Genomic DNA, 144,179 nt, shown 5'->3' with positions numbered 1-144,179 from the left:
ACATGGATAAAGAACATGAGGGGGTGTGTGGGGGTGTGTGTGTGTAATAAATGTTTGGTTTGTTTGTTTGCTATGGAATACCATTCAGCCATTAAAAAGCAGGAAATCTTGCCATTTATGAGAACATGAATAAATCTGAAGGACATTATGCTAAGTGAAATAAGCCAGACATAGAAAGACAAACACTGCATGATCTCATTTGTATGTGAAATTTTTGTAAGTTGCACTGATAAAAGCAGAGTAAAATGGTGGTTGCCAGGATCTGGGAGATGGGGGTGATGGCCGAGATGTTAGTCAAAGGGTACAAAGCTCAGTTGTGCAAGATGAATAAGTTCTGGAGATGTAATATACAGCATGGTGATTATAGTTAAGAGTACTGTATTGCATACTTAAACTTTGCTCAGAGAGTAGATCTTGTGTTCTCACCTGTGTTAGGTGATGGATATGTTAATTAGCTTGATTGTGGTAATCATTTCACTATGTATATGTATATGAAAGCATCACATTTTATACCTTAAATATACACGATTTTTATTTGTCAATTATACTACAATAAAGCTAAGGGGGAAACCCCCCACAGCTAACCTCATACTTAGCAGTGAAGGCGCTTTCCCCCTATAATTAGGAACAAGAGAAGGATGTCCAATCTCACTACTGCTATTCACAAGCAATCAAAGAAAAAAAATACATAGGACTCCATCAAAATTGAAAACTTCTAAAAGGACACTATCAAGAAATTGCAAAGATAACTCACAAGATGGGACAGAATACTGGCAAACTGTGTGTCTGATCAGAGCCTAATGTCCAGAATATAGAAAGAACCATTGTGAGTCAACAATAAAAAGACAACCCAATTTAAAATAGGAAAGCATCTGAATAGACATTTCTCCAAAGAAGATGTACAAGTGGCCAATAAGCACATGAAAAGATTTTCAGTATCATTAATCATTAGGCAACAGCAATCAAGTCGGAGTGAGATACTACATACCCATTAAATGGCTATAATTTTTTAAATGGACAATGATAAGTCAGTTTGTGGAGAAGTTCGAGCCATCATCATTGCTAGTAAGAATGTAAAACAGTGCAGCTTCTTTGGAAAACAGTGTAGCAATTCCTTAAAACATTAAACAGAATTGCCATATGACCCAGCATTTCCATTCCTAAGCATATACCCAAAAGAACTGAAAACATGTATAATAAAAAAATTGTGGGTCAATGTTCACTGAAGCATTATTTCCAATAGCCAAAAGGTGAGCACAATCTAAATGTACATCAACTAATGAATGGATAAGCAAATGTATATCCATATAATGGAATATTATTCAGCCATAAAAAGCAGTGAATATTGGTAAATCCTACACTGTGGATGAATTTTGAAAAAATTTTACTAAGTGATAGAAGCTAGACACATCATACAACAAATTATATTACTCCACTTATATAAAATGTGCAAAATAGTCAAATACACAGAAGCGTAGATTAGTGATTGCTAGTGACGATGGCGGGGAGGAAATAGGGAGTGACTGCTAATGGATATGGAGTTTTCTTTTGGGGTGATGCAAATATTCTGAAATTAGATAGTAGTGATATTTTCAAAATATTATAAATATACTAAAAAATCACTAAATTATACAATTTTAAAAAGTGAGTTTTATGATACATAAATTATATCTCAAAAATGTATATTTTTTAGATGGTTATCAAGGTCTCTGTAAGTTTTCTCCAGAGTAAACATGTCCAGTCCTGTCAATCATTCCTCATACCATTAATTCAAACTTCTACATAATGGTTACTGTTTTTCTTTGGGGATACTCCTAAAATTTAATCTGAGGCAACTAAAGAGTGTAGTATTGATCTGATCAGTATAAAATAGAATGGGACTTATATCTACAGTTTCAGACTCTGTATTCCTTTTAAGATAGCTGAAGATTATGTTGTATACTTTTATCATGTTAACTCATATTGACCTTACTGTCATGTTAAAACTTGAAGTTATTTTTTAGATGTCATCCATTCTATACTTGTAAGATTGACTTTTTGGATATAAGTGTAGGAGTTTCCATTTGGCCGTATAAAACTTTATCTTTATTTTGGCCCATTATTCTACATTTTTTAGTTATTTTTTAGATTCCTATGTTACCATCAGGTACACAAGGTATCCCTTCCTGTTGCCTATCAGTTTCTAATTTCGTCAACATACTACCAGTGTCCTCATCCAGATCTTCTTTTTTTTTTTTTTTAAGGTAGGCTCCATGCCCAGTGTGGGACTCAAACTCATGACCCCGAGATCAAGAGCCGCATGTTCTACTGCCTGAGCCAGCCAGGCGCCACCTCATCCAGATCATTAACGGGTAGAGAGCAAAGCCCGAGCCATGTCATATACCACCGTACCCCTTTCTCCAGATAATAGGCAACAGTTCATTGACTAGTGCTCTTTCAACATTTTTGTACATAAACTAGGATATGCTGTTGTAACAAATAAACCCTCAAATATCAGTGACTTAGCAGAAATGTAATTCTTATTCATGTCTCGGTCCAGCGTAGGTTGAACAACTCTCCTAGGCAGTTTGCCTCTATGCACTACCCAGGGAACTGGGCTGGTTTCCATCTCTAAACCATGCATGTGGTGGATAGGGCACAGAGAAAGTGAGCCAAGATTCTCACAGGAGATTTTACGAGCCAGGTTTGAAAGTGGCCTATATTACTTCTGCCCACATCCTATGGGCTGTATCAGTTACATGGCCTCCAACTAACTGCTGGGAAACATAGTCTTTCCATGTGCCCAGGAAGAGGAAATAGTACTGATGAGCATCTAGCCATAATTTCCTTAATATAATAAAACCTCCCTCTTTCAAAGATGGCAATAACAAGGCACTTCCTGAGTGGGAAAGGGTGAATGACCCTTTCAGCCTTACTCTTCTCTCCTTAGGTTCTCCCTTCCTTTGGAGCTCTTTCATTTGCATTACTGCCATCACCAACAAGATGTCAGGGGCTGCTGAAACCCCTAAAATATGTCCACCGAAGAGAGACTCACTTTCCACCAACCCTAACAACGTGGAAGAGATGCTTTCATCAGTTGAGTTAGATGCAATAGGCCAGCTTGTTCTTTCCACGGTCCAAAGGAATTTGGTGATGACTCCACCAATTCACAAGTTCTCTCTGCTGTGGATTCTTGGCCCCTCCAGGCAACAAAACAATATGATCCCACATTGACTCTTTCTTGCAGGTGGTCCCACATCTGTTCTAAACAGAAACACTCCTGGATGTCTTGCCCTGAAGAACTATGAGAATATTTCCTGATAAATCACCTCATCTCCAAAAAATTGATATCTGGGAGGCCCTTCTCTTTTAGGGGGACATCCCAATCCCAGCTTCACAAGGAATGTAGTCTCACCTGTATGGTCTTAACAGGACAATCATAAGATGACCACATGTTCCACTTAGGGGCAGGTGGGATGATTCTAGGACAATTCTTTGTTGTGTGGAACTGTCCTAACAACCAACATGACATGCACCCCAAACAACTCCAGCCACTGAGTCTAACAAAAATGATTCCACGATTGTTGTATGTGTCCGAGGATCCACAACTGAGAATCACTGGGATTTATATGTAAATTTACCCAAATCCAACCCTTCAAAGAAGTGGATACATTTTCCCCCAGTGTTTTTGAGAAATAATTGACATACATCACTATATACACTTCAGGTATACAGCATGATGGTTGGATTTACGTATCTTGTGAAATGATTACCACAGGAAGGTTTGTTAACATCCAGCATCTCATATAGATCCCATAAAAAGAAAAGAAAACAAAAATATCCTTGTGACGAGAATGCTTAGGATCTGCTCTCTTAGCAGCTTCTCTATATATCATACAGCAGTGTCAGCTACAGTTGTCATGGTGTACATCACATCCCTAGTACTTATTTACCGAACAACTGGAAGTTTGTACCTTTCAACCACCTTCCTTCGATTCCCCCTCCCCAGCCTCCTGATTCTGGTAAACACAGATCTGATCTCTTTTTCTATGAGTTTGCTGGGATTTGTTTTTAGAGTCCACATATAAGTGAGATCACACAGTATTTGAAAGACACGGATACTTTAGCCTTCAATACCATGCATTTGAAAAAGGAAAAGAGGCTATTTATTTTGTTTCATGTGCAAAGAAGGAAACAGCACCATCAAATGCCTTTCTCCTACTCCTCCCCCTCTGTCTTCAAGACAAAATAGATTTGCCGGCTGATGGATGTGGTGTAAGTGACCATTCTTGAACTGTGATATGATGCTTCTGGATTCCTATTTTCAGTTGCTTATTCTATAGGAGAAATAAAAGGAGTCGAGTCATGGCATCACCTGAACAAACAGCCCCCACCCCAAAAGAGACTTCTGAATCAGCAGCACCCCCAAACTGAGTCTTCTTACAGAGCCCCCCTTCCTGTCCATCTCTCTAGGGCCAGCTCGCCACTGGCCCATTTCCCTTAAGGCCCGTACTGCAGATTGGGCCCTTCCTCATAGGCCTTTTCAGAGAACAGGGCTTCATTATTATTAAATCAATTGATTAAGTGATTGTAACATTTAGTAATTAATTTTTAAAAGATTTTTTAATTTATTTATTTGAGAGAGAGAGCAGAGCAGATGAGAACATGAGTAAGAGGAGAGGGACAAAGAGAGAAGGAGAAACAGGCTCTCTGCTGAGCAAGGAGCTCAACGAGGGGCTTGATCCCAGGACCCTGGGATCATGACCTGAGCCCAAGGCAGATGCTTAACCAACTGAGCCACCCAGGTGCTCCACATTTAGTCATTAATTTAGTGACAATGAGAATTAAAACATTCTTATAGCCAGGGTATAGTAACATGTCTGATTCATATGTGTATAAAAGCTTTTCTAAAGCCAGAGCATTTTCAATATGACTTTTACTTTTTTTCTTCTTTTGAGGTGAGATAATCATGATAATCATAACAGTATTATATTATAGCATAAAGTCCTCTGAGGACTGGTTTTTATCTTGCGTCATTTTACTAATCCATGTGACTGTACCAACATGCGTTATTCCACCAGGCTATCATGAACAACTTTGTCAAATGTCAGGCTAATGTCCATGAGCACTTGTGTGGCATTCCCCTAATCTGGCCAGTATGTTAACTTTTTCAAGAACAAATGAAAACAAAGGCCATATCATACAAGCTTAAAGCTCTTCCAAATTTAAAAGCACACAGTAAAAACCAATCAGATATGGCTTTCATATGACCTTGGAAAACTCTTTATATAACCTTTTCTTTGCTATTATCTCTATGGGAGGCAGCACAGGCAGTGGATTTAGAGTCAGGAGACAGGCCTGGGCTTTGCCTCGTGTACCTAGTTGACCTTGGGAAAGTCATCTAATTCTTCTCTCCTTATCTCTAAAGATTAAAAAATAATGTTTTCCTTCTAATTAGAATCTAATTAGGAAAACACAATCCCCCTCAAATATTTACAACCAAGGGATTTTAATGTGAAGAATTGCTTACTTAGGTGCTAGAGGCTCTGAGACCCAAGTGATGTTACCATGTAAGGTAAACCACAGATTTGCAACAGAAGGAAGAGAAAAGGGCAAGGACACAGAATTCTCAAGTCCAGACACAGAAGGCATGTGTGGTGGGAGGTGGAGCCCCAGAGTAGGAACAGCCACTCACTGCTTAAATGGAGAAGCCCCCACCTCCCACCAGGGCTTCCCATTAGCCAACCCCCCATTGGAACCTGCTAACAAGGGAGAGGACATGGCCTGTAGGGTCAGGGCCCTGGCAGTACAGAGCAGAGCAGAGAACCAATGAGGAATAAGTCTGAGGGCAAACTAAGTACCTTTATAGGGTTATTGTGAGGATTAATAAAACCAGAAAATATATAGGAGTGACCTTTGTAACCGTAAAGCTTTATACAACACGACCAGATCTTGATTTATAAGATGCATTTCATTGAAAACATCAGGCACACCTCTTCCAATGTCCTATAACAGTTTCCCTTTACTTGCTTTCCAGTTATGGTTTTCTGCCTAGTTCTCTTGTTTTTTCGAGCACATGTCATGTCTTCCCTTGCATGACTGAGCTCCCTGAGGCCAAGTCCATGGATGATTCATCCTCATAATGCTCACCATACATTTCCTGTAGTAGATGTTCAGTAAGTATTGGAAAGAGGAAGGGAAGATAGGAGGGAAGGAAGGAAAGGGTAGAGGAAGGAAAGAAACATCATATCCAGGGGCGCCTGGGTGGCTCAGTCGTTAAGCATCTGCCTTCGGCTCAGGTCATGATCCCAGGGTCCTGGGATCGGGCCCCGCGTTGGGCTCTCTGCTCAGCGGGAAGCCTGCTTCTCCCTCTCCCACTCCCCCTGCTTGTGTTCCCTCTCTCGCTGTGTCTCTCTCTGTCAAATAAATAAAATCTTTAAAAAAAAAAAAAGAAACATCATATCCAGAAATTTAATTAACTTACAATATAAAAGATGACTCCCATCTTGGGCATTAATAGCATTTGAGCAGAATATTATTCATCAGAGGGATTGACCCAAGTGTTAGAGGATATTCAGCACCCTTGACCCCACCCATTAAGGGCCACTAACTCTGAGACCCACCCTCAGCTAAAGATGCTTAGACATCTCCATCAAACATGTCCTCAGGACAAGCTTAGGCATCCCTTCTCCCACGCTCCCAACCCACCATACCTCTCTTTGACCTTTTATTTGATTTTATGGTAGGATTATTCATCGTCTCCCGGTTGCGGGAGAGAGTAAATCAAGTATAAATGTTCTCAATACTCATTACCTACATGCAACACAAGAGCCATGAAGTGACTCAAAGGAAATTGGGGGAGTTGAGTGTTGTCATAAGAGAATTGTTAGTTCAGACGAAAAGTACTTCCTTTGTCCTGTTGGCACAGGGCCATTCATCTATTCAATCAAGAAACCTATTAGTTAATTACTACATACCAGGCATTGTGTTAGATGCTGGATATATGGAGATAAATAGGGCAGTCTCTGCTTGGAGTTTTTGATCTAATGATGGAGACTGAGAGGCGATCAGCAATTACAATATTTAAAAGCTTTGATGGTGGCAAAGACCTTAGGGACACAACTGACAAAACATTGTGCTCCATTTCCATTCAGGGACACTTTGAAAAGTCCTGGGCAATGACTTTGCAGACTTCCAGCAACTTCCCACCGTAGCCATGGCAGGGGCCCTTGAGGGCAGAAGGAAGCTGGTAAGCTGCCTGAGGTCACGGTGATACCTTGTGTTACAGCCAGGTTAAATTCAAGTCCTTGAACTGTGGAACAGAGGAACAGCAGATAGCCTGTGCCAAAGCACAGTCCATTTTACGACTTGACAAGATGATCCTTGTTTGTCTTTCCCACTAGGCCAGCTGAAACATTAGCCTCTCTGTTGCTTAATGATGCAGTTGTTATTGTTGTTTTCCAGAATGAAGTATCACGCAGATACAGACACGTGCGGAAAATATTTATGGCCTCTCCCAATGAAATACACATCCAGGCCAGCTCTTCCACTGAACGCATTCACTTATAAGTGTCACTCCATCCCCTATTTGCTAAGAAATAAGGGTCCAGGAATGGCAACATAACCCTATAAAGATGTGTAAAATGCACACTGTGAATTAGTCCTTAAAGATGAAAGGCTGTGTACTTGGAAGTACTTAAATCTTTGTTCAAACTTCAGATTTCTCCTGCTTGAGCTGTAGATGCTGAGTGTGATTCATCAGAGCCTCACTCTTGTTCAGGCTGCAGACATGCTGAGAAATGACCCAATAATCTCAGAGGAAGATGAGCCTATCCGTTCTCTGAATTTTCAGAAACTCAATACGTGTATCCACTAATAGAGCAGAGTTGTAATAGCTCTTGTGGTGGCCCACGGTGTCAGGGGGTTCCAGCCTCGGACTTGGGATCAATAGACACTGTACCAGTGACTTTGTCTATCTATTGATCGGGGCCTTGTCCCTCATGGGGCTTTATGTGAGCATCACAGAGTCCACATGTGTATGGATGCATGTGTTTATGGGTACTTGTGTGTGTTCCTCCTCTGGTATGAAGCCCTTATTCACGTAAACCTTCCAGGCATAAACAGAATAGGAAATTTATGCAAATGAGACAATAAAGAATTCGAAAGTGCTTTGTAAACGGTAAAACACATGCTAATGATAGTTGTTAGTTGCCATTTTGTTATTAGTGCCCATTTAAATCTTTACTTGTCACAACTAGTTATCATCATCAACATATAAAGAGGGGAATTTTTGATATTTTAAAAAGCTACAACTTGAGTTCCCCTTAGGACAACAGAACTATCTTTGTTCAAGAAAATACTGGGAATTTTGGGTGCAGAAGGTAAGACGCAAGGACTTTGCCCTAGGCACACAGAGAAACAAAGTGAAGAAAAGAGGCACTCAGTAAAGAGATGGGGAGAGGGCTGGAGGCTGGGGACTGTGGAGTTGAAAGAACTTTTCAGAACTGGCTGTCTGATATTTACATGTAGGTTGTGTAGCACTGCATTATAAATCCCCCTCTCTGCCCTAAGACTTCAGGAAGTCCTCTGCATACACAGCCTTATAGATCAGAGGTTATTGGGCACAAAAGAAATCCGGGTGGCATGGAGCATAGGCGTGGCAGTGTAGAAGAAAACCAGAGAGCATGAGATGACCAGACAGTCCCTGGAAGTGGCCTCTTGTAGCTACAGCAGAAATCTGGAGCCATAGTTACTAGAAGAAATGTAACCTCACCCACAAGGTCTTTCCTTCTCATGAGGCAGAGCTAACAGTAACACTGTGTGCCTGGCTCTCTCCTTAACGATTTACTTGCAATAGTTATCGATTGTCACCCCACATTTATAAAGGTATTATTATGCCTATTTTACAGACAAAAAAGATAGAGAGGTTACGTCCTCTGCACAAGATCACACGGTAAGTAAAAAGAGTACCCAGTTGTAGGATCTGGGCAGATGGGTTTTAGGGCCCATATTTTTTTCACTGTGCTTTAAAGCCAGTGTTATTTGAATCTCAAAGGCACAAGGATCCTAGTTGACATCTGGGCTGCAAATTCCTTGTATTTCACCTTTCAAACTAATGGATTCAGGGCTGTGCCATTTTGATGGTATTGTGAGTCTATTGGCTCTCTTGGAAACCAGTTATCAAATCAGGGCTCACAAGCAAGCCTTGGCAGCCCATGGAGGTAAGAGCCCATTGGGATGGCCTTGGCATGAAGGGCATGTGGCATTTCTATTTCTGGGACCCAGAATAGCACCGGCTAGGGTATGAGTGGGGAGCAGAGGAACTGACCATGGTTCAGGAAAGATGTAGACCAATCCAATAAACTCCTGAGGAAGCCAGTTCAAGTTCCAAGATCCAGGAAGTGTTCACAACTAGGCTCCGTTTTTTTGGGTTGGAGTGATGGACTTGGGGAAGCTGATAGGCCAACGAGAGCAGTATGGGTCCCTAGGAGCCTAGAGTGGTCACTTGGTGGGGGACCCTGTGTGTGCCCACCCCCCACCCCCCAAGCACCAGGGAGCAAGAAATACATTGTGTCAGAGAGATATAGTTGAGCTAGGTCAACAAAGCCATGACGACCTGAGAAGGAAAGGGGAAAACAAGAGTGGTAGGTGGGCCACGAGAGAGAAGTACAGGGGTGCAGAAGTACAAGCTCTTGTCTGCATGGTCCCAACCCTTTGGCATAGGAAATCTGGGCAAACTGCAAGGACTCAAGTCAGAAGTGACAGTAATGATTACATGACTACATTTGATTCTTCAGGGTGCCTCTGAAGGCCTCTTGCATGTTCAAGCTTTCTAGTTTAGCCTTGTGGGTCCATAATCAGCCATCAGCCAGGCCTACTGCCAAAGGAAGTGTCTTCTGAAAAAGAAAGGATTTTTTTTTTTTTTGGAAGGATTTACCTTTATTTTTTCTTAACTGAGTTGAGAACAGGAAGGAAGTGGAGGGGCATCTGGCTTTGGGCCCTCCACTGCTCTCCTGAAATAAAAAAGATTTGGATTGGCCCGGGAAGAGCCATCGTGATGGCTAGAGACTGTGCCCCAGATAAGAAGAGCCAGTTCTCTAAGTAAAAGATTACAAGGCAAGACAAAACAAACCACAAATTAAATACGTAACACTGAAATCACTTTGATAAGAAAACAACACAAAGATATTTTAAACTATAAATAAATACATTTAGCTATTTTCATTCAAGAAAGCCAGAGAACTGCTTTCAAACCCTTTAAGAATCCTGAGATTAAAAAAAAAACAAAAACAAAGATTAAGAAAATTGGGAAGATGAAATTTGAGTGAGCTGAGACTAGTGTTGTGGGGCAGGAAGGAGGATGGGCAGCTTTACAAAGGTGTCATTTCTGGGATATGTAATGGCACAGTGCTCCCTAATAACCCACCTGCATCACTGGTGGCTAAATTCACTCCATCGATAAGGTAGCCCTCTCCAATGGCCTTCTCAGGACTCTAGCACAGAGATTTCTGGAACATGTCAATCCCCTGCCCTGAATTTGTAGCCTTAGCTTGCTGGTTGCACAGAAACAATGGCAGCATGTGGGGGTCCCATGACTATTCTGCATTGGGGAGAGGTGCAGAGGTGGTAGAGTAGATTTGAGGTAATTTTCTCCTTTCTCCTATATTGCCAATACTTCTTATCCTAGGGAACAATCAGATGCCATCAAATGAGCAATAGCAACTAATATGGGTTTAATGAAATGAGGGCCTTAGATTGACAGTACTTTGTTTTAAGGACTCTCTGGGGCTCTGGCCGCATAATTTATTCATAACTTGCTACTCCCCAGGAAGGGAAAACAGATGGTTCATCTCTATTTTCAAACTGGAGGTTGAAGGACTAAGATCAATAGGCATGATCCCATGGCAAACACTGCTGTTTGGCTATCCTCCAAATCCACCTTCCCTTTTGCCCTTCTCCCACTCTAAAGAGTGAAAATGCCAGAGACTCATGTTCTAAACCTCCTTTGCCACTGAAGTAGTGCTAACAGAATTACGCTGGGAGGACTCTGGAAGGAATTTTCCTCCCTGACAGAAGGTGGGAGGCACACAAGGAGAACACTTTTATGTGACCCTCCTTTCTGCCTTTCGGACATGGTTAGGTGAAGATATAGTGCCTGGAGCTGTGGCAACCATCTTGTGAGCATGAGGAGGGGGCCAAAAACTGAATGAGATGACAATCTGGTGTCTTGATGTCATAGAAATGCTAAACTTACCCAGCAACCACCTACCTCCAGACTTCTCGTTAAGCAAAAAAAAGCATATTTATTGTTTAAGGCCCCGCATTTCAGGTTTTTCTGTTACTTGTAGCCAAACACATTCTTTTTAAATTTAGTTGAAATAAACAGAGCAGCACAAATAATATATCTGAAAATACAGAATGATGGAGTCAAGGGGGCGGTGGGGCCTTCCATTAGAGGCTGGGATTTGGGTAACACGTATTAGGTGGTGACAAGACATTTATTTCAGGCTCTTGATTTTCACGCCTTGAGATTCAAACTGCAACAGGGAAACTAAAGGGACCCCTATTCCCTCCTTTTTCTGATTCCATTCTTGCTTAGGACCTACACCCCACCTTACACATGCCTTATAAAACAGATAAAGTAGGTCCTCCTTGTAAAGGTCAAGGAATTAACGATTTATTTGGAGTCTTCCGTCACAGTAGATAACACCTAAGGAGTGACCGGGCAGGGTCACCATGAACATTTTTCAAGACAACTGACTCATCAAGACCCCTGGCTCCAGGGCATAAGTGACTTATGGAAAACACCGAAACACTTGACTTTGTTCCTGAATGCCTGAGAGGACATGTATACCAGACCACCATCCTCAATAAAAACCCCAGCCTCTGAGCAAAGATGAGAGTCACTTTCCTTTCCAAGTCTCTCAGATGCTCTGTCCGTATCTGTACTCTCTTTCCATGTGCTCAATAAACTCTGCTCTCACTTTCTCTCTGCTCATGTTTGATTTCCATCCTGCATGAAGCCAAGGATCCTCTTGGCTGGTCCCGCAGGACCGCCTCTGGGTCCTCGGACCCAGCCAGCCTGCAACATAAGCACATGCCTAGTGAGGCTACAGTGTGAAGGGAAATGGTGAGAAACACTGAATATATTGGGTTATGTTGGCTACTTCTTGCAGCTTTTGGCAAGGTCCTACAAGAAGATAAACATAGGTTAGAGAAGATCTGTCATTAGCGAGGGAAGAAAAAGATCTCTTCTGGAATGCTCTCTGCTGGTAACCAGTAATCTAAATTGACTGAGAATTCCACAATTCAGAGACTTGCTAGCTCGAGTCAGAAGCAGGGAAGTGTAGACAGCAAGAGATGAGACGGGCAAAATTAGAGCCCAACCTTTCAAACTCCTCCCATTCCGTTTTCTTTCTCAGGCAAAGAGGACACCCCTGCCAGCAAAGGTCTGATAAAAACGAAGCCACCCCAACCAACCCTCTTGTTTTGAACTACTTCACAGCAGCCACCATTAAACTAATAAAGAGAGGGCACAGAGCCGGTCAGCCATATCCTTGGCTGGGCCTGCTGCCGAGGTGCCCCACTTGGGCCTCCCTTCACTTTCTTGAACTTAGCTTCAAACTTCAAGTTAGTTAGCTGATAGCCTCCAGCTGTTAGCCCCCTTGGGCTCCTGCTCAGCTTTACATTGGAAGCCGCGCTCTGAGAAGCCTCTAGTCAACGACTAAGTATAGGAGGAGTAAACAAGGCTGGCTATTTCTTTGCTCTGAAGCTCTCTGTTGAGTTAGCAAAGGCTTTCTCAGATCTGTAGCAAAGTCGGAGGCTTTTCCTGCCCAATCCTACTTCACCACTTTCTCTCACAGGTGTTAGATCTACAACATAGGCCTCCCTTGCCTTGCATCTTATTTTCCTCGCCTCATGTCGTATCTCCCTGCTCTGTATCATAGGCTGCCAGATAGGCTAACGGGAAACTGAATCCTCTCTCATTCTTAACCATTAAAGATCAACAAGACTGGGTATGTGCTAAAAACCAGGGGCTACTGTATGTTTCCCATTACGCCCTTTTCCAAATTCAAGATTTTACTGAAGGCATCTTCTTCCTTCTACGTCATTGTGTTTGAAGTGGCTACATTGTCTTTTAGTTATAGGCTGTTGCACTTTAAGAATCTACATTGAGACATGATGGAAAAGATTACCAACCACCCCAAGATTCGAGATTTGGTGCTAGCTAAAATAACTGGGTGATTCAGCACATTTGTTCTCCCACCGAAAATGGGTAACAGCATTCCACCCACAGTGGCTACTGGGGAGGAATGATGTCTAGAGATGGTGAGTGGCCAAGGAGATGGATTCTGGTAAACACTCTGGCAGGCCATCCACCAACATGCCCAATCTTCCTTTCCCTTGTATACCTTCCAAAGTAGAAGCTGAAAACAACAATGGATATTTTCTTTGTCAGCTTCCTTTGCTGCTGAAATAAAAGGGAAGTCTGCAGGGAAGGCTTCTGGGAAGGTGATTTTCTTTCTAATAAATGGAGAGAGGTACACAGGGCATGGTCTATTCTGCTTCCCTGCTTCCTTCTTGTGGTTACAGTCATGGGGGGAGTTGATATCTGGAGCTATGGTGGCCATTTTACAACCGAGAAAGCAAGAAAATGGCACAGATAGAAATCCAGGCCCTGACACCTGGAATCACCCACCTCCAGACGTCTTGTTGGGTAAACAACAAATGTTCTCATGATTTCAGTCATTGGGTTTTCAGTTACCTGGAACTGTGTGTAACTGATCTACTCTCAGAATTCTTTGAAAGAAGCATCTCCAGTGTCTCTAGTGGTTTGGTATCTATGTTCATCCCTCTAAAATTAAAAAAAAAAAAAAATTAAATCTATACCTTCATATAGATTATATAAAATATTAGAAAGTAAATAAAATTTATAAGATTGTGAGCTTTATTTCCTTAAAGCTTCATAATTACTAGTTAAGAAATATATCATCACTCTCACCCAATTCCAAATCCCTGGTTCAGTTGAAAATGCCAAGAAAATAAATTTCCAGTCTTATGCATTAGATTTAAGATAGTATGCCAAGCCTTGAGATGTTTTCCCAGTTCCCTTTGCTTCTTAGTGACAGCACAGGGGTTGGAATTAACCCCAGGTCTCTTGCTCTCTCTCAGGTGCCTTATCTACTGAACTTTTCTTTCTAAATGGGCAAGGACAAGCATGATCTCTTCTTTTGTCTCATTCCTTCTGAAATATCTAATCCAGAGCTGTTATGACCTTATCTAATAGATGTTCAAGAAAAGTCTTATGGAAGGAAGGAAGGAGGGGAGGGAGGGAGAAGGGCTACAATGTAAACATGGGAGAATTGCTTCATGCGTGACTGCTCAAGTCAGACTTGGGAGCCCAAAATTGTTCTGAGATACTTTTTTTTATCCCAAATAATCCTGCTGAAATGAAACATTGTACTCCCACACCATGAGCCTTGGACATCATAGGCACTTAATTAACACTTAACTCAATTGAACAGAAGGAATGGAATCGATTCTTTATGAGGTCAAAAGTAGCACAGACATACATATTTAGATAAATTTCTTTGCTTTTGAATTACATTATTAACACAGACATTGGAAATTAAGTTTACTAAAAATATTGTTGATGGGAGAAGATGAAGAGTCTTACATTTCTCAGAAATACGGGAGAAAAGAAAATGCTTTCAAAAATCGTTTGAATATGACTTAATTCAATAAACTTAATAGAGCACCTACTGGGGTGCCTGGGTGGCTCAGTTGGTTAAGCGACTGCCTTCGGCTCAGGTCATGATCCCGGAGTCCCGGGATCGAGTCCCACGTCGGGCTCCCTGCTCAGCAGGGGGTCTGCTTCTCCCTCTGACCCTACCCCCTCTTGGGCTCTCTCTCTCACTCTCTCTCTCTCAAATAAATAAATAAAATCTTAAAAAAAAAAAAAAATAGAGCACCTACTATCTGTAAGTGCATGTTTGGGCATTGTGGGGTACTCAAGGGTGAAAAGGATACAATGTCTTCCTAATCTCAAAGAGTTTTTAATCTAGAAATATGGATAAGACGTTGATGTCTATACCTAACAAACCCTTGTGTTACAAGAGCTGTATAGAACCATAGAAGATAATATGTGTATTTATGAGTTCCCAAGAGAAGGCAGGGTCCTCGCAAGCCATGTTAATGATTGATCTTCATCAGAAGAGAAGCAGAAAGCCATTGAAGAATTTTAATTAAGTGGTGTTTTGATGTGTATTTTAAAATGCATATTGGTGAGTTAAGGCTGAGATTATTTCACTACCTTGGCAAGCTAGCAATAGCACTGGGATACTGGTGATAGACTTTGCAAACTGTTCTCAGACGAGATTCCTTCTCCAGATTTGATGGTTGTGAAAAACCTCAGGTTCCCTTTGCTGTTCATCATCAGCAAACACTTGAGGAGCACTGACAGTGATCTGGTTGCTGATCTGGGCTGGAGGAAAGTCTAGTGCTGTGTTTGTATAATGATAGATTTAATATATGCTGGCTCACGGCATCAACGCTTTATCAGAGGAATAAATGGAAAGTTATTCTGGGCTGAGAGGGTAAAGAGATCAGTTTATGGAAAAGAGAGCCTCCTTATGCACATATTCTGTAAACTACAGATCAAAAGCCAGAAGAGGAGAGCTAGCCATGAATAATGAAATCATATATCCAAAGGTCTGGATGGAGTCAGACATCCTGATGATTTCTTTTTAGGGAAAAAATCAGGATTTTTGCCTAGTGTTGAATGCTTTGAAGATAAATGCTCTGAAGGCAGAGCAAGATAGCTATCATATTCAGCAGAGATGGGCGAACTTTCAAAATGGGGTTCATTTAAATAGCATGCCCTGGAGGATCCTGCCAGACAAGAAAGGTCAGAGTAGCTTTCACTGCTTTGGAGGGGCATTCTGATCTCCAGTAATTTGGTCGTTCCATGATGTCAGGTGGTTAGAGACTGAGCTGAACTTACCCGAAGACTTCACTTTGGACTAAAAACCTAAGCCCACATCCTAACCAATGAAATTCCCAAAGTAGTGAAATTGTCAGAAAAACACAACACAACCATGAGAGCCACAATCATACCCCTGGCAAATACATTTCTTAACTCCCACTCACTCCCCAACCTGTTAAACTTCATCCCTGTCTTCTCTCCACCCTCAGTGCCAAGTACCCACTTATGCTGAGGGAGGGAGACCGACCATCAGGGCCTGGTACTGTACTGAATGCCCTGCATCTAAGGCAGCCCCCAGCCCCCGCAGCCATGGGCAACCGGGGGTGATGGGTCACCCTACTGAGGTTCCCAGTACTCTGCAATGGACACATGAAGTGACCTGTTTGCACCCCTCACACTTGACCTCTCAACAGCTGTGGATGTGGGTTCATCCTTGTGCTTTGAGAAGACTATTCCCCTGGCTTCCTTGCCTCCTCCCTCTCTCACTTTTACTTCCTCTATCTCTCCTCCCATTTCTCTGCTGACACTTCCCTTCTAACCTCCAGAATGCTAGTGCCTCTCAAGATTCTGCCCTTAGATTTCTTTCCTTTTTTCTTCACCTTTGTACTGCATTGAATAGTGACCCCCTCAAATTCACGTTCACTCAGAACTTCAGAATGTGAGCTTATTTGGAACTAGGGTCTTGGCAGATGCAGTTAGCTAAGTTGAGGTCATACCGGATTAGGCTGTGTCCTAAATCCAGCATGACTGATGTCCTTATAAGAAAAGCACAGAACCCACAAAGAGAGACAGATGCAGAGGAAGGCCACGTGACAACAGAGGCAGAGATTGGATTGATGCAGTTGGAAGCCAAGGAACACCAACAATTGCCAGGTGCTCTCAGAAGGTAGGAAGAGGCAAGGAAGGATTCTTCTCTCGAGCCTTCAGGGAAGGCGTGGCCCTGGTGACCACCTGATTGCAGGCATCTAGCTTCCTGAACTGTAAGAAGAGAACACGTTTCTGCTGCTTTATGCCTGCTTGTGATAATTTGTTCCAGCAGCCCTAGGAAACTGATACTTAAATATTTTATTCAGTCTTCATGGTCTCAGTTCCATCTACATGCCTGTGACCTCTAGCTCTTTCCGAAGTTCTAGATCTGTGTTCTAAGATCTGCAGCAACAGCAGGAACAGTGGACCCCGTGCCTTTCATGTACTGTCTATGCAGTAAGTCCAACTCTGAATGTATCTTTTACACGCCTGCTCTCCCTTCAATAATTTTTCATCTAGGCTAGTGGCATCACCAAACACCTGCCTCCTCAACCTTAAATCTTGATGTTACCCTTGATTATTTTCCCTCCTTCTCCTCTTCCTCCTCCTTCTACATTTATCTGACCATTGAAACCTCACAATTCTCCCTTAGAAACTTCTCTCTATGAAATATAGATGGTGTGTCCAGCCAGAGTCCAAGTGATCTCCAGGGCTAGGTTTTAGACATGGGTCTGAGCTTTTCTGATGCATTTGGGCATTGCATTGGGCATTCAGTTGGCATTTGGGCACCGGGCAGGCAGGGGAGATCCAGCCAGGAGTCAGTTTGGGTAAGAGATTTGCATGAATTTATGAGAGTATAACCTACATATTTCCTGGCTTCGCCGGCCTATGATTACAAAACAAGGTCATACTTCCGTTTTATAATCCAAATTATTATGGCAGGAGACCTCATCCTGCTTGCCTGCAGGAAACAAGTCTTCCTCAAAGTGTCTTCATGTTATTTCCAGAAGTCCCTAGAGGGATGTCTCATCTGTATTCACAAATCAAACTGGCACCTGCTGGCATCAGAAAGTGCATTGGTCAGGGCCATTTTGCCATGTGTGTCCGAGGCCATCACAAACTAGCTTATGCAAGACGAGAGGATAATTGGCTCCCATTGTTAAGAAAAAGGCTGAAGATTTTCATGTAATTGAAGTAGCAATGGAGGGGACCAGGGCCCTGGGACCAGAACCAGTGCTCGGTGGCTCCACAATACTTCTCTTTCCTCCTGTTTCTCATTTCTGCTGTCTTTGCTCTTCTTTATGTATTGGCTTCATTTTCTGTCCTTACCCACATGGCATAGACCATGATATTGAAGTGAATCAATCCCAGGGACAGACTCTGATGAACTCTGTATGCCTCTCATGCCCTTGCCTGGACTCATCACTGTGTCCAGGAAAATGGAGGCAATGATTAGTGAGGCCCAGGTCACTTGCCCATTTCTGCAGCTAGGGGACAAAGTCTGTTACTAGGAGAAAGAGAGTGTCAGACAAAATCAAAGCCTACCCCAGGCCACTAGATATGTATCTTCCTTTGTCATCCATTCCTGCATGTCTGTGTCTACTGCTTCTGAAGCCTCATGGTAAGACCTCATCACTGCCAATGCCATCATGAGACCCAGAACACAAGCAACCCTATTTAAGGCCCAAATAACAAGCTGCGTCAGCAAGAAGAGAAGAAGGGCATTCTTTCATGTGAAAACTCATAGTCTGATACCCAAGATCCCCCAGTAAAATCAGCAATTATATCTAGCATAGGAGGAGGGAGGAAGTAAGATGAAGTAAGATGGTGACAATATCCAGGGTGTGAATCTACAAGAAGAGGAGGTGAAAGTTTTAGAATCAAGATCAGTGTCCCAGGGCTGGCTGTCTGGACATCTGTTCAGTGAGCACCAAATGAGATAGAGATTTGAGAACTCAGAGATCAAACCAGCAGGTGGAGACTTACTGGCTCGGGGGTTTCTTTGAACGGTGTGTGTGTGCATGTGAGTGTGTGTGTGCATGTGTTTATGTATCCATCCTTACAGGGCCAAATAACCCAAGTGAAAAAACAGTTGTCCTAGACAGATCCAAGATTCAGTAACATTAGCACCCCTGCCTATGTCTTTCTCCAAACATCAGGTCGTGGAGGCTCTCCTGGATTCCCATTGCAAGGGTTCGCCTTCTGCTTTCAGGGCCCATTGCCTCCTCTCCTTAGTAACCACAGTGCAGCGCAATGCCCCATTTGGATTAGGGACAGCAGAGAGCCAGATGGGGTGGAAGTAGAGATTTGTGAGCAGCACCGCCTGCTCCTGGAGTGGGAGCCCTGACACGACCTGGGCCCTGGGTCGGTGGCCACAGGATGTGAGGCTGGTAGTTCTGCTGCAGCGCATTGTGGTCCAATACAGGCCGAGACTGCCTGAGACTTGACGGTAGACAAGTCAATGGAGTCACGCTTAGCAGCCAAGGCTGATTTAAAGGTACCATTTAGACTGATTCTCACTTGCGGCGTGAAACACAAATGATTGTGCTTACAGAGCGAGGCTTGGGGAATAGAAGTTTGTGGCTTGACAGAATATAATTAACACATCATCTACACAAAGCCCAAAGATGGACTCCATAGCACCACCGTGATTACTCCCAGGAAACACACTGTAATTGTATCATCCCTTCCAAATACACTGGGACAAGCATTTTGTGTCTGGATGAAAGTCAAGGCAGATTAAGAAGCGCGTATGCCAGAAGCAGCTTCCCTGACCAGCAGGAAGAGGCAAGAGGTGAAAGGAGCTAGGGCTGGTTAAGTCAATAATTCCACTGCCATACAATAGAATATGCTGCATAATTAGGAATTACATTGCAGAAGAACATAGAACAACATGGGAAATTCCACAATATAATATGAAAAGAGAAGAATATGTAACTGGAAGAAACCATAGAATCGTAAGATCCTCAAATGTTTATTATTTTTGTGTGCTTTTTATGTATCTCTAAAATTTTTCTTTGGATGGTTATTTGTATAAGGAGAAAATCCCAATTGGCATTATTTGAAACAACAACAATGGCAGTGAAGGTCAGAAAAACCTTTCTCAAACTAGGGAATTTTTTATTATTATTATCCCTGACCTTCTCTTCTTATTCCCTGGCTTGAATCCTACCCAGGAGTCTTGCCTGACACGTTGAGACCTCCTGTCCCCTTTACTACACCTACTAATAGTTGGAGCCACCAGGGAGCAGAAAGTCCCAGAGTCTAATCTGATTTGGGACACACACACACACACACACACAGTAAATAGACAGCCATTCCAATGGAAACTTGAAAATAAACTCTTTAAGTTAACGATGTTCTATAAAACCAATTACTAAAGAAAATTATAACAAAAGCAACACCACAAAGGATGGCCATCTGCTGAAAATGTCATAAAGAAGATTTCTGCATGGGGAAGGAGGTTGAATCAAATTATCTCTTAAGACTCCTCTGAATCTCAAAGTCTATAAAACAAACAGTGAGCCCATCATAAAAGGAAGTACAGAGGGAAAAAAAGAGAAAACACCCCACTCTGCTTTGACATATCTTCTGTGATTTCTGCTCAGCCTGAGATTGGTAACCTGGCCCTTGTTTCATGTTCCCAAAAAACTCACCCCATAGGGGTCTGTTTCCCCTTGAAGGAAGCCTAGGGATCACCATGCTTTAGTCCGCTTCTCTCTTTCCCTCAGATAGTTCTGATGACAACCCTTCTTTCCCTCCACCAGCCAGCACGGCCTGGACCGTGATGGGAAGCTTCTGTTAACCACCAGGTGCCCACAGGAGGGCATCCTCTCTGCAAAGGGCTCAACTTCAGTCCTTCCCATGCCTCGTTCCTCATCCCTCTGGCTGAGGCATCAATCCGCATGCAGCTGGGGCGGTTTCTCACTGCGCTGAGCAACAGGAAAGAAACAAGCAGCGCTCCCACCAGAAGGGCTAGTGCTTGGTGCCACAGATTTTATGCCAGTGTGTTTATGTATAGTATGTGTGGGTTTGTGGAGTTAACAGATCTAAAACGGATTCTTCCCCCCCACCCCCACTGGCTTGTTTGTGAGAAAAGAAGGATGAAGGGGGGAGCGAATATGGGCTGACCTCCGAGAGGCACACGTTAGGTGCTTATCTGAACTCATCTTGCTCCTCTCGAGAAGTCCATTTTATGGAGTGGGGTTGCTGTGAGTCCTAGAGTACTCAAATATCCTGCCCGGGGCGACACAGCCAATAAGTGGCAAAGCAAGTGTTAGAATTGGGTTTGTCCATTTCTTACAGCTTATTTAGCTGGTTGAAAACATCAGATTTTGTTAACTTTTTCTGAGTGTCATGTCATTTGAAAAAAAAAATAATGAGTGGATGTAAAAGGTCATGCTTGTACCTCAACAATACTTCAGTTTAAATTTCAAGTTACATGTAATTAAATTGTATAATTTAGAATATAATGATGCCACTGTATTAGCAAGATAGATACACTTAGTGATGCTTACTACTGAACACAAAAGAGCCATTTAATTTAAACAAGATAATTCAAACATTTGTTTTGCCTAAAGCTCATAAAATGCCATTTCATTAAATCATGTTTTCATTTATGTAAGATGACTGTCATATCAAAGCTATTTTATTGTTATAGAAGTTAGAACAGTATGGAGCATTGTTATTAAATTATGAACATGTAATGAAAAATACTTTCTAGAATAAAATACACTTGGCTATATTAATTTATGTAGTCACCTGGTAAATAGCAGTTGAGCATCTGCTCTGTTGTGGGCACAGTTCTAGGTGCCTGGGGTGTGGCAGGTTTCCTCCACTGAGCAATCGAGGGAGATAGACATTGTGGGAGACAGGATAATGGCCCCCCAAAGACATCAGGCCCTAATCCTGAAACCTGTCAATGCCGCCTTGCATGGAAATGCCACCTTGCATGGAAAGAGGTGCTTTGTAGATATGACTAAGGGAAGGGTCTTGGTATGGGAGATGATCCTTGATGATCAGAGCGGGCCTCCAGGGCAATGACATGTATTCTTCTAAGAGGGAAGCAGAGGGAGGTGTTGACACAGACGTCCAGAGAAGGTGACGTGAACACGGAGCTGAGAGAAGATGCCAGCCTTGGAGGCTGGAGTATCGCAGCCACAAGCCAAGGAATGCTGCTGGAAGAGGCAAGAACGGATTCTCCTCTAGAGCCTCCGGAGGGAGAGTGGCCCTGCTGACCGACACCTTGATTTTGGCCCCGGGATGCTGATTTCAGACTTCCGGCCTGCGTAACTGTGGGAGGATACACTTCTGTAGTTTTGAGCCAGCAGCTGTGTGGTGATCGGTTTCCGCAGCCACAGGGAACTGCTACACACATGCACAGGTTAACACGAGGACACTGCTGGGGATTGGTAAGCCTGGGGATGCGACAGATGGTGACTAGAGGCGCCACCTCGGGTGACACGGCCCAGGCGGGCCTCTCAGCCCGCGAGCACGTCTGCGGGAGCCGGGGGCCTGGAGCCAGGCAGGGCCAGAAGAGCCGGCGCTGGGCGGCGGGCAGGCGGGGCAGGAGGGCTCCGTGTGTGGGGGGGGCCGGCTGCGAGACGGTGTCAGACAGACCAGCTGGAGCCACGACGGGGAGGGCTTGTCGGCCAGAGTCAGGAACCTGGACTTTCTATTTGTGAGCCGGGAAGCCACTGCAGGGTTTCACCAGGGCATAATGCGATCCGCTTTACATTAGGTAGAGCTCACCGTGTGAAGAGGGGTTGTAGGACAGGAGAAAGGAGGGAAGTATTCAAAAGGCTACTGCAGGGTTGCGGCAGCTCAGAACAGACATGCTGGTGCCTGGCACCATTGCTCCGTCTTGCTCTGCAAACCAGCTTCTCCTCGGGGCGCCCCATTCCCATGACGGTACCGCTATTTCCTGGAGACCTATGGCAAGAAGTTGGGCGATCCTTTTCACTTTTTCTTCTCCCAAGCCCACACCCCACCCCCTCCTGCCATCACACATGACCAGGTGGCCTCTGATTCCATGATAATCACAGCCTGCCTCCACCGCCCCCCACTTTTGCTCAGGCCCTCATTGTGTTTTGCCTGAATAAACAGATTAGTGCACCTGGCTGTACCCTGGGTCTTTCACCTTTGAGCTGGGTGATCCTGGACAAGTGACTTAACCTCCCTGTCCCTTCGTTTGGTTATCTGTGAAATGGTGAAGACAGTAGCCTCCCTCATAGTGGTGTTGTGGGGATGGCGTGAGAGATGAAAAGTGCTTAAAGCAGTGAATGCCATTATAAGGCTTACCTGCCATCATCATCTTCCTCCTCCTCATCACCATCCTCATTCTCATCCTGACCATCCTAGCTGCTCCCCCTTCTTCTTGGCCCTCTCTCTCCCCCGGCCCCGACGACACCACCAGGGGATTCACTTCCTGAAGCCTGCTCTGATCCGATCACTCTCTTCAGATGCCTTCAATAGCTGCAGAAGCCTCTAGTATGAAGTCTGAACTCCACAGCCTGGCTTTCAGCCCCACTGCACCTGCCCATCTTCCCACCTCCCTACTTAACTTCCCCCACCACAGCGGTAAGCCTCATTTTTCCTGAACACACGGTGGACCTGTTTCCTCCCCTCCAGGCCTCTGCTCTCACAGTTTCCTCTGCTTGCACTTCCCTCCCCGAGTGGCCTCCAGGGTGCATCCTCTGCTGCCTGCCTGCATTTAAGCTTTTTAATCTTTGAAACCTTAAGAAGTTTCTCAGCATTTCCCATGGAGTCCTTGCCCTCTCTTCCCTGAGTAAGCTCATTTATCTACATGTCTGTTTGGGGGTGAACTAGAGACCCTGCTTCCAGCCTGCCTTTATCAGAAGAAGACCTGAATCAAGACAATTTCATCCGAGGCAGTGCACACAGCCTGGTGTCCCGGGTCCCTCTGCACCAATGAGCCCCTCCTGATGGCCTCAGGAAGGCCCAGGGCCCGGAGGGGGGGGGCAGGGAGGCACCCACTGTTCCTAAGAGACAAGACCAAAAGCTAGCAAATTGGAAACATGCCCCTTTCTCCGTGTAGATTCTGGGATTAGGCTGTGTGGTCTCTAAGGAAAATCCGTGCTAGTCTTGCGAGGTGCAATGTCACGGATGACCCAGTAAGGCAGTCAGCCCACCCACAGTTTCCCCTGGGCCAGTCAGCAGTCCTCAGCCCACCCTGTCTGGCAGCTGTGATGACCGAGCGGGAAACATCATGGCACATGGAGGCAAAGCTCTAGGTTAGAAGATTCTTGAAGGAACCCTTTAGAAAGGCATAGCATTTTCCCAGTGCAGGTGGGGGGTCCCTGCACTGAGATCTGGGGAGGTAACTATAGGGTAGATGACCAGAGGGAAGAAATCTAAGACCAATTTCAATTCTAATTCTCCCTACTTATTTGCAAGTACTCTTCAGAGATTTTGCCTGGCAGTTTTTCATCTTGTCTCATTGCTGGGAACATTCCACCTCTTCCACCCAATGCACATACACATTTTCATGGAGGAAATGGATTTCTACCCCAAGATCAGAAAGAAGTATTGGAATGCATATTTTGGTCCTCTTTCTCACCCTCTCTTCACTCTTCCCAAAGGAGGAGGAATTGGTCTGATTGACGAGTTGACAGAGGAACAAAGTCCTGGGATCACATCCCCTATACCAGTGGGTAGGGGTACTTAACCTTAAAGGTGGGGAACAGGCTTGGCCCTGCTCTTGCTCTCCTGGCCCATCTGTGCTCAGGCTGAGGGGTCCCTTGTATTCCCAGGCTGCATGGGGAGGAGGTCACAAACCAGACGGGCCTGCTGTTGGGAGGCCGGCCAGGTGTGTGCCCCTTAGTTCCTTTTCCTTCACCTGTGACTCAATGGGGAAGTCAGCTGGCCTTCACTGAAGGCCTTATAATTCAACTGGGGAAGGGAGTAAGAAAGTACAATTTGACCCTTCGTGCCCCACAATGCTATAGTTCCAGATTTGCCCAGAAGACCTATATTCTCAAGGTCAGTTAGCACTTGCTGGGCCCACAGTAAAGTGGATCCAACCTTTTAATTCCCAAGGTGGCAACTTGTACTATTTCTGGATTAGGTAGAACCTCCAAACCAATAAGCATTCAGTAAAGGATTTCACGTACCTACATTATAGTCTGAAGTATTAGACCTGGTAGAGGCTGAAGCATAGGGTAGCCCAGGGAGAGATAGACCCAGTCCATCCCTCTGGGTGTGTTCCTTCTGGGATAAACTAGAAATCCAGCTGTGGAGGAGAGACTTATGACCCAGGAGATGCTAGATAAGACTCCAGATTTGGGAGGCAATATGACTAACCTCTTGATGGTCCTCCAAGGATTGGTAAAAATCAGCTTTATGAACAGAAAATGAAGGGACCCTACAATACCCATGCAATGCATCTAATCCCCCCTCCAAATTATAACCCCCTCATAATCTACAGCTATGTGTTACTTATCTTTGTAGTCAACGTCAAGCCTTGAATGTGGCATAAGGTCGGCAATCACCCATACTTATTGGACTGAATTAAAGCCAGATTGAAGAAAATGTGCCTCTGGGTGATAAGTTTAAGGATGAGGTTGGAGGGCATGGGCTCTGTCAGGATCAAAACAGGAAGTCCCCCAAACCATCACTGCTCATCTCATTTCAACAAGAAGTAAATGATACCACCAAATGGAAGTAGAATCTTTAAATACAAAGAACAAGCAGTTGTGAAAAGAGAAACAAAATCATTAAAGGAATTGAGAACCTCTCTGATTAGTTCAATTTTTCTTTCCCTTGCCTTCTGTATATTTTCTTCCACATTCTCTGTAAGATTGCAGTGTGGGTCCTCCCCGGTCCTTTACCTCTGCTGGCTCTGGTTCATGCATGAACACACACACACACACACACACACACACACGTGTGCCACTGTCCCGGTCAACTGAGTATCTCCTAAGTTACTATTCAGAAAAGGAATCCATGAAGAAATAAAGACCCAATGAGACAAACCTCACAAATCTCCTCCAAGGCATGGGTCCCTCCTATCATGGCCTCCTAGGTACACAGCAATCATCCAGACACCAGCTATTTCCTAGCGATTAAGAACAAGGTAAGTTAAATTGATGATCTGAGATTCTGCCTTGCGGCATTAACTTCAGTCAATTACTGAAGTTACTGCTAGTTCTGAAATAGCATTTGCTTTAAATCTCCAATAATGTAAATCTCATAGGCAGGAAGAGTCCCCCAGCAGCCATTCTAGCTCCAGTGAGAAACCGAAAAAGATGCTGAGAAGTTAAGAGGGGTAAAGACCAGGGTCTGTCATTTGACTAACACAACAGTCATCTTTAACACCCAGAAGGGAGATGAAGACTTCTGTTTTGTTTCATTCACGTGGCAGGGAGAAGCCACTGATGGGGGTTTCAAATTTCAGCAAAATAATTCACTTGTGCAAATCGTAAGTGAGATTATGTAATGCTGTTATGAATAAAATATACACACCAATCCAATGGAGGCAGGCATCTCTCCCTTATTAATTCTTATATTTTAGTTGTATTAAGTATACCATTAAGATCTAAACTCCTAATATGTGTTCATTCAGCCAATATTTACTAGCAGGCACTGTGATCTATGTTAGGAAGTGGGCGGGAGGGACCCTTAGGAGCTTCTAGTCTGCTCAGTGAGGTCACAAGTCAATGGAATTACCGTCCCGCTCTAAGGACAGTAGGAGATCGTACTGGTTTGCTAGGGCTGCAACAACAAACTACCACAAACTGGCTTACAGCAACAGAAATTTTTTTCTCTTACACTTCCAGAGGCTAGAAGTCTGAAATCAAGGTGTCGGTAGGGACCCAGCTTTCTCTGAAGACTCCAGGGGAGAATCCTTCTTTTTCTCTTCCTAGCTTCTCTTTGTTGTCGGCAAGCTTTGGGACTCCTCGTTTGTAAGGTGCATCAGTCCCACGTCTACCTTTGTGGACATAGGGTGTTCTCCCTGAGTGTTTTTGTGTATACATAGCCTTCTTCTTATAAGGACCCCAATCATATCGGGTTAGGGGCCCACCCTATTCCAGTATGACCTCAGCTGAACTGATTATATTTGTAATGACCCTATTTCCTCATAGGCCCCCTCTTCTCCCTCTTCCCTTTTTCTCTTCCCATGGCATCTTATTCTGAATCCTAGAATATACTTTTTAGACATTATCCAACCAATTCTTACCGGGGGACTTGAAACTTTTCAATTCCAATCACTGCCAATTGTCTATGTATTTTGAGGAAAAGTGTGTGGAGAAGCCTGTTCTGAGCAGACTTCTTGGTTAGGTGACTGCCAAGACAAAGAACTTTCTTGTGAATTGAAGGGCCATCTGGACATGGTCACCCAGGGAAATGCCTCAGCCCTGCCTACAAGTCTCCTAAGTGAGGCCCACTTTTAGACTTGGAACTAGAGCTTTCCTTGAGGGAGAACAGCTTATGAGATCAAGGAGAAAAGCACTTTGCAAACTCTGAACAACAACAGTGGGTTATTTCGATGATTTTCATTTCCCACAGCATCAGAAACAGTGCCGTCATTATTTCTGAGTAAGTGCTCCTGTTGAAATTACTGTCAGGGAACAGCTCAGTTAGGCCCAGGCCACGCAGAGGGTCCTAAAGGCAGATTCCAAGGGCTCAGGTGGAAAAGATCTTTACCTCCCTTTGCCGCTCCTCTCCCCAACCCCAGTCCTGCTGGAACCCAAAGCAACAGAGCAGGAGGGAAGGGAGGAAATTGTTTACATTGTCCTTCCCTGCAGGTTTCTGAATCTGGCTTGAGCTAGAGGGAGGAGAGCAGCTTAAGTAAGATGAGAGATAACAGTTTTGATATCAGATTGTGTTGGAGTTTTTAATGTCTGCTAATAAGAATGAACATTAACACCTGGAAATAACCAGAAGAGCTATGTACTCTGCCCTAGGTATTGTCCAAGGGCAGGGAAGAGAGGGATTGAAACAGAATGGTAAGAAAAAATTAAGAGGTACCCCACTGTGTGCAGCTGAAACATGTATGGTAGTAAGAGGATTATGATGGAACTAGTAAAAAGGTCTTTTTTTTTTTTTAAGTAGACTCCATGCCCAGTGTGGAGCCTAATGGGGGGCTTGAACTCATGACCCTGAGATCAAGGCTTGAGCTGAGATCAAGAGTCGGACGTGTAACCAACTGAGCCACCCACGTGCCCTGAACTAGTAAAAAGGTCTTTATTGAAGGGTCAGATATAGTTCACAGAATTACCATGAAGGAGAAACAGAAGTTCTTCGTGGATTTCACTTGAGCACTGACTTATCATGGAAGGAATGACTAGACTTGAGCCTGTCAAAGGTGCTGGTGGTAGGGGCACTTCCCATGGATGCCCTCCACCTGGCCTTCCTTCCTCTCTCCTGCTCCTCACTCTCCCTGTTGTCCCTACACAGCTCCCTCTTTCTAGCTCCCCAGTGTCCACGCCTCCCCCATTCTACCTCAGAAAACCCTATTCCTCTCCAAACCAGTTTCAACTCCTTGGTTTCTTCCCTTGTGTTGCAAACTTGAGTAGCCAAGGTTCAGCCAGACCCTAAAGGAGATGCCCATCTCAGTCCTGTTGACACCAGAAAGAAACGTTGTGTTTTTCTTTCTAAGCGTGAGGGAGAAGGTGGATCATTGATGTGCAGCTTGAGTACCACCTGGGAGCTTGCTGGGAAGGAAGAATCTTGGGTCTCACCTAAACCTACTGAACCAAAATCTGCATTTTAATAACCTCCTGTGGGATTCATATGCAAATCAGCATTTGAGAAGCAAAAATCAAAAATGCGCTGAAATCTGGTTTTAACACATACCCCGGATGATGTCCATGACATTAGGAGAGGAGCCCTAGGCCAGACACCACTTCCTACATCCTATATGCTGAGTGTGAGCCTGTGCATTCAAAAGAGTCTTGCCCCTCTGGGTCATTCTCTGAAGAGCAGCTTCTCAAAATCCATGTGATAATGATGAGGCTGCCGCTGCTGTGTGTGTGTGTGTGTGTGTGTGTGTATACATATATACATATATATATATATGTATATATAAATATATATATATATATCTTTTTTTTTTTTTTTTTTTTTGGTGCAAAAAGGTGATTTTATTAAAGCACGGGGACAGGACCCCTGGGCAGAAAGGACTGCCTATATATATATTTTTTTTTAATTGAAATATCTAAGGTTTCTGCAGTCATAAGCCCTCATCCATCTTCGGCAAAGTCCATGGCTGCAACAGATGTGTAACCAAGTCCCTCGCAGGGCCCACAGCCCGTATTACCTCACAACAGGCTATTGAAATCCATTCTCTAGTAAAGTATTCAAATACCACTCAGTCAGCTGCCTTCCAAGCTCAGTAATTTGGAAGTGGCAGGTTGTAAGGAAGAAAGTTCTGGGCACGGTTGATGCCCCCAAAGCAGTAGAAACTGAACATATTGATTGGACGTTTCTTCCACATTCATCAGAGAATGCATTTCACAGAGTGACTCGTTTAAAAAACAAAACAGAACCTCTGGAGGGAAATGTAACATTCTCCCAAATTCAAAATGTGTACAAAATATAAATCTGACTAATTTTTGGAGGTTTTTTTTTTCTCAGTAAATATCCATAAAGCCCTCAAGATTGGAATTGAGAAATGTTCTCCATTTCCTCCCAGCATATTTTAGCACTTTATTTTAAAATCCTGAACTTTGTTGGGGCCTCCTCCCTAGCAACAAACAGCATTAAATCAACAGTATCAGACAGTATCAGAAGTCCCAGCCTCGAACCCCTCACACAGGATGGGGAGCAAAATATATCCAAAATCTACTCTAAGATAGATGATACACAAACACCCCTTGAATAATCTATGTTCTCGCTCTCAAAATGGCCTCTGACAAAATGTATGCCCAGACATAACGAGCTCATTTTTTCTTATCCAAATTGCAATTCAGGTCTAAGAAGTGTATTCGTTTTGCATGAAATATTCTTTCCAAGAAGTTCCTCCCAGGTGAGGAATTTTAAATGTGCTTGCCTTGACAGGGAAGGCAGACAAATGGCTTTGGCTGGTCAAGGGTATATTTCTCACAGCCAGGGTATTCCAAATGGTTTCTTACTCCATGGGATCAATAAATAGCCAGGCTCATATGCATAAAACTGTCTTAGCCTCACCAATGTTAACACGGACCATTTCTTGAGCTTCTCCCAACGTGGAGCCTTAAAAAAATCCTAACATCACTGAAATATGTACAGTAATGAAAACAATAAAAGGTTGAAGATGAGCGAGACAAACTCAGCTCTGGACATGCCCTCAAGACAGTTGTTCAGTGCAAGTCAGGTTTTCTTCTTGTGCAGAAGAAACACAGACCAAATTTAACTCTGTCAGCAAGAACAAGTCCAGATTTCTGTCACAGTTATCTTCGCCCCAGATAGGATCTATAAAAAACCAGCTGATGTGAAATGAATTAATGTGACAGGGTAATCACTGTGAGTTATAAAACCCCTTGAAGGACCTCAGACCTGCAGAAGATCACAAAGATGGAAAATGTTTAAATGCCACGATCTCCATTTATAGACCTCCTTAGTGCTTGATCGTCCGGTGGCTAGGCTCGAGATCTATGCCACCCCCTCAGCCACAGCCTGTCCATGAAAATCAACTACCAGCCCCGCAGCCTGTTCATCCCTGAAGGGCCATCCTACACATGGGATCACGTTCTTCCTTTTATACCCATATTTCCTTCTGGAAGCAGAACCATGAGAAAATTTGTCCATCTACTTCCTGGAAGGTTTTGTGGGAACATGTCCTCTTTTCAAAACGAGGGTGACTTTTCCTATGGAGCTTTTGGGAGGAGGAAGGATCAGAACTAATCTGTCACCCTCTTTCCTTGGTGTCTTCTATCCCCTTCTCTTGATACTCCATTCTTTTATCACTGTGACTGAATGTACATTGGCCTTAAGATCCTAAGTCCAGGAAGTTAGGTTTCCCGTCGGGTTTGCTTCTTTCCAAATCCCCCAACCAAATGGCAGAGAAGAACAACCGAGAAGACTAGTTTGGGCTTCTGCAAATATAGCCATTTGGCAACCATGTTTGTCCAATCAGTCAGCCACGGATGAACCTTCTATCAGTATTGGTACTGACCAGTCAGTTGAGTCCTCAGTGAGGACAGGCAAATATAAAACTCACTGTAAGAAAAAAAAATAGATAAGAATGCAGAAGACCAGCAGTCACAAATGAAACACATCAACACAAGAGCATCCTTGGAGATCCCTACACACATGGGCAAAGAGAATTAGAAATAATAGTATCCAATAGCAGATATTTATTGAGAGTCTACTGTGTGCCAAGCAAGATTCTAGGCCCTGCAGGTACAAAGGGACACACTTGATAGAAAAAGACTGAGGGTGACCTTGAGGACCTCAGGGATAAATGGGGACGCAGAAAGGTGAATGTCTTCGTAGCACAATGGGGCGGGGAGGGGTGGTTTAACGACACAGGTAGGAAGGAAATCACCTAAGAGCAGAGAGGTACCTGACCTTTTTAAAAGCAACCAGGAATAGTTTCTCAGAGGAATTTTTTTTTGATCATGGAGGAATAGTCAAGGACAAACTAGCCTAACAAACCAGGGGTGTATGCACCATAGCTGGGTCTGTGAGCAGGCAGTAGGGGTAAGTCAAACTGACCCGAGTTTGAACCCAGGCTCTGACCTACTAGCAGGATGCCCTGAGCAGATCACATAGCCTTGCTGAATCTTTATTTCTGAATCTGTGAAATGGGGAGAGTAATTACTATCTATCTCCTAGATTTCCTATGGGGATAAAACACCATAATACATACAAAGTGCTCACGACAGCGCTTAGCACATTCTAGCCTTTCAAAGCAAACTCTATTCGTTTTTCTATTTTTTGCTCTGGTGCACTGATTGAGGGACCACATTTAAGAGACAGAGTCCTAAAGGAGAGAAGACCGTTATGGGTTTTTTCCCCTCAACTTTGTACTTAAAAAAGAAGCGGGGGGGGGGGGGGAAGAGAATATAATGCAGCTCCCCCAGGCATTGCATTAGAGACTAGAAAGAAGTTGCTGGTTCTCCCTTCCAGCCTATCAGACTTTGAGGGATATCTGAAGAGTCATACCCATGAAAGTCAAGGCTGCTGACACCAGCCCATTTCAGCGCGCCCGCTTGGTTTATAGACAGCCTGCCTGCACAATCAATACCAGCTCAGGGTAGCAGGTTGTATTCCAGCTCACTCCACATGTCAGGGTGCCTATTGATTCTCTGTGCTCTTACTGCTCTGTGGGCAGAAGTCAGGATTGCTACGCGGAACTCCAGAGAGGTAGATTTGGGGAGCTGCAGCTGACCCTTGGGGAGACAGCTGGGTGTCCAGCAGTTCTCATGGTAATTCACAGACCGGAGTCATCAGAGAGCTGGGCCAGCATCCAGGGTGGCTGAGAAATGAGCTCCCTGGGGGCAGAGATCTCCAGGCCAGTTAGAGTAACAGAAGGGGATTCTGCCCTGGAGTCCACAGTGTCAAAAAGCAGCACTTCTCAGCACCACATACTTGCCAAACTTAGCACATAAAAATACCCAATGTCCAGCTAAATTTGAACTTCTTATAAACCCTGGATATTTTCTCAGTATAAGTAGGTCCCAGGTACCTACTTATAGTAAAAAAAAAAAAAAAAAATTGGCCATTGTTTATCTGAAATACAAGTTTACCTGGGTGTCCTGTATTTATGTCCCAAATATTTTATGGGACATACTTATGCTGAAAAATGATCTGTTGTTTATCTGAACTCCAAACTTCACTGGGTCTCCTGTATTTTATATCTGGCATGGCTACAATGTACATATATACATGCATAAAGGAAACAGACATGGTTCTATCTGCTATAACCCTGCCATCCAAAGCAGAGAATCGCCCTTAGGACAAGTCCAAACTTCTTGCGAGGATTTCCACTATCTGCCCAACTCTTTGTCAGCTGTTTTCTTTTCTTTCCCAGTACAGCCATTCCGTTCTAGCCTGGGCAGTCTTCCTCAGCCCTGAACATGTTCCAAATAGCCTTCTGTCCATCACACAGGGACATACATTTGTAGTGTTCTCACTCCTGTTCATGGATCCACATCTCAGCCATGCTTCATGACCTACTCAAATCTGCCCCTCCTCTATGTGTACCACAATAACCCCTTATCAATACCCCACCAGGCACCCTGAGGTCACCCTCTCTTGCTGGGAACTTGGGGAGTGTCTGCTCCTCGGTTGACCTTGAGTTGCCTTGTGAGGTAGTTTTCATGTTTCTTGGTCAGGTATGAAATGATGACTCTAAATCTACAGGGCAAGAAATGACTCATCCCTTTATTCTTCTACATCTGTTCTGAGCCCCCACTTGCCCAGCTGGTGGGAAAAGTCATCCCAGTGACTGTGTAGGTTCCCGCCATAGGACCACACGTGATGCCCAGGCTTGTAGCATGTATGTGTTTAGGGACAGGGTGGGTGAGGATTAGGGCAGGGAGTAGACGTTAACTCCAGTCAGTCTTCAAGTCTGAAAACTCACCCTGGTACACACAAATGTAACCTCCCCAATTACATGGTAGATCTGGCAACACCTCTTTCCATGGGAGAATGTGTTAACATGACTCAGCCTTTAAGATCCAAAGTAACATCTCTGATGAAGCATTTTCTGATTTCTTCAGAAAGAAGCCAACACCCTTACAAGTGCCTGTAGACCCTCTCTGATACTTCGTCCTCCCTTCCTTCTTGCTGCATCTCCCATTGCTTCCCCTTTGCTCACTCTGCTCCAGCCACACTGGCCTCTTTGCTCTTCTTCAAACATGCTGTGCATGCTCCCGCCTCATGGTCTCTACCTTTGCTGTTCCCTTTGACTGGAATGTTCTCCCGTCTCTTATTCACACAGCTCTCTCTCCCTTGTCAGGTCCTTGCTGTAATGTCACTCCTCAGCGAGGTCGGTGCTGACCGCCATCTTTATAATTGCCTAATCCTTCCCAGCAACCTCCATTCCTGTTCCTGCTATAATTTTCTCCTTAGCACTTATCATCAGGTAACACACAGATTTTTTACTAGCTTTTCCTATTTATTATCAACCCCCACACTGTAACTGCTGTAGCTCTAGTCCCAAAACCCGTTACAAATTCTGTAACTCCATCTAGTTTATTTTCTGATGTCCAGAGATTGTACTCCCGGCCTCCCCCACCAGAGCCCTTAGTATACTCTAGTAAGTGAACAACAAACGTGCCAGGGAATTGAGGCAAAAGAGGTGCGTAACAGTCCTTAATGTGTGGCAAGTAATTGGCAAATACTTGCTGATTAAATGAAAATTGAACACTCCAAAAACACATGCACAATCACCGTCGAAAGGGTGTCACCTACCAAATGTCACCTCCCAGGATCTAATAGGTAATCCTAGAGAAAAACCAGTGTTGACCTTTGTCCACCACACAGGGACATACATTTGTAGTGTATGTACAAAGTGTAGCTGCAAACACTACATCAAAACTGCCCAGCAAGACTGCCCAGGCTAGAATGGAATGGCTGTACTGGGAAAGAAAAGAAAACAGCTGACAAAGAGTTGGGCAGATAGTGGAAATCCTCGCAAGAAGTTTGGACTTGTCCTAAGGGCGATTCTCTGCTTTGGATGGCAGGGTTAGAGCAGATAGCACCATGTCTGTTTCCCTTATGCATGTATATATGTACGTTGTAGCCATGCCAGATATAAAATACAGGAGACCCAGTGAAGTTTGGAGTTCAGATAAACAACAGATCATTTTTCAGCATAAGAGAGTAAAGGCACTATGGGGCATCGCCATTTCTCCAGGAGAGGTGGAGACGGCGTGTGGAACCATCTATCTCCTGCCACCCCCTCCTTTCTGTCGGCGTGCCCTTCGCCCAGCGTCACACGCACAGGCTCCAGCCAGAGGGGCTGGGCGCAGCCTCTGGCAGCAGAGCAGAGTGAAGTTAACTGGCCCCCGTGGGGACTGAACCCAGACTTTGGCCTCATTAGCACCAGCTGCCACCCACCAGTCACACACAGACTCGGCAAAACAGAGAGATCACAGGATGGCTGGGGCAGGCACATGAATAAACCAACACACCCGTAAATAATGAAATATTCGCATGAGCCACAGGGTTTAGCAAGACTTCGTGAGGAGAGCATTGAGTGGGAAAGCAGGAGCATCGGTGTTCCTTCCTCTCAGCCAGGAAAGACAGTGCCACCTCTGTGCATTTTTAAAGTAGGCCTAAGTCTCCTCAGTTTGCTTACACCAGCAGTTTGTGATGGGGTTTTGCTGATGTTGCTGTCGCTCTTTGGATTATTAAAATAAATTTCTTTTCTGTTTTAAAAGAAACTAATTGCAAACACCTTGGACATAAAGAGGCTTAATTTTCTCCCAGTTCAATACATTTGTTGATGAATAAGAAAGGCCCATTATGCTAATTCTTTTTTTATTATTATGTTATGTTAGTCACCATTCATTACATCATTAGTTTTTGATGTAGTGTTCTATGATTCACTGCTTGCGTATAACACCCAGTGCTCCATGTGGAAAGAGCAGAGATGCCCTTCAGCAAACAAATGGATAAAGATGTGGTCCATATATACAATGGAATATTACTCAGCCATCAGAAAGGATGAATACACTATTTCTTAAAAGCAAATAACCAATTCTTTCTAACGCCTCAGTCTTTAGGAAACTTGCAGCTTCCAGAGGTGGCTGTGAGTCATGAATCATTTAACAAATGAAAGGGACGGTCTTTGGACTCACTCAGAGAGAAGGGCTATGCTTTTCACTGCCCATTTATTTGCATGAAAGCTGTTTAGAGAACATTGCCACAGGCTTGAGTAGGACTCTTAGAGGTGATTTTCTCAGCCACATCCTGCTTGCAGAGCCTGAGGCAAGGATATAGTACAGCTACTTTACTTGGGAGTAAAACCCTAGAGCAGGGAAGGTGAGAAGAACAGGGGAAGAACGGCAGGAAGACAAGAAGCTATGTGATGTGATGGTGCTGCCCCAGGCACTGCTTCTTGCTGGGTGGCCAAAGACACGGGCTGCTCTGCGGTGGGTCCCTCAGCTCAAGGAACCATTGTAGGTTTGCCAGCAAAAGCCATACCCCAGGGTAGAGACAGAATAGGCTCTCCACCTCCAGTTACCTGAGCCCAGGTTCACTGCCAGGGAGGCAACATTCTGCTCTTCTGGGTGTCATCTGGTCCCTCAGCAGCCACTCAGGAAACCAGGTCCCATGTCCGTGGCTGTGACATTCCATCTAACTCCTGGGGTGGAGAGCAACTTGGAATGAATGTGCTCAGCAGTGAGGCTGTGAGGCTTAGGGCCTCTGTTTGGCATTCGGGTAACTCCAGAGACTGGCAAAGGCAACAACACTGTTGGTGGGGATGTGGGGATGGGCAGCATCTTCGGAAGTAAGGTGGTCATGAAGGGAATCTGAGGAGATTCCAATACAATGAGGATCTCAAAAAGTTCTTCCTACTTCCAAACTTAGTACAAAGTTGCTTCACAGAACATTTTTTGAAATCCATTGTCATTCCTTTTGGCTCATTGGTTTGCTTAAATCCAAATCAGGTCAGAACTTTGCCTGGAAGGACTCTGCTACCTTCCCCCTCTTAGGCCCACGTTGTTCTGCTCTTTTTCAATACCATATTCCCAGATTCCTCTTGCGTTAGCCCAGGTGATGCCTTTTTTCTTTCCCATGTAGACCCCTTCCTCAGCAGAGGACTGCATTCTCCGACATTACCACTGGGGACTTAGGCTGCAAGATGGTGACTTTGAATGATACACAAGCCTCAAGAAAGATTGCTCAACCTGTCAAGGTAGCAGATGCAATTAAGTTGACTCCCATGGGAAATGATTCTGAGCTGGGATATGAGATGGGGAGAACGAGACTCAGAGGCAGCCCATCCAGGTTTATGGTCTGTCTCTCCTCATCACTGTCCAAGTGTTCCTTGAGGCTTGAGTGCCTCGCTTTTCACTTGCAGAGACTGGTGTTAGAAGTAAGGCCCCGAGCAGCGGCACAGCATCTACGCGAGGTGCTGTTGAGATGCTGCAGTGACATTTTAATACACTGACGTCTAAGCCTTCCACAGAACTCAAGATGTAAGACAAGAAGTGGTTTGGATCCATTTAGCAATTTCTTCCAAAAAGGTGATAGAAAATGCATATTTTCCCAGATAGAATATGCATTTTCCGCCATTTTCCACAGACCATTTACTATTTTGTACTTGAACACAGCTAAGGTAGGGGCGTGTGTGTGTGTGCATGTACACATGTATTAGGGGTCATGAGGCCAAAGAATGAGGCAGGAATAAAATCTGAAAAAAGTCTCCAGCCTAGCCCCATGACAGCACAAATCAAATTAATGCAATGCAGTAGGCTATTTTAGAGGCAGTAGATGAATAGAAATCTCTCTGCCATCGTCCTGTGCTCAGAAGAGACAGGGGCCCTTCCTGCCCTTTAACCGTTCTGTCCACAAAACCTGTTGTCATGCTTTTTCCAGGAGAAATTTGAATTTGGTTTCCCTGCATCTTGTCCTATTTTTATCTAAGTGCTAACTGTTCACTCAAAAATAAAAATAAAGGATCATGCAAGATGCATGCAACTGCCTTTTATACTTAAGGATGAAAAACTGGTTATGAAGGAGGTTAATGTTGTTATTCCAGAGAGATAACCCCGGTTGCTATGGCGAGGAATCTTCTGTCAATCACCCCGATGAAGTTGGCTCCTCTTGCGAGAACAGCTTCTATTAGAGCTGCAGTTTGAATATATTTGCCACTGAGCTTTGACTCAAATGTGTAACTTAGTGGACAGGTCTGTGTTTTATCAATTGGAATATTGTAGACTTTACACGTGGTGCCTATAGAATGTGGCTGCGTGAAACTGCATGCTCTCAGAGTGGGCCAATTTAACCACCAGGCTAGATATTCTTCCATCTCTGACAGAGTGTGTAAGGATTTGGGCAAGAATAGAGCTAACCGTGACCAACAAAGGAAAAGATCCAAAGAATATGTTACAATACGTGGTGTGATTTGGTTTGTAAAATGGGAGTTCTTCTTCATGGATTGGTTGATTGATTTTTTTTTTTAATTTCAATGGTTTTGATCTGTGGTGTTCACAGCTTAATGATCTGCTGTTCCTGCTGAAATTTATTCAGGCAATAATCCACAAGAAATTGGTTGTTTTCAGCAGTTTATGACTTGTTATTTAACATTTAACAGAATGGCTATTTATTGTGGAAACAACCAATTGTGAGAGGTTTATTGCTATTGTAAACCATAATCAACTGCTTGTATCATTACTAGTTTTGCAAGAGATAAAATGGGCAGCTGCAAGGGGAAAATTGTGGAGTAGCTTTAAACATTTGCATTTGCCATCGTACAGGGGAGCTACTTCACCTTGAAGTTTGCTTTGCATTTACGGCGACTGTGCACTTGCCTTCAGTATGAAATATTTGGTGTTCTGGTTAAAATCGGATCCAAATAAGATAATGCTCCAGAAGGTCTCTGCAATTTTTTTTTTTCCAATTACTTACATGGAAAAAGAAGATACGATTTGGATGAGCTAGGACAATGCTGTAGATTACATTTTGTTTATCCCAATATCATACCAGAAATTAAGTTTCATCACTTTTAGAGAAACCCAAGTGTTGGAGTAATTTATTCCACCAAACCCTCTGAGAGCTCCTTCTGTCACCAGGGTTTCTGCTTTGGCTCTCGCAGCTCCGCTGTAAGATTCACTGTGGTGACTAAAACCGAGAACGTGATTAGATCTCTGAGCAGCACTCAGCCTGGAGCCCCAACCAGCTCCTGCGGCCCTAGACCAGGATTTATAGAGGACACCATGAGCATCGAAGCCACACAGACTCTTTGGGGCAAGTTTGGTCTGAGTTGCTTGGAATGTCTGGTGGGAACCATAGAGTCCGCGAGCTGGGGGCATGGAGGGGAGTGAGGGCCTCAAGGTCCTCAGCGGACGAGGACCCTGGGACAATGAAACTTTGTGACAATGGGCAAATCATTATGTCTCTCTGAACCTCAGTTCCCACTCTTAAAAATGGAGACAATAATAATAATACCACCTCAGGGCGCCTGGGTGGCTTAGTTGGTTAAGCAACTGACTCTTGGTTTCAGCTCAGGTCATGATCTCAGGGTCGTGAGATTGAGCCCCGTGTTGGGCAAAATCTCTCTCTCCCTCTCCCTCTGCCCCTCCCTACACTCTCTCTCTCTCAAAAATATGTAAATAAATCTTAAAAAAAAAATACCACCTCCCCTACTATAAAAAAGCTATCCTGAGAAACAAAGAGTGAGATAATATATCAAAAGATAGATTATGAAAGGGCTAAGATACATCACAATGCTATAATTATAAACATTTTATTTTTTGGTATTCTGCATGCCTACAAGTAGACTAAACCAGTTAAACAGCCACAAAAATTTTGTTTCAATACATTTGATATTTAAAAGTTTGTTTTTCGACAGGACTTCCTCAACCAGAAGTTTTTCCAGGCAGGAACCCGTGTACAGTAATTTCTCTTTCGGAGAGAGGGCTGTAAGGTGGGGGGCGGGGGGGTGGGGGGGTGCATTTTGATCTCCTGCCTAGGAAAGAGGAAGCCATTTTCTGATGGGCAGCCCCCTTCCTGCTCCTCCCAACAGATGTCTACTGAGGGTGTGGTGGAGCTTGAGGGGGGCACAGTTTTTATTAGTAGTACCTGCATTCCAAACCACAGCCCCCAGAGGGGCTTTGAAGATTCGAGGGACACAAAGAGCAGAAGAGTGACAGGCAAGGGAGGAGGGACAGAAGCAGATGCACAGAAAAAGGCACAAATACGCACAGAGACAGAAAGAGGGAGGGAGGGAGGAGGCGCCTCTTTGGGTCCTCCCAGGTTGCTGACTGAACCCTCATTAATAGCCCCAGGATGTGAACAGAAGGGAGGAGACAGGGCAACGGAAAGAAAACTGGAGAGTGTGTTTGTTTGGGGTGGAACTGCTGTAAAGGGCAAAATCATTTGCAAAAATGACAGACTTGTAATTAAAAAAAAAAAAATCCCTCCAAACCTCCATGGCTTAAACCAAGAAGTGTAAAACGGTGTGAGAAGGTTGGCAGCATTCTCATGGGGGAAGTGGGCAATGGAGACTTAGCAGAGCTGCTCTGTGGGCAGAGGGCTGGGGCTCACGGGATCCAGAAGCCAACTCCAGGCTCAGCCCCTTCCCAGCCCTGTCCCACCGGAAAGGGGACCAAAGCCATAACATGATAGGGATGCCAAACATCCTTGATCTTTTATTATCCTGCAGATTTCTAGAGCAAAATAACAGTAATTGCCATCTTGTACTTAGCATTTATCCTGTGCCAAGGACTGTCCTAAATGTTTTTCATGCATTATCTCATTTATTCCTCATACAACCCAATGAGTATTCACTATTACTGCTCTCGTTTCACAGAAGGGATCACATCTGTCTGAACATATTCTTAACCATTCTGATATATATCATATCTAAGGAATTTTAAAAGAAAAACAAATCCCATAACTCCAAACATCTTCACACATGCAAACTATTTTTTCCATAATTCCAATTATAATAAACTTACACCCTAAACTCCCATTTTTTTCATACACCATCATGTCATCATTATTATACTGTCTCCCTCATCCCCTGAATGAAAGAATGTGGCATGAAAATTATCTGACTGTCCTACATCAGGTCCCTGGGGGTCTGCATTTGATATTTGTCAACCCAATGAATGCTTGCTGGGTACTGCCAATATGCCAAGCACTGGGCCAGGTCCTGGGTAAACACCAAGCCCCCACCGCCAACACATGTCTCTGCATGAGGCAGCCTCTGTCCCTGCCTGGGTTGCAGAGCACGGTCCAGGTCCTAGAACCAGGAGAATGATGGGGAGACAAGATTCAAAGTTGCCTTTGCTTTTGTTTCCCTCTGAGGCGGCCAACAACAAGCAGTATACGGGACATAAACAAGACAGAGATGCAGGAGGGTAATCGGGGTTCCCCACATCTCCGCCACTTCTCACAGAGCACACCCAGTGTTTCCTGGTCCTGCCAGCTGGTATGGATTTGAGGTCCCCTGGGATTGAAGCACAGAACTGTTGGCCAACTGCCTTTGTACTCCTAGCCTCATCAACCACCAGAAGATGGAGTGACCAAACAAGGCAGTAATCCTGCCACTCAACCTGGAATCTAGGTCCTAGGCCAGCAAGGTCCAATGGAACTTTCTGCAATGATGAAACTATCCCGTATCTTTGCTGTGCAAAATGGTAGCTACTAGGTGCAGGTGGCTGTTGAATACTTGATATGTGGCTAGTGCACCTGAGAAAATAAATTTCTAACTGTATTTAATTTTAATTAAGTTCATATTTTAACAGCGACATGTGGCCACTGGCTACCATATTGGACATCACAATTCTAGGCTTTGAGATTCCAGGTGGGTCAGCGCTGGAATAGCCTCCCCTCATCTGTTCAATTCTTCTATCCATGCTTCTAGGGACTTACTGTGGGCAGACCTGGGTTGTGTCCTTATGTTCTTACACAGCCCTGATTTTTATAGTCGTTTGACTTTCCCTTGCTCTGTGTGCAAGTAGCAGGAGGCAGAGTAGAAGAGCTGCATGAATCAGACAGGCTCTTTCTTGCAAGCGACTGGAACTAACTCAGGCTGATTTTAGCAGAAAATAAACTCATTACAAGGATACTGAGAGGTGCACAGAGTCACCAGGAGGGCAGGGGAACCAGGTTCAGGGTCCTGCGGATAGGACAGTGGCTTGGGTCAAATGGGGAGGTCACAGTCTCCACTAACATCAGTCACTGAGTGCCACCAGTCAAGGTGGGTGCCAGTGCTATCCTCAAAAGGTCATCCTTCTGCAGCTCCTGCCAGCACCTATGTTGTCGTCATAACTCTGGGGCAAGTTGGTGGTGCTCGGGCCACCTGCCCATCTCCCAGTTGCAAAGGACGCTTGCGGAGCAAGTAGCTACCACTTTCAGCTTCTACAATGGTAGGGAGGATCTATGTTAGCTCGGGGAATTCCACAAGGCTAGGAAGGGGCTCCGATGCTCAGTAATGAAGAGAGTGAATATCCTTCATGACCACTGCATAACCCTTCTCCAAATCTCCACTGAGGCCAGCAAGACCTGCAGTTCCTCTGATTCAGTAAAGCCTGTGAATCTAGCCAGGCCAACCGAAGACTGTGTAGCCAGATCTCCTTGAATGGGCCACTGAGCAGAATGGCTTACCCTGGAGGGCACTTAGATGTGATGCCATAGGTGGACAGTAAAGTATGTTTCCTAACACAGCCCCATGAAATGTATTATGTCCATTCTGAGGATGCTGCCTAGGACATTGTTCACGACCCCTCAAAGGGTTGGGTTGGCCGCTGTAAAGCTTAGGGCTGAAGCTGTGGCCCACCTGAAGCCTGAGTAGAAGACCCCAAAATGTGGATTCTACGCATAAACCTCATTCTCTGCTATTTCTTACGTTTTTAACCTTTATTTCCCTGTGCCCCGATTTTGTCACCTACTTTAAAGTATGTGGCTTATTTAACATTTTAATTGTATATTTGCAATCCACCTTACCTCCCTCTTGGAGCATGTCAAAATTAAAAATATATAATAATATGAACCCCCAACTATGCCAAGAGGTCATTTCAATATGCTAAGGCTGCACAAAGAAGCACCAGCTGGCTCTGCCTGGGGAGGTGGGGAGAGGAGGCAGTGCCGGGGAAAGCTCCCGAGGTGGGGTGACCTTTGAAGGATGGAGAGGTAGACATTTATTCACAGAGCGGACAAGACAAGGGAGAGCCTTCCAGGCAGCATGAGCAAAACCAATATTTAATTTTGATTTGCAGCTTTTTTCCCCCCCTAAAGAATTACTGTTGCAGTTTGGAGGTGAGTTTTTAATGCACAGGCTCCTGGATGGTTTTCTCTGACTCATGTTCTTGCCTTCCACAGATTTCCTATTTCCGGGGGCACGCAGAAGAGAGTGGGAAAGGACTCTGAGGCTAAATTAAGAGGCTATCTGTTGGCCTTGCTCTGATCCCACCTGCCCCATTTGACTGCCATCCTTTTGACAGGTGGGCCTGGCACGGCCAGCTCAGGCCTTTTGGCTAATTGTGGGCAGCTCTGAAAAGACCTGTTCACTCACTTCGGAAAGGAACACCCAAATAAATCCACCCTTTTTAGTAGATTTAGCAGCCAAAGTAGCTTTCTGGAGAGCAAATGGTGCCAGACCTATTTAATTTCCTTGTCTGATTGAATGAAAGAACATACAGATAAGGAAGCAGAAATAGATGCAATCTCCTAGGGCGGCAAGAGAGCTTTCAGCTCTGCCCCGTGTACCCTTCTCATCAGCAGAGCGAAATGGCAGAGACACAGTAGAGCAAAATACGGAGCAGGGTCAAGTGGAGCTTGATGACCAACATACCTGAGGCCCCGAGATCTAGGGTGAGCCCAAGCTCTGCACCAACATCAAAGTGGGATGTTTCAAAGACTCTGCCGAGACTCGAGGGCTCTCTTCTTGGTGGGCTTCAAGCAGAGTACAGAGTAATCGCTCACACGAGGGGTTGGTGTGGCTGCAGGGGCCCATTGGTGGGAGGAAGCGCCTTCTGTGGGAAGCAACACCTGTGTTTTAAAGAGCCTGGCCTTGATTGTCTCGGGTGTCAGGCAGACACACTAAATTTGGATGCCAACTCTGATCCTTCCTGCTAGCTGGGTGATGCAGGAAAGTCATTTACCCTCTCTAGACTTTAGTTTGCTTGTCTGTGAAATGGGCAGAATTCTTTTTGGTAATTACCTTTTTGTGCTCTAATAATTAGAGATTAAAATGAATGTAAAATGCACAGTGCCAAGCACTCAATAAATGTTATTTCTTTTCCCTCCTAACCCCAGGCTTCTTACTGCTCCCTAAATGGTCTGTGTCCAGTAAAACAGCCCAGTTTACATGAGCCTAGATATACCATTGTTGCAAAAGGGTCTGTAATGAAATAAAAATCTCTCAGGGGCCCAGAACCCCAGAACCCCAGGCCAGGAGCCCTGTAATGAAACATAACCAAGCAAAAAGTAAAGCACATGGGTACATAATCACAAATGGATAGAACCAATTGGACTTAATGGGGTTTTTTTGTTGTTGTTATTTCTTTAAATTTTATTTTTGTTCCAGCTTTATTGAAATATAATTGACATACAATGTATACATTTAAGATATCCAAGCTGATAATTTGGTCTCTTATATATAACCATTGCAAAATAATTGCAGTAGGCTTAGTTAACACTTCTATTACCTCATATAATTACCATTTTCTTTTTTTGTGGTAAGAACATTTAAGATCTACTCTCTCAGCAACTTTCATGTGTATAATATGGTATTGTTAACTATGATCACCGCAGCGCATTGGATCCCCAGAACTTATGCATCTTATAACTGAAAGTTTATGCACTTTGACCAACATCTCCCCATTTATCCCATGCCCCAGCCCATGGCATCCATTCTACTCTCTATTTCTATGAGTTTGGCTTTTTCAGATTCCACGTATAAGTAAGATCATACAGTATTTGTTTTCTCTGCCTTAGTTCACTTAGCATAATGACTCAAGGTCCATCTGTGCTGTTGCAAATGGCAGGATTTCCTTCTTCCTCGTAGTTGAATTATATTCTATTTTATATATATATCACATTATATATATATATATATATCACATCTTCTTAATCATTCATCTGTTGTAGACACTAAGGTTGTTTCTATATCTTGGTTATTGTGAATAATGCTGCCCCGAACACAGGAGTGCAGATATTTCTTCAGTATCCTGATTTAATTTCCTTTGGATACATATCCAGAAATGGGATTGCTGGATTATATGGTAGTTCTGTTTTCAATCTTTTGAGGAGCCTCCACATTGTATCCTTCATTGCTATATTTACACTCCCACCAACAGTGCACAAGGATTTCCTTTTTTTCCACATCCTCATCAATACTTGCTATCTCTTATCTTTTGAGGATAGCCTTTCTTTTTTTTTTTAATAAAGATTTTATTTATTTATTTGACAGAGAGAGACACAGCGAGAGAGGGAACACAAGCAGGGGGAGTGGGAGAGGGAGAAGCAGGCTTCCCGCCGAGCAGGGAGCCTGATGCAGGGCTCGATCCCAGGACCCTGGGATCATGACCTGAGCTGAAGGCAGATGCTTAACGACTGAGCCACCCAGGCGCCGCTTGAGGATAGCCTTTCTATAACAGGTGTGAGGTGATATCTTGTGGTCTTTATGGGTTTGATGTGATGTGATTTGCATTTCCTTGATGAACCTCTTGGCCATCTGTATGTCTTTTTTGGAAGAATCTCTATTCAGATCCTCTGCCCATTTTTTAATCAAATTGTTTGGTTTTTGCTATTGAGTTATACGAGTTCTTTATATATTTGGGACATTAACCTCTTATCAGATATACGCTTTGCAAAGATTTTCTCGTTTGGTAGGTTGCCTTTTCATTTTGTTAATGGTTTCCTTTGTTGTGCAAAAGCTCTTTAGTTTATGTAGTCCCACTTGTTTATTTTTGCTTTTGTTGCCTTTGCTTTTGGTATCAAATCCAAAAAGTCATCGCCAAGACCAATGTCAAGGAACTCTCTCCATGTGCGTTCTTCTATAAATGTTTGCTGCAGAACTAAGAGATTGTAGGTGTTCAGTGAGCCAGCTGATATCACCTCTGTTGCCTTCTTGAACCAGGAGGATGCAGGAGCCCTTAATCTATCCCCCTACATCTAGATGTAGGAGTATACATGGCAATGTGAAGGTTGAATGCCTTCTTTCCCATCACTAGCTAGTGTGATTCTAGACAGCTTACTTCACCTGCACAGAGCAGACACTCAATAAGAAATAACTTTCATTCCATAAAACCAGAATTAATCAGAAAGATGCCTACAGAGAATGTTGACTAGACACAGTGCATGTGGAAAAGACTGGAGGATCCTATGATCGGCTGTAGGACAAAGCATGATGATGTTGAGGATAGAAGTCAGGGTGCTGTTATTTGCATCTCTGCTAAGTGTTAGACACATTGGATTCCCTTGTTTAATCATCACAACTTGCAAGCAGGAGAAGGGTTTCTTAAACTTTTTTGTGCCCTGAGCCACTGAACCCCTTTTCAGAATAAAGTTTTCAAATGCGTACATTAAAAGATAAATAAAATTACAAAGAAAACCAATTAGTTTAAAACACAATTTTCATAAACATTAAAGTATTTATGATGGAGTAATGTAAGTGCCACATTATTAATACATTAAATATCACAATCTAGTAGCAAGTCTAAAACTGTAATTTTGAAGTAGATGAATACAAATGTATGTAGAGATCTGCAACAACTGTAACATGATATGCAAACTTCCGTAACTTCTACTACTGACAAAGTAGGTTGCTCAAACTACCGTGATTTGTTGCTGACATTCATAATTAAACAGCATGCTAAGTTTCAGTTACAGATTAGTGAGAATGAAAATGCTTTCGTTCCCATCCAAGTCTGTAGACCCTCCCCCTCCTTGATTCCATCCACAATTCCCTTGGCAGTCTGTTATTAAGGTAAATGTTTTTATCCCCAATTTTCAGAAGAGGGAACCAGAGTTCGGAGAAGTTAACTTTTCCAAGATCACACAGTAAGTGAAAGAGCCAGGGTTCAAACTCAGAAGCACTGCTCACCTCTAAAACTTGTTTTATTTTCACTATAGTAGTGCCTCTCAATCTTTAATGAGCATCAGACTCACTTGGGAACCTTGTTACTTGCATAGTCCTAGGCCCCATCCCTAGGGATTCTGCTTCAGGAGGTTTGCAGAGGGGTGGGGTCTGAGATTCTGCATTTCTCATTGGCTCCTCAGTGATACTGTTGGTCCTGGAACCGACCATGCTGCACTTCCCGATATGATTTGGGGAGACCTCATTCAAAGTAATAAGTCCATCGGTCCTTGACGCCGGAGGGAGAAAGAGAGGGTAACTCTGGGCACCTTGCACTGAAAGTCAGAGTGCCTTCGTGGTCAGGACCTGCAGGTGCAGGCTCGCTCTCACCATCTCCTTCTGCTGCCTCTTCTCCCACTTTGCATGCCATTTCCCCTTAAGCAGTCTGTTTTGGCCATGGTTCTTTCCCCAAGATGCCCTCAAATTCCATTTTAAGCTGGTTTCACTTGGATAACAATGCTACAGGGGAAGGAGCGGCCCCCGGGTGATTAACCTCGGCCAGGCCCTGGGAACAGCTCTGCCCACAGCTCCCAGGGAGAGCTGAGAGTCCCTCCCACACGGCCCTGTGGCCCTCAGTCCCCAGTGCCTGGTCCAGCTGTGCTCCTGCAGAGCCCATGCAGACAGGCTCAGCCCTGTGCACCTGCTGGGTTACTCACACTGTATCCAGTCCCGGGATATCCAACCTTGACTAGACATGGATATACCAGAGGGATTTTGAGAAAAACCTGCCTGGCTCCCACCTCAGAAGCTGATGGTCTGGGACGCTGCCTGGACATTAAGAGTTGTAAAAGCTACACAGGTGATTCCAAGAAATAACCAAAGTAGAGAAGCTGTGGCTTCGTGAAAGGAAATCAATCACATATATAGTTAGGGAATGTTGGCTACGCGCCAGGCACTATGTCCGATATTTGACTCATATCATTTTTTTCATCAGCAATTCTGTGAAGTGGTGATACAATCCCCATTTTACAGATAAGGAAACTGAGGGCTCATAGAAATTAAGTAACTTCTTATCACGATGAGCACTGAGTAATGTATAGAATTGTTGAATCACTATATATTGTACACCTGAAACTAATATAACACTGTATGTTAATTATACTGGAATTAAAATTTTTTAAATAAGTAAATAAGAACCAGTCAATAAACAAGAGTGATATAATGGTAACTATATCTAGCAAAGCAGTAATTTGTTACCCATTTTTACTTTACAAAGAAATAATTCCTTAAAAATAATATAGACCCACATCTTAAAAAAAAAAAAAAAAAAAAGTAGTTAAGTAACTTGTCTAAAGCCACACAGCAAGCAAGTGTATGAGCCAGAATTTAAACCCACATTAGTCTGTCTCCAAAGCCTGAGTTCTTGGAAGCCTGACGTTTCCCAATGGAGGGGACATAAAAGAGTAACATTCTCTTTTGCCCCCAGGCCTGATGCTATCCCTTTTAACGCGAAGTGTTTATCCTCTTTGCTGTGATCAAATACTTAGAAAATGCCATGGATCTGGAAATCCATCAAAGAGTGCCTGAAGGAGGCCTGCAGATCTGCAAGGTCTTTTCCAGCTCCAACTCGAGCTTCATAAGTCTATTTGTCACAAAAGGGCCTCTGTTCATTCGCTGGATGCCTCCTCTGGCACCCTGAATGCAACATGGCAAGTGACAAATGTCTTCAGAGGTAGGGAGGTCCTTGGACTGTGATCATGCTGGAATGAATGGCCACCCTGAGGAGACTTAATAAAATCCCCAGCATCCACTCTAAGCCAGGAGTGAAGTTTTCAGGTACTTGGCTGAGAACACTCCCTGGGAGGCAGCCGGATAAGGGAAAGAGGGCGGACATTGGGGTTAGTGGACCTGGGAGCAGATCCAACTCCACTCTTTCCTAATTGGGATTCTGAGCAAGGTGTTTAAGCTCTTGAACCCCCCTCTTTGTGGATGAAATGGGCATAAAAATACCTAGCTAACTGGGTTGTTTTGAGGAGTAAAGACATCATGTATATGAAGAATGTCTGGCACAAATATCAGGCACTTGATAATTGACAGTTGTCATACCTTGCTTTGCCGTATAGCTGGCCAAAGGACTGTTCTTTCTCTAAATTCTCTTTGATCGATTTTTCAGCTGTTAAATGAATAAGAACAAATATTTTTATTTAGTCACTAATATTGATAATCAGTTTTTCATTTTAGTAAAAACATTCTAATTTTATTACAATGTCATTGTAAAATATTATAGTTTGATTTCCAATCTAGACATCTGTGTATTTGTCCACAGGCATTTTCTGTAAGATAAATTCCCAAGATCTCTATTAAGATGCACAGGAAGGGGCCCCAGAAAAAAGAAAATGGTTGATGTTAGGATGTTGGAATTACTGGTAATTTGTTATTCATTCTTTTAAAAATTGTTTAATTGTTGGTATATTTGTGCAGTACTTGAAAAAAAAAAAACCCAGTAAAGCCAAAGAGACAAGCAGTAAAAACAAACATTTGTGGAGAAGCTACCACGCACAGGCACTGTTTTAAACACCTGAAATAAGCCTCTGAGGTACATATTATTATACCCATTTTATGGGTCAGGAAACCCAAAGAGGATACAAACCTTCCACAAGGTCACTCTGCTAATCAAAGGCAGATCAGACATTTAAACTTAGGTCTGTGTGACTTGGGAACAGGTGCTTCAACAGATTGCTTGCCTCTTAGAAAGCAGCTAGTTCAAGTGGCTCAGAAAAGGCTGTGTCCTGCCCAGAGTCACACAGCTTACTAGCTGCACAGCCAGGGGATTTAAACCCAAGTGTTCAGTCCCCACAGGAACTCGGGTGTGTTCTTCCTTTGAGGAAAAGTGTCATCTTTAAACATATTGTTAAAAAAGAAAACACAAGATCCTCAAATAAATCCTTATTGGATAATTTAGATTAGACATGCAGGATTATCAGGAAATGCCTTGATAATAACATAAAGATTTGTTGTCCCCTCCCCTGTGAAAGCACTTTGGATGGGTAGTTTTCCAAGAGGCGTCTGCATAAATATTAGCATCAGGAAGAGAAACTCTAGGCACCATCCTCCTCTGAAAGCAAATCAAATCGGTAACATGTGTAGGTGTGTCTGCTTAATGGAGTGGGTGGAGAACAAGACCAAAGATGACTCTGTGTCGAGTGAAAAACATCTTCATATAGGGCTAAACATATGCAGATCCCATTAGAGTAATGCAAGCCACTTACAGATGTTACCTGGCAGCTTTGCACCTGGCTCTGTGAAAAATACTAATTGGCTCCAAGGTATAGTCGGACACCTGATTGGCTGGGTTGCAAAGGAAAATTTGAAATCCATCAATGTGCTAAGTCTGCACAAAGAGCCTATACAGAGCATCCTCTGCACGATGGAGTATGTGCTCAACACTGGCTAACTCATACACCGAGCTCCAGGTAGAAAACTTAAAATAATGCAGTATTATCTCCCAGCCACCTATAAAGTGGAGCAGAGATTCATGCGTGGAGGTGGAAATAAGAGATACCAACTTCAAAGTCTGTGCTATTAGGCTGTGGGTGAGGCATTTCGCCCATTTACAAGAGGAAGGTTCAACATTCCAACTCTGTACACATGAAGAATGGTTCTCAGATGAAAAAAATCGAAGTTGCCATTCCTTGCAAAAATATTAATAATGCCTTGAACAAACACCTCTTCAAGGTGTCCAGAACCCTTGGTGTGGTTCTCATTATTTCCCACTCCTTTCTCATTAGTCTCACCGTCTCACTCTGTGGGCAGGTAGGTGGATGGTATTCCCAGGAGCAAACACGGTGAGGTGGGTTGGGGTGCTGGGCTATGGACCCAGAGCTCACCGATGGCCCAGCAGAAATCACGCGCGCCCCAGTGCCCTGAGGCTGTGGAGTCTCCCAGCCTGATGCAGGTGTGGCCAAGAGTAGGCGAGGACAAAGGCAGATGTGCCTTCTAGGAAAAAGAAAAACTCCAGCTGCCACATCATGGACTTCTAACTCCCAGAGAGCGAAACACCAAAAGCTCGGCCTCAGGCTAGGCCACTGAACAAACAAGAAATTCTTGCCGTTGGGGTTTGGAAGGGGGACACAAAACCTAAAGTTAAGTAGTCAACTGCTATGCATTTCCTCATTGGATCCAGAAAGTCGGAACCCTTGCTGTAACCCCAACACTAAAAATCTTTAAACCTCTTTTGGTTGATCAAATTGTCCCCTGAAGTCACATTATACCATGGTAATTCCACCACCAGCCATGAAGGAGGCTCTGAACAATGCCTAACCTCCTGCTGATCTCCACTAAGTACGCATGGGTGGCTCCTACATAGTTCTTTCAGACTGATGACAGATCGGTCAGCCAAGTTCTTCTTCTGTCCCCAGGAGTAACTTTCAGCCCAGCTTTGGGGGAAAAGCGCACAATTTCCTTGTTATCAAGGACAAGAGGCCCTCAGACCTCCTGACACCAGACACTCTACTCGGAGCCCTGAGGGCAGAAGCTGTTGACCATCGGCATCACTGAGCCATCCACCAGACCCGAGGAACTGCCCGTTAGGCATTCTTGCTCTGTTAAAAAACTTGAGTCCAAAAAGGAAGATGGTAACACATTAAACTAATTTATTTGTCTTTGTATTTCTACATGGAATATATGTACTTCACATATATCTTGAGCAAAAACTTCAAGTTAATAATTTCATCAGTTGCGTTGTTTTCAGGTTTGTCTGATTTACCTCTTCGTTACATTTCTTAAAATTTAACATCCTACACAACTGTATGTATTCTTGCAGTTTTCATATCATGGTAATATGTACTCAATTATGTCTGTACAGAAAATTGATGTTCCATACATAAATCCTATCAACAGAGTCAAATATAACACGTTCACCGTAGGACTCTGCATATTTTCTTAATTCACCAGACTGCTATGGAAAACATTCCTCCCCTGACAAGACAAAACTAAGCTTGTATTTTATGACAGACACACACTTTATGTTATGTTAGGCCAATGCTATCAGTCCTCCTTCCGCTAGCGGTCTGCAAACAGATCACAGGATGGTGTCTCATGACATGAGACCTTCCCAGGCCAGGTAAGTGACTGCGGTGTGCGCTGTCCCCACTGTCCAACTGGCCTTGGGAGATAATTACCACATGACCACTTTAGGGGGCATGGTGTCTGTGTGGGGCCGGCCAGATGATGAAGGGTGAGAGAGGAGAAACAGGACACGCCTATCTGTACTCCCCTCCTGCTAGAAGTTGGACACCGAATAGTAGCCTATCCTTCACTTACACTAAGCATGGGATCCAGGCATTTGTGCAGACATGTCCAGGAATACATTCCAGGGGTAAGTTTGGTTGTGTCAGCATTCCGATTACCAATGCCTATGTTTAGAGTTCTTTATGCAGTCAAAAGTGCTTCAGGCCAAAAGCTGCTATGGATACACCTGAGGCAAGAAAGAAGTAAACCAAGGAAATAGGCACTTTCTTTGGTATTTCCATTACAAGATAAATACAAAAATCAATTTTAAAATATGATTGGGCTGATTTCTATTTTTTCCCCTTGCTTATTTTGGTATGAAGAGTAAAAATCCAAGTTTGACCAATGGCTTCTAAGAAAATCCACGTGTCTACAATTTTGGTTTCTGATAGCTGCCCTTAGAAGTGAACCAATCAATACTGTGTCCTGAGGGGCAACTGGGCCAAGCATCTCCTGAAATAGAGGTACAAAAGAAATAAAAGCGGTGCCTGCATGAGAGCTCACGGTGAAAATGAAGTTACATAAGACATAAGATTAGTGTCTTCGAGTTGTATGACAGAAAAAATTTAGTGTAAATTCAATTTTAGCAATTCAGATTTAATTTTAACTGTGTTGGGAAAACGAGACAGACAAAAGTACCTTACAGTTTATCTTTCACAATTTTAAAGCAAAACAAACACAATAGTATATATGTATCTATGTGTGTATGTATATAATTTTTACATATTGGTTTAAAAAAAACCTGTTTGCAAGGGGGAAAAAATGCCCAAACAAGTATATAGTATCTGAGTGTAAAATAGAGTAGAATAAAATGCAGATTGAATACTTAAGTACCAAGAAGCTGAGGAACAAACATACAATCAGATCTGAGTGGGGCTAATTAGGGAGGGCCGCACTTCCTTGTGCAGGCTGCTCTCCCCCCGCACTGCGCTCTACAACGTTCCAGGACAGCCTGACAGATGCTGACAATGCAGGTGTCTGACGTCTCACCACCACAGGACAAACATTATTAGATAATTTCATCCCACTCCAGAGGCATAGAAGCCAAGATGTAAACACTTCTAAAGTCAACTCTTGATTATCCACATTTACAGAAGGAAAGAGCAAAGGCCCTGGTAATCTAAGAGTAGACAGATGGAAAGATCATGGAGCTGGCTTTGGAATGCACTTATTTGTGAATATAGGTGTATCTAACATTCAAGAAACTCACAAATCAGCTATGAATATTATAGTTATGCAGAGTTATAAATCTCTGGCAGTTAGAAACCTTTTCACCGTTTGATTAGAGCAGCTGAGAGCATAGAAAATTAAGTGATAATCTTTTTTTTTGGTAAAACATATCATTTTTTAAAATTCTTTTTTTTTTTAAGATTTATTTATTTATTTATTTATTTGCTAGAGAGAGAGAGAGCATAGGTGAGAAAGAGTGAGCGAGAGTACAAGCAGGGAGAGCTGCAGGCAGAGGGAGAAGCAGGCTCCCTGCTGACCAAGGAGCCCGATGAGGGACTCGATCCCAGGACCCTGGGATCATGACCTGAGCTGAAGGCAGTTGCTTAACCGACTGAGCCACCCAGGCGTCCCTAAAATTTTTTTTTACTGTTATGTTAATCACCATACATTACATCATTAGTTTTTGATATAGTGTTCCATGATTGATTGTGCATAACACCCAGTGCTCCATGCAGAACGTGCCCTCTTTAATACCCACCACCAGGCTAACCCATCCTCCCACCCCCCTCCCCTCTAGAACCCTCAGTTTGTTTTTCAGAGTCCATCGTCTCTCATGGCTCGTCTCCCCCTCCGATTTACGCCCCCTTCATTCTTCCCCTCCTGCTATCTTCTTCTTCTTTTTTTTTAACATAAATTGTATTATTTGTTTCAGAGGTACAGATCTGTGATTCAACAGTCTTGTACAATTCACAGCGCTCACCATAGCACATACCCTCCCTAGTGTCTGTCACCCAGCCACCCCATCCCTCCCACCCCACCCCCCACTCCAGCAACCCTCAGTTTGTGTCCTGAGATGAAGAATTCCTCATATCAGTGAGGTCATATGATACATGTCTTTCTCTGATTGACTTATTTCGCTCAGCATAACACCCTCCAGTTCCATCCACGTCATTGCAAATGGCAAGATCTCATTCCTTTTGATGGCTGCATAATATTCCATTGTATATATATACCACTTCTTCTTTATCCATTCATTTGTCGATGGACATCTTGGCTCTTTCCACAGTTTGGCGATTGTGGACATTGCTGCTATAAACATCAGGGTGCACATACCCCTTCGGATCCCTACATTTGTATCTTTGGGGTAAATACCCAGTAGTGCAATTGCTGGATCGTATGGTAGCTCTATTTTCAACTTTTTGAGGAACCTCCATACTGTTTTCCAGAGTGGCTGCACCAGCTTGCATTCCCACCAACAGTGTAGGAGGGTTCCCCTTTCTCCGCATCCCCGCCATCATCTGTCGTTTCCTGACTTGTTAATTTTAGCCATTCTGACTGGTGTGAGGTCATCTCATTGAGGTTTTGATTTGGATTTCCCTGATGCCGAGCGATGTTGAGCACTTTTTCATGTGTCTCTTGGCCGTTTGGATGTCTTCTTTGGAAAAATGTCTGTTCATGTCTTCTGCCCATTTCTTGATTGGATTCTTTGTTCTTTGGGTGTTGAGTTTGATAAGTTCTTTATACATTTTGGATACTAGCCCTTTATCTGATACGTCATTTGCAAATATCTTCTCCCATTCTGTCGTTTGTCTTTTGGTTTTGTTGACTGTTTCTCTTGCTGTGCAAAAGCTTTTTATCTTGATGAAGTCCCAATAGTTCATTTCTGCCCTTGCTTCCCTTGCCTTTGGCGATGTTTCTAGGAAGAAGTTGCTGCGGCTGAGGTCGAAGAGGTTGCTGCCGGTGTTCTCCTTTAGGATTTTGGTGGACTCCAGAAAATTAAGTGATAATCTTAAGACACATTCTTAGATGGGCGACTAAAGATCTATGGGTTCTACTAGACAAGCTTTAACTGTGCAAAATGTAATTCTGGAATTTGGCATAAAAGCATGGCATGAACAAATAACCCAGTCCACAGTTGGGAATATTGGAAAGTGATTTTGAAAAATTCTACTGAGCACTGGCAATTCTCTTTCAAATGCTGTAAGTGATCTCTTCTTGGTTCAGCTGTCTCTCTTGTTACCCTTAATTTTTTCACTACCTCTCTGTTCCTTTCAATAAATTCAGCCTTCTTATTCTCATCTTTATTATACTGAGCAATTTCTTCATCTCTCCCAAGGTCTGCTGCTTCAGTTTCACGAGCCGTCTTCTGAACTTTGCTTTAGATCTTTTCCTAGGAAGTTTTTGCCCATGAAAGTTTCAAATAAAATCTCTTCCAAGTTTTATCAATCCCCACTCAAGGCAGAGAAACCGACGCTGCTAAACTCTACAAGTGAACTTTCGCTATGTGCAGCTGGATGGGCATCATAAGCTTCTAGGGCAGAATTCAAGCCATTAGGCAGTCCTTGTTCATAGTGCCAAATGACATGACCCTTCCATAAACATTTTACAATCTATAACCCGACGTTCAGGGTTATCAAAGAATGAGTACCGGGCCAGGCAAGCCCCTTCATTTTACAATGATTCCCACATGTCTAGAATTAGTGCAGTATAATGTAAAGGTAAACAGTATGTGCTTCAGAGTCAAGCCAAACTGGATTTGGATCCTAGTCCCACTACTTATTAATTACATAATTTTGGCAAAGTTCCTAAACTCCTCAGACATTACCTTTCTTTCTTCATCTGTAAAATGGGGATATAAATAGTACCTATCTCTTAGGGGTACTGTGAAAATTAAAAGATAATGTAGGTAGGATGCTTGGCACAAGGTGCTCAAGTATTAGCTATTATTAATAAAATCTCTTGGACTTCTGATAACAAGCTGATTCCAATTTCTTAGTCTTTAGCACTACAGCTTAGATGTCAATATTGAACTATTATTTCAATGTGATTTTCATCTTGTCAAAACTGAATTAAGTTTCCCACTGTTGATTTAACTTTCCAGGGGCATCTTCCCCCTCTAAGCTGAGGTACTTATGTGAAATTTACAGCTGACATCTAGGGTGAATGATCATATTATGCCCATGTGAAATAAAACTCTCTTGATGTTGGAGATTGCATATCTCTATTATAGTCTGTTCAGACTTAAAATGTTGACCAGTGCGGCTAGGCACTATTGAATTGAGCAGAGGGGGAAAGGGTTATTATGGCAGGAAGAGAAATGAATAGTACTTAATGAACTTGCATTTCAATTGAACAGGGTTTTTAATAAAAAAAAAAAAGCTTTTTATAAAGTCTTTTGCTCAGCAACAATAAAAAAAAGGAAAAGAGCACTCAGCTGGGAACAATAGCTACTCAGCTCATAAAAATCATTAGAAGGAACACTTTGTCTACCATGCCCAGCAATTTCACTGGTGGGCAATGATCCAGATCACTTAGATTCTACCTAAAAAATGAGTCCAGAGAACTTCTCAACTTTTCCAGCTAATAAATTAAAATTCTAATTTTCTAAGGTGTCTAACTCTACCATAAATAAAATTCGGCCCATAATTCATGGAATGCTTTTGACAAGTAGATGATACTGATCTAGTGTTAATGGGATATGCTCTCTGGGTTGCCTTTCTGTTAGGAGGGAGGTACACTGCTGACACATTCCCTCACTGCCATCAAATCCTCCTTGGAGCCAGAGGCCTTTAAGGAGGTGACTGTGGGTGAGGAGCTGAGTGCCTGTGGATGGTATGGTTCCCACTGTGCAAAATGAGCTGCCCTACTTGGATATTTAACTTTGCACTGCAGTCTCTGTAGCTCATCTTAAGTGAGTTGAGTCAGAGCAACTTCAGTATTTTTGACATTAAGGGCCTAGCTGATTCATCTCCTCCCACAAATGTCAGTAAACTACCTTAAGCTAATTGCCAAATGTGTTGAAGATACGTCATTAAAGGCTCTTTTTGTATTCAAGATTCTCCATGACAACCAAAGGATTTCTGTCCTTGGATAAAATACCTTATTTCTAATAACCAAGCTGGGTAATCACAAGCATGCCTAGTAATAAAATTCAGTATTTCTTAATTCAAAAGTATCAGGAGAAAAAAAAGTTCTCTATATTTAAGAATCTGTTTTTTTTCTATTTAGTTTGAGCATATTACACATTTTAAGAATGTACTTATTTTATATCTTTACTGCCTGCCATAGTATTTAATATTAGCTGACTTACTACAATGCATTTCAAACCAAATAAAGGGAATGGTTTGAAGACTAAATAAAACAACGTCTTCCACAATCACCATAGTTTTTTCCTTACTGAACTTTTCTCCACTTTTGACTTTATGCTGGAGATTGGCGCCACCAATATGGTCTAAATGGCATTCTGTGCTCCCTTTAATTAACTGTCCATTTGACTTACACTTTCTCTGGAATCTGGGAAGTAATTGTTTTATTTTTAAAAGGTCTTTCCTGCTTTCTCAGATTGCATCTAAGTTGTAAGAATAAACAGAAACTGCAATATCAACAAAGAACTTAATTAAGAAGAATATGCAATGACAGCAAATATGTAAGAGCCATCTTTACTGAGGATAGGTAACCATTCAAATAAGCTTTTTACAGATAATAAGGAGATGAGGGTGGGTAGTTTTTAAAATCCAATTTTGTAAGTACAACGCCTTTTATAGAATGACTACTGAATTAATATCTACCTAGAGTAGTACTTGAGTCATCTGAAACTACTCTAGTTTACTTGAGTTCTACACTCCTGACAAAACTTTTAAAGCAATGCCTTAACTGATTTGAGTAAGGGGGGAAGAAATCTAAACTCTGCCCTGCTACTTATTAAAAATGGCCACCAATTTTTTCATGATCCTCTGTATCCTCTCCCTTTGAGTCTAGGCAGGCTCAATGCCTATCAGAACCACTGCCAAGACCCAGCTTGAGTTTGCAGCTTCCACTTCCTGTCTCTTCACTTCCTCTTGTAACACAGCCGCCATAGTGTGATGATGCTTCTCTCCACAGCCCTGTGGAGAAGCCTATGTGGAGAGCAACTGAGGCTCCTGGCTGACCGCCCTGGTGAACCTCCCAGCCAAAGCCAGTACTGACTTGCCAGCCACATGAAGTGGCTTCTTCACAGTATTTTAAAAGTATTTTAAGATAGACAAAATATAGTGGTTCAGTTTACCTGGGATGACCCAGGATTTGTAAAGGAGTACTGGAAAATTATGCTGGTACCCTGTATCTGAATCTGGTTTCTCAGCTTTGGGATAGTAATGTGATGATGACTGGAGGCGACTGGGGAGATGATATGCAGTGTAAATTAAAGGGCTGGTCCTTCAAGATCATGTGTCCATCCATTTCTTTTGAAAAACCCCGTACTCTAATCACACTAATAAATCCTATTTCTGCTAATTGTGACTGATCTCAGGGGAAACAACACTGACTCACCAATCATGGTGGTATATCTCTTATTAATTGTATTTAAAGCCCAGCTCTCATGCCACTTATTCTATGAACCGCCTCCTTTATGTTCTCAGTTTAAAATATTCTTTTCTTCTTTGAACTTCTTTAACATATCACCTGTACTTCTCTAATAGTGTGATTTACCTTTCCTCTAAATGTAACTTCTTTGGGGTCATGATCCATGGTTGGTTCACACCTGTAACTCTCAGAGGACCCACTACAGTGCCTTATACATTATAGGTGGTCAATAAATATTTGCAGAATGAATAACTGAATAAATATACAGTACTGGAAGGCTATAATTAAAGACAAATTCCTCAGACTTCTTCTACCTCTTTTTCAGCCTTTCCTCACAGGGCTCATTTTACAAATCTTTAATCATTTTAGGAGCTCTCCAAGTTCTCATGCTTCAGTTATAGGGTCTCAGACAGAACACAGTTCTTGAACAAGTCCTAACCACTATTTTACAAAACACCATTTAGTAATTTTGATTGAGTTTCCGATCACTTTCTTATGGGATGGCAGTGTTTGATCTCAAAACCTTACAAAGGCAGAGTACTTAAGTCCTCTAAGGAAACAAGGGACAATGTAAATAAAAGTATCAGCAGTAAGAAAATTTCTACTTATTGCTCATAATTCCCACATTACTGATGATGATACTTGAGTGAGGGCAGGGAGCTGGGGGAACTTAGGACTAATGGAACAAAAACTTAAAATGTATGACTATCACAGAGAAAGAAAGAAAGTAAAGAAAGAAGATCAGTTATAGAATTTTAAGGTGTTCCTTTAAAGATAATAAAAAGATAGGGGCATCTGGGTGTCTCAGTTGGTTAAGCATCTGCCTTCAGCTCAGGTCAGGATCTCAGGGTCCTGGGATCGAGCCCCACATCGGGTGCCCTGCTCAGTGGGGAGCCTGCTTCTCCCTCTCCCTCTGCCGCTCCTCCTGCTTGTGCTCTCTCTCTCTCAAATAAATAAAATCTTTTAAAAAAAAAAAAAAGGATAATAAAAGATAGATTGTTAATCTTTTATTATTATATACCTTAATAGTGGAATAAATGATTATGGTCAGTACATGTATGAAAATTATGAACACCGTGGTTTAGACTACTTTGCAGGACTTTTTTGTTTTATATTCCCCCTTTTTTTCTTTCAGAATGATTCTTAAGCATCAGTCAATGTTTCGTGGTTGCTTCTAGCAAGTCTTTTGCTTCATTTATTTTGGTTGCTAAGTAAGGAGATCCACCTGAGAGGACAAAGAAAAAATAAATGGATTAAAACACACCTCATTATTGACATTTTTTAAAGTCTCAAATAAAGAAAAACACTCTTAATTAGAATTCTCTGATATTTTCCCACACATTCATTCTCTTGACAAATTATTTTATAAGCTAAGTAGAAATCACAACAGCATAAATTAAATTTTAGTGAAGCACTACAGATACCCAACAATCAAAGATAACCTCTGATAAAAATAATGAAAGAAAGCTATGATCAGGAATAATTTGAAAAACACTCAAACATTTCACTGGTCAGACATTGCCATTCAAATATTTGATCAGAGAATTTTTTGAAATTAAGTGGATGGTTAGGTAAATAAAATAATGGTCTCACTCCAAGACTTTTTCTTCTGTAAAGGGAAGAATATTCAACTATGAAGGAGGGTATCCTGAAGGAGGTAAAGCAGTCCAAGGGACCTTTCAGAGTCCTATCAAACATTACATTTCCAAACACACACACACAAAAATGTTAGAAAATGCAACTATGTACTATTCAGTTATAAAAATCATATTTATTAATATAGGTGAATGAACTAATAAATGATAATAAAAATATTAAAGGAAATGCTCCCTGTTCTCTGAAATGATCCTAATTAGAATACTTAAGTAGTAGTCTTAGATTCACTGTGCCCTAAAATAAAATTACATCAGTTCTTTTTTTAGAATTCTGTGCAATGAATTCTTTCTAATGCAAACAGCAAGAGAGAAGGAAATGGAGCTGAATTTCAAATTCAGAATCATTATAAATCACAAACAGAATCTGACATACAAAAATACTAGCCCCAAACAGTCACATTAAAGCTATTTAAGCATTATATGCCTTCTAACTTCTAGTCCTGAACACTTTCACTGCTTAACACTTGAGCTAACAATCAAATTACGGTTCACCAGTCTCTTTGTGTTTGTTTTTATTTTTTTATTCTCCCCATGAGTACAAACCATCTATGGCTTTTGAAAACCTCATAAGACCTCAGTAGCTTACAACAAACCAAAACACATCTAGATAGCACTGGTGTGTAAATTGTCCAGACGATATCCAAGCCTTTTATTAATATCATACCACTCACTTTATATAGGAGGAAGAAAGCAGGGAAAACAGATCAACAAACATGGTGTTGTAGTAGAAAGGGCAATGCTGGAGGAAGCTATATTTAGCTTTTTGCTTTTTGCCCTTGAGGATACTACTGACATTTCCATATCAAGATCTGAATTGCTATAACCACTTATGGAATGTATCATGGAGTGACCTTGAATATACAGTAGGAATTACAAATGAAGTGGATGAAAGTTTCCATATGCCCTTGGTTATGTAATAAATTGATTTCATGATTATCTTTGAAAATGATCTTAGAATTAGTTAATGTCAATCTTGGTAAGATGTTTGAATGTTTAGAGCTACCAAGGTAATGCGAGGCATTTTCTAAGTCCTCAACAAATATTAAAATATTAATTGAACTCAAATATAACCTGTAATTGATTATATGCACTCTGGGTATTTAAATCATAGGCCATAATATGATCATTTAGCAGACAGAAAAAAAACAAAGGCACTTAAGATTAAAAGTTGCATTAAATATTACATTTATTGATGGCAAAGCTAGAGAAAAAGAACTGACAATTTATTTAGAATACTGCTGAATTACCACTCACCCTCTTTAAGTTAGAGGAACACTGGACTTCCGATTTATGTGCATGGTAGAAACTTTGGTCTGGCTCTCATTCTACCCACATTTTATCTTCCTAAAACTTGGAAAACTACAACTGCTATATTCTCTTCAAGTAGTGTTTGATTAAAATTAGGATCTATCCGTGAAGGGCACCATCTTGTGAGATCTGGAAGGCTCAAATGATAGAAAGACTTTCTTGCTGGAAGTTGTACAGTTCTAGTGACAGTCTACGAGGTAGTAGCTCCCTGACAGAGCAGCTCTATCATTATTTGGGGAGTCATTTTTGTAGGCCAAGTCTAGAATTTACTCCATCAGACCTTCCAACAATCTGTAACCACTAATTCATTGTACTCAATGCTCTCCTCTTTAGAACATCCAGTTTCTGGCACTGAATCTTGACTGATATAATAACAATGTAGGATACATATCCTATATTTAATGGACACAATCTACTTTTGGATCTTTCAATCCTGCTCAAATTTCTTGGGAGAGTCATCTGAATTCCATTTGGTTAGAACACTCACCCTCACACTTGATCGCTATACCACTGTACCTTAACTAAATACTGCCAGAGCTCTTCTGCCTTTGGCTACCATGAACTATTGTTTTAGATCAACCATCCCACTGACACCAACTAGAAGAGCTGAATAAAATACAAACACATCCGGGGTGCCTGGGTGGCTCAGTAGTTAAGCATCTGCCTTCAGCTCAGGTCATGATCCCAGGGTCCTGGGATCAAGCTCCGCATCGAGCTCCCTGTTCCATGAGAAGCCTGCTTCTCCCTGTCCCACTCCCCACTGCTTGTGTTCCCTCTCTCACTGTGTCTCTCTCTGTCAAATAAATAAATAAAATCTTTAAAAAAAAATACAAACACATTAGTATGAAAGCACTGGAGTTCTACCAAGTCAGCCAGGTCTTGAGAGCCAAGATCCTAGAGATAAGGAAAATGCATTGTGATGAGCCCAACATCTGTGATGAGCCCACTATTTATATCCTTCACAGAAATCAGACACAAAATAGTACATACTACACAATTCCACTTATATGAAATATTAGAAAAGACATATCTAGGGGCACCTGGGTGGCTCAGTCACTTAAGCGTCTGACTCTTGATTTCAGCTCAGGTCATGATCTCAGGGCTTGGGAGGTCAAGACCCACATCAGCCTCTGTAACAGGAGTGGAGCCTGCTTAAGATTCTGCCTGGGTGGCTCAGTCGTTAAGTGTCTGCCTTCAGCTCAGGTCGTGATCTCAGGGTCCTGGGATCGAGGCCCGCATCAGTCTCCCTGCTCCACAGGAAGCCTGCTTCTCCCTCTCCCACTCCCCCTGCTTGTGTTCCCACTTTCGCTGTGTCTCTCTCTGTCAAATAAATAAATAAAATCTTAAAAAAAAAAAAAAAAAAGATTCTGTCTCTCCCTCTCCCTCGGGGACTCCTTCCCCCTCAAAAAAAAAAAAAAGACATACCTAATCTAATCCATAGTGGCAGAAAGTAGAATGGTGCTTGCCCCAGTTGGGGTTAGGAACTGGCAATGGCAAGGGGCACTAAGGAACCTTTTGAGTTTTAAAGTGTTCTGTCTTAATTGTATTAGCAGTTACATGGGTGTATACATTTGTCAAAATCCATCAAACAGTGCATATCAATAGACATATTTTATTGCATGTAAATTATATCTCAATATAGGTAAAAAACATGATGAACAAACAATCTAAGTGACATACATAAAACACTCCACCCTGCAAGTATAGAATATGCCTTCTTTTAAACTGCATGAGGAACATTTACTGAAGTTGACCACGTGCTAGGTTATAAAGCAAGTCTCAACAAACTTTGAAGACTCAAATCGCAACAAGCAGTGCAACTTGGAAGTGTGTTCCATGCACTAGTGCTGGTTCACAGGTGTTAATGGACCACAACTAGAAAGGTTTAGATATTGAGAATAAGTGTTTAGAAAATATAGCCATTTGATATAGTAGTGTGTATCTGTAGAATCTAATAACAATAAAAAAAAAAAAAAACCTGGGGCTTTGCTCTTAAATATCTTTTTACTTCAATTTTCTAATAAATTCATTTTTATTATATTTTTTAAAAAGTTGCTAGTCCAACAGAGACTGGGGAAAAGAAACAAGTCCTCTATCACAGATAGTTTGAAAAGTACTATATGAAGTACGCTGACTTTAGTGGAATTAAGCTGGCAATCAATAATAAACACACCTAGGGGATCCTAATGCTTGGAAATTAATCACTATATTTGTAAGTAACCCATGCATCAAGGAAAATATCATAACAGAAATTAGCATTCAAGAGAATTAACAGAGTCAAAGGTTAGTTCTCTGAAAAAAACTGATCAAATTCATACTGAAGCATTTGAAATTTAAATGAAATAAACTCCAGGAAAAATGTAATATATCAAAACTGATACAAGAAGAAATGGGATACCAAAAGAATCCTATCTTTTTGAGAAACTGAATCTATAATTACAATCTTCCCACAAAAAAAAAAAGCCTGGTCAGGATGGTTTTATCAGTGAATTCCTCCAAAAACCTTTAGAAGGGAAAAAAAACCACATTTCAACTCTTTTTATGAGGCTAGCATATCTTTGATAACAAACCCTGGTGGAAGAATCACAAGATGAACATAGATGCAAAAACAAACAAAATATTAGCTTATCAAATCAGGCTAAATATCATGACCAAGAATCCAAGACTGGCTTTAACATTAGAAAATTAATTAATGTAATTCATCACATTAGTAGAATAAAGAATAAATATCCTATAGTCATCTCAATAGATATAGAAAACTCAATGCACATTCATAACAAAAACTTTTAGTAAACTAGGAACAAAAGGGAACTTCTTTTATGTAACAGAAGTTACCAAAAAATATAGCAAACATACTTAGCAGTAAAATATTGAGACCTTTGGCTCTGAGATCAGGAACAAGAAAAGGATACCTACCATCATAATTTCTATTTAACACTATATTCAAGGGTCTAGCCATTTTAATAAATGCTCCCCTCATCCCCCCCGCAAAAAAAGAAATAACGATTAGAAAGAAATTGTCATTCTTCACATATGACATGATTATGTAGAAAATCCTAAAGGATCTAAAGACAAAATTATAGAATTAAATGAATTTAACAAGTTGCTGGATACACAACAGCAATATATACAAACTCAATTGTTATGTCCTAGAAAAAATAACTATACAATATAAACTTCTGAAACAACACAATTTATAATAGCATTTAAGAAGTTGATACCTAGGGATAAATTTAACAAATTAAGTATATGACTACAACCCAAACACTGAAAAGCCTTATTAAAACCAATTAACACCTAAATAAATGGAATGATATGTCTCGTTCCTGGCTTGGAAAATTCAATATTGTAAAGATCTCAATTCTCCTGAAACAGATCCACAGATTCATGGCAATCCCACTCATAATCCCAAAAGGTTTCTGTGTGAATGTGTATCTGTGCACTTGCACCTATTCACATGCAAATCGATGTGATAATTCCTACTTTATATTAAACTGCAAAGGGCCAAACACAGTAAAAAAATCTTAAACAACAAAAATTTGAAGGATTTACACTACCAAAAATAAAGATCTGTTATGAAGCTACACAAATTAAAACAGTGTGGTATTGGCACAAACACAAAGAAATTAACCACCAGAAGAAGAGAGAAAACACAGAAAGGTCTCCATAAATACCTAGTTACTTGATTTATAACAAGGTAATACTATAGTTCACCAGGGGAAAGAATGTCCTTTTCAGTAAATAATGCTGGACCACTTGGATATCTATATTAAAAAAATTGAAACTTTACCCTTATCTCACATGATATACAAAAATTGATTCCAGTTTATTATAAATATAATTATGTAAGATTAAAATAAAGGTTTCAGAAATTATCTTCATGACCTTCAGACAGGCAAAAATTTCCTAGACAAAACAAAATGCACTAAGTATAAAGGAAAAACTGGATAAACTGGGCTATATTAAAATTAAAAATTTCTGTACAATGAATGGACACCATTAAGAGGCAAAAGCAAGTCACAGAGAGAAGATACCTACAACACAAAGACTCACGTCTAGAATACCAAAATATATGATGTTCTCAAAAGTCAATAAGGAGACAACACAACAGAAAAAAATGAATAAAAGCAGGATATTCATACCATGGAATACTATACAGCAATAAAAACGATGGAATCATTACTACAGCATTCACTGCTACATAAATAAATCTCACAAAAATAATAAATGAAAGAAGACAAATACAGAAGACTGCACGCTATATGATTCTACTTACATGAAGTTCAAAAAACAGGCAAAGTTGATCTATGGCAATAAAAGCCAGGACAGTGATCACTTTTGGGGAATGGGGACTGACAGGAAACATGCCTGAGGAGAGGTTTTGTATGGTTTTCTTAATCTGGATAATAGCTATATAAATGGGTTCACTTTATAACAATTCATTGAGTTGTACACTTATGATCTGTGTACTTTCATGAATGTATATTTCAATTTTTAAAAGTTTATTGAAAAACTTACTGAAATATGTTGACCTCCTGCAGTTCGATGACACTATAAATTCATACTGTCCAAAAATCACTAGGACTCAACACACCTATGATCAAGACCATAATGATGAGGACAGTGACTAGGCATTATTCTACTTTTCTACTTTCTTCAAGCCCATAATCTCATCCCAGGTCTCCTTCCTTCTGGAGATTGAAATCATGGCTGTGATTTGTCATATAAATATGTCTATTTACCCATTAGATAATAAATACCTTGAAGAGCAATCTTGCCTTAGATATCTATGTATTATCAACACACCTCTGAGTATACAGATGGGGCTTGAGATACTCTTTTGGAGGAGTAGGAAAAGTGATGAGTCACTATTCCATTGTTTTCCTGCATCAGGTACCAACTTCTCAGAAGTAAAACCACTCCAAAGACACAGAAAACAGGTAAACAAGAGTGTTACAAGTAGGTGCTTTAAAAAATAAATTTGGAGGGGGGGCAAAGATGGCGGAGGAGTAGAGGACCTTATTTCAACCGGTCCCCTGAATTCAGCTGGATATCTACCAGACCACTCTGAACACCCATGAAATTAGCCTGATATGTAAGAAGATATATCTGGATCTCTACAAACAGAATATCCCTGGCGGTTGGTTTCGAAGTATGAAGCGGGGAGCTGTGATTCTGTGGGCAGATGTGGGAAGATAAATGGAAGGGGGAGGGAGCCTTTGGGATCCTGCACCACCAGAGCATGAAAGCCTCCCGCACTAGGGATTGGGCACAGACTCACAGACTGGTAGCAATGGGGAAAGGACTTTAGGGCACCCCCCGGACTGAAACCTGGAGCTGCAGGGGCGCATGTGTGAACTGGGGGCGGCTGGTGGTTTTAGAAGCACAAAGGGCAGAAACGTGCCCCAACCTGGAGGCCAGGACTGGGAGCACTGCTGAGGGGCGAACAACCCAGGTCACTGCAGTTTTAGCCGCACAGACAGAAACAGAGATAGTATGGCCTGGAGAACTCACTGAAGAACAGACTGTGATCTCTCTGCTTTGAGGCAGAGGTTTGGAAACGGTCACTTCTCTGACTCTCTGAAGAGATGCAGAAAGCTGCCAGGGAAAGCCCCCAGAGAACAAAAGCCCCAAAAAACTGGTTTTCACTGAGCCCATCCCCTCCCACAGGGGGCAGGGCAACTCTGCCCAAATAGGGTTGCCTGAGTAACAGCACGGCAGGCCCCTCCCCCAGAAGACAGGCTGAGAGAACAAGAGGCTGACAACCCTAAGGTCCCTAGAAAACAGGTGCATCTTGCTTGGGTTGTGGTCGATAATTTGGACTCTGTACATTCCCTCAACCATCCCTCAACAGAATGACTAGGAGGAGGAACCCCTAAAATAGGAAAGACTCATAGAGACTGTGACTTATGCCACAGATTTACAAATAGATACAGATATAACCAAGACGTCGGAGATGGAATTCAGGGTAGCAATTGTGAAGACAACAGCTAGAATGCAGAAATCAATTAATGGCAACATAAGAGTCTCTAGGGGCAGAAATGAGAGCTGTTCTGGCAGAACTTAAAAATGCTATCAATGAGATCCAATCTAATCTAGATACTCTAACAGCTAGGGTAAACAAAGCAGAAGAACGAATTAGTGACCTAGAAGACAAACTGATAGAAAAGAAGGAACAGGAGGAGGCCTGGAACAAACAGCTTAAAATCCATGAAAACAGAATTAGAGAAATAAGTAATGCCATGAAACGTTCCAATGTCAGAATTATTGGGATCCCTGAGGGGTGGCGAGAGAGAGAGGACTAGAAGATATACTTGAGCAAATTTTAGCTGAGAACTTCCCTAATCTGGAGAATGAAACAAGCATTCGTGTCCTAGAGGAAGAGAGGACCCCCCCACCCCAAGATCAAGGAGAACAGACCAATGCCCCGGCATGTAAGAGTAAAACTCGCAAATCTTAGAAACAAGGAAACCATCTTAAGGGCAGTTAGGGGGAAGAGATTCCTTACGTACAGAGGGAGGAATATCAGAATACCATCAGACCTATCCACAGAGACCTGGCAAACCAGAAAGGCCTGGCAAGACATATTCAGTGTATTAAATAGAAGAACATGCAGCCAAGAATACTTTATCCAGCAAGGCTGTCATTAAGAATGGATGCAGAGATACACAGCTTCCAGGACTGGGAGAAACTGAAAGAATATGTGACCACTAAGCCAGCCCTGGAAGAAATATTAAGGGGGGTTCTATAAAAGCAGAAAGACCCGAAGAGTGATATAGAATAGAAATCTACAGAGACAATCTATAGAAACAAGGTCTTCACAGGCAACATGATGACAATAAAATCATATCTTTCAATAATCACTCTCAACGTGAACAGCCTAAATGCTCCCATAAAATGGCACAGGGTTGCAGACTGGATAAAAAGACAGGACCCATCCATATGCTGTCTGCAAGAGACTCATTTTGAACCTAAAGATACATCCAGACTGAAAGTGAAGGGATGAAGAACCACCTGCCAACGGACCTCAAAAGAGAGCTGGGGTAGCAATTCTCACATCAGACAAATTAGATTTTAAGCTAAAGACTGTAGTTAGAGACACAGAAGGACACTATATCATTCTTAAAGGGTCTATCCAACAAGAAGATCTAACAATTGTAAATATCTACACCCCCAACATGGGAGCAGCCAACTACATAAGCCAACTGTTAACCAAAATAAAGAGACATATTGATAATAATATGTTAATTGTAGGAGACCCTCAACACTCCACTCTCAGCAATAGACAGATTATCTAAGAAGAAAATCAACAAAGAAACAAGAGCTTTGAATGACACACTGGACCAGATGGACCTCACAGATATATACAGAACATTCCACCCTAAAACAACAGAATACTCATTCTTCTCGAGCGCACATGGAACTTTCTCCAGAATAGACCACATACTGGGTCACAAATCAGGTCTCACCTGATACCAAAAGACTGGGATTATTCCCTGCATATTCTCAGACCATAATGCTTTAAAACTGGAACTCAAGCACAAGAAAAAATTTAGAAGAAATTCAAACACTTGGAAGCTAAAGACCACTCTGCTCAAGAATGTTTGGGTCAACCAGGAAATCAAAAAACTTAAAACAATTTATGGAAACCAATGAGAATGAAAACACATCGGTCCAAAACCTATGGGATACTGCAAAAGGGGTCCTAAGGGGGAAATACATAGCTATCTAAGCCTCACTCAAAAAAATAGAAAAATCCCGAATTAACCAACTAACTCTACACCTTAAAGAACTAGAGAAAAAGCAACAAACGATGCCTAAGCCACACATTAGAAGAGAAATAGTTAAGATTAGAGCAGAGATCAATGAATTAGAAACCAGAAACACAGTAGATCACATCAACGAAACTAGAAGCTGGTTCTTTGAAAGAATTAATAAGATTGATAAGCCACTGGCCAGACTTATCCAAAAGAAGAGAAAGGACCCAAACTAATAAAATTATGAATGAAAGGGGAGAGATCACAACTAACACCAAGGAACTAGAAACAATTATTAGAAATTATTATCAACAACTATATGCCAATAAATTAAACAACCTGGAAGAAATGGATGCCTTCCTAGAAACCTATAAACTGCCAAGACTGAATCAGGAAGAAATTGACAACCTGAATAGACCAATAACCAGTAACGAGATTGAAACAGTGATCAAAAACCTCCCCAAAAAAACCAAGAGTTTAGGGCCTGATGGATTCCCTGGGAATTCTACCAAACATTCAAAGAAGAAATAATACCTATTCTCCTGAAGCTGTTTCAAAAAATAGAAACAGAAGGAAAGCTTCCAAACTCATTCTATTAGGCCAGAGTTACCTTGATCCCCAAACCAGGCAAAGACCCATCAAAAAGAGGATTTCAGACCAATACCCCTAATGAATATGGATGCCAAAATTCTCAACAAAATCCTAGCTAACAGGATCTAACAGTACATTAAAAGGATCATCCACCACAACCAAGTGGGATTTATCCCTGGGATGCAAGGGTGGTTCAATATTCGCAAATAAATCAATGTGACAGAACACATTAATAAGAGTAAAGAGAAGGACCATATGGTCCTCTCAATTGATGCAGAAAAAGCATTTGACAAAATACAGCACCCTTTCCTGATTAAAACTCTTCAGAGTATAGGGATAGAGGGAACATTCCTCAAGTTCATAAAATCAATCTACGACAAACCGACAGCGAATATCATTCTCAATGGGGAAAAGCTGAGAGCCTGTCCCTTAAGATCAGGAACATGACAAGGATGCCCATTCTCGCCACTATTGTTCAACACAGTACTAGACGTCCTGGCAACAGCAATCAGACAATAAAAAGAAACAAAAGGTATTCAAACTGGCAAAGAAGAAGTCAAACTCTCTTTTCGCAGATGACATGATACTTTATGTGGAAAACCCAAAAGACTCCACCCCCAAATTATTAGAACTCATACAGCAACTCAGTAATGTGGCAGGATACAAAATCAATGCACAGAAATCAGTTGCCTCCTTATACACTAACAATGTAACTGTAGAAAGAGAAATTAGAGAATCGATTCCACTTACAATAGCACCAAAAACCATAAGATACCTTGGAATAAACCTAACCAAAGAGGTAAAGGATCTATACTCTAGGAACTACAGAACACTCATGAAAGAAATTGAAGAAGACACAAAAAGATGGAAAAACATTCTATGCTCATGGATAGGAAGAATAAACATTGTTAAAATGTCTATGCTACCCATAGCAATCTATACCTTCAACGCCATCCCAATCAAAATACCAATGGCATTTTTCAAAGTGCTGGAACAAATTACCCTAAAATTTGTATGGAATCAGAAAAGACCCTGAATCGCCAAGGAAATGTTGAAAAAGAAAAACAAAGCTGGGAGCATCACATTGCCGGATTTCAAGCTACATTACAAAGCTATGATCACCAAGACAGCATGGTACTGGCACAAAAACAGACACATAGACCAATGGAACAGAATAGAGAGCCCAGATATGGACCCTCAACTCTATGGTCAAATAATCTTTGACAAAGCAGGAAAAAATATGCAATGGAAAAAAGACAGGCTCTTCAATAAAAGGTGCTGGGAAAATTGGACAGCTATATACAGAAGAATGAAACTCAACCATTCTCTAACACCATACACAAAGATAAACTCAAAATGGATAAAAGACCTCAATGTGAGACAGGAATCCATCAAAATCCTAGGTGAACACAGGCAGTAACCTCTTTGACATCAGCCACAGCAACTTCAAGGGAAGGGAAACAAAAGCGAAAATGAACTTTTGGGACTTCATCAAGATAAAAAGCTTCTGCACATCAACGGAAACAGTCAACAAAACAAAGAGGCAACCCACAGAATGGGAGAAGATATTTGCAAAGGACATTACAGATAAAGGGCTAGTATCCAAGATCTATAAGGAACTTCTCAAACTCAACACCCAAAAAACAAATAATCAAGTCAAAAAATGGGCAGAAGACATGAACAGACACTTCTCTGAAGAAGACATACAAATGGCTAACAGATACATGAAAAAATGTTCATCATCATTAGCCATCAGGGAAATTCAAATCAAAACCACACTGAGATACCACCTTACACCAGTTAGAATGGCAAAAATTGACAAGACAAGAAACAACAAATGTTGGAGAGGTTGTGTGGAGAAAGGGGAACCCTCTTACACTGCTGGTGGGAATGCAAGTTGGTACAGCCACTTTGGAAAACAGTGTGGAGATTCCTCAAAAAATTAAAAATAGAGCTACCCTATGACCCAGCAATTGCACTACTGGATATTTACTCCAAAGACACAGATGTAGAGAAAAAAAGGACCACATGCACCCCAATGTTCATAGCAGCAATGTCCCCAATAGCCAAACTGTGGAAAGAGCCGAGATGCCCTTCAACAGACGAATGGATAAAGAAGATGTGGTCCATATATAAAATGGAATATTACTCAGCCATCAGAAAGGATGAGTACTCAACTTTTACATCAACATGGATGGGACTGGAGGAGATTATGCTAAGTGAAATAAGTCAAGCAGAGAAAGTCAATTATCATATGGTTTCACTTATTTGTGGAACATAAGGAATAGCATGGAGGACATTAGGAGAAGGAAGGGAAAAATGAAGGCGGGGAATCAGAGGGGGAGACGAACCATGAGAGACTATGGACTCCGAGAAACAAACTGAGGGTTTTAGAGGGGAGAGGGGTGAGGGGATGGGTTAGCCCGGTGATGGGTATTAAGGAGGGCACGTGCTGCATGGAGCACTGGATGTTATATGCAAGCAATGAATCATGGAACACTACTTCAAAAATTAGTGATGTACTGTATGGTGACTAATGTAACATAATAAAAAAATAAATTAATTAAAAATAAACAAATAAATAAATAAATAAATAAATTCTGTAAAACATCTGAGTAAAAAATCCTAACTAACAAAAGAGAAAATAAGCAAATATTCTATAATTAACAAGTGTTTCAAAGTTAGGCAGAATTATTAATAATTACATATAACTAATAATATTAGTTGTAATTTTATAATAACTATAACTAAATAAGTAATTGTTACTAATGTGAGTTTTGTAATTAGCATACCAATCTGAGGAATAAGAAGATACAAGTTGCTTTATATCCTTGGGTCTTTCTTAGATATTTTCATGGATTTTTATATATTCTTTAACTTTCATTAAAACTTATGAATATCTACATCCCAAATCTGTAAGACAGAAGTAAAAAGTATTATCATCTGCTGATCTGAAGGGTTCTTAAAGGCCACCCACATTTCTTAAAAGAAAGATGTTAAAATCATGTGGAGGCAGACAGACTGACTTCTGGCATGAGGAGTTCCACTGATCTGCTCCCCACTGGAACTGGTGAAAACTATGTAAACAAAACAAAACAAAACAACCAACCCTTAAAGCCTCTGAAAATGGTCTTAAAAGCAAAAATGAAAAAGAAACACCTATTCAAGAAAATCAATGAAAAATTCAGTAAGAAAGGCAGGAAACTGTGGTATTTGAACCAAAACAACTTCCTCCTCTTCTCCTCCCAGCTCAGCCAGGCAGACTCAGCTGCAGTCAAAAACACAGGGCTCCCTCTCTCCCCAGCTCCTGGACAAAGGACTTTCTTTCTGGGAGAGCAGGATCTCCATATTTCTCTTCCTGCCCCAGTTGCCTGATGCTGAGGCTAAGTCCTAAGCAAGTGATATAGAAGTTCTACCTTAATTGTGGCTCCCTTAGGATACTGGGCCTCAAGAGCCCTTTTCCCAGTCCATAAGGCAAGGTAGTTCCACACAGGAGAGGCAAGCCAAGAAGACTACTGCTCCATGCATTGCATGCTTAGCTCCTACAGTGGGGGTTTCACTTGGAGAGAAGACTGCCATAGTTTCCACTCTAAGCCCCAGAGTCCTGGCAGAGATTCTGTGAAGTAAACAGGCCATAAAACAGAGAGTCCCTAATTTCTTTCCAAAGGAACTGACTTCAGTTACAACAGAACATAGAAGGGGCTCTCAAGGACAGTACAGGGACAGCAGAGGTTCTGAAAAACAATTGGGAGGAGATTCATAAATCTAGTGAACATACAGCTTAGACTGTAGGCCAGTTCACAGGACAGAACCAGGGAACAAACAGCAGAGAGGAGCCCTCCTGGGGTCAGAACAAATATAAAACACTAACCCCAGAAACTATTCCATCAAAGGAGCAACTATTTGATAGCATTAGTTTGTAGAGAAATATATAAATTTCTAATATCTCAGGACATTGTTGAGAACGACTGAGTAACTGGTCAGGAATTAGGGGCGCTTACAGTTTGGTGTGATCAAGAAAAGAGAGGAAGAATGCCCTACCATTACCACTGTCATCCCATTGTGAATGATGGCATACCCAAAGCTATGCCTCCTTGGGGAGCAGTGTAAGAAGCTGAACATTGCGGGGTGGGGGTGTTGACTTCACTAAAGTAATACAGACAGTTCCTAAACAAATAAAAATAATAAGCCCTCCCTGGGGTGGACAAGTACCCAGAGCTGCTACAACACATAAGCTAAAATGTTCAACAAAATACTGCAAGGCATGCAAAGAAACAGGAAAGTATGACAGTATGACTGATTCATACATAATGAAAAAAGCAGCAATAGAAACTACCTGTGACAGTGATCAGATGTTGCATTTATGGGAAAATATTCCAAAGTAGCCATTATACATCTACAGAACAAAATTTAAAAAATCACTAGAGGTGCTCAAGAGTAGATCTGAACTGGCATAAGAAAGAATTAGTGAACTTGAAGACAGAGCAATTGAGATTATGCAAGCCAAAGATCTAAAAGAAAAAATAAGAAAAAAGAACAGAGCCTCAGAGAAATGTGGGACATCATTAAACTCACAAATATAACTGTAATGGGAGTACCAGAAGAAGAGGAAAGAAAATGAAAAAACCCTTTGAAGAAATAATAGTTAAAAACTTCCAGTTTATTGAAAAACAAAAACCTACACATCTAATGAGCTCAACACACCCCAAGCAGGATAAATAAAAAGAGATCTAAAAACAGATAAATCATAGTAAAAATGCAAAAAGTCAAAGACAAGGAGAAAATGTAGAAAGTAGTGTTAAATTAATTAAATAAAGGAGGCCATTAGACTGAAGTGGCTTTAATGCTTTAGTAGCCTATATAACCAAATCAAAACCTAAGGCTGTAAATCTCTTAACATTAAGAAATTGAAACCTGGGGCGCCTGGGTGGCTCAGTCGTTAAGCGTCTGCCTTTGGCTCAGGTCATGGTCCCGGGGTCCTGGGATCGAGCCCTGTGTCGGGCTTCCTGCTCAGCAGGAAGCCTGCTTCTCCCTCTCCCACTCCCCCTGCTTGTGTTCCCTCTCTCATTGTGTCTCTCTCTGTTAAATAAATAAATAAAATCTTCAAAAAAAAAAAAAAAAAGAAATTGAAACCTGAGGACAGCTAATCATAGTCAGTGAGGCTTTTCCAAATAAAGCAAATGCTTAAGCTGTAGCCAATCAAATTTCTTTGTTTGGCTTCTGCCTCTTCTCTACAAAAATATTTCCCCTAGCTCCTGTCAGTGGAGTGCTCTTAACCAATTTCAGTTTGGCGATACCCAATTCAAATAGATTTTTTGCTCAAATAAACTCTTAAAAAATTTTTTTTAAAGATTTTATTTATTTATTTGAGACAGAGAGAGACAACGCACAAGAGGCGGGGTAGGGGCAGAGGGAGAGGGTGAAGCAGACTCCCCACTGAGCAGGGAGTCTGACTCAGGGCTCGATCCCAGGATCCTGGGATCATAACCTGAGCTGAAGGCAGATGTTTAACTGACTGAGTCACTCAGGTCCCCCAAAGTCTTAAAATTTTTAATATGCCTCAGTTTATCTTTTAAAAGTAGCAAGAAAAAAAAAATGTGTCACTTGTAACAAGACCCTCCAATAAGATTAATAGTTGACTTAGCAGAAACAAGGGAGGCCAGAAGGCAGTGGGATAATGTAATCAAAATCCTCAAAGAAAAATGGTAGACCAAGAATACTGATTTCAGCAAAGCCTTCCTTCAGAAATGAGGGCAATACAAACACTATCCCAGATAAACAAAACTGAAAGAATTTGTGGTTAGCAGACCCACTTTAGAAGAAATACTAAAGGAGGTTCTTTAGGCTAAAAGCAAATGATCACAGATGGTAATCTGAATTCATACACACAAAGAGCACCGGTAAAGATAACTGTAATTACAAAAGACAATATAAACACATATTTTTCTTTTTTCTCTTAATTGATTAGAAAGGCAATTACATAAAATAATATGTACAGAATTATTGCTGGACCTAAAACATTTAGAAACATATGCATAATATATTTGCTAATAACAGTACAAAGGAGGTGTGTGGGAACAAAGCTGTAATGGACTAAGGAAATAACAGCAGATGGTAAAGTAATAATTCTAACAATGTACTGTTGGGTTTATAACATTAGTAGATATAATATGTATAACAATACCACAAAAAGGGTGAAATGGGAATAGAGCTATATAAGACTGTTTCTATGTATTACTGGAATCTAGTATAAATATGAAGCTGAGTCTGATAAATGAAGATATATATGATAAATACTAGAGCAATCACTTTTTTTAAAGATTTTTATTTATTTATTTTTTGAGAGAGAGAGAAAGTGCGTGAGAGAGCACAAGCAGGGGTGGGGGGCAGAGGGAGAGGGAGAAGCAGACTCCCTACTGAGCAGGGAACCCAATGCGGGGCTCAATCCCAGGACCCTGGGATCATGACCTGAGCCAACGGCGGACATTTAACCAACTGAGCCACTCAGGCACCCTAATCACTTTTAAAAAAACCTCAGGGGCGCCTGGGTGGCTCAGTCGTTAAGCTTCTGCCTTCGGCTCAGGTCATGATCCCAGCGTCCTGGGATCGAGTCCTGCATCGAGCTCCCTGCTCCGCGGGGAGCCTGCTTCTCCCTCTCCCACTCCCCCTGCTTGTGTTCCCTCTCTCACTGTGTCTCTCTCTGTCAAATAAATGAATAAAATCTTTAAAAAAAAAAACAAAAAAACCTCAAAAACCATGAAAAACTAATTAATGAAATTAAAAAGCTACTTAGAAAATATTCACTCAATGTAAAAGAAAGTAGTAAAGGAGGATTAATAGAGTAAAAAAGACATGAGACCTAGAAAACAAAAAGTAAATCAGATAGAAATACAACAGAAACATAGAGTTGGAAGAGTCTTAAAGGGTTCTACCTAATTACCCAATAAATGAACACTTCCTATGACATCCCTAACAAACTGTCCTCCAGCAGTTCTCAATCTCAAGTTACCTTCACTGCTCTGCCTGAACATCACTTCTTCCACTGGGGCAGCTGCAGTGCCTAGAACAGGGCCTAGCTCCCAGAAGGTACTCCGTAATTACTAGCTGACTGATAACTTGTGAAGGGGAACTAAGATAACTCCATCTATAAGAAGAGTCTTCCACATAGAGCTCCAATATTCAAACTGCTCATGGTTTTTTCTCAGTAAACATACTTCTGCCCTCACAAAGGCATAGAAGACGGACTTCACATATATGTGCAACATTCTAAATATTATATATTGCATAGAAGCCCTCTAAGTTTCTCATTATAGCAAGGTTTCTTGTTCTTTACCGCTTTGGCCAAAAACCTAAGTCATTCTTCCTCACTTTTTTCTTACCCCCAATCCACCAACTTGTTGGCTTCACTTTCAAAATATATCCTTGAGCAGACCACTCTTTACCTCTTTCATTACAAAAACCCCAGTCTAAACCAGTATCATTCTTTCTTGGGTTACAGTATTCTCTACTAACTTCCTTGCTTCCACTCTTGACTCCCTATTTTCTCCATACCTGCCAAAGTAGTCTAATTATTATAAATCAAGTAACACCATTCCTAGCACACTTGAAAATAAAAGCCAAAATTCTTAGTATAGCTTGCAAGCGACTCCATCATTTGGCCCTGGGTGTCCTATCCAATCATACTTCCTATCATTCTTCCCTTTGCTCATTATACTCTTGCCAATCTCCTTATAATCCCATAAACATATAGTATGCTCTTTCTTCAAGACCTTTGTACTTGATGTTCTTTCTGCCTGAAATACTCTTTCTTCAGATTTTTGTATAACTTAATCCCTCAGGTCTCTGCTCAAATATTATCTCATTACAGAGAATTTCTAAGATGCTATAAGTAATACTGCAGTTACGGGAGGTACTTGCCTCTCTCCAAACTACCAATCTCTATTCCCCCTACTTTATTTTTCTTGAAAGCACTTACCATCATGGGACATTTTCTATATTAGCCTTTTCTGCATAACAAACCACGCCAAAACTCAGTGGCTAAAAACAATGGTTTTTTTATTCTTGCTATTATATAGATTAAGCTGGGTGGTTCCTCTGAGTTGGAGGTCCGCTAGGGCTGGATGGTCCACGATGGCCCCACTGGGACCTTGGCTGGGACAGCTAGGCCACTCTCTCTCTCTTAGTCTTTCATCCTTGAGGAGGTGAGCCTGGTTTTCTTCATATGGTGGTCTCCAGGTTCTAAGAGGGTAACAGCTGAAGCTGCAACACTTCTTCAGCTCAGAATTTACACTTGTACTTCTACTATACCCTATTGGTCAAATCAAGTCACAAGGCTGGCCTAAATATAAAGGGTAAGGAAAAAGACCATCTCTTGATGTAAGGTGCTGTAAAGAATTTGTAGACAATTTTAACCTACCAAATTACCTATCTATTGTCTCTCCCAGGGGAATATAAGATCTGTGAAGGCAAGACTGGCTCTCTTGTTCAGTGTCTAGTATACTGTCTGGCTTGCATTACTCAACAAATGTGTGTTGAATGAATGAATGACCATTAATATGACATTGCTTCCAGTTCTTTACCATCCTGTTTGCTTTCCTGTGAATACTTAGTTTCTCAGTATCCTTCAAAATTTGGGCTCTAGAAAGGGATACAAAATTTTACACAAGGTCTAACTGCCTAGGCTCAGTATAGCTGGAAAATAAATATCAGGTGAATGAATGAGTAAGTACAGAAGACTGTAGTCACATTCAGCCTTATAACACTGATACTGTGTGTCCTTTAAGGCAGCTTAAGAACCCCCTGACATATTTTTTAGTGGCTTTTACATTGTTCAATCTTATAGGCTTTGAGATCAAATATACCCCCATGGCTCCTTTACATCTGAAACACTGCCAAGTCTCTGTCCTGTATTTACACAATTGATTTAGGGGACCTAAAAGAACATTACCTCTATCCCTGTTGAATTTAAATTTAATCTCTTCTAAATCATTGATCTCTCTAGCTGATCATTTCCACTGGCAAAAAAACTTGCTCAAAACTGCTCAACAAGCTTCCAAAAAGTATATTTTAAAAGTAAAAAACAAAGAAAACGAAATTCTTTCCCTTAATGCCACATCCCTGTCTTCCAGCTACTACTCCATTTCTCTCCTCCTCTTCCTTACAAAACTTCTAAAGAAAGTTGTAAGCTAACTCAACTTCCTCATCTTCCTTTCACTCCTCAACCCACCACCAATTAAACTGTTTTTTAAGGTCATCAAAGTCTTCCAAAGTTGTAAAAATACTATGGATCCTCTTCTCTATCCTCATCTTAATGGTTCTCACAGCCAATATTCAGCACAGCTGATCACTGGTTTCCTGAAATATATTCCTCTTTTTAGCTTCTATGTCACCATTCTCTCCACTCTACTCATTTTTTTTAATTGTTTTGGTAAATGCAAATTTTTATAAAGGTTATGCTATTTATATTAAAATGCAACACGTTTAATATTTTATAATGAATTAACATATATCTTTGTATATAGATATAAAGATAAAAAAGATAAAAAATAGATATATTTTATATATATATATATAAATATATATATATATCTTTAAAACTTTCTCAGTTTTACTCATACAAAGACTTTTTGGATCTGAGACCAAAAGTTTGAAAACTGTTGCTTTCATATAAAACATATGGCATTCAAGAAAAAAATTCCTTTGCACCCAAAAGAAGACTTGAAAACCAAAAGGGGGAAATACAACAGAAAAAGAAACAGAGGTGAACTGGACACTGGAAGGATTAGCACAAGGATCTTAAAATAACTTTGAGTCATATATTTAAGAAAATAAAGATGGAGAAGATAAATAAAGACACAGAGAATTTCAAAGTGATTGGGATTCCATCAAAAAACAATTGGAAATTTAAAAAATTAAACTAAGGGCGCCTAGGTGGCTCAGTCGGTTAAGCGGCTGCCTTTGGCTCAGGTCATGATCCCAGGGTCCTGGGATCGAGTCCCGCATCAGGCTCCCTGCTCGGCGGGGAGCCTGCTTCTCCCTCTCCCTGCCTCTCCGCCTACTTGTGCTCTCTATCTCTCTGTCAATAAATAAAATCTTAAAAAAAAAAAATAAATAAATAAATAATTAAACTAAGAAAAGGCTTAAAAGCAAATTAGACAGGGCAGAGTAACAATAAACTGGAAGAAATTATTAACAAATATCTACAAAAAAGGAGGGAAATATAGAAGAGAGTATAAAAGACAAATGAGACAATGAAAAAAGTGGGAGCCAAAAATGCACATAATTGGAATTTCAGAAGAAAAGGAGAGAATAAAGAGAAGAGGCAATATTGTAAAATCTTCTAAAACTAATGAAAGATTTTATCCCACAGATCCAAGAATTTCTACAAACCACAAGCAGGATATATGCACAGAAACCTATACCAACTCACATCATAGTAGAATTGCTGAAAATCAAAGATGGAAAAATCTTAAAAGCATTCTATGGTCCTAACATTATCTGAGGAGTGACTGCAGCAATATTTTACTTTAAACTGTAATAAGTCAAGTAGGTATGTTGTATTCTTTGGGTAATCACTTGAAAAATAGGTTTTTATTTTTAAGTGTATCTATGAAGTCACTAAAGAAAAAGACATTTGAATGAGCCAAAAGAAGTAAAAAAGAAGGAACATAAAATAGGTGAGTCAAATAGAAAACAAACAGTAACATGGTATAAATATATTCAAATATCATTAAGTACATTAAAAGTAAAAGAACTAAACAGTTGTATTAAAAGTCAAAAACTGTCAGACTTCATTAAAAAAATAAAACCCAGGGGCACCTGGATGGCTCAGTCAGTTGAGCAACTGATTCTTGGTCAAACTGCAGCACAATCAATCGAGCAACTGCTCCTGAGCAGGGCCCAATAAGCAACAGAACTGGCGAGACCCCCCTTTTCCTCCCCTGGGAGTCTGCAGGGTTTGGAGGCTCAAAACAGGGTCATGTGCCTAAGAAAGAAACGCTCGGTCACAGGCCGGGTGAGCATGGAGTGCCACCAGAGACAAGGGAGGCAGGAGTGATTGACTGCTTTTCTCTGAGGGCTCACTGAGGAGTGGCAACCTGAGCTCTCAGCTCCAGGGTGGAGACTGGGAGGCCGCCATTTTCATTCTCATCCTCTAAAGCTGCACAGAAAGCCTTCAGGGAACAAAAGCCAAATAGAGCAAACAGGAGCAGATTACTTAGCCTGGCCTCCTGGCAAGGGTGGTACAATTCTGTCTGGAGCAAACACACTTGAGAATCACTGCAACAGGCTCCTCCCCCCAAAGATCAGCAAGAACATCCATCCAATACCAAGTTTACTGATCAATGAGAACTGCAAAACTCGAGCACTAGGGGAATACAACACATAGAATCCATGGCTTTCCCCCCATGATTCTTTAATCTATCAACTTTAATTTTTTTTAAAATTTTTTTCTTTCCCTTTTCAACCAATTTATTTTATCAACTCCTTTTCTAAGTCTTTTTTAACTTCCATTTTTACAGTTACACTCTATCCCTTCATTGTATTTAATCTTATTTTTGTATGTATATATATAATATATATATATATGTCAGTTTTTCTTTTTTTACCTTTTTGGGATGCAGTTTATTCTAACAGAGCAAAATATATCCAAAATCTAGTGTATGGCACTGTTCTATTCACCTGTCTGATCATATTCTCTTTTTTGTTGTTTTTGTGGAGTTTTTTTTCTCCTTTTTTTTGTTTTGTTAAAGCCTTTTTAATTTTTCACCTTTAGGGACACCTGGGTGGCTCAGTCAGTTAAGTGTTCGCCTTCGGTTCAGGTCATGATCACAGGGTCCCAGGATCAAGTCCCGCATTGGGCTCTTTGCTCAGCAGGGAGCCTGCTTCTCCCTCTGCCTGCCACTCCCCCTGCTTGTGCTATTTCTCTCTCTCTCTCTGACAAATAAATACATAAAATCTTTTTAAAAAAATTTCATCTTTATAGTTCCATTCTATCCTTTTGATATATTTAATCTTTGTATATATAAATTTTTCTTTCTTTACAATTTTGAGAGTAGTTTCTTCTAACAAACTGACCAAAATACACTCAGGAGATAGTGTATTGCTCTGTTCTGTTCACCTGTATATTCATAGTCCTTCCTTTGTTGTTGTTGTTGAGGTTTTTTTTTCTCTTTTGTTTTTTCTTTTAATTCCATTTTTACAGTTACATTATATCCTTTCCTTGTATTTAATTTTACTTTTGTACATATATAAATTTTTCTTTCTTTACAATTTTGGGATCTAATTTTCTAAAAAACAGACCAAACTACACACAGAATCCAGTGTACTCCTCTATTCTGCTCACCTGTCTGATTATATTCTCTTTTTCTCCCCCCCCCCCGCCCAGTTTTTCAGTCTCTTCTGATTTGTTTTGTGTATATTTCTCTGGGGTCGTTGTTGCCATTTTAGTATTTTGTTCTTTTGTTCATCTATTCTTCTCTGGACAGAATGATGACAAGATGGAAAAACTCACCTCAAAAAAGAGAACAAGAGGCAGTACTGACTGCCAGGGGCCTGATCAGTATGGACATAAGTAAGATGTCAGAACTAGATTTCAGAATAACGATTATAAAGATGAGCTGGGCTTGAAAAAAAGCATAGAAGACACTAGAGAATCCCCTTCTGGAGAAATAAAAGAACTAAAATCTAACCAAGTTGAAATGAAAAAGGCTATTACTGAGATGCAATCAAAAATGGAGACTCTAACTGCTAGGATAAATTAGGCAGAAAAGGGATTAGTGATATAGAAGACCAAACGATGGAGAATAAAAAAGCTGAGAAAAAGAGGGATAAACAACTACTGGATCACAAGGGGAGAATTCAAGAGATAAGAGAAACAACATTAGAATAACTGAGATCCCAGAAGAAGAGGAAAGGAGGAGCAGAAGGTATATTGGAGAAAATTAACAGAGAATTTCCCTAATCTGGGGAAGGAAACTGGCATCAAAACCCAGGAAGCACAAAGAACCCCCCCTCAAAATCACTAAAAATAGCTCAACACCCCGACCTCTAATAGTAAAACTTACACATCTCAGAGGCAAAGAGAAAATCCTGAGAGCAGCTTGGGACAAGCTGTAACCTACAACAGTAGAAACATTAGACTGGCAGCAGACCTATCTACAGAGACCTGGCAGGCCAGCAAAGACTGGCATGACATATTTAGGGTACTAAATGAGAAAAATATGCAGCCAAGAATACTTTATCCAGCTAGGATGACATTCAAAATAGGAGTGATTAAAAAATCTTCCAGGACAAACAGAAACTAAAAGAATCTGTGATCACCAAACCAGCCCTACAAGAAATATTAAAAGGGATCCTCTAAGCAAAGAGAGAGCCCAAAAGTAACATAGACCAGAAAGGAACAGAGACAATATACAGTAACAGTCACTTTACATGTAATACAATGGCACTAAATTCCTTCCTCTCAATAGTTACTCTGAATGTAAATGGGCTAAATGCCCTAATCAAAAGACACAAGGTATCAGACTGGATAAAAAAGTAAGACCCATCAGTATGCTGTCTGCAAGAGACTCATTTTAGACCCAAGGACACCCCCAGATTTAAAGTGAGGGGGTGGAAAACCATTTATTATGCTAATGGACACCAAAAGAAAAGGGGGTGGCAATCCTTATATCAGACAAATTAGATTTTAAACCAAAGACTATAATAAGAAAGGAGGAAGGACACTATACCATAATTAAAGGGTCTATCCAACAAGAAGATCTAACAATTGTAAATATTTATGCCCCCAGCATGGGAGCAGCTAATTATATAAGCCAATTAATAACAAAATCAAAGAAAAACATTGACAATGATACAATAATAGTAGGGGACTTTAACACCCCTCTCACTGCAATGGCCAAATCATCTAAGCAGAAGATCAACAAGGAAATAAGGGCTTTGAACGACACACTGGACCAGATGGACTTCACAGATATATTCAGAACATTCCATCCTAAAGCAAGAGAATACACATTCTTCTCAAGTGCACATGGAACAGAATAGATCACATACTGGGTCAATCAAAATATTGGGATCACTTTGCTAAGGCTGCTATATATCCATGAGAATGAACACACTATTGCTCCACATTACAATATGGATGATTCTCACAAGGATAAATATTGACTGAAAGCAACCAGATGCAAATGACTACACATATTCAAAAGAGGCAAAACTAACTTATGATATTATAAATCAAGATAGTGGTTCCTTTTAGGGATGAAGTAGACTTGGAGGGCTCATGAAGGGGATTCAGAGGTGTGATGATGTTCTAGTTCTTGACCTGGAGGCTGGTTACATGGGTGTTTGTAAAAATTTATGTAGATATATACTTAATGATTTGTCCACTTTTCTGCCTGTATACTTAATACGAAGTATATTTAAAAATAAAAAGAATAAGGAGAGATTGAGGAGAAAAGTGGTTTCTTAAAAGTAAATTAAATTACATCACTCTACTGCTTAAAAGCTGACAAAAACTTCCCACAGTCTTTAGAATCAAGTTCAAGTATTACATAGCACATATAGCATTTCATTAACAGAAAGCATACCTGCAGTCTTCAAACTGTGAACACCACCTCATTTCAGGGTATCTCTCCCCTTGCATATTACACCCCATCAAGCTAGTTTTCTTTCAAGTCCTTAAGCACATTATATTCTGTCCTCCCTTAGAGCCTTTGCATACGCTAGTTCCCCGACCTTCAAACCATTCTTCACACAAATACCTTCTTTCCATCCTTTAGGTTTCTCCTCACAGACGTCTTCCCAGTCACTTTATGTAAAGCTGCCTCTTTTTCATATTCTATATCTCTGCCTGCTGCACCCTTTTCTACACTTACTACGACGTGAAATAGGTTTACTTAATTTTTTGTCTGTCCTTCCATCAGCATAGATGCTCTATGAAGACAAGGCTCTAGTTGCCCTGTTTTACAGTTAAAGCCCCAAGATTTACCACAACATCTGGCACCTTAGAGAATTTGAAAAAATACTTTCTGAATGAATGAAAGAATAGTTATAGGTAGTTTCATATCAGCGTAATGAATCTTTAAAATTTTTCATATGATCATTATGTATTAGTTATCAATCCCAATTCTATTTTACCTGTACATTTTATTTGTATGCCTTCATTTTATCCATTTGCTTATTCATTCACTCATGAAAAAAAATTAAGAGTTTAAACGTCAGCCATAGAGATTATAAAGACCATGTTCTTTACCTTTTAAAGATCACACCATTTATCAAGGAAAATCAATGTGGATAAAACTAAATTATACTTTTACCAAAAAAGTTATTAACTCAAATACAAAGCCTTAAATCTAATTAAAATGTTGAAATAAGGGGAAGAAAAGATGAGACCTTTGAAACAAGTAATAGTGTAGTTACATCTATCAAAAAAGGAAATCAAGCTAATTAGGCATAACTTTTTCTTAGTGAATTCATTTTGGCTCTCGGTGGTCATGCCTTTCTTTTTGTAAATGTTTACAATACATCTTTTAAGTGTAATATATCATAATAAATTGTAATATATTATTACCAGGACAATGCAGTTTCTTTTACAATGAGAGCGATTAGGGAAAATCCATTCAATGGTATACTTTGGTTTGTTTTTAGTCCCAATATTTTTTATTTAAATACTATTTTTTAAAGATTTTATGTATTTATTTGAGAGACAGAGAGCGAGAACATAAGCAGGGGGGAGGGAGAAGCAGACTCCCCACTGGGCAGGGAGCCCAATGTGGGACTCGATCCCAGGACCCCTGGGATCATGACCTGAGCCAAAGGCAGATGCTTAACTGACTGAGCCACCCAGGCGCCCTACTTAAATACTATTAAAAAAGAGAGTACTGAATGTTTATCGAAAGGGGGCATAAATGAAAAAAGAATGAGAATCTCTGCTGCAGGCAGGCAGATTTCAGTTAAATAAAGGAAGAACTTTCTAGTAGTTAGAGCTGCCTACAAGTGGGCTTCTTGTCAAGCAGGAAGCTCTCCATCAGTAAAAAAAATCTTTAAGGAGAGCTAACAGGACATTTTCCCCAGGATAGAGCAGAAACAGTCTTGATTTAGCAGGCAGCATTGATCAGATCAGTGTCTTCACTACGGTGAAGAAGCACTTCCAAAAAAATTTCCAGCTCGTAGTGGACCAATACATTTACAAATTACAAAAGTAATTTTGTAATCACACATTTGGATGTTGCCACAATGTCAAACTGCTATAAGGGTTTCTAAATGCTTACTTTTGATTTCTGTTCTTAATTCATTGCATACAGGTAACAAACTGGCCCACATGAACAAGCAAACTATACTTTTGAGTAGCACTGAATTAGAAAGTTTATAAGAGATTGCTGAGGTTCTATAGCTTTTCAAATTTACCTAGTCTGCCTTCCTTTTTATATTCATTAAGCATAATATCAACTGCTTATTTCCTAACAACTAACCTCTCTTCAGCAATTTAAAAAAGCATAATCTAAAAGATATTAATCTGAAAGCATTAGATCAACTGAGATTTTATCTCACTAAATTGAATAGCAAACTTTACTTTTTACCAAAACACATCCGAATGCTCATTTAAAACTGGTTACAAAAAATTTATTTTCAGCCATCCCCACACCTAATTTTTTCGTATCACTTTCTTTGCATAAGTTGATAATGAAATGTGTGACAAATTATAGTTGATCACACATTTGAAGTTCCAACTTTGTTTTACTGGCTGGCAGCAAAACCAGCAGAAATGTGACTTGGGGATGAAGTGGGGGTACATTCATGAATTTAAGAAGCATGGAGTAGAGGATTTAAGTTTTTGCAACTACCTATATAACACTCAGTCAGTACTGACCTGGCCAAAGCAAATATGATAAGGAATTAGAAAAAGAGGAAACAAAACTGGGGCGCCTGGGTGGCTCAGTCGTTAAGCGTCTGCCTTCAGCTCGGATCATGATCTCAGAGTCCTGGGATCGAGCCCCGCATCAGGCTCCCTGCTCCCCCACTCCCCCTGCTTGTGTTCTCTCTCTGGCTGTGTCTCTCTCTGTCAAAATAAATAAAATACTAAAAAAAAAAGAAGAAGAAGAAGAGACAAAATTAAGAGTTCCCCATTCTCATATTTCCCCAAATACTTCTAGCTTTCTCTCTCCGAAAACAATGAGACATTTTTGTTGAAAATCTGTTACCTTCCTCTCATTAAAAAGAAAACAAAACGACCTTCCTTCTCAAGAGACCATTTCAGGATTTATGAGTTATCATCTCCCAACTCCATCATCCATGAATACTTTCCCTCCAGTGATGGCAATATTCCTTAATTCACCCTACTTTTACTAGAGCAGGAGTACTTAACTGTGAGCATACACATGGGTGTTGGGAAATCTATGAACTCTCTGAAACTCCAAATGTTTTTAAAATTGTGGGTGAATGAGCAATTATATGAACAAAATGTCCACAGTTGTCAATACATTCTTAGAGGGTACAATAATCCAAAATGATTAAAAGCATCTTTCTTGAGTGAAAAATGTGATCTGAATAGAAATATAGGGTACAGGTTCTTCATTAATTGAATAGGCATATAAAGATATTATATCACTTAACAAAAGGATTTTAGAAATAAATCCCTTCAGGGGCGCCTGGGTGGCTCAGACAGTTAAGCGTCTGCCTTCGGCTCGGGTCATGATCCCACGGTCCTGGGATCGAGCCCCACGTTGGGCTCCCTGCTGAGCAGGGAGCCTGCTTCTCCCTCTCCCTCTGCCTGCTGCTTCCCCTGCTTGTACACTCTCTCTCTCTGTCAAAAATAAAAATAAAATCTTTAAAAAAAAAAAAAAAGAAAGAAATCCCTTCATTTTATAGAAGATAAAATTGACATTTTGAGAGGTAAAGGGAGTGTTCAAGGTCATACTGCTAGTTAGAAGGCAGAAGCCAGAGAAAAACACCAGCCTCCAGCTTCCAGGTCCATTCCCTCACATCCTGCTACCTACGCGGGGCTAGACAGGATATCAGTAAGCATACTACAAGCAGTCAACAATCCCACCTCTGATAAATATATGACCTCACAGTAAATCAAGTAATTCTGTAAATACTACTGGCTCATAGGAAATACATTTTCTTTTTTTACTAAATGTATCTAAAAATACATGTTCTCTTAGATACATTTTAGAACTTGCTTCCTTGCCAGTAGGCACAATCAACAACTTGTCAATCATCTGAAAGACATGAGTGCCTGATCCTACTGCAATCAATCAGAGAAGGGCATACACTTGACCTGGAAGGGACAAAGGATGTTTAGTAGGAGACAGAGGGCTTCAAGGAGGCACTTTAAACACATTTCTTTCTGAGTCAATTACTCTGAAAGCCCACAATGCGAAGTACATTAGTTGTGTGGATCTTTTAGCGACTGTTGAAGCTATTTAGAAATTTTAAGCAAAATCTCTTTTCGAAGTTTATTCTCTTATTTATTCACACTAAAGAAGAGCAAATAAAAAAGCCAAAGATGATGTTTAGTGAAAAGAATTTTTATAGTACATAATGAAGTGAGGAAACTGAAAAAGAATGCCCTACTTTGGTGTCAGTTAGGATGTGTAGAAATCCAAAATTTGTTTTTAATTTTTTTCAAAAAAATTGGAAAACTGGAAGTCTGTAAATAAGAATCCAAAAAACCCTTCATTCTCCTCCCCCACTGCACCCTTGACTTCTGAAATACAGTGCAACTTTCTACCATCTGCTATTTTAGAGAAGAAACAGTAATGAACATATGGGCTTTCTCTCTCAAGCAGCTGTAGTGTAGTTAAAGTAATAATAATTGTCTTTCTGTAAGATAAATTTACATTAAAAACCTGGCCAGTTAAAAACAAATGGCTCAGCCTCAGAGCCTTCCAGAATAAAATTAAGAAATTCAGAATTATCTATGACATAGTACAGAGATTTAGAAGATACCCTCTAAATCTTATGCTTTTATGTTTAAGGTTAAACAAACATAATTCATGACGCCCATATCAATTCACACAGAGTCCACAACTCATGTTTTCTCTTTCCCAGTCAAAATGCTAGGAGCCTCAAACAGGGGCTAGGTACGCATATATAAAAATCAGTAACTAAGTTCTTTTTTTTTTTTTTTTTTTTTTATTTATTTGAGAGAGAGAGTGAGAGAGAGAGAGAGCACAAGAGGGGGGAGTGGGAGAGGGAGAAGCAGACTCCCTGCCGAGCAGGGAGCCCGATGCGGGACTCGATCCCGGGACTCCAGGATCATGACCTGAGCCGAAGGCAGTCGCTTAACCAACTGAGCCACCCAGGCGCCCCAGTAACTAAGTTCTTGAAAGCTGATAATATGAATCCACCACCTCTGTGGGTTACTGAACTCCAATCCAAAAGCTTATTTATTTGTAAGAAAAATCACAATACATGTGGCACATAAACTTCTATTTCAACAATATATATATAAATATCACTTACATATATCACTTATAATGAGTTTAAGTAAATTGAAAGGAATTCAGAGCAGATTCAGATCCACATATTATGAAAAATAGAAATTTTACCTACCTTTATCTGGGTGATTCAAAATCATGATTCTCCTATGAGCTGTTCTAATCTTGGCCTTGCCAGCAGATGGGCTGTAAAAAGAAATTAAAGTGCTTATAATAAATAGTGTCGAATGCAGATTATAAATTGACAGTTTATATGGGTTTCAAGGAATTAAAAACTAATGAGAATTTCACCATCTTGTGGATAAATATGAAATTACAGCTTGTCACTGAAGTCTACTAACCATCAAAATAAACTGTTGATTCAATATTGCATGTATTTTTCTTCCTTTGTAATGCCAGTCTCTATTTTCAATCAATTTAAAAAATAAAACACAATAGGGGCGCCTGGGTGGCACAGTCAGTTAAGCAACCCACTCTTGGTTTCAGCTCAGGTTGTGATCTCAGGGTGGTGAGATCGAGCCCCGAGTTGGTCTCCAGGCTCTTCGTGAAATCTGCTTGAGATTCTCTCTCCCTCTCCCTCTGGCCCTCCCGTTCATGCTCTCTCTCTTTAAAATAAATACATCTTTAAAAAATAAATAAATAAAATAAAACACAACATACAGGGTAGGAGAGTCATAGTCTATAGACTATACTGAGTTTGAAAACATATGCCTCAAGTTATTTGGGGGGAAGGCAGTTTACATAATGTAACCGACAGGTATCTGGACTCCAGAGCTACTAGACTGCCAGATTTCATTTCCATTGCTATTTAGGATGGGGTAAACTCAGTCAAAATTTTTAACCTCTCTGTACTTCAGTTTCCTCATTGTAAAACAGGGCTAAGAACAACATATTCCTCATAGAGCGACTGTAGGGATTAAATTAGTTAAAGCCAACAAAGTGCTAGAACAGTGCTCCAAAATAGTTAGCTTTCATTATTATTATTATGTTTCAACAGAGCATCTCAAAACTCTTCATAGCTCATAATTTATTTAACTTGTGAGAAACCTATGGGAAAAGCTGTAACAAAAATTGAGAAAGTTAAATGAACTTAAAATTATTTCAGTAAAAACTAATTTATCCAGTATTGGAAAAGTTTCTGACTAGCACATTTTCCAAGCAAGGAAACAAAATTAACAGTTAACAACAACAAAATTCTGGTATTGCTGATTAATAGCTATACTATCTTATCTAAGTTATTTAACTTTTCTGGGTCTCAAATTGGGATAATGTCAGCTGACTTAAAGTACAGAGTGGTTGTTGTAAAGCTCAAAGTAATTTAATTTGTATGGATGAACCACACTGTACTGGATAAAAGCAGGTACTTTTAGAGATATTCAAACATAGGTTCAACATCCTGATTCCACCATACATTAGCTGCAAAACTCTGCCTTGCTCACTTAAACTCTCTGAGTGAAAATTCTCTCATAAGTAAAATGGACATACTAAACTACCTCCCACAGGGCACTTGGGTGGCTCAGTCATTAAGCATCTGCCTTCGGCTCAGGTCATGATCCCAGGGTCCTGGGATCAAGCCCCGCATCGGGCTCCCTGCTCTGCTGGAAGCCTGCTTCTCCCTCTCCCACTCCCCCTGCTTATGTTCCCTCTCTCGCTGTGTCTCTCTCTGTCAAATAAATAAATAAAATTTAAAAAAATAAATAAATAAAATAAACTACCTCCCAGGATTATTTTAAGAATAAATTAGATAATGCAAGTAAAAGGATCAGCATAACCTAGCACAGAGTTAGTGTTCAAAAATAACTAGCCTTTAGTTATTATTATAAAGATAAAGCATGCTTATGAAAATATATTACGTATTTCCCACTTTTAAAAATGTAGTATAAGTAACCTAATTTAATGTTTCTTGAATGAGTCAAAAGTATTAACCTGAGTATAAATTAAGTGCAAAGAAATTCTTAAGATCTGCAGAAATTTGTTCACCCTTGTCTTAAAAGAGTCCTCGAATGCTTTCCATTTAAGTTCTTCTGTCTGTTTTTAGCACTGCCTCCCTTGATATCAGCTGTGAACCCTTGATTCTGCCATTGTTCCAGTCTAGCTATTCCTTGACAGTTACTTATACTTCTAATCTTTTGAGGTTAAGTAACAGATCACCAAGTATGTTAAAACACACTATCAACTGCTGAATATAAATATTCTTCTATGAATAAAAAAATGTCTTGAGTCAAAGACAAAATCAAAAGAGAAAAAAAACATCTTGAGACAAATGCAAATGAAAATGGAAATATAACAACAAATTTATGGGATACAGCAAAAGCAGTTCTAAGATGGAAGTTTATAGTCAGTTTATAGTAATAAATGCCTATATTAAGAAAAAAGAAAGAGCTCAAGTAAACAACTTTATTTATGCCTCAGGGAAGTAGAAAAAAGAAGGATAAACTAAGGCCAAAGTTAGTTGAAGGAAGGAAATAACAAAGATCCAGAGTAAAAATAAATGAAACAGAGATTAAAAAGACAATAAAAAGTTGTCTTTTATTGTCTTAATGAAATGAAGGGCTGTGTTTTTGAAAAGATAAACAAAACAGGCAAACCATTAGCTAGACTCACAAGAAAAAAGCAGAGAACTCAAATAAAATCAGAAATGAAAGAGAAGACATTACAACTGATACCACAGAAATACAAAGGATCATAACTATTATCAACCATTATACACCAACAAAATGGACAATGTAGAAGAGATAAATCCTACAGACATATAAACTACCAAGACTGAATGAGGAAGAAATAGAAAATCTGAACAGACCAATTATTAACAATGGATTGAATCACTAATCAAAAACCTCCCAACAGAGAAAACCCCAGGACGAGACACCTTCACTGAAATCTACCAAACATCTAAAGAATACCAATTCTCCTCAAACTTTTCCAAAAAATAGAAGAGGAAATGCTTTCCAAACTCATTTTATGAGGCAAGCATTATCCTGATACCACAAGCAGACAAGGACACTAGAAGAAAAGAAAATTACAGGCCAATATGCCCGATGAACATTGATGCCAAACTCATCAGCAAAATATAAGCAAACCAAATTCAACAAAACATTAAAAGGATCATACATCATGAACAAGTAGGATTTATTCCAGGGATGAAAGGATGGTGCAATATCCACAAATCAATCAATGTGAAACACCATAAATGTGAAACAAAATAAAGGATAAAAATCATGACATTTCCAAAGATGTAGAAAAACATTTGACAAAATTCAACACCCATTCATGACAAAAACTCTCAACAAAGTTAGTATAGAGGGAATATACCTCAACATGATAAAGGCCATATGACAAATGCATAGCAACTATCATACTCAATGGTGAAAAGCTCAGAGTTTTTCCTCTTAGATTAGATACAACACAAGGTTGTCTGCTCTCACCACTTTTATCCAACATAGTACTGGAAGTCATGGCCAGAGGAATTAGGCAAGAAGAAGAAATGAAGGGCATCCAAATCGGAAACAAAGAAGTAAAACTGCAGATGACATGATATTACATAAAGAAAACCCTGAAACTGTTAGAACTAACCAATCAATTAGGTAAAGTTGGAGGATACAAAATCAATATACAAAAATCTGTTGCCCCTCTATACACTAATAACAAACTATCAGAAAGAGAAAGTAAGAAAATCACATTTACAATTGCATCAAAAAGAATAAAATACCTAGAAATAGATTTAACCAAGGAGGTTAAAGACCTATACACTGAAAACTATAAGACATTGGTGAAAGAAATTAAAAACACCAATAAATAGAAGGATATCCCACACTCATGGATTGGAAGAATTCATTTTGTTAAAATGTCCAGACTATTCAAAGCAATCTACAGATACAATGAAATCCCTATCAAAATTCCTAAGGCATTTTTCACAAAAGTGGAACAATCCTAAAATTTGTATGGAACCACAAAGACTCCAAATAGCCAAAGCAATCTTGGGAAAGAACAAAGCTGGAGGCATCACACTTCCTAAATTCAAACTATATTACAGACCTATAATAATCAAAACAGTATGGTATTAGGTTAAAAACAGACACATACATCAATGGAACAGAATAGAGAACCCAGAAATAAATCCATGTATATATGGTCAATTAACTTATGACAAAGGAGCCAAAAACAGAAAACAAATAAACGATAGTTTCCTCAATAAATGGTATTGGGAAATCTGGACAGCCACATGCAAAGGAATGAAACCGGACCCTTATCTTACACCACACATGAAAATCAACTCAAAATGGATTAAAGCCTTGAACTAAAGACCTGAAATCATAAAGCTCCTAGAAGGAAATACAGGGGGTAAGCTCCTTGACATCAGTCTTTGCAGTAATTTTTTAAATTTGAAATCAAAAGCAAAGGCAACAAAACAAAATTAAACAAGTGGGACTACATCAAACTTTAAAAAGTTTCTACACAGTAAGGAAAACCATCAACAAGATGAAAAAAGTCACCTATGGAATAGGGAGAAAATATTTGTAAATCATATATCTAGTAAGAGGTTATTTCCAAAATAAAGAACTCATACAATTCAATAATATAGCATAGCTAGATAGATAGGTGGATCTGATTTCAAAATGAGTGGAGGATCTGACTAGACCTTCTTCCAAAAACATAAAACGGCAAACAGGTACATGAGGTGATCAGCATCACTAATCACCGGGGAAATGCAAATCAAAACCACAATGAGATATCACCTCACAGCTTGTAGAATGACTGTCATCAAAAAGACAAGAAATAAACAAGTGTTAGAAAGATGCAAAAGGGGGCGCCTGGGTGGCTCAGTCGTTAAGCGTCTGCCTTCGGCTCAGGTCATGATCTCAGGGTCCTGGGATCGAGCCCCGCATCGGGCTCCCTGCTCGGCGGGAAGCCTGCTTCTCCCTCTCCCACTCCCCCTGCTTGTGTTCCCTCTCTCGCTGTGTCTCTCTCTGTCAAATAAATAAATAAAAAATCTTTAAAAAAAAAAAAAAAAAAAAAAGAAAGATGCAAAGGGAACTGTTCATGGAAATGTAAACTTTGCAATCTATACGTATTATACATATAGCAAATCAATATGTTTTACATCCTACATATACAATGTTTTTTGTCAATTATATCTCAATAAAACTAAAGGAGAATTTTTAAAATTAAAAAAAAATTAAAAATAAAAAAGTCTTTTAGTGTAAGGACTATTAGGGTATTCCTTTTCGCTGTTTTTTGAAAGTCCTCTGGGGGACCATTTCAAACTTACTTTTTGTTTTGTAGATACTTCCCAGATAGCCAATCAAGACACTGTCTGATTCTAAAGACTACTAAGTTTTGAAAAAGAAGTCATTAAACACTGCACCAGGGGTATGAACACTTTAACTGCCTATTAAGAAATGAAAAACACATTATTTTTTTTTAAATTCCAATATGTTTAGTTTCCTGTAGTAAGTCTACATTTATCATTCTCTTTCCTTTATTAGTTATGTTTCCTAGCTCTTCTGTAGATATTTGACATGTCTCCTTAGGTAGATACTAACGAGCAGAAGCTATGTTTTGTATCTTAAAATAGTATCTAGTATTAAATATGCAATAGATGCTTAATGCATTTTATACAGCCCTCCAAAAGAAAATGGCTATAAAGGGGCACCTGGGTGGCTCAGTCGTTAAGCATCTGCCTTCGGCTCAGGTCTTGATCCCAGTGTCCTGGGATCGAGCCCCACATCGGGCTCCCTGCTCCTCGGGAAGCCTGCTTCTCCCCTCCCACTCCTCCTGCTTGTGTTCCTGCTCTCACTCTCTCTCTCTCTCTCTGTCAAATAAATAAATAAAATCTTTAAAAAAAAAAAAAGAAAAGAAAATGGCTATAAAAAGGTAAACTCCTTCAAAGAATAATGGCTCTCTATTAGTAAATACTAACACTATAAGGGTTGTATTACAGAACATTTTAAAGTAGAAAAAGAGGAGCTTTAAAAAACATTTCATAAAGCAAGTCAAATGTGGACCACTACATAATGAAGATGTAAGTTCAGTAAAATACAAATTCGCATTCTATGTGTTTTTGGGGGGAGTTTATATGGTAGGTTGCATCTTATTCTGGATATTAAACTTTAATTTAGCACACAGGACAAAATCTGAATATTATCCTTGATCATTATACCTGATAGATTATCCTTGATAATCACTTACATTGCCTATAAAAAAACAGTCCACATGGTTTTGTACATAAAAGTCCATAAAGCATTATGTACAATGAGGTCTGCCAGCCACCGAACTAGATAGATTGGAGGAAGTTAAGAAATGCAAGGAGAGTTTATATGTATAAGTATGGCCATTCAAAACATTCTGCCTTTAAGATAATAATTATCAGGACATCTGGGTGGCTCAGTTGGTTAAGCGACTGCCTTCGGCTTAGGTCATGATCCTGGAGTCCCAGGATGGAGTTCCGCATCAGGCTCCCTGCTCAGCAGGGAGTCTGCTTCTCCCTCTGACCCTCCCCCTTCTCATGTTCTCTCTCTCTCTTCCATTCTCTCTCTCTCTCTCCAATAAATAAAATCTTTAAAAAAAAAAAAAGGTAATAATTATCAGACTCATAGTGGTGAACTTTGGGAATGAGGGAAGTATTCTTGTGTGCCTACAGAGTTTATTCCCTTTTCCTTATTGCTATATTAAGTCTCTAGGAACTTAGTACATTTTAATAAATTTATTTGTTGTTCTAAAGATTAAACAAGATGGGAGAATCGTAGTTCTTAAACATAGTATAAAAATTAAATAAAGAGCAATGGATCTCCAGTACAAACAATTTCACCATGAAATTGAAAGTATAACTTTAAATATCACATTTCCTAGATCAAGGAATACACAGTGTTCCCTGGAATGTGTACCCAATTTGACTGGGACTGGGAATTGGGGTGCATGGAACTCAGTGGTGTTCTCTAATCCTGTGGCAAATGGAGCAGTCTTGGTTTCATCATTTTTACTATTGGTCTTTTGAATAACATTTAGCTTAACACAGTTCCACAGAAGTTTTCAAAAAGTATGAGAATCACACATGTGCATCACTTCAGAGAGTAACAGGTACAATAATAGTTTTTCTGGGCAGCTCGGTAAAATATATTAGGTTTCATGAAATATGTAAGAATGTACAGGATCATCTAGTAGCACACAGAATATTTTTTAATAGGTCATCCATACAGTCAGCTCCATTTTGCCTTTACCTACTTGTTATATAGTCTATATAGTTTAGATTCATTGATCAGAGAATGGAGCCACGGCCATGTATTCACATCTTAAAGAATCTTCTCAAAATCAACACTACCTGATTGAAAGAAAGGGCTAGAGGAAAGCAAATAAGGCTTACCCTTCTATTTAATGTGTTAAGAGCAAATATTTAGCTTCTGCATTTGTCCTACAGATAGGAAGAAAGAGGAGCCAACATTTATTTAGCACCTGTTATTTGGTAGGTACTTTTATAAAAAGGTATCCTCCTATCATTTTACATTATTTCAACAAGGCTAAATAGCATTAATTCTATTCAAAACTGAAGAAACTGAAGGGCAGAAGAACTAAAAATAAGTTGACCGGGGGGCGCCTGGGTGGCTCAGTCGGTTAAGCAGCTGCCTTCAGCTCAGGTCATGATCCCAGGGTCCTGGGATCGAGTCCCGCATCGGGCTCCCTGCTCAGCAGGAGCCTGCTTCTCCTTCTCCCTCTGCCTGCCACTCCCTCTGCTTGTGCTCTCTCTGTCAAATAAATAAATAAAATCTTAAAAAAAAAAAAATAATAATAACTTGACCGGACTCGTACAATGTGGTGCTTTAGTGATAGAACCGGGACAAGGATCTGTTTTGCTCAGCTGGTATTTGTTGAGTAGTTACTAAGTGCCATGTTTATATTAAGAATTATCTATGTATTAGTCTTCACAACAGTCCTAGGCAATAGAAACTGATATTATGTTTATTTTACAAATGATGACATTGAGGTCACACAGCTGGTAAATGGTAAAACCGGTATTCATACTCAGACTCACATTAGAGGATATACTCTTAACCAGCAAATTATCCTTGGGAAATTTTCTACAGTTTCTAGTTCAACAGGATAAAACTTTATAACCATAAATCTTAAGTTCTAATTATCTGTCTCAATAACAGGAGTGCCTTGGATGATGTTAAATGATATTCTCAAAAACCTTTGTATATTCCTATTTCAAGACTATGAATGGGATGGTGTGGGGACCCAATAAAACTTCAAGAAAAATAACAATGCCATCCTGAATAATATTAAAGCAAATAATAATCAGCAATATAGCCAACTTCCTAATTTGGTTCCCCTACCTAAAACCTATTCTCAGTGAGATATTTCATCTTTTATTTAATAAAGCACCAAGCTGAACTGAGCTGTTTCCCTTGCTTCTTCACCCCTTTGTTTTTCTTGCTAAGGCAAAAGAAGTAATTAAATGTTTTGGCCTTAAAAATCTGCTAATCTACAAGAGATTTAAAAGACTATATCAACATAGGGCTTTATGACCTATATTGCTTGTGTTGATTAAATCGTCAGAAGATCTGTTGTGGATGACATACTATAACCAACCCCCACAAAAATTTGAGTGAGTTCTAAAGGAACATAAAGTAAACAAATGAATATATCGACCAGCAAATCTATAGCAGGGGACATCACTTAACACTAAAGTTAGGAAGATATCACAGAGCAATCACACAACAACATTAACTTTCTCCTATGCTGTCCAAAGTCACACAATAGATACTAAGGTGAAACAATTATAATAAAATATGCTAGATCAAATTATGGAAATAGAAAAGAATTGTGAAACAGATCCCATGTTATAACAGAAAAATGATTAGATAGCAAATTAGAAAACTAAATCCAGAAACAATTCAGTGTCACAATAAGGGATATTTTGATAATTGCTGTGAAACTAGTATTAAGAGTTCCTTGTTAAGGAATAAAGACACATCACATCATGCCTGATATTTTTAGGGGGAGTAGGATATTCTCTTAGATGTGAAGTTTTAAAATGTAAAAATTTTGGGCGCCTGGGTGGCTCAGTCGTTAAGTGTCTGCCTTCGGCTCAGGTCATGATCCCAGGGTCCTGGGATCGAGCCCCACATCGGGCTCCCTGCTCCACGGGAGGCCTGCTTCTCCCTCTCCCATTCCCCTGCTTGTGTTCCCTCTCTTGCTATCTCTCTCTCTGTCAAATAAATAAATAAAATCTTTAAAAAAAAAAAAAAAAAAAAGTAAAAATTTTGTATTTTCTTCCTCTGCCTCCTATTCATAACTTAAAATATAAGGATAACTTTACTGTAACATTTTCTCCTTTTTCCAAAACAAGCTTGGCCACAAACAAAATAATACTTATTCAGCACACCTACCTTATACCCAAAATAAGACTAGCTTCTCGCCTACTCATTTTCTGTTCAAATCCTCCTTTATAGTAGGATGAAAGGCTCTGTACAGGAAAGAAAGAGCATGATACAATTAGTTCCATGTATGAGGTGGCATGACCTCAATCCCATCATAGCTGCAGTAAGAGCAATGCATTTTACTAGAAGTCAACTTGAAACTGTGAAGGGGCAAGCACTAAGCAATGATCCTTTACAAGAAACCATGACCAAGATGAACTTAAAATTTCACTTTCAAATACATTAATTTTTCTACACTAAGATATAACAGAATAAAAGAAATCAGTAGAAGCAAAAGGCTTGAACTTTTCCTAAACTCTGCAGTAATTTTCTCATTGGATAACCTTGATAAGTCATTAATGTTGATATGACACACATCTTTTTTACCTCCAGGACTGGCTGATAGAGAAGGAAGAGGAGGAACTGACAAAGTGGGGAGGACATCAGGATAGCAGACAGGCAGGCCAAGAGAGACCAGAAAACAACTGCAAGGTCCCTGAAAGGTGGCTGGAAAGGCAGGAGCCAGGAAGAGAGTAGTATTAGAGAGGCTATTGGGCCAGACTGGCCGGTGGGTGGGGACAGGCCGTAAGCAATAGAAATAATTTAGGATTCTATTCTCAGAGCACTGGAGTAATGTCATTTGACTTTCTTTTGAAAGGATTACTCTAAATGCTATGTGGAGAATAGAAAGAGTGGTGCAAGAGGGAAGCAGGAGACCCATTAAGAGGACATAACAATAATCTAGGCAAGAGATGATGGTGGTATGGGCCAGTGTGGTAATAGCAGAGCTAGTTTAAAAGTGATCAGATTCTAAATGTATTCTGAAAGCAACACTAACATTTTCCTGGTAGATTAAACAAGGGATATGAGAAAGAGAGGGATTAAAGATGATGTAGTAAACACTACCATACACTGCGCAGCTTCTCCTTCAGAAGTGAAGGACTTACACTTTGGGTGCTGGGGCTGTTGCTGGCAGATGGCAGTGAGCCGTCAGACTCTTCAGGAATTGCCTTGGCTGAAGAAAGTCAAGTTCAGGTCCCCTTCCTATTTAATGACTGGTTGATATGGGGGTATAAACATTGTAGTTCTCTAGAGCTCAGTCCTTAGACTTCGTATCTATAATTCACTTATCAGGTGATATCATTTAGTCTCATGGCTCCTTGCCCCAATCTGGGACAACCACCATGAGCCATCTGGGCTTCAGAGCTTGGCATGGGGTTGGCTGAGGCCTTTGTTACGACTGTACTGCAGCCTAAATTGTCCCTTTGTCCTTCTTCCTTCTCTTCCCTTCTGGAACTGTTGATCATACGAGCACTCCCTAATGAACTACTGTTGTACGATTTCTATTCCTTTAGTGCCCACGGTTCGTGGTCATGCTGCTTCGAAGAATAAAGAGGGAGACCAGACGAAGAGTGGTGGACAGCAAGGCAAAGTTTATTGAGCGATAGTACAAAGCTCCCAGAGAGGGAGGAGACCCAAGAGGGTTGCCATTTTGACATTTAAATCCAGGGGTTCTTATGAGCTCTTTTGTGGAACTATCTTAAGGATCCTAAGTGTGGGCCCCCTGTGGATTGGCTGCTAAGGCATGCCAATCAGGGCTTTGATCACACACCCGTCTACCTACTGGGTTATTATTCACATGCTGGTGGTCTTTTGGGTTAAATGGAGATATCCATATCTAAATGGAGAAGTGTGACTTGGAGGTAACATTTAGGAGTCATGAGTATGTATACAGTATGTAAAGCCATGAGACTGAATGAGATCACCTAAGGAGTGAGAGAAGAGAAGAAGTCCAAAGACTGAACCCTAGAGATTGCAAGTCTGAGGGGCAGAGAAATGGAGATGAATCAGTAGAGCAGACAGGAGGCCCAGCAGTGAGGCAGAAGGAAAAGCAGACACCAAAAGTAAGGAAGGGAAAAACAGTTTCAAACACTTCTGATAGGTTAAGTTAGATGTGAGCTGAGACCTGACTGCTGGATTTATCAAAGAGGTCAAAGTCGTTGACAAGAGCTGCAGGGAGGGGCGCCTGGGTGGCTCAGTCATTAAGCGGCTGGCTGCCTTCCGCTCAGGTCATGATCCCAGGGTCCTGGGATCGAGCCCCCACATAGGGCTCCCTGAGCAATGGGAAGCCTGCTTCTCCCTGTCCCACTCCCCCTGCTTGTGTTCCCTCTCTCACTGTGTCTCTGCCAAATAAATAAATAAAATCTTTAACAAAAAAAGCTCTTTTTTAGAGCTGCAGGGAGTGGGAGTGAGAGTCTGATTAGAGTGGGTTTAAGAGAGAACAGGAGGGAAGGAATGGGAGACAGCAAGTACAGACAATGCTTTAGGAGTTCTTAACGGAGAAACAGGATGCATGAACTCAACTTTGAAAAGGAAAAAATACATCAATGATTGTACTGCTTGTAAGTTTTTAAAACATGGACCCCTATTTTTGTAAGGAAAAATAAGTAAGTGTATGTTTACATAAAACAACATCAGAAAGTATATACACTAAAATGTTATTTTTGGTTGGTGACATCATGAGTAATTTTTTTTCTTTATGTTCATTTTTACTTTCTAAATTTTCAACAATGAACACAGGCTACCTGTACAATTTTTAAAAGAGAGAACTAAATAAAAGACCAAGGAAATTATTAGAACTTAAAAAATGAACCAGATCTGGTCATTTATATAAGCTGTTGTCTTTGAACAGCTTGTTAAAAATTTCTACTTGGTAATAATTCCCTGGCAATTAATTCATTTAAACAAGCACTTCAGCACCTAGTACATGCCAGGAACATTTCAAATGAGACAGGTCAAGTTTTGTCTTTCATCACACAGATGCTAACCTATCAATGTACCAGTGTTGTGAGGAATATGATAGATGATTTCAAGTTTCAAGTAATTAACAATCTAGAAAGAAAACTAAAAATAATACCCTTCTCCAAGGTTTGAGTGGAGGAAGAGAATCAAATTATTTAAGTACACATAGTAACCTGGACAAATTATACACATGCACACACGTACATGTATGCACACACACACACACACACACACACACACGGAGGGGAATATATAAAAGACTAGGGGATCTAACAGAGGAATAACAGCTGGTTTTAAGTTTTCTCTCAGCAGACTAAAATTTTTACTAGATGCATACCTTTCTCCCTGACATTTCTATAAGTATTTATTTACCTTAGAGAGCTCCAAAATGTCAACATAATAAACATGATAAATTGATGTTCCATGAAGTGTCACTCCCACTAGCCACAAAGCTCATTAACCCTAATGGCAGGTATTGTATCTGAGCAATTGTTTACTTTTAGTTTTGCCCAGGTGGAAAAGGAGACCCAGAACTTAAAATCTAGCATTTGGATGAGGCTCACACCCTAAAACACTGACCTGCTTATGAGTAAGTGAATCTGTGCATATCTGTAAGGAACAACTATAGATCAACTACATCAAATAGAGCAGATGGTTAAACATCTTTTTTTTTTTTGGTTATACTTTTCTAATAGAATTTCTAAGAACAGAAACAGTATGATTCCACTACTTTTATGCTGCTATTTGAAATATACCCTGAACCTTACAAATTATTATTTTGTATTATTCTATTCATAAAGTATATATATAAACAACATACCTCAAAATCATTTTCCATCTAAAATTAGCATTAAGGGTGCCTGGGTGGCTCAGTTGGTTAAGCGTCTGCCTTCAGCTCAGGTCATGATCTCAGGGTCCTGGGATCAAGTCCCACATCGGGATCCCTGCTCAGCAGGGAGTCTATTTCTCCCTCTGCTTCCACCCTTCCCCTGGTTCATGCTCTCTTGCTCTCTCGCTTGCTCTCTCTCTCAAATAAATAAAAATCTTTTATAAATAAATAAATAAATAAATAAATAAATAAATAAATAAAATTAGCATTAAATGCTATGGTGCCATATATTATCAAAGGAAATATGAAATGAACCAAGTTAAACAAAATCTTCATTAGAAAATTTACTCAACCAAGAGCTGGAAATACAAAAGCCCTCCAGACAACCAAAGAAGAACTGTGTCATTCCATAATCTTAAGAAATACACTTACCATAAACTATAAATTCCTATTATTTACAATAATCTATTTCATTTAGAGAGCCACAGAGGGATGATTTTAATTTGTGCTGTTTCCATGAATTTCACTTAACCATAAGACAAAGGAAATCCAATTTTTATTTTTATTTTTTTATTTTTTAAAGATTTTATTTATTTATTTGACAGAGAGAGACACGGAGAGAGAGGGAACACAAGCAGGGGGAGTGGGAGAGGAAGAAGCAGGCTTCCTGCTGAGCAGGGAGCCTGATGCGGGGCTCAATCCCAGAACCCTGGGATCATGACCTGAGCCGAAGGCAGACGCTTAACGACTGAGCCACCCATGTGCCCCAGAAGTCCAATTTTTAAAAATTATATTCAAATAAAAGGACATTTTCACAAATAGAAAAATAAAAGCCTTAAAAGAAGATGAACGACTTGGGTTTTTTCCCCCCAGGAAAAAAATAAGGGGTAGTTAAACATTAGCTGAGTTAATAACATGTTAATATATTAAAAATCAAGCAAAAAAGTACTGGTTCAAAACAGAAGATTGCATACAAAAGGTCTTTTGCTTTCTAAAGTGCCTTTGAAATGAGAAGAGAGATGTTTTTAAAAGGAAAAGTCCATTACAGGCCTAGAAAACAAGAGATGATACAAGTAACTTTAAAGAAATTCTGAAAGGTTGAAAACAGGTAAGACTGCACATACAGAAAAATAACTGCAGCTTCAAACACCAGAGGAAAAAAGAAAACCCTTCTCAGGAAATTAAGAAGAAAACCCTACCTTTCGAGTCAACAAATACAATAACAACATCAGGATAATTAATTAAACCAGAACAGCAGAGATGACCATTTCTAACTCCAGTAATACAGAGCATAAGGGGCCTACCGCCTGTCATTTTGCCCTCAGGCTAAGAAACACAACTGCATGCCTGGGATGTATCTCATTGTTGGGGGTAGGTCCCAAGAGAAGCCAAGGAGAGTACTAGCAGATCACATTTCAGAACCCAGAAGGCTGGGAAGGGACACAGTTATGCCAAGGAATAAAATATACATGGTACTCAATCTCTCCTCAATCTCCCTCTGGAGGTCCCAAGCCTGCCTCTGGGCTCCTTGCTTTGGAAGACATGCTGTTGACATAACCCATCTATGTATTCACAGCCCACTATCAACCCTCTCATTCAATTAAATTATTGAAGTGAGTCTACCAAACTGCTGAGGAAGGCCACTTATATTAATCAACTTAGTTCCCACAAACAGAAACCAATAACCAAGGATTATCAGACATTTGAACAAATCCAGTATCACGGGGGAAAAGCAGAACAAAGATGAACAAATAACAACTGGCTTTTGGAGGAAGGAGATAAATCAGGAAACAGAAGAGGATTTAACAAAATTTGAATTAGTATCTTATAACCATAAAGGGTAAGTTGCTATGAAAAACAAGAAAATTTTCAGATATTAAAATATTACTGATGTAAAAAATTTAGCAGACGGACTAAATAACAGAATGGCCACTGCTAAAAACCAACCTGGTGATCTGGAAAATAAGCTGTGGAAATACTGTGGAATGTAAAACAAAAAGATACACTTAGAGGTCCAATGTGTCTCTAATAAGAGTTCCAGGAACAGAGAAGAGAGACAGTGGAAGGAAAAAATAATTAAAGAACAGCATAAGAGAATCTTCTAAAACAAAAGATAGACAATTTTCACTTAAGTTTCACTAAGAATACCTGTGAAATCAATAATAAAGAGAAAACCCCCAAAACTTCCAGAGTTAAAAAACAAACAAAAATCACCAAAAAACTAAAGTTTGTGTTTTAGACACAAACAACAAAAGAAAACCAAAACAGGCTGCTTACAAAGGAACAATCAGAACAATCAGAAATGAGAAACATCAGAAATTCTGGCTGAGAGTCTTAGTGTACCAGAAACTGTGGCTAAGAATATGCAAGAAAGCATGTATGTGGGCACTGAGGTTCATTCAGTCTGAGCAGATTTTTTTTTTAAAGTAATCTCTACCCCCATCATGGGGCTTGAACTCATGATGCCAAGATCAAGAGCTGCAGCAGGCTCCACTGAATGAGCCAGCCAGGAGCCCCCTGAGCAGAGATTTCTGTCCTCCTCTCATACTGGCTCCACCAGATTCCAAAGAGCCAGCAGCTAACTGATGATTAACAGTGAGAGCAAAAGAAACAAACTGTTGGCAGAGAAGAACTTAAGACATTTACCATCCATGCATTCCATATGAAAAAATTACTCCAGGCAGTATTCCAGAAAAAGGGGGTAAAAAAGATATGAAAAAACAAAGATGAGATTTAAGAACAAGATGATGTTAAAGCACAGAGAAAGCAAACTTCAAGAAAAAATTTAAAAAGAACCCACAGGAACTTGAACCTTGCAGGCCTTCTTTTGAGTCACAGATTTAGTGGCACACGATTACAATTCCCATTTTTTACCAACTCTATTTAGTTTCATAATGAATCATATTTACAACATCAAAACACTGTAAATGCCGTTGTTTTGTGAAGTTTGACACTTTGAAATCATTAGTTTGCCAAGAGAAAGTATGTATATATTTATTTCTCAGTTTCCCTAGAATTACTAATATTTAAAGAATTGTTTAAGACACTCTTATCGTCAGAGAGGTATAATTACGATGACGATGATGATGATAAAGATGTTCTAAGAAATATTTTCACTGCAAATTGCAGTAGTACTTCGTCGGGGAAAAAAGGGCCAGATTTATATAAAAGTGTTCCTTACCTCAGGCCCACAAAGGAGAAGGAAAGAGGGATACATCATTTCTCTCCTTAAGAAATGCAGGTGCCAAGTTCAGTATACCTGTGACAATCTCTTAAATTATTCTACCTTATCCGTGAGGTAGAAAAAAAAATTTTCTCATTTTCTTGCTCTCTCTTCCTTTACAATGTTAAATAATGTAGTTCTACAAAACTTGTCTTTTGTTTACAATATAAATATATCTACTGAAGATCACCTTAACAGAAGAGAAATAATTTCTGAAATTTGCTCCATTCGTTATTTATAAACATATGGAAAGACATAAATAACAATCCATTAAAGAACTACGTCACTATTTCCATTCCTATATTTCAAGCCACTATTATCTATTATCTGCACTATCTCAATACCCTCTTAACTGGATTGATAGCTTTTACTCTGGCTCATTCCCGTCCTGGCTCATTCCCGTCGACACTCCATGCAGCGGGCAGAGTGATAATCTAAAATGCAAATCACATCGCCCCCATGCTCAAAAACCTTCCGAAAGCTTTCCATTACACTGAAAGTAAAATTTGCAGTCTATTGGGCTTGAAATGATCTAGGCCCTACTCTACCACTATTCTCTTTGCATACTCCTCTGGAGTTATTCTCGCTGCAAAGCTCATTTCCACCTCAGGACCTCTGCAGTGTTCTCACTGCCTGGAAAGCTCTTTCTTCAGAGATTCACCTGGCCTTCTCCCTCATCTCAGAGAGGCCTTCCCTGACCCATCTAATATAGATTCCTCACTGCTTTTATTCTTTAACCTCTTACACTGATTTAGTTTTCTTGAAAGCAGTCAACACTTCTACATATTATGTATTTTACTTATTTACTTGTTAATTGCCTGTGTCAACTAAAATGTACGCTCCTAAGGGCAATGTCTTTTTACGGTTCCCTGACCACAGCCCACTCCCCACAATAACGTCTGGCATGTAGTAGGAGTTTAATGAATACTTACTGAATGAATGCTAAATACCTATTAATACTGCAGCCAAATAAAATATAAGTAGGAAAACAGAAGGAAAAAATAACCCCCCCAAAAAATGTTCCCTCTAATCACACAGACATACATTTATAGGTCTACAATATCACTTGCACTTCTTTTGAACCTGAGTTTAATTATTTGTCAGTATGTCATCCTTTGAAAGTGTGGTCATTGTTCATGACTAACTAAGCCTCACAAGCCTGTAATGCCTTTGCTAAAACAAGCCATTCATTCTCAAATTGCTGCAAGCCAAGTTGATCTATCCCATATCTGTTTCTATTTCCCAGAAGTCAATGTTTATGCTGTAATGCTTCAGTGAGTTTTCTCTGCATTGTGTCCAGTGTTACAAACCAGTGCACTACACTGCAGTTTTTTAGATACCTACTATCATTCATTCTTCACTTATATTCAGCTCAGGAGAGTAACTACAATGCCTGTAGATGAATGTATAAGCCCTACAGATTTCAGGATTGGAATCTTATCATTTTATGTTTGAGATGACCAGGTGGTGGTACAAGGGGACCAGTCTCAAATTTTAGGATGAAATAAATTCTTGGGTAAGCTCCATCAGGGTAGGGACCATGTCTATTTTGTTCATCAACTATACCCAGCTTCTACCACAGGGATTCGTATAGAAAATCACTGCAAGAATAAATAATATTAATTAAACAAAAAAGATAAATTACCTCAAAGTTGGTGTGATACTACTAAAAAGAATATAGTAATTAGGGGGCGCCTGGGTGGCTCAGTCGTTAAGCGTCTGCCTTCAGATCAGGTCATGATCCTGGAGTCCCAGGATCGAGTCCCGCATCAAGCTCCCTGCTCAGCGGGGAGCCTGCTTCTCCCTCTGACCCTCCCCCCTCTCATGCTCTCTCTTTCTCACTCTCTCTCTAATAAATAAATTAAAAATCTTAAAAAAAAAAAAGAATATAGTAATTAGATGTCAAAAGCAGGAATGAGGTTAGAAATAAAAATAATGTGGCCAAGAAACTAAAACAAATCAATAAATTAAACAAACCGTCCAAGGATATAATCAAGAAAGTAAACCATAAATGTTGGAAAATCCAAGACATTTTCTGAATTACTATCAAATACGGCATATAAACAAAAGTCAAAATGAGCCTTCTTACTAAAGCCATCTTTAACTCACAGGAGTGGAAATCTTCTTTGCCGTTTCTGTGATTACTTGTTCTAGAGGCTTCCAGATTTGAAATGCATAGCGACCTAAATAATAACAGGAATAAAAGCAAATATATTTTCTATAATCGAATACAATACCCACAAGGTACTAACCACAATATTTACTGATAGCTTCTTGTATATGTGTTATTTCAACAACCATTTCAAAATTTACCAGAAAGTCCTATTTTTTCAAATTTCTAGTTTATTAAATAGAGGAAGCATTTCATTTTAACATCATTAAAAGAGTTACTAAATTTATCAAGTTCTAATTCATGATTATAAAATTAGAAAATGTCAATGTTTATGTATCTTACATTTATACAATATGCTAGGTAACAAAAAAATAATATCCTAGTACTCCTTCCACCACAAACTATAGATAAAGTCCTCTCACGTATGTATATTCACATATCTGGTTATTTGTACTGTTTTCTCAGTGATAATCACTTTGAAATATATAGAAAACAAAAACTACTTATGATCTGTACAACACAGGAATAATTTTAATGGAGTTACCTCTAAAGTAAAAAAGCAGTTATGTAAGAAATAGTCACCAATAGATATTTACTGTCAATTTCTCACTGAGGATGACTATTCTCCTAAAAACATATTTTATTTTGGTGCTTTCTTTTCTTAGGTATCCTACTAATTAAAACTCCTCTGTCTTCAATAGCAAAACAGGTTCCAAATTGTTTCGAGGGTATGGAACAAGAATAAAATATTACCTGGCCAATTTACCTTTTGTACCCTAATCAGCATATGTATCTACTAACAGTAGTGTCTTTCTTCCCAAAAAGTCTTGCTAGAAAACCCATTATGACACTCTGGACTTTATTCAATTTCCAGCCATAACCTTCTTCGCAAATGAAGATTTCCACTGGGGAAGTTCAATTACAAACACCTTTTAGAAAAAGTTACTATCTAAACATACTATTATTCCTGTGCAAACAACATGTGAAAGTGAGAAATAGAACGCTAGAAATGGAAAATGGGAAGTAGTCAATCCAAGTAGAAGACAAAAAATTCTTGAGATCAAGGAGAACATTAAATAAAGGGAAATTAAATAAATTAAATAAGTGAAATTAAATAAGTGAAAGCCTAATTCATCCAAATCTCTTATCCTAGAGATGTCAACGTCCGTCTGATTCTACAATGGTACAAAGTATAGCTTTTAAATTACCACAAAATTCCTTTAAAAGCACATATAATCAGGCAGTCTCAATGAAAACAGCAAGCAAAGCCTTCAACAAGTGACATCTGGAGGTTTACTTGAATCATAAACCAGAAGACCTAGTTCCAACAAGTGTAAGTATACTTTCTCCTAAATTCTATTATTCAGTTATATTTGGCTCCCGAAGAAATGTTCCTGCTATTTAATATTATAGTTAGTAATAAGAACTTGGCGGGGCACCTGGGTGGCTCAGTCGTTAAGCATCCGCCTTCAGCTCAGGTCATGATCCCAGGGTCCTGGGATCGAGCCCCACATCAGGCTCCCTGCTCAGCGGGAAGCCTGCTTCTCCCTCTCCCACTCCCCCAGCTTGTGTGTTCTCTCTCTCTCGCTGTCTCTCTGTCAAAAAATAAATAAAATCTTAAAAAAAAAAAAAAAGAACTTGGCAACAGCATGGTATATACACAATACACATGCCAATTCTTCTCATTTTAGAAAGAAAAACCTGGCAAAAAACTACAGCATCTTTCTTTAATTTCAAATAAAAATCTTACATTTGAATTTTAAAATAACTATGCCAATAATAGTTAATACTGTAACAGTTAACACTAAAATTGTTTCATGTTTATGGGCCAGTTTGTCAGAATTCCTTTTTGGACATGATAGTCTCCTCGTGAAACCTCAGTATAGTTATAATGTCAAGATACAAGACCCTGATGGCACAAAGACCAAGAGAATCTGAACCACTGATCTTCTTGATTTTAAAATGTTTATTGTTAAGGTGCTTTAAAAGAGAGTTGTGTGAAATTAAGTACCATACTTATAAAACAAAACAAAAAATTTTTATGTCTCATTTTTTTACTGGATTTTACTAACTCCATATAACCACAATGGAATGTAGTTTCACTTAAAAAGAAGATCCAAGAAACAAAATCAAACCCATGGAACTTGAGATACAAATGCTAAAACAAAAAATGTAAAGCTTTATCAACAAGGAGATGCTCCCAGATTAACATATGATTAGGAAATAGCTATGTAATTTAAAACTATAAGTTAATGACTGGAAGAGAGAAATTTTGCTTTAAATTTTTATAACTATTCTTTGGTGATGTGGGCAGTAAAAGAAATTCTCCTGAGTTTATCAAAAAAATTACACCAATGTGTTAAAAATGAAGTAACTAATATATTACAGGGAAGAACTATGCTCATCAGAAAAAGTGACAGCTCAGGAAATGTGTAATCTAATCTTGCAAGAAAAAAATCCAACATGGTAGAATAAAGGAACCCCATATCACTTACATTGCTTCATATTAAAGAATTTTTTTAAAGTATACTATATAGCTCAAATAAAAAAATGCCAGGAAGGTCAACTATTATTGGGGCTAGTTTTCCTAGCTTCATACATTGTTTTTTTTGTTTTGTTTTGTTTTTTTAAGATTTTTATTTATTTATTTGACAGAGAGAGACACAACGAGAGAGGAAATACAAGCTGGGGGAATGGGAGAGGGAGAAGCAGGCTTCCCGCCGAGCAGGGAGCCTGATGTGGGGCTCGATCCCAGGACCCTGGGACCATGACCTGAGCTGAAGGCAGACACTTAATGACTGAGCCACCCAGGCGCCCCAGTAGCTTCATACATTGTAAATTTTCTTCACTACACAGTTCATCTAGTTTTTGCTACATTGACAAATGTTCAGTGACTATAAATGGGAGGAAAAAATGAGAATGTATGTCTTAAAACCCAAACCTCAGAATACGGAGGGTCTCCTCATGAATCACTATAGAAACTATTTGAAAATATTTCTTCTGCAACATTTATTGATAAGTATCCTTTATTTATCTCACCTGCAAACGCAAGAGCTGCAACACCCAGTCCTACAGCTATCAAACTTCTTGCCTGTGAAGGAAAAAATGATTATCACTTACACAGTCTTACACACTAGCTTTTTTAAAGTAAACCATTTTAAATAATGAAAATAATTACGTTAAATACATTTTCCTCAAGCTCTGCTGTGAAGAATAGAATTTTTTTTAATCTGCAGTGTCTATGGGATTCTACCTATTGCGTACTAGATCAGCTAATTTTCAGTAAACCAAAATTATCCTAGGTATCATTTAATTTCCATATATTTGAATTCATTCTACCCAAGAGCTTGTATGTTACCTATTACTAAAATATTTTCTGTAGATTATTCTTTTTTTTTTTTAAGATTTTATTTATTTATTTTGGGGGTGCGGGAACAGAGGGAGAGTGACAAGTAGACTCCACACTGAGTGCGGAACACAACATGGGACCCGATCCCACGACCCCAAGATCATGACCTGAGCGGAAACCAAGAGTAGGATGCTCAAATGACTGAGCCACCCAGGCGCCCCTGTAAATTATTCTTAATAGTGGGTTAAATATACTTATCTTCTACAAAGATAAAAAGCACATATTCCCTTTATATTTACAAAGCTCAATGGCATTTGCTATACTTAAAATTTTGATAAAACATTAGATCTATGTTTAGTAAAGAAGTCAAACTGCCAAAAATTAGTAAAAATTATGAATAATTTAAAAGTTAATTTACTTCTACCTTTCTAGACCAATGTAAACATTTTTAAGTAAGAGCCAAGAATTCAGAATCTAAAATTATGAGCTCATTCTGATAAAAATCTATTTTAAATTGGTTATGTACTACATATTATTCTATGCTTTTCTCCTTTACCATCTCAGAAAAATATTTAAGTCACAACAGAAAAGGTTTATGTAGCAGAGATCAATGGTTTCCCCCCAACATCCATTCTCCCTTTCTTCTCTAGGATCAAGAGTTCCTATTTTTAACCAGACATATTTCCAAGCCTCCCTTAGACTATGGCTATGTTAACTAAGTGTTGGCTTTTAAGATAATAAGCAGGGTGGTGGTATGTGCAACTTCTGAGAAGTCCTTTGGGGATGGAGGAAATGTCCTTCTCCTTTTCCATTCCTGCTTGCTGGAAATGTAGACATTCTACCTAGAGCAGCCATTTTGGATAAAGAAGGAAAAACAATGGGATGAAAGAAGACTGTGTCCTCGATGATTATGGAGCTGCCATAGCACCCCTGGACTGCCTTTATTTATATGAGATAAAAATAGAATTCTATCTTCATAAGCCACTATAATTTCCAGGCACTTGCAACCAAGTCAAATTTTGATGGATACAGAAATTAAGGAGAGACATCACAGAAATGTTTTTGTCTGATTAGTTGTGAGAGAGGTAAATCCACTAGATCCAGGAAAGACCATAAAAAGAAAAATCTAGAATAATCTCAGTAGGAAACAGAATGGATTCATTTCACATTGGTGCAGAAGTAGTTAGATGGAGGTTGAGACTAGAGGGATGATAAAACCAGAAAGCCCTACAGACATCAGCCTACAAGTTCCATAAGAGAATACAAGTCTTAGGAAATCAAAGCCCCAAATCTTCAAGGGAAGACTCTATCATGAGAAACACCAGGAAACAAAGAGCACCTGTATGAGGTGCTTTAACTTTAATATCCAGTTAGCTTTCTCTTAGAAATCTAGAGCTCTTCATGGACAAGATGAAGTTTATCTATAGTTCTCAGTTCTAGTTCTAAGATAGACCTTTTCACCAGGCAGTAACACTGTTGCACTTTAGGAAAGAAGATTCTTTCCCTGGCAGAGGAGAGGAAGCCTAGAGCTAGCTATCCAGAGAGGCAAAATAGTTTCCCAAGTTCTTTCAGGTTGTGTAGACAGGTTGTCCTGAACAGAAGGGAAGTGAGTACTGATTTAAAAGAAGATATTCTGTTGAGGTATATTTTTGCCATTTTCTAGAGCTTCCCTGAAGCTATATAGTTTGAAATTTCCAGGCTTATCTTCCACTGGTTCACTTTAATGAACCTCAGTCCAAACAAACTACTCAACTGTTTCATGTGTGAATTTATTTCCCTTCCTTATAACCTTGTTTATTCTTTCATCTGACTAGAAATATTTGCCTTTGCCTACCCAGATAGTTATTCTTAACTCTTCAGCCTAAATCTGCCACAGAATGGGAGAAGTCATTAGCAACACGTAACGGCCAATGAGCACATATCCAAAGACACATATAGGATTCCCTCACATCAATAATAAGACGAGGGACAATTCAATAGAAAAATGGGCAATGGGGTGCCTGGGTGGTTCAGTCGTTAAGCGTCTGCCTTCGGCTCAGGTCATGATCCCAGGGTCCTGGGATCCAGCCCCGCATCGGGCTCCCTGCTCAGCGGGAAGCCTGCTTCTCCCTCTCCCACTCCCCCTGCTTGTGTTCCCTCGCTCTCTCTAATAAATAAATAAAATCTTTAAAAAAGAAGAAAGAAAGAAAAATGGGCAAAAGGTCACGGGCTTCATAGAAAAAAATCTAAATGGTTAATACACATAACAAGTACTCAACGAAAAGAGTAAGTAGGGGATACTAACAACAACAACAAAATGGTGCAGAAATATTAATACCAGCATATAAAGATCTCTAGCCTTTGTGGAACTTGTTCTGTCCATTGAGGCATCCCAAGCACCAAGCAATAGTATCTGTACTTCCTAGGGTTATTGTGAGGATAAAATATAATAATGTATATAAAGGACTTAATATAGTGGCTTGGCACATAGTAAACAGTCAGTAAATGTGAACTGCTTTTAATATTATCAATAAAAATAACTAGCTATTATTGAATATAAGTGGTATGACAGAAGTATGAACAGTGTTCTGTAAACCCTGAAATTTGTCTAAAGGAAGATTCATATAAGTAATTTTTGAGGTAGGCCCTAGAAAATGAATTGGTCTTCTCTAGATTAAATAATTCAAATTTTCACATTTCGAAAAATGCACATTTAAAAAATATAAAGTCTTGAAAAATTGAGTTAGTCTATATAAAATTTCACATTTTTATAGATTAATAATTATTGTGTCTTCTTACTACTTCAACTACTCAAAATACAAATAGCTGCCTCTACAATTCCAAAGAGATTTTAATTTAAAGGTATTTATATCAGAAACATTAAAGCATTAGGCATTTGATCATTTTTCACTTTAATACATAAACCTAAACTATGTTTAACAATAAAAATTCAATTTAATTCAACAAATAAGTATTAAGCACTCTGCTGATTATTCTCCATTTGTCCCTCCAGATTCATTCTTCACCCGTAGGACCTGCTCTGTACTTCTGCCTTCCCTTATCTCTAATGACCACATTATCCAAGTCCTCACTTGCCCTTTAGTTTCTGGGTGGGTTTTGCCAAGGAGAGGAAGTGTCAAAAAGAACACCAAGCATAGGTTACCAATCACAGGTGAGGACTCCAGACACTTCTGCCTGTTGCATCTTTGTATCAAAGTTGCCAAGGAAAACACTGTAAAAGTCAAGCACTGGATAATGCTTTACTTACATTAGAGAAGATAAAGATCAGTTCCAGTTGTATGCATCAGTCCCTTATGGCTAGTGGGTGCCCCCAGCAGCTAGCTGACTAAAGGAAATGGGCCTACAAGCACCCACCCCTCTGGTGGTACAATAGAAGAACCTTCCCCCTCTCTACCCCACACTGTCCCTGGAGTCTGAAATACTGATATATCTGAGGGCATATGTAAGAGCCATTGACTATGCTTAAGCAGAACAAAGAAACACTCAATAAGCATGAAACCAGGAAAGATAATGCCACAAAGGTGGTAAACCCAGCACAGGCTATGTAAGCTCCTCTTCTCTTGGTAGGGAAGTATTCTGAGCCCAAGGCCCGCTTTTATGTGGCCAAGTGGGACTGAAATACTGTGCATAAGAGACAGTCCTTCCCAACAGGAAGCATCAGCAGAAAAGCAAAAGGTGGAAAGAGATAGAAGTAATGGTACAATTTACTCCCTGCTATGTTACCTCTTTGGCCACAGCTCCTGTTAAAGGGCTCCTCTTCCATGCCTACAACTCTTATTGGGTTCTGGAACATAATTCCCATCCTCTTGCCCCTTTCCCTGGGTGGATAAATTTCCAACCACTGCCAGGCCCTGGGTGATTCATCATTCATTTCTGGTTACCTTAAAGCATGCCCACCTCTGCCAATAATCCCTTCATTAAACTATCTTCAAAAAAAAAACCACCCATTACTACCTGACCCTCACTAATAAAAACATTACATACACCAGTCACTATCCTATGCACAGGGCAAAGACCTATATCAAATGAGTCCTATGTAGGACACTGAACATGGTGGGCCTCCAATGTTTACATTCATCTCCCAAAGACCTTTATTTTTATCCTTATTACAACATTTATTACACTAATTTATAGTTAAATGTGTTGTGTCTCCTTTAGCTTTTCTAGATACCAAGGGTCTTTTAAAAATCTAATGAAATCAGGGCGCCCGGGTGGCTTAGTTGTTAAGTGTCTGCCTTCGGCTCGGGTCATGATCCCAGGGTCCTGGGATCGAGCCCCACGTCAGGTTCCCCACTCGGTGGGAAGCCTACTTCTCCCTCTCCCACTCCCCCCACTTGTGTTCCTGCTCTCACTATCTCTCTCTGTCAAATAAATAAATAAAATCTTAAAAAAAAAAAATCTAATGAAATCTATGGATCACCCCAGAAAACCATAAATATATATACACAGCAAAATTTTTATACAGTTTGAAGGGATCCAAGGGTTTCTCTGAAGCCCTTCAGTTTACAAGTCCCAAAATGAGAATCTCTGTAAAAAAATAAATAAATAAAGAAGCTCACTAAACTAAAAAAGGGTATATCAGTTATCTTTGTGCTCCTAGAGCACATCAGAAACCTGCCATATGTATTTCATTTTTCATTCATTTAACAAGAAAAATATTAATAACATAACAAAATAATAGTAATACGAGAAAAATAATGTTGATGCCAGAGTTAACCTCTATTTCTAAAGACTAACTTTACAAAAAGATAAACACTAAAGGCCTTGCAACCTTTAAAAACAACAACAAAACCAAACCCAAATTAGGTAGATCACTGGAGCAAATAAAAATACTCAATATATGACCAAAAACTGTGCAATCAAATCTTATTTATCCACAGTGAATGGACAAAGTATAGCACAGCTCATCAAAAACTCATTTTCCTTATTGGAATTAAAATTCCTTACTGGAAGGAGTTATATCTTATTTACCTCTTCAATGGTATTTGCAATTAATTTGATATTAAAATAATTTATACTTTTTAAAAAAAAAAAATAAAATAAAATAAAATAAAATAAAATAATTTATACTTTTTAAGCATAGACAATTGATAACAAACAAAAATATATTATTTGGGAGCTGAACTCAACTTGAGATTTTCAAAAAATACCATGTATCTTACACAATCAGATTTTGTACTATGAAATAAGAACAAAGGTCTTTCTCATAAAGTTTTCGATGGAAATACTAAAACTATTAGATATAAGCAATTAAGTTTTAAAACTTTAACCTTAACTGGTCCAGAATAAGAATACGATCAATTTCCCAGAAAAACATATTTATCTACTACCTAACAGTTTTCTATTCACTAAAAATTCATTGGTATTTTTCTTTCAGACACAAATTGAGAGAGCTCTAAAACAACAATAAATTCCCCCAAGCCCTCCACATATGTGAATGACCCCAATGGGGAAAAGAAACTATCTAATTGCAAATATAGAAAACAGGAAGTACAGGAGAGCGAATCTGAAATCTCAGCAAGTCATTCACACAAAACTCTTAACCATACCTTTATTTGGCTTTAATTTTTAAAAGTAAAATAACTTCTAAAACATACTGGGGCTTTTAAATTGTCCATGGTTCATTTAGCATAACTGTGTAAATATCAGAGAACTCCATCAACATCTTCTCTAATTTTCCACTGTTGAAAAAAATTTCACATATGCTTTATTACTATGCTATTTCACATTTACTTAAACTTCAGTATTATAACTTCAGGCTAACCAGATCTAATTTATTTCTTTTATATATGCAACATCATATCTGATCCAGTGTCAAGCACATGGTATACTTCAATTTTTATTTTGAATGTTTTTTAAATAACGATTCTTTAAAACTAAATTGCCGGTAACAGAACAACAAAAATGACACTGAAAACACAATTTAAAAGCAAAATGGTGAATCAGGCATAGTGTTAGTACCACAAGGAAAGTCATTTTCTAACAATGAGGCAATAACCAGGTTAAATGTCTAAAATTGCTCATGCGACTGGATTAGCACCATGGTACATCTGTGATTTTACAGAAACTAGAGAAATGTTATTTCTTTGACTTAGGAAAACTACAATATGTGCTGAAAATAAAAGTAATCAGGCAGTGGTATTTAAAAAGAAAGATGTGTATATACCTGTACTCTGGCCTAGCTAAAATTGCCATAGGTGTCATACACACATAGGAAAGGGAAGATGGTAAATGCGGATGCCATACAAGGGTTTTTGTTGTTGTTTTTAAAAATATCCACAAAGCTGCCTTCGGCAAGTTTTAGTTTTGAAACATTTTCTTTGAAGACTCAGATGTATATGGGTTTGGAAAGTAGCTAACATTATCTAGGCCTGCAGAAGATCTAAATAAATTCTTAGATACATTTTTCTTCTCTGTACAACATTAGGCTAGCACATACTTAAACGAGCTGATCTTTCTATAAAAATGTGCACATATAAGAATGACAAATACCATATGATTTTACTCATGTGAGGAATTTAAGAAACAAAACAAATGAACATGGGGGAAAAAAAGAAACAGACTCTTAACTACAGAGAACAAACTGATGGTTACCGGAGGGGTGGGGGTGGGCGGATGGGTGAAACAGGTGATGGGGATTCAGAAGGGCACTTGTGATGAGCACCTGGTGTTGTATGTTAAGTGATGAATCACTACATTCTACACCTCAAACTAATATTACACTATATGTTAACTAACTGGAATTAATTGGTTATAATAAAAACTTGGGAAAAAATGTGCATATATATATAGAGAGAGAGACAGAGAGAGAGAGAGCGCTAAGAACTAAATCAGTTACACATCAGTTAGAAATTCTACCAACTAATTCTTTTACAACTAGTCCAGACTGGTGTTTGGGAACAGTGGTCTATATAAGAAAAACAGAAAACATTCTATTTGCCCCAAATTTGGAAATTCAGTTTTTAACAATTTCATTATGGTCACCATGAAAAACAAAGACAATATGTATACACATAACAAATTTATGTGATATTGGCCAATGGTATTTAATTCTTAAAAATTCATGACAATTTTAGATTTTATCTGTGAAAAATGCCAAAAAAACATAGTTTTCACTGTATTACCTTTGACCATACACAAAGCATGAATATTTTAGATATTAAAATATCCATGCATATGCATAATAGCACTGCAGAAACCAATGAATGATAAAATCTCAATGAAATTGATTGGCTTCAAAATGGTTGGAGAGTTACCACAGAGATTCCTTTTCTTACACTGCTAAGTCTGGCTGAAGAAAAGTCTTATGTCCACACTAAATGGCATCAGAAGAAAATTATGGCTTCTGATGTCTGCTGGCCTTCAAATCTGCTCAATATCATCCTCCTCCTCATCCTTAATTCATACCATTCCCCATTCCTCTTTGCCTTTAGTATTCTAAATTTGTACTTTTTTTTTTTTTTTTATAAAACTTCATGTTTTTCATCCATGTGGCAAGCATGAACTCCCTCAATCTTCCACCCTGAGTATCCAAATCAACATTTACCGGTTCTGTTACCCTAAGCTGATTTGTCTGGGCCCATTTCTTCATCTATAAAATGGAAATGTGAATACCTATGTTATAGGATGCTCAAAATGATTTATCAGACAAGGTTATGAAAAATGACCAGCACACTGTGTAAACATGGCAGATCTCTGCTAGTCCTTCTTTACTCCCACGTCTTTACTCTTACTCCTTTCTATTCCTCTCTGTTCAGTCCTCCTGGAAAATTCCTACTTATTCTTCAACAAACAGCTTCAAGGTCATCTCCCAGTGAAGTTTTCCCCATCCATCTCCTCACCCAAGCAAACCTCTTTAGTGCCCCCACAGTATTTAACAGATCTATTATAATACATGGTACATAATTTAATAATGGTTTTACCTATTTCAAACTTCTAAAATGTGCGTTTTCTGGAAGTAGGGACTGTTTATCTCTTTGGATTTCCAAAATCTAACAAAGTACCCAGTACATAGTAGCTTTTCAAAAATTTGTATAATGAGATGAAAATGACCTTAAGAAGCTTCCCCACTATCCAGATAGCTTTTAGAGTTTGTATGACTTATGTATTGTACTGTGTGTTGCTAGTGAATGGAATTATATTTGAAATGGGAAAATGTAACGGACAGTGGTCATCAAATTTAACTAAGACACTAACACATAATCATGTCTCTAAACATCCCAGACCAGGTAAATATATCCAAGAATCTCACAGATGACCAAGAAAATGAAATAAAGAGCCGTGTGTCGGGTAAACTTCATCACAAAAATGAAGATAATCCGTTAAGTCCATGTAGGAAAACATGAAGAAAAGATTGAATTGTTTTAAGAAGAAAAATAAAGAAACTTCCAATAAAAGAGTTAGGTATTTTTCAAGTAGCTATTTGGAGGCTATCTCTCATCTTTGACTGGTTGACTGATTTCAATAAATACTCAGTGAGCGCCTACTATATTATATGCCAGTCACAATTCTAAGTTCTGATGATTTATCAGACAAAATCCTTATCCTTCTGAAGCTACCTTTTAGCACAAGAAACAGACATTAAACAATATAAATCAGCAAAATATACAATAGAAAGTGTTATGTGCTGTGGAGAATATTAAGCAGGTAAAGAAGTGGGTGTGTGTTTGTATACCAAGAGCGTCAAATTTAGATAGAGTAAGCAGGGAAAGCTTCACTGAAAAGGTGACTTTTGGGGGAAAAAAAACTGAAGAAAGTGGAGAAGCCATGCCAATGTCTGAGGAAATGTGGCAGGCAGATTAAGTATGAAGGCCCCGAGGCAGGGGTATGCCTGGTGTGTTTAAGGAATACCCAGAATGCCAGTGTGCACAGAGCAGAAAGTGAGAGAGTGGGAAAGGAATATGGAATGAGGTCAGAAGGTAACATGGGAACAGATCATGTCAAGCCTTAGGGGTCAACATAAGGACTTAAACTTTGATATGAGACATGATTGTTTTGAGAAGAAGCCTAACATTATCTTATTTAGAATTCTAAAATGATCACTAGATGTCATGTTAAGAACAGACATGTCGGGAACCATGAGAGACAATGGACTCTGAAAAACAAACTGAGGGTTCTAGAGGGGAGGGGGTTGGGAGGATGGGTTAGCCTGGTGATGGGTATTGAGGAGGGCACGTTCTGCATGGAGCACTGGGTGTTATGCACAAACAATGAATCATGGAACACTATATCTAAAACTAATGATGTAATGTATGGGGATTAACAAAACAATAAAAAAATTAAAAAAAAAAAAAAAAAGAACAGACATGTCGGGACGCCTGGGTGGCCCAGTCGGTTAAGCGTCTGCCTTCAGCTCAGGTCATGATCCCAGGGTCCTGGGATCGAGTCCTGCATCGGGCTCTGTGCTCGGTGGGGAGTCTGCTTCTCCCTCTGCCTCTGCCCTGCCCCCTGCTTGTGCTCTCTCTCTCTGTCAAATAAATAAATAAAATTTAAAAAAATAATAGACATGTCAAAGCCAGAGGCATGGAGATGACTTAGGAGTCCATTAAAACAATCCAAGAAATAATAGTAGCTTGGACCAAAGGGATTGGTGATGAAGATGGGGAAAAGTAGTCTGCTTCTGGATACATTCTGAAGATAAAAACATTAAGATTTGTTGAGAGATTGGAAGTGAAGTATGAGAGAAAGAAGAAACAGAGTCCACTGACAGATGAATGGATAAAGAAAATATATGTATATATACACTGGAATACTATTCACCCATAAAAACAAAGCAAATTCTGGCATTTGTGACAACATGGATGAACCTGGAGCACGTTATGCAAAGTGAAATAAGCCAGACACAGCAAGACAAATACTGTATAGGATCTCACATTTATGTGGAATCTAAAAAAGCTGAACTCATTGAAGCAGAGAGTAGAAAGGTGGTTGCCAGGGCTGGGGGTAGGAGAAATGGGGTGATGTTGGTCAAACATGTAGTATAAGATGAATAAGTTTTACACTTGAATTTGCTAAGAGTATGTCTTAAGTGTTCTCAACACACACACACACACACACACACACACACGAGGTGATGGATGTGTTAATTAGCTTGATTGTGGTAATCATTTCACAATGTATATGTATATCAAGTTACATTGTATACCTTCAATATATACAATTTTTATTTGTCAATTATAACTCAGTAAAGCTGGGGTATAAAAAGGGATGTCAAGGTTATTGCCTTACACAGCTGGAAGAATGGTGTTGCCTAAGAGAAGAATCTGTGAGAGGACTGGGGTCAGAAGAAAGGGAGGTCATCAGCTCTCTTCTGGACTTGTTTTTCTAAAAACATGCCATCATGAAAATGATAAATAAAGCCCAAGCAAAGAAGTACGTGAATTTGTAACACCTGGGGAGAAAAAAGGTCTCATCTAAGAATGGAAAAGAAGAATGGGCAGGTTGTCTCAAAAAACATTCTTTCTTTGTTATCTTGCAGTGACTCAATTCTCAAGGGTTAATCACAAGCAAATCACTTTCTGCTGAACTCAGTGTTTTATGCTGCCTTATTATTTGGTTCAATTTCTACAAAGAAAGCTCTTTGAATTTAAACAATGTAAGTGGAAAAGAAAAAAGAAGAAATAAGAAAGACTGTTGGCAAATCAGCAGAATTTGGGAAAGAAAGGTAATGCACATTCAGATCAAAAGAAAGAGGGGAAGAGAATTTATATTTAAGAAAAAGTGTCAGACATGATAAAATGACATCAGGAAGACAATTTTTACAATTATCCTTCCCTAAAATCTTCAAGCTGGCAGGAATTTCACAGATTTTCATACCTAAATTGGACTAATCCGCATTAATCTACCTGGCCTTTACCATCCATTGCCAAAAACAAATACATTTGAAACTCTCTCAAAACACTAATTCCCCTGAAAACCTTAAATTAAGTAAAAAGGAAAGGCAAAGCTAACTACATCTGTATTTGCTCCACTTTAAAGTCACTTGATTTATTCTTAACTGCAGGCAAGCATTAATTTCTACAGCAAGACTAGATAGTAAATAAAAGGGCAAAACAAAAACAAAGCAAAAGAATAAAACCAAAAGCCAAACATAATAAAAAACAAAACTCTTAGGCTTAGCCCAATTGAATATTTCTCTAACTTCTAATAAATAATTAACAAAATTCCCCAAACTTAAATCCTTGCTATACATAGTTATTTTTTTCTTTTTTTAAATTTAGTCATTTGAGAGAGAAAGGGCACAAGCCGGGGGGGCGGGGGAAGGTCAGAGAGAGAGGGAGAAGCAGACTCCCCACCAAGTGGGGAGCCCGATGCAGGGCTCAATCCTAGGACCCTGGGACCATGACCAGAGCTGAAGGCAGATGCTTAACAGACTGAGTCACCCAGGTGCCCCTACATAATGATTTCTTAAAAATTTCTTTTAAGTACTGTTTTGCATTTCCTCAGTGACCCACTGATGTAAACCTTGTCTCCATTTTCTCCTAATAAAATAAGCAGCTTTCTTTGTTCACATTAAATGTGGCTGGTCAAAGTCCTACCTCCATATCAACTTAGCCCTGGATGCTCCTGGGTTCATCATAGCTTTGCCAAACCAGGCCGTACATTTGGTTCCAAGTCCTTAAACCCAAAGATACTGTGATGGTTCATTTTCTATGTCCATTTGGTTATGTCAATGAAACACTGATCGAGGTGTTGTTGTGTGGATTATTTTGTACATGTGGTTAGTGTCTACTATCAGTTGCTTTTAAAGGAGTTTATCTTTGATAATATCGTGGGCCTCATATAATCAGTTGAAAGGCCCTAAGAACAAAATTGAGGTTTCCCTGAGGAAGCAAAAATTCAACCTCAAGAATAAGCTACTGTCTAAAAGTTTCCAGCCTTCAGGTTTGCCCTACAATTTTATTTTTAAGATTTTATTTATTTGAGAGAGAAAGAAAGGATAAGCATGGAAGGGAGGGCAGAAGGAGAGGGAGAAGCAGACTTCCTGCTGAGCAGGGAGCTGGATGGGATGTGGGGCTCAATCCCAGAACCCTGGGATCATGACCTGAGCCAAAGGCAGGTGCTTAACCAACTGAGCCACCCAGGTGCCGCTGCCCTACAAATTTTAGACTTGCCAGTCTACATAATTATGTAAGCCAAATCAGCAAAATAAATACATAAATAATACATACTACTTGGTTCTGGTTTTCTGAAAAACCCTGACTGATATAGACTTCTGCTGTGTTTCAGTACCAGAAAATAAAGCCTTTAGTCATATCCCCTTGATTCACTCATTATTCACTAATTAATTCAACATTTAAACGTTTAATCCGGGTGCCTACTACAGACCAGGCACTGCACTAGGGGTAAAGAAATAGATCAGTAAGATGACCTCACAAAGGTTATAAACTGATTCAAAATCTTAGAACAAAACATGTATGTCTTCAAATTTTGCCAGCTTGCTTTAATTATCTTAGATTATCTGTAACTGTATCTAATTCCTTTGAGAACTTAGTAGATTTTCAGCTAGAAATACTTCTTGGAATAATAAAAGTATGCTAATACTATTTGTCAATGATTCTCAAAAGTTGACACATAGGACATTTCTATTCTTAGGCTTCAGATTTTAAACCAGATAAAACATACTCTAGGTTATTTGCAAAGGCACATAGTTGTAAATGCCATCCTTTTCTCATCTTGCTATATTAATGTGCAGGAACACTGAAGTTAAGATCCACTGCTTTATACAATTATACTGAGATAACAGTGTGCAGAGAATAACCTAGTGCACAGACTTTGCTAGTGTTAACATGGTTCATCAGTCAATTCTGGAACAAGGATGCACTAACTAAAAACTCTAAGTATATAAAATTATAATAACATAGTAATTGGAATTATTTAAAAATTTGTAAAAACTTTCACTTTCGCTTGAGAGGGGAAGACTTCATTTTTATATCTTTATTACAATTTAGTCAATGTAGTAGGGAGCAGTGGAATTGAGAGGCTGAAAGATGACTTCAGCAGATATTTGACCAGGGGCCGTCAATAAGACACCTGTACCTACTCTTAAACATTTTCCCGGGGAGCTGGTCCCAACCCTATATCTGGACCATGGCATTTTCTCTCAAAATAAACTCTCCCTCCTCTGAAGCTTCTGGCTGTGAGGAAGGGAGCGGAGGTACCTGAGTCATATCCCCACAACCCTCACTGACTCTATTAGTCCCTGCCCTTCTGTTTCCACCACCCTTCATGAAAAGACATGATCAATCCCTATCCCTAACACAGAAGGGTGTTTGATATATGGCTTTTCAGCTACTAAACAGCAAAGAAGAAAAATGGAACTACTCTAGACAGGCAGCAAGATCAAGTAAACTCCCAAATATGAAAGAAATCAACGCCACTGGAATCTCTCCTATTCCAGTATCACCACCTCTCCACCTCCCAGTTTATTTCACTGCTGTGATCCCAGACTACAGCTTCAAAATTTATCTCCCCTACTCAACTGTGAGCCTCTAGAGAGCAAGAAGTAGGCTTTATTCATCTTTGTAGTCCCAAAATATAGTATGGGCTAAATAAAAGTTAGTGGTTAATTGACAGGATGGATGCATATGGGGATAGATGGTTAGACAGACAGATGGCCAGCTGGCTAAGTACTCTGCTTCTGGGCAATAGATGGCTTCTGAGAAAAGTCCAGATAAAGCTGAAGGACAGAGTCAAGGTTAGGTCAAGGAGGAAAATGGGACAGTACTGGGACAAAATAAAGGTTAGAAGATGGGAAACTTGAATTCTGATTAAGGTTCCCTTAATTCACTGTGACCTTAGGTCACCACAAGTGACTAGGAGGACAGGGATCATCTATAGACTATGTTAAATATCTATAAAATGTTAAATATAGATTAGACTAGTTACCTGTGGAATATTTTAAACAGATTCAACCAGACAACTTATATAAAGTCAACTTCCATCTATTTAACAATATGGAATCATCTCAAGATCAAGCAACCAGACCAGAAACAGGCAAGATCTTCAAAGCAAATTTCTAATCAGAAAATTAACTCAGAATGATACTGAAAAACAACTATTGCATTTGGAAAATATTTGTTAGGAAGTAAGAACTAGTGTGGGCTCTGCATCTTTGCTTTGTGTTTTCCAATGCTAAACATGTCAAATCTATAAATGTGACTTCTGAGACTTGTTCTTTGGTCTGAAGCTTCAGATACACCTGCTCTCAAAAGCTGGCTCTTTTAGGGAAATCCCTTTTACGAAGATGGCGCCGAAGGCTAAGGAAGCCCCTGCCCCTCCCAAAGCCGAAGCCAAAGCAAAGGCTTTGAAGGCCAAGAAAGCGGTGCTGAAAGGCGTCCACAGTCACAAAAAAAAAGAAGATCCGCACATCACCTACATTCCCACAACCCAAGACACTGCGTCTGCAGAGGCAGCCCAAATATCCTCTAGAGCGCCCACAGGAGAAACAAGCTTGATCACTAGGCCATCATCAAGTTCCCCCTGACTACTGAGTCAGCCATGAAGAAAACAAGACAACAACACACTTGTGTTCATTGTGGATGTCAAGGCCAATAAGCACCAGATCAAACAGGCTGTGAAGAAGCTCTACGACATTGACGTGGCCAAGGTCACCTTGATCAGGCCTGATGGAGAGAAGAAGGCATATGTTCGACTGGCTCCTGACTATGATGCTTTGGATGTTGCCAACAAAATTGGAATCATCTAAACTGAGTCCAGCTGGCTAAATCTAAATATAAATTTTTTCACCAAAAAAAAAAAAAAAAAAGCTGGCTCTTTTAGGCACTTCAAGGTTCATTTAGGTCTAAGAGTTAGTTTCTTTAACTTTTATCACTGCCCTAAATTTCTCTCTTTCAAGTTTAAGGAGTATCCTTAGTTCTGTTTCTAAAATTTGGAAGAAAGGGACTTTTTTACCCAATGGATATGCTTTACCATTTTATTATTATACTTTTATTAAATTATTTCTTTGCCCAGTGACTTCCTGAATTAAGAATTCTAAACTATCCCTGAATTAAGTTCTAAACTTTTAGCCTTTCTTCAAATGAGCTTTCCCCTCCCTGCACCTCCACACTTCATACCTACTTCTCCCCTCAATATATTTATTTGTTGTCTCTTTCTGGAAAATTTCTATTGACTGTTTTAAAAGATGCAAGAGAAATACACACATTATTCTAGATACAGAGACACTATACTTTTACACAAAAAGATATATTTCTGTTTTATTTTCAACAGCTTCCTTAGGGTGTGCAATGTTTTGTTGGCATTTCTGACTGCAATACAGTAAGTCAAAGTCACAATCATAGAGGTGAAAGAAATGACAGAAAACAACTAGCATAGAAAAACCCACATTTTACAGAGGAAGACATTGAAGTCCTGAAAAGTGACATTCCTTGTCCAAGTTATAGCAGTGGTTATCAGTGTCTGCACTTGAACTAAAATACAGGTATTTTAATTCCAGACTGGACCCTATGTCTTCAAGCAACAATTTAAAATTATTCCCACTCTTCAAATTATAAAAATCTGTCAATCTTTCCAGTGTGAGCTCATATTCAATGAAACATCCCTATCTGACTTTAATGCCCATTCACAAAAGCCTTATCATGTCTTATCCTATTTATTAGTTTTTTAATTACCTAGAAAACATAGTATCATTTAATTATCTAATGCCAAACTAGATCCTAGCACCAGTCCTTGATGCCCTTGCTCCTTATAATTCCCTTTCCCACAAAATTTTATCTTCCCCCACCCATCCCCAAGAAGTTGTATTTTCAATATTCCTACATTTAATATAAAATCATTCAGTTTGTTAAGTATAGAAGTAGATTAAATTGACCATTTTAGTAAGTATGTAAGTGGAATTACTCATATTTCCTTCAACTTTTCTTCTGGATAGGGACATGTGGCAATCTTGTCAGTCTTCAGGTATGAAGGCCATTACTAATGAGAGCATACATTTTAGCCAGCAACTCCAAGTCTTACAAGTTGTTGAGGGAGTGATTCAGTGAACAATCTCATGAACTGATGCTGAGAATTCAAATTGGGACAATCTGTCTTGAGGGTAATTTCATCATTGGAATCAACAGCCTTAAATATATTCAAGTCATTAGGCTCAGTAAGTATAATTTAAAAAAATTATCCTAAGAAAATAATCAGAGAGGTGCATAAAAACTTACATATGAGAATATTCATCACTGCACTATTCATAATATAAAAAACTGGAAACAATTTGAATACCCAGCAATAGGGGGATAATTAAATAAATTAGGGCATATCTGAAATATGCACTGACAAATAACATAATGAGGAATGGTTATAGATGATATAATAAATGATTATAAACCAGAATGTACAGCATATACACAGAAGAAAAAGGAAACAGAATGAGATAAACCAAAATTTAACTGTAGTTATATATTCTTAGTACCTAAATTTTATCATTTAAACAAAGTCCTAGAATTATAGATTTTAAAATCAAAGAAATATGGTTTGACTTTTGGATCTCTACTTGTCAGCTCCATGACCTCTGACAAACTACTTAACCTCCTCATCTGTAAAATAAGGATAATACTTATAGGTCGGTATGAATTTTTATAAATTAGAAAATTCACATACATCACTTAGTATTTTAGATGTGATAAACATTCAATAAATGGTAGCTATTACAATTACTATATCACATTATTACACAGTTGTTTCTTTCAAAGTCAGAGGAAAAAATAAAGGTTATTAAGAAAGAAAAATCTTGCAAAAATCCTACTTGGTCAGAGGGGCTTAAAAACTTAATTTCTTAAGCCAGAAACCCTCTGACCTATCACAAATTCCTCCTGGCACTCTTCAATAAAAACAAATGCACTGATCTCTGGCATCTCCCTTTTTATCGCTACACTTAATTTTGCACCCTGATCATAAAAATGATCTTGCTGCATCTCTAGCTAGCCTCTTCTTCTATCATCTACTCCTACAAGCTTTTATTACACTGACTTTAGAGTCCCTGGCAAGTACTCCCTAAACTCGTTTGGCTTACATCTGATGTATACCTTACCTGCAACAACACTGTAGCTTTGCTTATTCTTTTTGCTTGGGAAATCATGCCATTTTCTGAAAACTACTTTTACTCCCTTACAATAACCTATTTCACTTTAGGCAACAATTCCTTAGAGTGGTAATGCTTACAGCTTAAATTTCATTACACAGTATTCTTTTCTTCCTTTCTGAGTTAAGGTGAAATAAAATTAACTCTGCTTCAAGGTTTAAGAATTTTTAAACATATCTTGAAGTATCTAAAGACTCTGAAAATTAGCACAAATACCAGGAGTATAAATCATTTCTCGGAGTTGGATTTCATCAATTTCCGATATCTAAATGATGGAGCAGCAATATCATTCAGTAAAAAGTCAAGGACTTTTCAAGTCAAAATTGGTTTCATATCTTAGACCTGCCACTTACTAGCTATATGACCTTGACCACTTTGGTCCTCAGTTTTCTTATATGTGAAATGGTGAAAAGTAATATCTAACTTTTCAGAGTTATTATGAGAAATGGGAAAATGTAATCACAGCATCTGGTAATTAGCAGACATTGACTAAGTGCTAGTTTACTTCCTCAATTATCTGCATGCACATCATGAACTCAGTATATTCATGCCTATCATTCTGTTTTATTTTTATATATTCAACAAATAAAAATAGAAAATATTACTAATATTATGGAAGCAGTAGACAGGTATGAAATTTTTCACTTTATAAAATAACATATTTGAAAAGATTAAGAAGCAGTGTTTTGGGGCAAACAAACTTGGAAAAAACTTGTACTGGCCAAAGGTGAATTTATAGTACAAGGACGTAAAGTGATACTCTGCAAAATCTCAGAGTCAAAAAGCCCTAGGATACCAATGCAGACAATAACATTAGTGTCAGAAACAGATCTGTTGATACTTAGAAATGAGAATGAATGAATCATGATAGTCCTACATGATATTCTAACTGTTCTAAACTACATGATATTCTGCTTTTAAATAGTAGAATAGCACAAGTTTTCTAGAATGGAAGGAAAGGCTGAAATGGGTTACCCCAAATCACTTAAAGGAAATATATAAATTAGGTATCAATTCATGGCACTTTTTAAAACTTCTATTTAAAACTCTTCACAAAAGCCATATAATATACTTAGAAATGCTATTTTAAGTATTACATAGTTATGAAGTTCTTGGTGAGTAAAACTTTAACATCATTGAAGATAGAAAATAAGGGAAAAAGTGCTGTTTACAGTACCATCTGTAACTGATCTCAAGGCTGTTTTAGTTCTTAACCCTTCAGTTCTACATATCTGATACACAAAATTATTTTCTCAGTTGTGGTGGTAGTGATGGTTGTTGTTAAATTCCAGGTATGCCAAGTGGAAATTATTCCTTGGAAGATCATAATAAATCATTTAGAGGAATATGCAATATTTTACTTTATACCTGGAGATAGGCACTTCTGTGCACTGACTTAGTAAGATTCTGTAACAAACCTGAAATATAATGATAAATACAGAAAGATTGATGAATCTCTCTCTCCGTCTCTCTCTTTGATTTCACAGTCTCCTGGCATCCTCTATTAGCAGTCCCTAATAGCAGATATTGAAAAATAAAAATAAAACAAAACAAAACAAAAAAGAGCATGGCTGAAGCTGTAGGAGAAATGCTACATTTTCTGGTGGACTAAAAGCGCAGCCACTCACCCCAAGACAAGGAAATCTTTTACTACCATACTTCATCAGCTATACAAGGGGAAGATAAGGAAAATGGGGACAAGTTGGGTAAGAAGATAAAAATGAAACTATTAGGATCCAGAGTTGTGACCCAGAATGAAGTTTCCCCTAAGATAAAATGTTATACACACAAGGCTTCTTAGAGAAATGGTTGATTCTAGGACAGGGACAAAAAACATACAAAATGAGCCTAGAGCACCTTATAGTGCCAAAAGTAAGGAAGTGCTCAAAAAAACCCTACAGCAATGGGGTATGTCAAAGGTACATAGGAGCCAACTGAAAGAGATACCAAAGCCAAAGGTGGAACAATTTGAGCAACAAGATAAACAATACTAGGTTATAACCCAAGTGTAAATATCCACAAACCCTGACCGATATAAATAAATGATTGAGAAAATAAATAAATGGGGGAGAAGAGACAGATCTCCTGTGCAGAAAAATTCCAAATAATTTCATAAAGAACTCCATCCTCAAGGAGGGGAAGCGTAACTCCCCACTCCTTAAATGTGGGCCACACATAGTGACTTCCTTTCAAAAAGTACAGTATAGAAAGGGGAAAAATTAACTTTACAGTGGAGAAACCAGACAGATACTACTTCATCAGATTAGATCAAGGTTAACCTATATAGTGAGAGATCATGTTTATAGCATGTGCCTTTTATACGGACAAATTCCAGGGGAGGCGCACTCTGCAAAATATCTGACCAGCATTCCTCAAATCTGTCAGGGTCATCAAAAACAAGGTGAGTCTGAGAAACTGTCACAGCCAACAGGAGACAAAAGAGACACGAAAACTCAATGTAATGTGGTATCCTGGATGGGATCCTGGAACATTAAAAGGACAGTACGTAAAAACTGAACAATCTGAAGAATCTGAAAGAAGTACGGACTTTGGTTAATAATGTATCAAGCAGGGGCGCCTGGGTGGCTCATATGGTTAAGCGTCTGCCTTCGGCTCAGGTCATGATCTCCAGGTCCTGGGATCGAGCCCCACGTCGGGCTCCCTGCTCAGCAAGGAGTCTGCTTCTCCCTCTTCCTCTGCCTCTCCCCACTGTTCCTGCTCTCTCTCTCTGTATCTCTCTGTCTCAAATGAATAAATAAAAAAAAAAAATTCCTTTAAAAAAAAAATAAATAAAATAATGTATCAAGCAATACTGGTTTGTTAATGATAACAAACATACCAAACTAACACAAGATGTTAGCCGGGCAAATTGAGTGAGGTGCATGGGGATTCTGTGTGCTATCTTTTCGCTTTTCTATAAATCTAAATCTATAGTTGAAAAATAGTCTATTTAATTTTAAAACGAAAAAAATGTTACACATGGTGGTTAGATTTTCACGAGAGCCAATAATGCTTATTTAATCCCTAATAGCATTTAAGTAATATTCAGAGAGCATAAGACGGTGAAAATGGAGTTCCTGAAAGAATACTCTGCCTTACACTGAGTGAAATAGATTTCTGTAGGGTAAAGGAATACACACCATTTATAAAATAGTGTTTTGTAACAGTGTTTTTAGGAGACTACACTTTCAAATTTCTCAACATCTGTGGAATTCAAATCGCCTCACAGCTGAAAACAGCCAAAGTGAGTGTGTTGGTCCCAGACCTGTTCGTATTCACTGATGCATTCCCCGGCTTTTCCCTACTCCGCTCTGTTGGGAGAACAGCTAAGTCCTGCAGCCTCCTGTGTCACGTGGCTCCAGCTGAGTCCGACCAATGGGATGCAATAGTGGGAGACAGGAGGTTGGTAAAAGGGGAAAGGCCAGGGTACTTCTCCCCTTTCCTCCCTGTGTCTCCGTGGCTGCAGCTCCCCACTGGACACACCCCCATGGTCCAGTTACCAAGCAGTGGTTATGAAAACACCACCTCTTCCATTTGACCCCACGGCCATGAGGCGGCCAGTGGCTTTTTACTCTTCTCAACGTCTTCACTGCCTCACAATCCGGCCTGGCTTCACAACAACTCCTTCACCTATAAAACCAACTCTCTGTGCTACATATCCTTTGTTTTACATAATTTAGATGTATCTGTTTTCCTGGTTAGACCTTCACTGACACAGTTAGGAAGGCTGAAGGGGAAAGAAGATAGAATATATTCTGAGTAAAAGCAGAGGCAAGAAAGCAGAATACCTTTGGGGTTCATCCACACATCAACTGTGTGACCTAGGGCAAATTATTTCATTGCTTTAAGCCTCAATTTAGTCATCTGTAAGTGGGGGATTATAACAGTATCTACACCTCACAGGGTTATTACGTGGACTAAATGAGTTTACGCATTTAAAGAATTAGCCTAATGCCTGGTATAAAACATTTGGCTATCACTGCTTTTACTGCTGCCATTACGGCCTCTAGACTCCAGAGGACTGCCCACTCTAATACAATCTTAACCGGTCCTGCCCTCTTCTGCTTCTCTATCCTCTACCCTTCTTAAACATTTCTCTAGGCTTAATATTCATGAAGCCCGCCATCGATCACATAGCTCCTACAAAACTTCAACTGCCTATAGACATGGTCCTCGCTCCTTAACTTGCCATTCAGGTATATCCACAACCTTATCCCAATATATTTTTCCCCTTGATAATAAGTTACATTTGTTTTTCTCTCTTTCTAAGCTTCTCTTGAAAAATCAAATATTTTTCAAGCCCCTTGAGGACAAAACCCATGTTTGATTCATCTTTTAACTACAGCACTTAGCCTCAGTACCTTACCTAATAAAGTGGGACTCCAGATCTCACATTTAGGAAGTACTGTTTTTGTTTCCTTTGCCTGAGGAGACATACCTAAGAAATGTGGCTAAGGTCAGTATCAAAGATATTAATGCCCTTGTTTTTTTCTAGGAGTTTTAAAGTGAGACTCAATAAATAAGTGTTGAATGAATGAATGAACAAATAAATGACAGTGCTTAACAGAGCCGGTCTTGAATTAGGTATTTAAATTTGATCCAATTTACCTTCTAGAAAAGTGGCTGGCAAATGTACAGCCCCACACACCAAATCTGGCCCTCCAACTAATTTTGTAAATAAAGTTTTACTGGAACACAGCCACATTTACGCATTATCTATGGCTGCTTCTGCTTTACAGTGGCAGAGTGCAGTAGTGTAGCAGAGACCATATGGCCTGCAAAGCCTAAAATACTATTTAGCCCTCTACAAAATAAATCTGTTGACCTCTGTCTTTGAGGGTGGCAATCCTGGTTTATCTATATCTGACCCACAGACATCTAGTATATAGCCTCCATGTATTTGGTATTCAAAAAAATTTTCTTTTATTAAACTGAATGCATTGACAAACTTTAGAAAGAGATTTGGAGACTGTGTTATTGGATGTAATAAGCAATAAAATGACCAAAACCTGGAAAAGCACATCAAAAGTCAGATGTGTACTGTGACAGCATATAAAATGTATTAGATGCTTATATTTTACCCTTTACCATTAAAAAAGTCAAAAAAGAGAGACAGTCTCATTTGTCTTACTCTTTTTATTCCTCAGGGCTATCAGTTCATAATTCTATAAAACATTTCTCGAATCCTCTATTTTTTTCCTATCCAGTTGTTTCATTCAACTGCTAATTTAACCATTTAACAAAAATTTATGGAGCAGTAATCATGCGACTGGTACTATGTTGAGAGCTGAGAGAATGAGGATCCTTAAAACATGGTCCCTGCCTATAAAGAATATCTAATTTTAGTTTAAAAGACATATTTTAGGGGTGCCTGGGTGGCGGAAGGTTTAAGCATCTACCTCAGGTTGTGATCTCAGGGTTGTGAGATTGAGCCCCACATTGGGCACTGTGTTCAGCACCGAGTCTGCTTTGGGTTCTCTCTCCCTCTCCCTTTGCCCCTCCTGCTCGTGCTCTCTCTCTTTCTCTCTACAATAAATAAATCTTTAAAAATAAATAAAAGACATATTTCAAAAAGGAGAAGCACTATTTATATAATACCAGCAAATCAACAAATGGGCCAAGTCTGGTATCTGTTACTGCCACCTAGTTTCAAATATCCACCAGAAAAAAACAGGGCCCCTGGGTGGCTCCATTGGTTAAGCACCTGCCTTTGGCTCAGGTCATGATCCCAGGGTCTTGGAATCGAGCCCTGCATCGGGCTCCCTGCTCAGTGGGGAGTCTGCTTCTCCCACTCCCTCTGTTCCTCCCCACCCCTTGTACACTCTCTTATCTCTCTCCCTCTCTACAAATAAGAAAATAAAATCTTTTAAAAAAAATATCCACCAGAAACAAACAAACCAGAAAAATTAAATGTTCCACTACTACAAATCAAGGAATTTCTGAAAACTGGGAAAACAGCCCACTCCATCACAGCTGCTACTGCTTGGTGGAGCGGGGGATCAAAGTTGTTTACAAATACCCTAAGGCATTTTATTCTTCCAAAACAGTAAATAAGCAGTAAATAACCTTCTCGATAAATATAAATTGGCTGAAAGCATTATAAAAATGCCAAAACTTCTATCTCAAGACTGTAATATTTAAGTTCAAGATAGACAATAGTTGTACCAGTTGGAAATTAAGAAGGAAAAAATTATTCTGCCTCAAAAAGATAGTTGTGATGGAGGAAAGATGGAGACTATTCACTCACACCACAAATAATTTATTTAGCATTTACCATATACATATACAAATATTTATTCAGCATGCACCAGGCCTTGTGCTAAGTTCTGGGGAAAGAATAATGAGTAAGAAAGACACAGACTCTCGTTCTCCTTTAGAGGCTAACCTAAGGGAGAAATCCTACAGAAAAAAATACCTCATCAATATGTTAGAATCAAACAGTCATGTTTAAGTCACTCAATAGCAACAGAAGTTAATAGCTGTTCATTTAATGAACAATTAAGTGACTCCCATGTGTCAAATACAGTGCCAATCACAGAAGCATATAAAAGTTCTTGCCCAGGGGCACCTGGGTGGCTCAGTCAGTTGAGCATCCAACTCTATTTTGGCTGGTCATGATTCCAGGTCCATGAGATGGCCCCACCTTGGCTGTGAGGCCTGCTTAAGATTCTCTCCCCTGCCCCTCTTCCCCCTAGCTCATGTTTGCTGTGGCTTTCAAAAAAAAAAAAAAAAAAAAAAAAGGATATACAATCTGTAATCCATGTGATTTCTTCAGAGGAAGCTTCAAGGTAAACATTTTAAATGAAAAATAGTAGAAGTGCTTTCTTTTGTTTTGGTAATAAATAAGTACTTAATAATTTACATGTTTGATAGGTTTTAGTTTTCATGTTATCAAGTTGGCCTATAACTGAAATGTATATGTAACTAATTTTCTTATATGTCACACTATCGTACTAACACTAGGAGTTACACTTTTTGGGCAAATACTGAAAACTAAAGGCTATCATTTCATACAAACTGGGTTTTTTTCAAAATGCTTTAAAATTTGATAATATTCTCTTCCTAACATTAAAGTGTCTTCTCTACTTTTCCATGAGAATCGGATTTGCTAAAGCAAAATATGACCATGACCTCTGACTATTACACAACTAATTGTAAGATACTATTTTACTCAAGGTACTACCCAAGTATCTTGACCTACATTTTTATCTTTTTAATCTCCTAAACTGGTTAATGCACATGAATTCTTAGTCCCTAAGGGGAAGTTTACCTGAGAAAGAGTTATTTAACATCTACAACTGCAGATGCTATATTTCAAAAACTTCAAAATAAACTGCATCTTTTAAAGAAATGATGAGAAAAATCTTTTCTTCAAGTCCTTGACATTTTATTTTCTACTATTTTCAGTAAGATTGCCACTCCTGGGTCATTTATTTTTTCCTAACACTTACCCTTTGTCAGCTTTCCATCATTTTCAGTACTTCCAAGCTCCCCCAAAATTATTATTATCAGTTCTCTTATCTTCTAACTCAGCACTACCTGGACCAATGATTCCAACAGAAGCAGAATAGGCCCTTAGGGACATTTTGAAAATTTGTGAGGACCTTTTGGTTGCAGTAATAATTTGGATAGGAGGGAAAGTATTTGGTGGATGGGGGACTATACATCCTAAAAGGTATGAAACAACCTTGTACAACAAAGTACTACCTGCATCTCTCAGAGTTTTAAAAGATTCTACTGGACATTAAAGTACGTAAAAAGCCTATCTGTGATCATCTTAGTCTAGAACTTTATATAATACAGTATATATAAAATGTATCATTTTCACACTGTTTTAAAGACTGAATTTTTCAGAAGCGCAAATCTTATATAAATTGAGGGAAGATTCCATTTTGTTTTATTCAAAATTTTACCAAAAATTGTTAGCAATTTGGGAAAAATCAGTTTGTCAATGACAATGGCCCTTACAGTATCTGAAATGCCAGTATAATACATTTGAAATAGGTCTGCATTTATAGCTGTTACACTCATAGGGCTTCTTTGCACTGGTGCAATATGCCAGCAACTGATTACTTCATTATGTCTTCCAAAGTAATCATGTCCGAACATTTACATACTTAAATAGTAAACATGTTATTTTCTAATAAAATACTTCACCTTTATGTTTCAATTAGACCATTACATTGATTTTTAAGTTATTTTTATGAATAGATTTCATTGCCTATGAATATCATTTTAGGATATCACAGGAGACTTTACAGAATATTTGTTATAAAAAGGAGGTACTAGGCTGGGCAGGAATCACTTTAGAATCACTGGCCTACACCTTAGCCTTCATGTGACTGGACTACTAAAGATGTCTCCTAACTGATATCTTAAATTCTACACATATCTTCTTCCAAATGAAGTACCTACAGATGTAAAAGATTACCAATATTACTTCTACCTTCAAAATACCACAGAGTTCCCAACTGCCTTGCAAATCAGTCCAGTATGGAGATTTTTACAACTCTCCATAAAGAGATTTCTTCTACCTAACCTAATAATTTATCCAGTCTACATCACAGACTGAACACTCCACTCAGAAAGCCATTTTTCTAAGAAGTGAGCAAGTCACAGTGGAAAGGGTATATAGGATTTGGAATCCTAGGTCTGTCACTTTATTAGGAGAGTGATCCTGAGTAAGTTACTTACCACTTTGAGTCTCATTTCTTTTTTTAAGATTTTATTTATTTATTTGAGACAGAGATAGCAACAGAGAGCACAAGTGGGGAGGAGAGGGAGAAGTAGGCCCTGGAATCATGACCTGAGCAGGACCCTGGGATCATGACCTGAGCCAAAGGCAGATGCTTAACCAACTGAGCCACCCAGGCATCCCTGAGTCTCCTCATTTCTTAAGTGAGAATTAAAAAGGACTTGCCTCACAGGGCTGTGGTAAGGAATGAATCAGACAAGCAGGAGCTCAGAGCTTGCTACTTCAGACTTTTATCTGTTTTGTTTACTTATCTATTCCAAGGTCTTAGGATAATACCTGGCACCTAGCAGTATTCAAGAAATGTCTGTTGAATGAAAGCATACTGCTTTCTGAAACCTTCCCAGGCAAGCCCATCTGACTGTTGCAGAAATTTACCCGTTAATCAAGTAATGATAATTGAGTGCTCATAAACTGGGTGCTTACTAGAAGTAAATCCTCAGTCCCCGCTCTTAGGAAACTTAGAAAATGCTGGAAAATGACAGGTCAACATAACAGATGTCACCATACAGTGTATGAGTAGTCAACAATTGGTATGGATAATAAGTGCTATGCATCTAAAGACAAGGTATGTATCACTGTGGGCTGGCAAAGCATGGAATGCCGCGTGAAAAATAATTAAAACAGCCACATTTCTAGACTTTCTCCAACTAATTCATTCTTCTTACACAAAGCCTGAGAGAACTTGGTAACAGCCCAATCTGTCACTTCTCAGCTTAAAACTCATCAAAATGGTACCACTGCCCTCAGGATATCCCAACTCCTTCAGGTGCTTTACCAGATGCTTCATATGTTCTAGTCCCCATTAATCTTTGGGAACTGCAACGATTAATAATGTAGCCACTAGCTACATGTGGCTGAGCACCTGAAATGTGGCTAGTCCCAAGTGAGCTGAGCTGTTAGTGTAAAAGACGCACTGGATTTCAAAGATTTGGTATAAAAAAGGAAAAAAAAAAGGATGTAAAATATCTCAGTAATTTTATACTGATTACATGTCAAAATATTATTGTGGATACACTGGGTTAAATAAAAATACACTTAAAATTAAATTCACCTGTTTTTCACATTTTAACTATCGCTACAGAAAACTTAAAGATATATGTGAGGTTCGCATTATGTTTCTATTGAACACTTAACTTCTCCCAACGCTGCATTTCAGCCCGAATAAACCACCTGCGATTTCCAACCGGGCCCTGTTCCTCCGGCCTACGACTTTGTAACTACTACTGCTGGTGCCTGAAACACTTTTTCCTCTTCCTTTCGCTGAGTTCACTGCCACTCATTCTCCGGAGTTCCGTTTTTAATCATCCCTTTCTCCAAGAAGCCTCCCCTGACCTCACTCCCTACCCTGACCTCACTCCCTACCCTGCAAGAGTGGACCGGGGTCTCCTCCTCTGGGAATCCCCCCTGTAGTACTTATCACACAGCAGCTGCAACTGCCGGTCTCCCGGGCCGTCTGCCCGACAAGACTTCAGCTCCTGGAGGGAACAGAGACTCTGCACACGCCCACTCGTCAACGCCTGGCGCGGAGCACGACTCCGCGGGACGCCGGAGGAGATGGGACAAACATGTGACTACCAGGACTACCACGGTTCGAGGGGTGAGAGGGTCCGGCCCACGGGAATGCGGGGGTGCTAGCAGGCCGGCCCGCAGAGGGGCGGGGGCAGCCGGCGGGACTCACCAGTCCCTGGTCCACGTCCGCGTCCGGCCGTTTGGTCGTCGGCGGCGAGTACTCGGCGTAGCGCAGACCCTCGCCGGCAGCGGCGACGCCACCACGGGCAGCCATGGCAATGCGACGCGGGAGACTCGGTGCGCCGCGGCGTCGCCTACGAGAGGGCCGCAGGGACAAACTAGTTAGGGCGCTTCACTCGCGGGTTTAGCTGGCGCCGCCCCTGCCTCGCGGGGGGAGGGCAGGTCTCCAGGAGATCTCGTTCTCACCCAGGCTCGGGCCACTTTGTCCCCGCGAAGCCAGGGTCAGACTCAGAGCTGAGGCCCCTGGCACGTGTAGGGTTTTTTGTTTGTTTGTTTTAGATTCGCAGGCCCAAAGCCAGCATTGGGTCTCCTGGGCATCGTGCGGTGGAGCCTGGCTCCTCCCCAGCCCTCTTCCGAACCAAGGGCCGGGATTTGAGCCCTATGGGCGGATTTTGGTCTCATCAAATGGCTATCAAGGGGAGACCGAGAGACTCCAGCTGCAGTTCCTGAAGGTCCCTGACCCACACCAGACCATTCTTCCCACCCCAACTACTGATCATACATCTCTTTAATGCCTTAATCTCCCACCCATGAAAGCAACAGAAGTGGCAATTTGCTTATTCTACCCCTTCTCTCCACATGAATGGCTATACTTAAGATGAAATTACAAAGAAGAAACTTACAAGGAAGTAAATAAACCTCTTCCCACAAATGGTTTTCTGCTGACTTGGATGTAGAAAGACCCATTTTATTTTATTTTATTTTTTTAAAGATTTTATTTACTTATTTGACAGAGACACAGCAAGAGACAGAACACAAGCAGGGGGAATGAGAGAGGGAGAAGCGGGCTTCCCACCAAGCAGGGAGCCGATGCAGGGCTCGATCCCAGGACCCCCGGGATCATGACCTGAGCTGAAGGCACGCTTAAGGACTGAGCCTACCAGGCGCCCCAAGACCCATTTTATTATTATTTTTTTAAATAAAGCCTTTTGGAGCAAAAATTAACCAACAAATGAAGCCAGTGAAGTGTTTTCCAACTGCTGAGCCAACTTGGCAGCTCTTTTGCCCTTTGTATCTATTGTAAGAGACGTGAGTTATACTGTGTGTTCTATCATGTTCTAGGCTTGTGTCCCTGAAAAGCCCATTTACCTCTCCAAATCTCCTTATCTGTGGAAGGGGAAGACCATTTGTCTAACATTCTGACTCAGGCAAGTTGCAAGGATAAAATGAACAAAAGGGGAAGGGGGAGAAGGGTATGGAAGCAGTTTGTACGATGCACTTACTGTACACTGTACACAGTTACCACCACAGTGCTGTTGGCATTTATGGGAGAGACCGATCACTTTTAACCAGCGTCTTCAGAGAAGGGTGGTGGAGGCTTAGCCACTGAGATGGTCAGTAAAGGATGGGTAAGACATTTTTAGATGGAAGAGGAGGAGGGCTGAACATTTCAGCTGGAAACAAATGCAAAGAAATGATGAAGGTGGCATGTAAAACTGGGTTAAAAAACAAACAAAAACCCAACAAGCATGCCAAGACTCTTCAGAGACATGAACTTGAGTAAGGGACAGGCGGGGCTAGGTAAGGAGAGATAGATAAGGGGCTCTGGGATCAGACTCACGGAAATCCCAAAAATGTAGAGGTGTAAGGAAACCAGAGATAAGGGAACACCCCAGACCACCCTGCCCTAGGAAGTCTTATTTATGACAGTCTCCCGTGGTCAACAGAAAATAACCAGACCCTACTTTTGTATCTTTGGGGTAAATGATGGACTCTGAAAAACAAACTGAGGGTTCTAGAGGGGAGGGGGTGGGAGGATGGGTTAGCCTGGTGATGGGTATTGAGGAGGGCACGTTCTGCATGGAGCACTGGGTGTTATGCACAAACAATGAATCATGGAACACTACATCTAAAACTAATGATGTAATGTATGGGGATTAACATAACAATAAAAAATAATAATAAAAAAAATTAAACTGCCAACCCTCCATCGATCCTAATAGTTTGTAGCTATTAGGATCTTTATAATGTGCAAAGGGACTAATGGGAGAGTTTTCACTTGCTGAGTGAAAAGGTACCAATTAAAATAAATAGACCACTCGGGGGCTCTTGAGTGGCTCAGTCAGTTAAAAAAAATAAAATAAAATAACCAGACCCTAGAAAGAAGTAAGCCATTAAAGATGTTATCACTAGTCCTTAATCCATGGTGCTGCCAATAGAGAAGTCAAAAAGATTTAAGTTCCTATGGTAAGCTTTTTATAAAAGACCAACCCTAAAAGCCCTCAGTGGCAACCCTGTCGGGACCCCTCTCACTCCTGAAAGCTTTTTTTCCTGTATCCTTGCTTAAAAAAAATCTATCACTTTATTCACTCTCCTTTGTCCGTGAGATTCATTCTTCAACTCCGTGAGACAAGAACCTAGCTCTCCCATTTCAGTCTTATTACAAAAATTAATTTCATTACACTGATCCACAACTATCAAGGATACTGGTGAACTAAGCAAATGAATTAGATTGGGGTCCACAGGTTATTCATTCATTCATCCATTTATTTGTTCAGTAGGCATTTACTAAGCATCTCTTAGGTCTTACACACTAAACTAGGCATTGGGCCTACAGTGTCAAGTAAGCAAATAAGATTACTGATTCCTTGCATTCCACACTATGGGAGGGTTCTGGTGTCCCCTAGCAGCTGGGTCCTCACAGTCACAGGCTACTAGCCTAGAGCAAGACCCAAGTCAGCCCCAGCTCCCCTCAGGGAAGCTGCTGCCTCTGCTCCAGAGCTAGAGGGAAGTTTTCAGAGCAGAAGTCGAGAAAGGAGAGAAAGGAGAATGGGGCAAGGGAGAGAATGGTAGCTTATGGGGAGGTGAGCTCAGCAGGATTGTGCCTCGGCTCAAACCCCAACCTAGTGAAAGCAGATTGCTGACTGCTTGCAGACTTGTCCCAGTCCCACTGCTGACTGGAGCATCTGCTCCTATAGCAGTAGCCAGTTTTAAAGAAAAACCTTCCATAAAGACTATCAGTTCTCAGCTTTTGGTTCTTTGCTAAGGTCACCCTCCCCTCCTAAGAAAGGATGGAAACAAGAGCAATTAACTCTTCTCTCTCCTCACACAGATCTCATCCTGATTTAGCTAAACTCACTTCTCTGGTCTCCCTGAGGATGAAGAGGAATGCTTTTGTGAAACCAAAAGGGAAGCCACATTAAATTTTCATTAGTCTATTTTTATTAGTTATACCATTTTAGAGACAGGTTACATTAGGTTCAATAGACTTTATGAAAGAAAGGCAGATGTTGGTAATATCTTAGAAACATCTCAGTAAAAGATGTTTTAAACATTTGTTGTTTAAAAAGACTTTTGGTAAAAAAAAAAAAAAAAAATTGACCTTTGTGTACCTCAGTCTCCTAATCAGGAAAATGGGGGATAATAATGGAACCTTAGTTGTGAGGATTAAATGAGTTGATTTTTGTAAAGCTCTTAAAACAGTGCTGGATACCTTGTAAGTTCTCTGAAAGCATTTGTTATTATTTTCTATATATTACTTCTTTCACCTATTTGTTTCCTATATATTTTCTTATTGCTGCCCCCTGACAACAGTTGTGTTGGATCCCCAAGTGGTTGTCTTGTTTTTGAAATAATAAAATGCGATTAGACATTATATAGTGATAAAGTGTAATTGTGGGGAGAGAACAAGTTATTTTTATGAAAACTAAATTAAATGCTTTGGAAAGACTTGATAAAAGCAAGTTTTATACACACATAAACATATAGTTTAAGAAGTTGTCAAATGGTAGGCATGGGAATAAAATCATAACAATTGAGTGTGATTCTACATTCAGTTTGTTTTTAAAATGTTTTGTTCCCCTTCATTTTAAACAAACCCAAATTAGGAATCATATAGGATAGATTATCAATGTGGAAGAAATCTGAGGCAGAGGACCCACATCCAAATACAAGGCCTTGACCCTATAGACATACATAGAGTACATGAATAGATATAGTGTGTGTCTGTTGTGGTATTAAAACTTCATAGGGAATGGGAGGAAGGGTGTTACTAGAAAATGTCTAAAAGAGCTCCATAGTAATGGGTGCTTGGCTGGCTCAATTGGTAGAGCATGTGACTCTTGATCTCAGGCTTGTGAGTTCAAGCCTTGCATTGGGTATAGAGCTTGCTTTAAAAAAATAATAATAATAAATAAATAACAAAACAAAACAATACTCCTTACTAAGAAACAGTGATTTGTAAGTGATGTTTAAAAAAATAATATTGGGCGCCTGGGTGGCTCAGTTGGTTAAGCGACTGCCTTCGGCTCAGGTCATGATCCTGGAGTCCCGGGATCGAGTCCCTCATCGGGCTCCCTGCTCGGCAGGGAGTCTGCTTCTCCCTCTGACCCTCCTCCCTCTCATGCTCTCTGTCTCTCATTCTCTCTCTCTCAAATAAAGAAATAAAATCTTTAAAAAAAAAAATAATAATAATAATGTTTAGGGGCACCTGGGTGGCTCAGTTGGTTAAGCGTCTGACTCGGTTTCAGCTCAGGTCATGATCTCAGTCGTAGGATTAAGCCCTGCATTGGGCTCGCATTCAGTGCAGAGTCTGCTTCAGATTCTTTCTCCCTTCCCCTTTGCCCATCCCCACTCTTTCTCTCTCTCAAATAAATAAATAAAATCTTAAAAATATATAATGTTTAAAGTATATATCATTATTGTTATAATCCCCGATTTAAGTAGTTTTTCAGTTAACCCATCAACCACTATCCCGGTCTGATCAGAAAATAGGACTCTCCTGGGTGGCAAGTGCAGTGGGCATAAAGAAGGATGGGTCTGAAAAGAAAGGAAAGGAGTTAGAGAAGATAGCATTCAAGCTAACTGTGGAAGGATGAATACAGATTGGCTGGGTTGATAAGATTGAGGCAGGCTTGGGGGAACAAGGTATGAGAAAGCATTGCATATGAACAGTACTTCAAGTAATTCAGCTTTGCTAAAGCTTAAAGTATAGAGAAGAGAATATAGATAGATGAGAGTGGACAGATAACCAGAAAAGGGCTGGATATTAAACAGCTTTACTTAATAAGAAAAGGCATTTGGAATTGATCTTATAGGTAAAGCCAAGACATCAAAAAAATGTTGAATGTGGTAGTGACATGATCAGATCTACATGCTAAGAAGATCATTCTGCTAGTAATGTAGGACTGTTGGACCAAAACTAAAGGAGGGAATCAGCAAGAAAGTTATTTCAATAGTCTAAGTAAGAAATGTTGGGTGCTAAACCAGGACAGTGGCAGGGACATGGCAAGGAGGGGTGTAGTGACATTTATTGATTTCCTCCCCACATTCAATCCCTCTTGGCCCCACCCAACAAGGACCCAAGGATTGACTCTGCCCCTGCTCTCAGGATGGGCTCTGTTAAACTAAGCCAACCAAGGTATCCCATCATTCTAACCATGGTGATTCGTTTCATGGATGGGCACATAGCCCTTCTTGGACATTGGGTTACAGAAAATGCTTGCTGGGTGCTTCTGTGGAAGGAGTTTTTCTCTAGGCAGCTGGACAACAGAGAAGCGTGAAGCCCTCATTGTGGTTGGCAATCATTTGACAATCATGGGCTTGGGTGACCATTTAACTTATCTCAAACTAGGTCACAGTTAAATGAACGTCAGTGCTATATTGGGTGCCTGGGTGGCTCAGTTGGTTAAGCAACTGCCTTCAGCTCAGGTCATGGTCCTGGAATCCTGGGATCAAGTCCCACATCGGGCTCCCGGCTCAGCGGGGAGCCTGCTTCTCCCTCTGACCCTCTCCCCTCTCATGCTGTTTCTCTCTCTCTCTCTCAAATAAATAAATAAACAAAATCTTAAAAAAAAAAAAAAAGAAAGTCGGTACTATAAATAATTGTTAACTTTAGGATGAAGCAAACACCATTGAAAGCCACAAAGAGATTAAAAAGAAACTGAATCCTTAATAATATTAACTAGTATATCAAGTTTCACTTAAAGTCTACCTTATCTCT

The 144,179-nt window shown here is 39.8% G+C and overlaps 1 protein-coding gene across 1 annotated transcript; it reads right to left on the bottom strand.

The window, feature by feature from the left end:
* Positions 1-59,149: 59,149 nt before the first annotated feature.
* DNAJC15 (DnaJ heat shock protein family (Hsp40) member C15) lies at positions 59,150-138,372 on the bottom strand. Its single transcript, XM_036091029.2, has 6 exons — positions 138,168-138,372; positions 110,333-110,384; positions 107,290-107,363; positions 98,297-98,373; positions 89,026-89,096; positions 59,150-59,382 (listed from the first exon to the last, which is right to left on the bottom strand). The coding sequence occupies exons 1-6, from the start codon at positions 138,270-138,272 to the stop codon at positions 59,312-59,314; spliced, it is 450 nt and encodes a 149-aa protein (XP_035946922.1). The 5' UTR covers positions 138,273-138,372; the 3' UTR covers positions 59,150-59,311.
* Positions 138,373-144,179: the final 5,807 nt, after the last annotated feature.

The sequence above is a fragment of the Halichoerus grypus genome, chromosome 4, assembly GCF_964656455.1.
Source record: "Halichoerus grypus chromosome 4, mHalGry1.hap1.1, whole genome shotgun sequence".
In the NCBI taxonomy this organism is placed as follows: Eukaryota; Metazoa; Chordata; class Mammalia; order Carnivora; family Phocidae; genus Halichoerus; species Halichoerus grypus.
The sequence above is the reverse complement of the archived record's forward strand: the minus strand, read 5'-3'. Positions and strand labels throughout refer to the sequence as shown.

What these genes read in the sequence shown, in the direction of transcription:
- DNAJC15 (XM_036091029.2), bottom strand. Translation starts at nt 138,272, where the DNA reads ATGGCTGCCCGTGGTGGCGTCGCCGCTGCCGGCGAGGGTCTGCGCTAC. An exon ending in AGTCTTATTTTGGGTATAAG is followed by an intron (nt 89,097 to 98,296) that starts GTAGGTGTGCTG and finishes TTCTTTTTACAG; the next exon opens with CCCATCTGCTGGCAAGGCCA. An exon ending in TTTGAATCACCCAGATAAAG is followed by an intron (nt 59,383 to 89,025) that starts GTAGGTAAAATT and finishes TTGTCCTCTCAG; the next exon opens with GTGGATCTCCTTACTTAGCA.